We start from the raw sequence: 133,541 nt of genomic DNA on the forward strand, positions 1-133,541 counted from the left end.
CGGAGGGACGGTCTGTCCGTGCCATCTCCCCCGATGCGTGCCTCGAAGTCGCCCAGCCCTGGCCCAAGGGGGCCGTTAGCAGCAGCAGCAGCAGCAAACCCGGCTCCATGGCACTGCCCTCACAACGCCCACACCTGGCGACCTTATGTACGGTCCGGTGCCCTGCCCTGGGCCTTGCGCAACGTCGGGGCTCCTCCCGGCTTGGTTCAGCACGGTTCGACACAGCTTGTCTAACCACTATATAGCTCGACTCAGCACTGCTTGGCTTCACTTGGCACAGCTCTGCACGGCAGGGCTCGGCTCGGCTCGGCACGGCACGACGCTGTTTGGCAGGGCACAGCACAGCACGGCTCTGCACGGCACGGCTCTGGACGGCACGGCATGGCTCGGCTCGGCTGGGCACAGCACGGCACGGCTCGGCACGGCTCAGCTCCGCTCCTCGGCACGGCTCGGCTCGGCTCGGCTCCGTTCAGTGTCGGGCAGCGCCCAGCCGCTCTCAGCTCCGTGCTTCGGCGGAGCAACAGCCTCCCCTGCCGGCCAACGCGCACCGTTGGCGGCTCGGCGCGGCACGGCACGACCGGGACGGAGCACGGAGAGGAGGGGGCTGCGCGCACCGAGCAGGAGGTCCCCACGGCCGAGGGGACACGGCGATAGCTGTGCGTGCCCCATCCCTGGAGGTGCCCAAGGCCATGGAAGCTGCCCGGAGCAGTCTGATGTGGGGTGGGAGGTGGGACAGAGAGCCCACGGCACGGGGTGGGGGGCCTGGGGGAGCGCTGGGGTTCCTTGCAACCCAGCCATGCTGTGATGCTGTGACTCTATGAATCCCCACGCTGCCGTCGCGGCGCTGCTGTCTTCATGTCGGGGCGTCTCTCTGAGCGGCCCTGCGGGGATGGGACTGTTCTGGGGCCTTTTGTTTCTCTTGCTGAAGGTTCCCTTTGTTTCAGGTGCAGTCTCTCTAGCAACAAGCGCGTTTGGCTATTGGGAGCATGGATGACGCAAACAGGAATTTCCGAGCAGGGAAATAGGATCGGCGAGGAGTACAATCCCCCCTCTGAGACAGCAGTGATCCCTTCGGCCCGGCACGTTGACGCCCAATTGCAGGTGGGCTGAAAGGAGCCCCGCCAGGAGCAGTCCCTGCCCGCCTGGTGCTCAGCCATGGCCTCTCCCCGTTCCCTGCTCTGCTCCTCCTCACCGGCCCCAGCACCATGCAGCTCCCACCCTGCAGCCCCCTACCCCACACCTAGCCCTGCACCACATCTGTCACCCACCACCCACAGCTACAGACACTCCTTGGGGCATCTGGCTTCCACCACGTAGCTCTGCTGAGCCCAGTGCCCACGAGGCAGGCCCTGAAGCAAGAGGCAGCTGGAGCAGACGGGTCATGGCACCACATGCACAGCCCCGTGGGGACACAAAGGCATTGCTAAGTGTCTGGGTCACCTTGGCTGCGTCACCCACCTTGGGGCCACGTGGCACAGAGCGGCACATCGTGGCACCGCTCACCCTTCACTCCCTATGAGCTCCCCACCCCGTCTGGGGGTTGCAGCACCCGCAGGGATCGGGTGCAGTGGGGCATGGGGCAGGCAGGAGGCAGCCCCACACTGACCCTGCCGACGTGACGCACCCAGCCTGCCTGGCCCTGCAGAGGAATGGGTGCAAGGCGGGTGGGGGCACGGCACAGCGCCTTCCCACACTCTGCACCCCCTGAGGCCATGCTCACCCTTGGGGACCAGGGCTGTGACATGGGGACGGGGCAGGCAGGAGCCAACACCGAGGTGTGGGCACAGCACAGTGGGCAGACGTCCTCCTGCCTCCCACCCTTGCTCCCTGACCCACAGCTTGTCCCATCTCTCTCCAGGCCCAGATGTGGTGATGAGTCCCCATGGCTATGGAGAGTGGCTGTGGAGAGAAGATTGCCACCCCTTTGTTGACCACCCTGCTGTCCTCAAGCCAGGGAACTCCAGCCCCTTCCTTCGTGCTCCCTGGCCTGTCGCCCACGTTGCCACCACCCAGGCACAGTGCTCACGTCCCCACCCAGCCTGGCTGTTGGGAGTGGGAGAGGGCCATGGTAAATGATTTCTCAGTTAATGACATCACACAGGGCTGCTGCTGCCTCGGGCACAGCCTTGAAATGCAGCAGGAGTTTCAGCACCCAAAGGTTATGTGTGTGGTGGCCCCTCCCCAGCCTCATATGGATATAAACCCCCGCTGACCCACGCCAGCTGTCGGAATCCTCGGGAGCACCATGAAGGCCGCCGGTGTTCTGCTTGTGGTTATCCTTGCACTGTGCACACAGCTGCAGCCAGCTGCCACGGCCGCTGTAACCGTAGGTGAGTGCATGAGGTGGGCACAGGGTCACAGCAGCTCCCAGGGCTGGCATGGGCTGCTGTCCCTCCGGTGGGACACATTGCAACAGCACAGGGCCAGGCACAGCCTGACAGCTCCTCAGCCCTGAGCGGTGCCACTGAGATCCGTGCCATGCAGGTAGCATGGAGGCAAGAAGAGCTTGGGGACAGCAGCAGAGCACTTCCGCTTACATGGGGCATGCCTGGAGGGGTGGCACAGCCCCCAGAGCGGTCAGAATTCCCAGAACATCAGCCCATGAATGAGGCTGTCTGTCATGATTTGAGCTCAGAATGTGCCTGAGCCTGAAGGAAGGGGTGTCCCCTTTTCACCCTGTCTCCCAGTGTCCCTGCCTGCCGGGATGCACAGCCACACTGCCTGTTGGGCATTTGCTGTGCTCTTCATGGAGGGGCTGTGACCTCAGCTCCTTTCTTGCCACCTGTGGGTCAGTGGTGGTCACCGGGCGCAGTGCACTCACTGTTCCTCTGCTGGGGGAAGGGCGCCCATCAGTTTGGGCTCCTGGGCCAGGGTCCTGCCCGTGACATACCTTGGCACAGAGCTGGCTGCCGCGGCTCACAGAGCCATGGCTGTCCCTGTCCTCTGGTAGGGAAGCACCTGGCAGAGCCAGGGCAGGACAGTAGCATCCTGAATACTGTGTGTGGGCGACAGGAGCCAAAGCATATTCTGGGAAGCGATGATGAGTGCGTGGGCTGAGCCAGGCACAGCTGCAGGCCCTGCAGCCGGCAGGTTCTGTGCCTCCCCAGCTGCTCCTGCTGGCTGCAGGCAGATCCAGGCAGAACAGGAGCGGAGCAGTGTCCCACGGGGGTCACGGTGTCACCCCTGGGTAAAGCCCTTGCCCTGCTCTGCACTGCTCCCTCCATGAGTGCTGTCCTTGGAGGGCTTTCTGGGCTCAAACCCTCCGCAGTTTCCCTGCTGCTGGCTGCTGTGGTGCAGCTTGGCTGCGGGAATCCGCACGTCCACAGCCCCCCCGGCCCCATCCCACTCACACCAGTGCTCAGGAAATGCTGCACTCTACAGATTTTACAAGCCAAAGGGACTGATAAGGGCAATTAGAAGATCAGCCATCTGAGCAGAGTGATGAACCTCAAAGGCAAGTGCTGCTGGCAGCACCGGCGCAGGTGCAGCAGCACAGATCATGGCAGGACATGGAGCTGATCCCGGAGCTGTGGGGTGGGCAGCACTGCCTCACTGCCAGGTGCCAGCCCTGCTGCAGCGTTAGGTCAGGATGGATTTTGTCCCCATGCAGCACACAGTGGGGACACATTGTCACTCAGCCCAGCACCATGCACTCAGCCCAGCCTGATGCTCAGCCCAGCCCGCTGCTGGAGCAGCATGTCCTGGTGCAACAAGGCTGCCTTTATGCATTATTATGCATAAAATAAATTATGCATTTATTTGCCCTGGGGCCAGGAGCACCAGCGTGGAGCAGTTGCCCAGCACAGAGCACAGTTCCTGGCACACAGCAGGCACTGCAGGGTGTGGGGTGATCCCAATGCTATCCTGATGCTATCCCAATGCTATCTCAGTGCTATCCCGATGCTATCCCAATGCTATCCCGATGCTATCCCCGTTGCTGCCCCATTCCCACCGTGCTGCACAGCAATGAAATGCAGTGAGTGTCCCGCGGGTGCCAGCGCCGGGTCCTGTTACTGCATAAACACACGCGCTGGGGAGGGGACCGCGGCAAATGCAAACAGTTACTGATTTACTGTTGCTCCGTGCCTCACTGCGTTGTTGACTGTGGGCTTAAATTACCTGGAAATAGATGCTGGCCGAGCAGACAAACAGCTCGTGACCTCAGAGCGGGGACTGCCTGCCCTGAACCCATGCAGCCCCAAGCCCACACGGCTCCAGGATGCTGCAGCCCAAAGCTGTGAGGGCTGCGGGTGCAGTGATGGGGACTCAGCGATGAAGGAGGGCCCCATTTCCACCCTCACACTGCAGAGGAGAGGCTCAGCCTGGGCATGCATCCAGGATAGGGCTGGGGCCAGGGATGCTCTGGATTCTGCCCAGCAGAGAAGATCCAGCCCCAGCCCTGCGCTGGGCAGCACCATCACCGTGCAGAGCACTGGGTCCCACACAGTGATCAAATGCATTGAGCCAAACCCGGAGCAGTGAGTGAAGGGCTGAGGCCCCTCAGGTCCCTCAGCACGGTGCTGAGCCGCTCTGCTTCCGTCAGCAAACCCAAAGGAATGAAAACCACTGCTGGTAGCACCTGCAGATGAGCAAGAACTGGTGGAGCGGCAAACAGTGATGAGAGCCAGCAGCCACGTGGGGTGATTAGGATTGCTTGGTCTGCTCAAATACAGCCCGGCTTGGCGCTGCTCAGCACTGCCAGGCACCCAATGCGCAGGCTGCAGGACTGCCTGGTATCATGGAGCAGAGGGCACACAGCCAGAGCACACAGCAGCTCACTGCCTGCCTGCCACCAACCCGAGCACCACTGCATCCCCAGGCAGCTCACCAGGGCAGGGGCTGCGCTCACGTGCGCGATGGCTGCCAGCCCAGGGACTGGACGGATCCGAGCACAGTTGTCACGTGTGCCACATGAACTGCTGGCCCCAACCCTGAGCTGACCATTAGAGGGCCTGCCGTGGCTCTGTGCCCCACGGGCTGTGGGCTGGGGGCTCCCGGCATGCCGAGCATGGCGATGCAGCGCGCGGTGCTTGGCTGCTGTTCCTGCCGGGCAAGTTTTCTGTGTAGACGCCTGGGCTCCTCGAGGCTCCCACTTCCTGGTCAGCTGCCAGCAGCGAGCAGATACCTGATACTTGGGGATTGTGCAATGGCACGAAGGGGGAGCCTGGCCCAGCCAGTTCCTTATGAGCCACCCGGAAGGCAGTCCCCTCCCGCCCCACCTGGAGAGGAGCTTAAAGCCCAGCCGGGTGGCCCCGCACACGCACAGCTCCCCTGCACCATGCCCAAGGCCAGCAGCGCGCTCCTCCTCGCGGGGCTCCTGGTTCTCTGGGCAGAGCTGCTGCCAGCATCCGTCCTGAATGTCACGAGTGAGTATGAGCGCACGGCCCCGCGGCAGCAGCCGGCATCACTCCTGGCCTGGGGCCTGCTGGGGATGGGCTCCAGGCACACGTTCTGCAGCGTGGCTGCGCTCTGCAGCATCCCTGAGCCCACGCCGGGACTGGGAACAGCACCGCCTGCCTCCAGACAGCCCTCCCACCCACACCGTGTGCCTTTGCCTTTCAGTAAAAGCCGGCGTGTGCCCGGAGCCAGCAGCAGAAGAAGCGAACTGCACGATGGGGTGCCAGTCCGATGGCGACTGCGAGAGCACCCTCAAGTGCTGCCCGGCGGCCTGTGGCAAGGCCTGCCAGGAGCCCAACGGTAACGCTCCCAGGGTCGGTGCAAGTCTTGCTCCCATGAGCCAATGCCTCCGGGGCTCCCAGCGCTCGGTAGCGGTGTGGTCCTGGGCATCCTCTGTGTTCTGCCTGCAGCACAGTCATGGGGCTCTGCACGGAGCCCCACGGGATTGGGCTATGCTTCAATGGAGCAGTTGCCCACACAGCCTTGGGTGGTGCTGGCCACACTCACCTCTTCCTCCTGCCTGCAGCTCGGTTGGCTCTGAGCATCCCTGGTGCTGCTGAGATCGCTGCCAGGGGCAGAGAGCACACACCCACTGCACTTCACATTCTTTGGGACGTACCAGCTGCACAATGCATCAGCCCCAGTACTGTCCTGCATCCAGCAATGAGCTCAAGAAGGGTCTCCGAGCAGTGCCCTCACCAGCTCTGCACCAGGCATGGCCCCACAGCCGCTCTGCTGCAGGGTGCTCACCACACTCAGCTTCAGGAGCTGCAGCACAGCCCTGCACACCTTGCTGGGGACAGCGGGTCTCACGCCATGTCCTTCGCCTTGCAGAGAAACCTGGCACCTGCCCGTCCGTGAAGCCAGGGATCCCCATGCTGGGGCTCTGCATTAACCAGTGCAAGATGGACTCCAACTGCTCTGGGAGCCTGAAGTGCTGCAGGAATGGCTGCGGGAAGGTCTCCTGTGTGACTCCACTGTACTGAGGTCAGTCAGCACCCACCCAGCCCCGGGCTCCTGTCCCACTTGCCCCATCCTGCTCACAGCCCTCTGCTCCCTTTGCAGGTGCAGCCTCCTTCATCCCAGCTGTAGGGAAGCTGCTGCCCAATGTGACGCTGCATGGCCAGGCCCTGGTGCCCTCCTGCCCCGGCCTTGTCTGGGACCCCAGCATGGAGCCTTCAGCCTCAACTCCCATCCGAGGGCCCCGCTCGGGGTGTGCCACAGCCCCCTGCACTCTCGCCAATAAAGCAGCCACTCCCTGCCCTGTTTTTGGCCACGTCTCCATCCTGATGCGCTTCCAGCTGCACTCTGCAGTGCACTCAGTGTACCCAAATGGCTGCTGGAGCAGGCAGTGTCTAGAAGGGTCTACACCAGACAAATGCCCACCCCAAGCCAGCACCATTCCTGCAGTGCTGATCCCAGGCCCCATTTCCCCAAGGCTCCCCAGCCCATGCTCCTGCTCAGTGCTGTCCCACAGTCTCAGCTGCTCTGACATTTGCTCCTCAGCCAGTTAAGGGATGTGCTCCAACTGGGGCCTGATATGCAGTTGCAGCTGCGTCCATGGAGCTGAGTTCTGTGATGGCCTAGAGGGACAACAATGCTGCTGCTGCTGCGTGCAATGGCAGAGCATTTCTCCAAGCACCCCTGCACTACACACTCCCAGCTCACCAGCAGCACAGCGCCCATGGCAGCTGCTTGAGGGAGCCATGGGCAACGAAGCCTGCATGTCCCTGCCCCATCCCTGCCCACCCTGCTCGGACCCAGCCCTTGCTCTTGCTGCTCTTCCACTCTTCCCAGGAGCCCCACAGCTCCCAGAGGTAACGTGAGCTGAGGAACCCCAAGGGCCAGAGCAAACGGTCCCTTGGACCTCTGAAGCACTGCTGGGGGATTACATAGAGCACAGCTGAGCCAGCACACACAACCACCCTGCAAGCCTGCCCCATACAGCTTGGTGCCTGCAGCATGGATGTGTCCCCACTCACATCCCACCAAGGCTCTGCAGCATCGCTTCCACTCCATGCATGCTAGGAGGTGATGTTGATGATTCCCGGGCAGAATGGGGTGGGCCTTTGGGAAGCAGTGATGGGATGCACAGGCTCACCAGGCTCTCCCAGGTGCCCACATTGGGAGCGCAGGGAGCAGGGTTGGGGAGCACCTCCCACATCCCCTGGCCTGGCTGTTTGCGGGTCACTGGTGACCTGGAAAGGGAATGCTGCAGGGGATGCGCCAGCCACGGCTGAGAGCCCAGCACTGCTCTGGGAGTCTCCCTCGAAACAAATTGTTCATGCTCAGTGCTCCCACAGCCCTGGAAACACGCGCTGCCATGGGCTGGTGCCCCCAGCAGACTTAAATACCGACTGGCAGTCGCAGTGCCACAGCAGCCCCAACAGCACGATGCCCAGCACCTGTGCCCTCGCGCTGCTGCTCCTGGCCCTGCCTCTGCCGCCTGCCCCAGCCCAGCAGCACCGTGGGGATCGCGGCGATGGCCCCGCTGCCAGCCCCCACCACGCCGAGCACACAGGGGCCAGCGGCCACCAGCCGCCCTCCCTGCCCCCAGCAAAGCAGGCGTGTGCCCGGCAGTGGGGAGCAGCCCCACGCGCCCACCAGGAGGTACTGCTTGTCTGACCACAGCTGCCCCGGCGCTGAGAAGTGCTGCCTTCTCCGGGATGTGCGTGCCTGCATGCTCCCTACTGCAGGTACGGGGAGCTGTGGAGCTGCTGGTGCTGGACAGGGGATGGGTGCCGGGGGGTGAGCCGTGCTCCCCAGCACACAGCACTGCTTCCGTCACAGAGAGCCTGGGCAGCCCTGTGGGGGTGAGCTGTGGGACGAGCTGCTGCAATGAGACTGCGTGTGGCCATGGGGAGAGGTGCTGCGCCCGCTGCATGAGAGTTGAGCCAGGTAAGGTTGCCCGAGCCGGGGGGCTGTGCTTGTGCTGGGCTAGAGGTGCAGTAGGGCAGAGCACGGGTTGGCAATTTCGTCACTGTGACAGCAGTGCATCACTGCTGCAGGGGCAGGCTGGCTCTGAGCTGCACCCTGAGCCCCCTGTCCTCTCCAGCCAAATCTGGCCTTTGCCCCACGGAAGCGAGCCCGGCGTGATGCTGCCTGCCCCAACCTGTGCACCGATGACAGGGACTGCCCCGGGGACCAGAAGTGCTGTTTCTCTGGCTGCGGGCTGACCTGCACTACCCCGTACACAGGTACCTGCTGCCCCCATCCCCACTCCTCTCCGGGCGTGCATCCTCCATGGGTGTGCACACCCCATGCACACCTGTGCACTCCCCATGCATGCCACAGGCGCAGGATGGGGGCAGGATGGAGGCCAGAGTGGAGCTGGGGCAGGGGCACGCTGCAACCCTAAGCCATGCACAAGGCACAAGTTCCCAATGCAGCCAAGCTCCCATGGGCACAGTGGGGCTGTGATGCTCAGGGCTGTGATGCTCAGGGCTGTGATGCTCAGGGCTGTGATGCTCAGGGCTGCTCTCTTGCAGCGAAGTCCGGCGCGTGCCCCCGTGGTGCTGCGAGGCTCCCTGGGCCCCTGCCTGGATCGTGTGACAGCGATGCTGACTGTCCTGGGGCCAAAAAGTGCTGCACCACTGGCTGCGGCCACGTCTGCAAACTGCCCACCGAAGGTAAAAGCTTTGAGCCATGGGGCAGAGACCGTGCCACGTTCCCCATCCCCTCCCTGGCTGAGTATCCTCCCCACAGGGCCAGTGCCCTTTGCCCTGGAGCACTGTGCCCCTTCGGGGGCCGATGGGGCTTGGGGAGGTGGCAGCATCCAAGGCCAGGGGCTCACCACACCATTCCCTCTCTCTGCACGTGCACAGTGCGCCCGGGGCTCTGTCCTGCCACAACCACCAGGGCTGGTGAGTGCCTCATCCTATGCCTGGAGGACAAGGACTGTCCACCCAGCCAGAAGTGCTGCCTGCAGAACTGCGGTCGCACATGCGTTCCCCCACTGCAGGGTAAGATGAACCCCACACCCTGCCTGCAAGGGACGGCACAGGATGGAGCACTCGCCCTGCTCTGACCACCACATCCATCTCTTCCAGGCACAGCCTAGCCCTGGCTGTGGGGGTGGCTCTGGGAGTTGCTATTTTAGGGCCATTCCACCCCACTGCCATTGCAGCACCCACTGCCCCACTGCTCTCATCCCTCTGGCAGCATCTCTGGCTGGGGCGATAAGCAATGTTGACTTGGCTGAAGTCTCTGCCACCTCCACAGCTGTGCTGCAGACAAAGGCAACCCCCTGCACGAGCCAGCCTGTGCATGGCATGGACACCCCCAGTCTACCTGGAAACGTGGACCCAGAATAAACCAGCATGTGGCAGCTGGGCTGCAGTGAGTGCTTTCTGTTGCCTGCGGTGTGCTGGGGGTTTTCCATGGTGCAGGCACTGTGGGTGGACACGTGGCTGCAGGCAGCCCCGGGCAGGGAGAGGAGGCCCCGTTTCCATGCTGTGCCCCCCAGGCACCACCACCACACTGTCAGGGTCCTGGGAAACACTGCTGCTGTCCCAACAGGAGTGCCAGAAACCTGTTGACTCAGATTCCTTGCACCAAGAAAAGGTTTATTTGCATCTCAAAGTGTGAAACTCAGGTTGGAAGCACAGTCAGGGCAGATGAGCACACCCTGGGGACAGGGAGAGGAGCAGCGCCTTCGTGCTGGGAGCCATGCAGCTCCACTCCTTCCTATCCTGATTGAACCCGTTACTGTGCTCCATCCTGGGGGCTGTCCAGGCTCAGCTGTGCAGTACTGCAGGGATGGTGCCTGTGTGACCTTTGCTGCCCTGTCCCTGTCCCTGCCTCATTCCCCATGGGTCATCCTGACCCAAAAGCGCAGTGAGGTCGGAGATAAGCAGCCGCTGGCAGGGCGCCTGCGGTTCTGGGAACGATCCCTCCTCCTGTTCTCTGCCCGCTCCCCACCACTTGTGCTGCAGCACCCTGGCAGCTCCGCCGGAGACTTTAAACCCCAGTACTGCCTCAGCTGTGGGCACGCAGCATCCCCGCAGCACCATGTGCCTGGGACTTTGCCTCCTCCTGGGGCTGCTCCTCGGGACGGAGCAGAGCACTGCACTGGGGGAGGAAGATGGTGAGTACGGGCAGGGGGTCTGAGCCAGCTCTGTCCAGGAGCACCCTGTGTGCATCTCCTGCCCCGGGATCCCTCGGGTGCTGGCACTTCTGAGCTGGGACATTGCTATCCTCTGCTGCTCTCACCAGGGCCCAGCACCAGGATGCTGGGTAGGGCCAGGGGCTGCGCGGGGCTGTGCAGGGCAGCAGTTGGTGATGTGCACACAGTGCTGCTGTGGGGTCTCAGGGCTGACAGCTGCTCTCAGCCACTCCCTTGCAGCCCTGGATCAGTTTCCTCCTCAGACCATACCTCCCTTCCTCAGCCCTGCATGTAGCACCTGACTCATGCAGATCCATCCAGATGGGTGCTGCCCAGAGAAGTGCTGGATTCTCCTTCTCTGGAGATATCTAAGATATCCAAGACCTGTCTGGACAATCTATCAATGTGACCTCCTATAGGGAACTTGTTTTAACAGCGGGTTGGGCTCGATGACCTCTGGAGTTCCCTTCCAACCCTACAATTCTGTGATTCTGTGATCCTCTGGTCCAACCCCGTGACCCAATGGGTAGCACAGTGGGCACACACCTTCGAGTGCCCATCCCACCCTGCGTGGGACAAAGCTGCACCAGAGCTGCCCGGCTCTGCACTACTGCGCCCTCCGCAGCGATGGAACTTTCCTTTGTTTGAGTGGAACAGCTGCTGTTTGCAGTAAAACCTTCCCAGCAGTGTCTCTGTTTGCAACTCAAACAGCACAGCGCTGCCAAGAGCTCTGACGAGGGGTGTTTGCAGAAGGGGTGCTCCCATGGCATCCCTCGGCTCAGCACAGGAACAGCAGCCTCAGCTGTGGGCCAGGGGGGTTCCCAGCTGCAGGGAGAGCGCAGTGCCCCGAGCTCCCCACTCAGATGTTCCCACTCCCAGCCCACGCTGGCGTTTGCCCCCAACCCTCATCTCAGCCCCAGCGCATGCCGTGTCCCAACGCCTGTGATGACGACAGAGGGTGCCTGCAGGACCAGAAGTGCTGCTTCACTGCCTGCGGCTTCATCTGTGTGACACCGTTGGGGAATGGCAGCAGTGACCTCCCTCCTCCTGGAGAGATGGACTGGAGCCTCAGCCAGGCTGAGAACACGCACCAGGGTGATGCAAAGAGGATGAGCTTCATGCCAGGGGGCTGCACCGGGAGGGAGAGGCCGTAGGGCAGGGGTGCACGTAGCATTGGGGTGCACGTGGCAGGGAGGGGTTGCAGTGGGGCAGTGGGTTGCAGAGGCTGCAGCCATCCCCTCCACAGGCAGGGCGATGCTGGGTGCTGCCCTGACTCCACATCCCGCTACAGGAGAGCTGCAAAAACCAGGTCTGTGTCCCGGGACTTCACACGCTGCCTCCACCAGGAGCCCCCTCTCTGCACCAATGACTCAGCGTGTCCCGGTTGGCTCAAGTGCTGTTCTCATGAGTGCCGCCTCCGCTGCACACCCCCGGCAGAAGGTATGGCACCACTGCCCAGCCTCAGCACCACCACCAGCACCCCTTGTCCACCAGCCCCATCCCTGTCCTTGTCCTGTCCCCATTACCCAGAGCAGCTCCAGCACCACTTGTGCCCCCATCTCCCAAGGCTGGGATGGGGCAGGTGAGGGCATCTGGGATGGGGTGTGGGAGGTCCGAGACACAGCAGGGGGGAGCTGTGGGATGTGACCAGGAGGGCCACAAGGGCAGATTTACCGGTGCTGCCACTGGTGCCCTCGGGGCGCACCTCACCCCCAGCCATGCCACTCGGTGTTGCAGAGAAGCCCGGTGCCTGCCCCGCTGCGGCCCCAGAGGGGCTCTTTTACCCCTGCTCCTTTCGGTGTCAGGAGGACAAAGACTGCCTGGGCAGCCAGAAGTGCTGCCCGCTGGGCTGCGGCGCAGCCTGCGTGGAGCCGGCGCAGGGTAAGGCCTCCGTGTGCCACTGGAGCCACGTGCACGGGGACAGCCACGGCTCCGCGGGGCGCTCAGGGCTGTGCTGCAGACATCTGCCATCTCCCCGCCATGCCGGGACCCTGCGGCGGCCACGAGCTGAGCTTCTTCTACAATGTCACCTCCGGGCGCTGCGAGACGTTCCCCTACAGCGGCTGCGGGGCAACGCCAACCGCTTCGGGACGCGGGCAGCGTGCCGCCGGGCGTGCCTGAGCCACGGTGAGGGCACGAGCTCCGGGTGTCGGGGGCAATGCGATGTCCCCCGGTCTCCAGCGGTGCTCAGGGCTGCTTCTGATTGCTCTGCTCCACTAGAGAAACCCAAAACCGGGGAGTGTCCCGTGGTGCCGCCGGAGCTGGAGGGGCCGTGCCGGGAGGAGTGCGATGGTGACAGCGACTGCCCCAACGCGCTGAAGTGCTGCAACAGCAGCTGCGGCCTCCAGTGCCTGCCTGCAGCGCCAGCCCGTGAGACGGGGTGGGACGGGGTGGGACGTGGATTACAGGCGGGGCCACGGCCTGGGGACAAGGGGTGCCCACAGCACCCACCACAGGCAGAGAGGGGCTGGGTTGGGAGCAGCGCACACAGCAGCAGGGATGTGGTGGGGGACACTGAAGACACCCTGCAGTTGGTCCATCCCACTCTCACCTCCAACCCAGTGACCCCACCATCCAAGCTCTGCTCTGCAGTTCAGCTCTGCCAGCCCTGCCCCTGCCACCTGGAGCCACACCAACAGCAGAGCTGCCAGCCTGGGCGCAGCGAGTGCAGCTGGGAGCAAGGGGATGATGGATGGGGGATCACCTTGCAGGATAGGGGGCCCCAACATGAAGGGATGCAGTGATGGATCAGGCAATGCACCCTGCCCATGTGTGCTGGGCTGTGTCCCCATGGGGCTGCTGCACTGCAGTGGGACCCACTTCACCCCACACCGTGACCAGCAGGGAAGGATGGATTCTGCCCGGCCAGTGCTGGGCTGTTCCCCAGCTACGACTGCAGAGTGGTGCCGGCGTGACTCCGACTGCCCCGGTGAGGAGAAGTGTTGCCTGCGGGGCTGTGACTACGTGTGCCTGCGCCCGGCCCAAGGTTGGAGCCACTGAACAGCCCCCCCAGGGCATCTGTGGTGATGCCCAGCCATCCCCAGCTGCACATCTCCTGCCTTCCAGAGAAACCAGGATCTGCCCCCTGAGCGAGCAGGCAGCGGGATCCCAGTGCCAGGACCCCTGTGCAGGAGACGGGCAGTGCCCAGGAGATGAGAAGTGCTGCAGCAGTCGATGCGGCCACGTCTGCATGGCCCCAGAGCCAGGTGAGGGGGCAGGATGGGGCTGTGCCTGCAGTGCCTCACACAGCCGGGCTGTGCCAGCCTCTTGCAGCTTGTGGAAGGCACAGCCACAGCCGGGTGCACAGAGGGCACATAGGATGCTACCAGAGTGGCCCTAAGGTGCCAAGACTGCCATGCCTGCAGCTCAGTCCCTGCGGGCGAGCCTGTGGCCCTGCTACCCCTTCTCTCCCTTTTCTCAGACAAACCTGGGCAGTGCCCAAAGGTGAGGCCGCAGCTGACATCAGAGCCATGCACGGAGGAGGATGACTGCCTGCACGACCGGGACTGCCCCAGGCAGGAGAAGTGCTGCTTTTCTGGCTGCGCCATGCGCTGCTCCCGCCCAGCCAGAGGTGAGGGCAGGCAGTTGGGCCTCAGCTGCACCATGGGCAAGAAGCAGCAGTGGCAGCAGTGCTGGCGGTGTGGGGACCCCCCGCACTCAGCCGCAGCCCCTCCTCTCACAGAACACCCTGGCAGTGCCCCCGGGCAGAGCCTTGCTGGGACCCCCGGCGCCGACGCAGGAACCAGTGCCTAGATGACAGCGTGTGCAGGAGGGATGAGAAGTGCTGCAACACAGGATGCACTTGGGGCTGCGTGGCTGTACCCAGAGGTAGTGGGGAGCAGCTGGGCAGAGGGAAGCAGCCACCTTCTCTGGGGACAGATGGTGACCGCAGGTGGCTGTGCCTGCAGAGAGCAGCGGTGGTGCCTCCACACAGTGCGCAGAGGAGTGTGAGACTGATGCACAGTGCCCCCAGGGGACAGCGATGCACCCACATGGGCTGCAGCCATGTCTGCGTGGACATCCCTGGGGGTGAGCACTATCTGAGTGCCCGGAACCACAGGGTGCCCACGGGTGGGTGTCCCATAAATGGGTGCCCATGGATGAGTGCCCACAGGTGGAGTCCTGCAGCACATGCTCTGCCTTGCAGGGAGAGTGGGAGTGTGCCCCATCCCCAGGGATGCCGGGACGTGCTTGGACCTGTGCAGCTTGGATGAGGAGTGTCCCTGGGGCCAGAAGTGCTGCAGCAATGGCTGTGGCCATGTCTGCATGCCTGCCTCTCTCAAAGGTGAGCCCCTGAACTGGGATGTCAGCCAGCAGCAGGGACAGAGATGGGGTCTGCTGTTCTCTGAGCCCACAGCGGCACCGTGGCCGTCCTGCACCAATAGGGACCTCACAACAGAGCTCTGTGCTGGGGCTGCCAAGGCTGTGCCTGCTCTGGCCCTGTATCCACTCACCCCCTTGTCCACTGTGCCTTCCCCTCTTTCTACCCAAGTAACAAACATGCCCAGCCCCAGCTCAGCACCAGGTGAGTGTCCTCTCCTGCCACAGAGCACGATGTTGCCATTGTGCCACAGCACGGTGCCAGCCGGTGCCCAGAGCAGTGTGATGCTGACTCGCAGTGCCCACGAGGACAGAGATGCACCCGCACCAGCTGTGGCCATGTCTGCATGGACATGCCTAGAGGTGAGAACCATGGTCCAGCCCTGTCCCCTGATGGCAGGGTACTCCATGGTGGGTGCCCACAGATGGGTGCCCCACAGAGCGTTCTGCCTTGCAGGAAGGGAGGAGAGTGCCCCATCCCCAGGGGCAGCGGGACGTGCTTGGACCTGTGCAGCTCTGACAAGGAGTGTCCCCAGGGCCAGAAGTGCTGCAGCAATGGCTGTGGCCATGTCTGTACGCAGATACCTGGCGGTGAGGAGACTGAGGGATGGGACCAGATCCAGGGGACACAAGGGAACTTCAGGCCCTCAGGGGAGGCAGAGCCTTCTGGAAAGGGGCTCAGTCCATCTGGTCCAGGCTCAGCTCCTGGCACAGACACTGACCTTAGGGTGAGGGCACCCAAAGGGATGAGGAGCAGAAGGGATCTCTCACCAGACCTGGCCATGCTAAACCAGCAGCACTTGTCCACAACCTTGGCCACTGCTCCTCATCCCCATCAGTCAGACCTCCCTAAAAGCACATTTCCCTTCCAGGCGCTGCGTGATGTGAGAACAGCAGCTCTGTGGCAGGAAGGTGCCTTCCTTCATCTGGGGACACAGGACATTGACAGCCCCGAGCTGGACTGTCCCCTTCTCGCCACCAACGGCAATAAAGCGAGTGCAAGCCATCTCCAGCTGCCTCTGAGTCTCTGTGTTGCAGGGCCCAGCTCCCATATTGCCCAGGGAGGACACAGGTTGGGGTCCCCCTCACCAGCACCAAGCAGGGGGTCTGCACAGCACGCGTGGGGCTGCAGGTGTTCAGCAATGCAGGGTGAGCACAGCCCTGAGGCTGGGGGTAGCTCTGGGACCCCATCAAAGTGGGGATGTTTCGCCATCGCTTAGGACCTGGTCAGGTCACATCTGCAGCTTGAGGGCAGAACCAGGAATGGAAACCAATTTAGATGTAAGCAGGAGCTGTGCTGGGATGGCTGGATCCGAGACCTGGGGCAGGAAGGACAGGAGCCAGACCTGCTCAATGACCCGTCCTTGTATTGACAGCAGCACGGCTCCTGGCAGGGCTGGGCTCCTCCAGGCAGGGCACAGCACAGAGGGGCAGCCGGGTTGTTGCTGGCACCTCAGCCCTGTGCCATGCTTCCCAGGCAAGCCACGGCCCCAGCACGGCCACCATGACCACCACCACCACCCAGCCATGGGGACAGGGATATCTGCCCAGGCTGGGGTTGTGCACGGCGGGGAGGTGTTACTGGGCACCCGGAGCTGAGAGGTGTGGGGCTGGGAGCAGGGCTGCGGGGAGCGTCTCCCCACGGGGCAGGGGCCGGGGGGAGCCCCGCTGGCGTGGCTGGGAGCGCAGGTGGGAGCAGGCCTGGGAGCACTCCCGCTCGGTCTCAAAGTTGTTCCTGTTCCCACCGCAGCCGCCGTAAATGAACTCCTCGCACTGCTGGCTGGACGCGTTGTAGAAGAAGCGGATGAAGAGCGCCTTGCAGTTCCCGCAGACCGAGGGCAGGTAGCAGAAGTCTGGGCAGTCCCAAGGGCTGAAGTGAGCCGAGGACAAGGCTCAAGGGGAGAGCGCTCCGGGTCCCCGTGGCACCGAACCCCTCCCTGCCCGGAGCCAGGTCTGCATCCACCTCCCCAGGAAACCACATCCCTCACCCCTGGCGCAGGCAGAGCTCAGGGATGGCATCTGTGAGCCCCCTCCCACTGCTCCAAGCTCACCCCCCCCTTCACCGAGACCCCCACACACTGCTGGCCCTCACCGAGCACCGGTTGCTGGCACGTGTGGCCGCACTTGCCGGGGCAGCACTTGGTGGCACCAGGACAGTCGGAGTCGCCAGCACAGTGGGAGCAGGAGGCGTTCTTGTGGCACGAGCTGCAGTCCTGGTCCAGAGGGCTCTCCACCTCCGAGATGTGGTGACAATACCCGGGCTTTGCTGAGGGACACAGTGACCAGGGCTGAGCAGCCTCATAGGTCAGACCTCACAGCCCCCACCCCCACAGCCCCACGGCTGCTTGCACCAATTGGGCTCCCTGAGCATCCCCTCCTCAGGAAGTGCCCCCACACACTCACCTGTCCCCATCTGCTCCTCTCTTCCAGGCACGTGTGGGGCCGGGACTGACCGTGCAGAAATGGGGAGCAAGAGGAGGAGGAGGAGGAGGAGACAGGCTTGCTGCTCCATGGTGCCCACGGCTGCCGGCTCTGCGCCCCGGGTGTGGTGGGCTGGGATTTAAGGTGCGTCGGCAGGGCGGACGGTATGGGGCTGGCGCCGCAGCACTGCTAATTCCTGCCGTGCGGGTAACGAGCCGCACCCAGCGGGCCCGGCTTCCTCGGCGACATCTCGGCCACAGCCCTAAAGCCGGGGGGACTGGTAGGACGGGAAGGATGCCCTAGTGCAGCCCTCAGGGTGCCCAGCAGCACGGTGGGGATGGGGAGGGGAGGGGAGGGGAGGGGAGGGGAGGGGAGGGGAGGGGAGGGGAGGGGAGGGGAGGGGAGGGGAGGGGAGGGGAGGGGAGGGGAGGGGAGGGGAGGGGAGGGGAGGGGAGGGGAGGGGAGGGGAGGGGAGGGGAGGGGAGGGGAGGGGAGGGGATGGGGATGGGGATGGGGATGGGGATGGGATGGGATGGGATGGGATGGGATGGGGATGGGGATGGGGAGGGGATGGGGATGGGGATGGGGATGGGATGGGATGGGATGGGATGGGATGGGATGGGATGGGATGGGATGGGATGGGATGGGATGGGGATGGGGATGGGGAGGGGATGGGGATGGGGATGGGGATGGGATGGGATGGGATGGGATGGGATGGGATGGGATGGGATGGGATGGGATGGGAAGAGGAGTGGGAATGGGAATGGGAATGGGAATGGGGAAGGGGGTGGAAATTGGGATGGAATTGGGATGGGGACACTGCCCCCCACCTGCTTGCAGCTCCTTGCAACCCTGGCGCAGACACCAACAGGACAGACCTGGGGCAGTGCACACACCCCAGCACCCAGCAGCACCTGGTGCACGTGGGTGTGCGTGAGGTGAAACCAGCAGAGGCAGAGAGAAGCAGATTAAGTTCTTCCCATTCAGCAGGAATAATTGTCTTCCTAATTACTGTTGTAATTACTGTCCCATGGGGAAGTCAAGGAAGAGGAAAGCTCTGCGGGGAGAGGCAGGAAAGTTGGACCCAGGTGAGGTCCAGAGGGAGGTGCCACCTGCATGCCTCTGCCCCATTGCAGCTTTCCCCCAAATCTCAGAGGACTGAGACCCCCAGCAATGTCTGGGCACAGGATACCAGAGAAGTGGCACAGGCTGGGGATGGGATGGCCCCCACCTCCCCACCACTACAGCTCAGCCCACGCCTCTCCCACTATCCTGGGCTATCTGAGAAATCCCCCAGTTGCACAGGACCTTCCAGCCCAGCACCCAGCAGGAGGGCAGGGCCACAGAGCCAAAATCCACAGGGCTACAATTTTCTACCACTATCTCTCTGCAGTACCTCACCTACCCAGGCAGTCATTACAACCACCGACATCATATTCCAGAATGGCCCCCTCTGTCCAGTGGGCCGAATGGGGGACGATGGGGCTCACAGCACCGGGGGGCTCCGGGCAGGGAGAAGTTGGGAACCACACAGGGGAATGCCCAGAGCTGCAGAGCTGCACGGACAGCCCCATCCTGCCCTGCCCTGGGGACACTCGGCCTGACTCACAGCAGTGCTGGGCAGACCTCCACCTTAGCAGAAATAGCGATCGGGCCAGCTCAGAAAGCACCCAGGAATGTGGCACCTCCCAGGGCGGCAGGAACCGGGCCACAGGGCTGTGCCACCCTGGGCATGGCAGGGCAGAGCCAAGGGCAGAGTGGGTGCCGCAGTGCAGCAACGCCTGCTGGCCCCGCACTGAACCCATCAGCACCGACTCTCCCTGGGGAGGACACAAGTGGGGAGGGTCTGTCCCCATAGCCCACACTGGGCAGGGGCGAGGAGCGATGTCATTGCACCCAGCTGCTCCCCTTCCCACAGCAAACGTGCAGTTGTGCATGCAGGCAGCTCAGACAGCACACACACACACACGTGTGTGCACGGTTCATTGGGCACACAGCACATAAGCAGCTCGGGCTGTGCACATGCGTGTATGTGCTTACAGAGCGTGGCTTGCACGCTCACACACGTGCCCAGCTGGCATCGCACACGCACACACACACGTGCCAGCAGCCTGCCTGCACAGCCTGACACAGCAATCTTGCTGCCAGCACCTGGTGCTGCAGGGGAAGCCCCAGCACTGCCATGCCCACACTTTGTGTCCTGCATATGGTGGAGCAGCAGCTCCTGGGACAGCACGGCTGCAGTGCTGGGGGGCTTCAGTGGGAAGAGCCGGGACCTGAGCTGTCACTGCAGGGCTTGAGGCACAGTCAGAGCTGTGGCTGAGGATGGAGTAGGAGGTGAGAGGCAGCTCCAGCACAGTGTGACAGGCACTCAGGCCCCCATCCTGGCTTCCCACATCGTTTCCAATCCCCATCCTCAGCACTGGGACCCGCCGGCACCCCAGAGTGGGGGGCTGGTGGCCACCAGCTGAGCTCAGCCCCCAGCCACAGAGCCAGGCTCAGGTAAAACGAGGCTATGGACCATGTCCGGTCACAGGACGTCCCTCAGGAGCCAGCAATTGTTCCTGGTGGCAGAACAATGCCCTGAGAGCTGCCAGGGCACCACGGGCTGCTCCACACCGCCTGGCCCAGGAGCCTCCTCCACCTGCCCTGCAGTGCCCAGCCCCAAGTGGGGTCCCCAGCCCCCGCTGCCCACCTGGCCCCTTACTCATCCCTGGCATGTTGAGTGCTGCAGCACATCATGGCACAGCTCAGTTCTTGGGGTTGCTCAGAGCCCAAAGCAAAGCAGCCAGCCCCTATCCCCTACCTCTATGCTCCCTGCCTGCTGTGTCCAGCAGCACCAGTCCTGGATGTGAGAGTCACGCTTGGACGAAGCTGTGGCAGGGACACAGTCATTGGCACCAGCCTCTGTCCTGGGGAGGATTTAAAGCCCTGCCTGTACTCGACGTGGCCCCAACACTGCCATCCCTGCATCATGCGGGTGCTGTCGCTGCTGCTGCTGCTGGGGCTCTGCTGCCTCTGGGCCCGGCTGGTGGCTGCAGGTGAGTATGGCACGGGGCTACGGGGAGGGCCTGGGATGCTGTGTCCCCACAGCAGAGAACACCCTTGCACCATGACCAGCAAACTCGGGGATGGCCCAGTGTGCCAAAGGCTTAGGGTGCTCCTATCCCTCCCCAGGGTTCACCTAGCCTCTGTTTGGACCTGGACCAAGGACCCCACTTGTGCAGCCTCGTGTCAGATAGCCAGGCAGCCGGACATGGACTCATCCATCGACTGCAGAGCGAGCACCCATCACCCCCCACCCCAAATCCACCCCTCCACCCTCAGCTCAGAACTGGGCATGGGGGTCTCTGTGCTTCTTTCTTACTATTAAAGCCCATCTGCAATGAGCTCTGCTGATTCCTGCGGTGTCAGCCTCCTGGTGAACCCTGGTTGTACCCCCAGCCCCTGTGGGAGAAAAGTGCCATGGCAGCCAGCTGGTTCTGAGGCCAGCACACATGTCCTGCCCGGAGCCCTCACACCAGGCTGCTCACCCAGGCTGTGATGCGTCAGGGCCATCTCTGGGTTTATGGAAGAAGCTGGGAATGGTACATCCATTGCAAGCTCCCAGATGGCTTGGAGAGGCCAGGCACTGTGACAAGGGACAGCTTGTAGAGTTGAACAAGTGGCCCATTGTGGGATTTATTAGGAAATAGAAGGTCCTGCCCAAAACAGCGCTGGTGTTCAGGACTGGCCCTGGCAGAATGAGGTGAAGGGAGGTTGGGGGCAGCTCCGTGTGCCCCCCTGCCCTGGGCTGTCCTCACACCTTGTGCCCTGCACACACCCTGCAGTGCTGATCACCGAGCATCACTGTGGCAACTGCTGCCAGCATCGCTGCCATCTTCACCACTGTAATCTTCAGTCATCACTGTCACCGTATCCACCGTCATCTCCATAGTCATTCTCATCATTTCCACCATAGTCATCACTGCCATCGTTACCATCACCATTGTTGTCATCATCATAGCCCTCGTCATCATTGTAGCCATAGTAATAATCATGGTCATCGTCCTCATCATCCTCATCCCCTTTTTTCTCATCAACATCGTCATCACTGTCATCGTCATCATCGTCGCCATCACTGTCATCACCCTTCTCACCGTCTCCATGCTCGGATTTCGGTTTCTCTCCCGACTCAGGTTTCTCCCCACTCTCCTGCTTCCCCCCAGCCTCCGGTTTTCCCCCCACCTCTGGCTTCTCCCCCAGCACAGGTTTCTCTCCACCCTCTGGCTTTCCCCCAGTCCCTGGCTTTTTCCCACTCTCAGTTTTCCCTCCACTCTCCAATTTCCCCCCACCCCCACTCCCCGGTTTTGCCATTGCTCCTGGAGTTATCTTTGGCTTTTCCCCCGCCCCACCCTTCCCCTCACACCCTGGCTTCTTCCCCACGCTGGGTTTCTTTGTGATCTCTTGCTTTTCCCTCGCTGCAGGTGTGCTGCCCGCTGTTGGCTTCTCCCTGCTCCCTTCTCCACTCTCAGGCTCAGGTCTCACCGCCGGCCGCTCCTCATGCAGGTGCTGCTCTGCACTGCCCTGCTCTGCCCCCGGCTGCTGCTGCACAGATGGGCTCTGGGTGCCGTCCTGCTGCCAGCACCGGGTGTCTGCTGGCACCGCCACTGGCGGCTGGGTCACGGGGAGGATGGTTGCTGCTCCGTGCAGCCCTGGGCTACACCTTCCTGATGGAGGAAATGGAGAAAGATGAAACACCGACGGCAGCAAGTTCTTAGCAAAATGAAATGAAGATGCTGCGTATTATTTAACCAGGGCATAAATAAGGCGCTGAGCATAGTTGTGAAGCAAGGGCACACGGTTTTTTGTTAAGCAATAGCAAGAAAACACACAGAAATAGCACAGCACACTGCTGACATACATTGCCTGCCTCACAGCTCCTCTCTAAAATGGAATTGGACCAAAACGTTAGGAAGGAAGGCATCACAGCCACTGACAGCTGGCAAGCCGAAAGGCTTCAAGTCACTACTTATCCGAGACCTAAAGAAATTCAAGTTTCTAAAGGAGAGCACTTAGGAGATGATGAAGGTATTTCTGCAGACACATTTTCATTGCAGTGCAGCGGCCCCAGCGCCTCTTTGCAGAGCAGCAGCACGTCTGGCTGACACTGAGCAGTTACTGCCTGCTAGTCTGAGCTTAAACATCAAACAGCCCAACTTGTAGTGAGCTGCAAGTTGAGTGCTCTGGAAGAGGAGACGGGCAGAATTTTAAACACTGCTCTAAAATCAGCTTGCTGCTCGTACAGAAAGAAATGTGATTTCCATTTCTTTGAAAGTTGGCCATTTTTCTTGAGGGAAAAAGAAAAGTAAGGAGGAAAAATGATTCTTTCATGGGAATTTCCCCTCTTGCAAATGCACTCGCAGGTTGAAAGCCTCGGAGGGGTTGCTGGGAGCATGGCTGGAACGTGCATATAGTCCATGGCACAGGTCGGGGTGAAGGAAGTACCTCCCCAGCACTGCGGCTGCGTGCCGGTGCCAGTGCGGGCTCTGTCCTCAGCAGGGTTCAGCCTCCAGGCAAAGAACCCCCCTGGCACCAGCCCCATCTGAGCAGAGCCGGGCTGCATCCTCCAGCACTCCGGGTATAGGGAGCCCCGGTCCCAGCCAACAGCGCCAGAAAAGCAGCGTCAGAAGGAAGTAACAGAAAGCAAGAGAAGCGTCTGCAGCCGGTGGGCTCTGAACCGAACTTGCATGATATTTAGCGTTGTGTAGAACCCGAAGCTTAGGAGGTCTGAACACACAAAGTGCTCAGACACAAAGAGCAAAGCAGAGCCATCCGCACAGCGCGCCTCACCGACCTCGCAGCGCCGCCCTGGCCGTGGGGCCGTGCTCACCTGCAGCGGGCGCGGCGTGCAGCGGGGCGCCGAGGGCCAGCAGCCCGAGCAGGAGCCAACCGCCCGCCCTCATGCTGCCAGCACCCTGCCCGCCCGGCGCAGCGCCGGGATTTAAGGTTCTGCAGAGAGGCGGCCCCGGGCACCTCCCACGTCCTGCGTGCACCGTGGGACACCCGCAGCAGCGGGACAGGAGGAGACACCGGAACACCGGACTGCGGTCAGCCCTCCTCGAGGTTCCCTTTGCTCCGCTTCTCGGCCCATAAACTCTTAATGGGCGCTCGTGACGTCAAAGAGTTTCGTTCACGCCTGGGGGTACTTTCCCAGTTCCACGAGCTTGTGAAGGAGCTGCAGGGAGGGGATAACCCTCCCTCCATCGCCCTGGAGGAGCTCAGCTCCACCTGTGCTGGGTTGAATGTCAGTGTACTTTAAAACCAGCGGGAATAAATGTCTCCTGGCAGACAGAACGCGGAGTGCTACAGTGCTACGTGGAGGAGAGCTGCTCAAGGCAGGCACTGCAGCTCAGCTCCACGCTGCCAGCCCCTGTCCTGGGCTTGCACTGAGAGTGAACAAAGAATTCAGTGTGCCACCATGTTTGTGTCTCTTTGCTCTGCACAAAGAACATCTCTACCACTGCAAGTGCACACCACTCTGAAAACTCAGAAGGCAAAGCTCCTGCTCCAGAAAGCTCCATACAAATGGTGGCAAAGGCCACACATGGGCAGCACGGGGGCCATGTGCTCGGCAGTGGGAAGGTGCAGGGCCTGCATGCCACCAAACCTGCGTGGGAAGAAGGCTTACTGCAAGAAATGAGCTCGAAGTACAGGTTTCTTCCACTCCTCGTGGCTATGACTCAATTCTGAAGCTATTTCCCTGTGAACCACCCCTATCCACTGAAGTCCCTGTGCCCCACATCTCAGCACAGTGGTGTCACTGTGAGAGCTCCCCCAGGACCCACCTCACTATGGTTCCCTGCCACCCGTTGTGCTGTCTGGAGCCTTCCAAGCCCCAGCATGCAGAGCAGCTCTGCACGGTGTTGGGTGCTGCCTCTTATGGGTCTCTGCCCGGTGCAAGAGCAGACACCGGTACCCAGCGGTGCACTTGCTGCAGGTGGCACTGACGTTGTCCTCCAAACACCCCACAGGAGAGGTGTTGCTAGCACTGGTGATGATAACTGTGCAATTATCTCCATTAGTCTTTAACCGCAGATTGCTATCTACTTCCTTTCTACCTCAAAAATGACGAAGGCACGGGATGAATTCAGCTGGTACGCGTGGCAGTGATTCAGGGCACGACCCAAGGAGCAGCACAGCACAGCTCCCAGAGCCACTGGGAGCTCCCAGAGCCACCACCATGCAGTTCCAAGGGCACTGCCACACTGCTCTGCTGCAGCCCCAGGTTCCTTTGGAACAGAACTGTCACTGCGGCACATTTACACTTCTGTAGATCCAAATGTTGGTCACAATTGAGAGAATTAGGAAGTCAAATGTTTTACAAGCATGTTTGTGTACAGAAATAAGCATTTTGGTAAGGTGAATTTCACAGGCCCTGCTCTGCACAGATTTGAGTCCCCAGTTTGCACCTCCATACATGGCTGTTCTACTACAGTGCAGGAACAGTGAACAGGAAGCAACTCCGTGCCCCTGGCGCTGGAGCACAGCGATGGAGCAGCACACGGAGGCCGGTCTGGTCAAAGCCAGCAGCACCAGCTGTGCCCTAGGAGCTCAGCAGAGCAGTGTCACACTGCTGTTTGTGTGCTGCTGCTGAGAGCATCACTGGTTTGGGTTTTTGCAATGGAAGACTGTCACAGACACCCGATGCTTCCCATCCTTCCAAATTCCAGTTCGTTTAGTTTTATTTTATAACTGGCTTGAAAGCATCCAAGTACCAACACAACAGATTTCCCCACCAAAGAAACCTACAATTGTCATTCCAACAGAAAAACCTCCGCTGCTGTGCAGCGCTACCGGGGCCCAGCAAGGCGTGGGGAAGTCACCGTGCGTCCTCCACACTTCGAGTGGGAACACGGGGTGAGAAACCGGGCTTCGGTACTCAGCGCTGGGCCGCGGGGAGCACGGCGAGGAGGAGGCCGGCAGGAAGCGGCGGCGGGCAGGAAGCGGGCAGAATCGCCCCGCCGGACCCATCTGCCGGAAGCCGCCCCGGGCCGCAGCCCGCACCGGAAGCCGCTGCCACTTCCGGCGCGCGCCGCGGGTCGCGTTCCGATGACGTAATGAGCACGGCGCTTCCGGGAGCGGCGCCGCGGGCCGGGAGCGGGGCGCGATGGGCGCCGCCCGTGACGGGGAGCAGCAGTCCGGGCCGCCGGGCGAGGAGGGTCCGGGCGGCGGCGAGGAGCAGCCGGGCGGCACGGTGAGGCGGGCGGGAGGCGGCGGCGCGGGCGAGTGGGCGGGCGGCGGGCTCGGGGCTGACGGCTGTGTCCCGCAGAGCCCATGGAACATCATGATCAAGCATCGGCAGGTGCAGCGGCGCGGCCGGCGCTCCCAGATGACCACCAGGTACGGGCGGGCTGGGACCCCGGGAACGGGCTGCACGGGGGTGGAGTGGGGCCGGGCCTGCGGGGAGCGAAGTGGGGCTGCCGGGCCGGTGCCAGCACCTCGCCTGACTCCCCGTCTGCTCCCACAGCTTCACTGACCCGGTCGTGTCCATGGATCTGTTGCGAGCCGTGCTGCAACCCAGCATCAACGAGGAGATCCGGGGCGTCTTCAATAAGTACATGAAGGTGAGCTGTACAGGGCACAGCCACAGCGCCTCAGAGGACTGGGAGCCAGGGCCCGGCTCTGGACACCCTGCTCTGGGTGCAGCAGGGAGCTGGGCGTTGCACCCAGGCCAGAGCTCACCTGGCTGCTGACACCTTGCTGCTCCTTCCCCAGTTTTTCCAGAAGGCAGCACTCAATGTGCGTGACAACGTTGGGAGGAGGTGGACCCAGAGCAGCTCATCCAGGAGACATGTCGGAGCTGCTTGGAGCAGGTGGGCACAAGCACACGTGAAAGTGCTCTGAAACTATTTCTGGGACAAGGCTTGGGGGCAGATATACCCAAATCTTTAGAGTCTGTAGTGGCCAGCTGTCAACAAAGAGTTTGATCCTTAGATGTGGCTTATACATTTCATGTGGCCTGGGGCTTTCCTATCAGCACAGGTGCCTTTGCACACAGATCCTCTGTCACAGGGTGAAGCAGGGTTGCTGGCAGACCCCCTTTCCATCCAGAATCAGATAACCTTCCTTTTCTTCCTGCAGGCCAAGCTGCTGTTCTCTGATGGCAAAAAAGTTGTGTCCAGGTTGCCCATGAGCAGATGGGACCAAAGGTAAAAGTTGTTACTGTTCCCAGAAGATTAAACGATTTGTTATAGCTGGGAGGAATAGAATGACGGGGTTGGAATTAACCATTAACCGTGCAAGTGAGGAGATGGAGCTGGGAAATGTTAGTCTTGTGGGAAAAAGTAACCTACAGATCAGTGCAGACCACGGGCATAGCATCTGAGTGCTTCACACTGCCATGGGGTGGCTGCAGAGTTCCTCTGTGCCCTTGTGCTCTCTGCCTTGAGTCAGCAAATGAGAGCTGTGGGCTGTGTGCATGGGGTCCTGCCTGACTGGGATGGAGAAGGGCTCGTCTCCATCCTCCCACCATTCCTCTTCCAGCGTGCCCGACTGATAGATGAGGAATTGAATCGTCGAGGAAGCCCCCTTCCCAAAAAGGTAGGAGGGTTTTCCACATGGGAGATTTTATGCTTTTGGGAGACCTGTTTCTTGCTCCTGGTTATTACCACAGTATGAGCATGTGCAAGTGTGAATGACTTATGTGAAGGCTCAGAGTTGCTTGCTCTCATGCTGGTATTGTACTCCTGGTAAAAACAGCTGCTTCTGTAGGAGGGAACAGATAATTAAAAGGGTCCTCTCTAACTGCACTACTGAATGACTGAAGGATTTCTTCCATGCAGAGAAAGGGACGGCCTCCAGGACAGAGCCTGTCAAATGATCGTGGGGCCTCAGGCATGTCTGCGTGAGTATTGGCCTCAAGCTGCTTCCTGTGCTTCAGGGGGCAGCGGGAAGCAAAACTGGCTCAAGTAAGGGGCACCAAAACCTGTGGTCTCCTTCCCCCTGCACAAGAGAGGTGCAGGGAGAGATGTCAGAGGGCAAGAAAGTTTTGGCTGAGGTTGAGTCACAGGAGGTGAAAGCCTTCCAGGAAACAGCTTTAAACAGGGCCACAGGATGCACAGAACCGGGTGGATGATGCAGTGAGCTGTGTGTGACACAGATGGTAGCGGGGAACACAGCAGAGATGAGGGTCCAGAGCGAGGTGGAAAATGGGAGAGGGTGGATCTGGAAGGGTTCAAGCTCAGATTCTTGCCACTGGGAGGTTTCTGTCTGCATTGATCTTTCTAGGACCTATTCTTATTTCACTTTCCTTCCCTTCAGGTGGAAGCTCAAAGTCTCTGAGCCTGTGAGAAGGGATGGACCAAAGGTATTGGCTGGCTGCTGCTGCTGGGCTCACCCTCTCCTCCCTTCCCTTCCGCAGAGCCCTGCCTGCAGCGGCAGCACAGGACAGTCCTAAGTTGTGCCCTACCCTGCTGAGTCTTTACAGTGCCTGGAAGCCTTTGCTTGCTTCCTCCAGACACTGTAGCTCTGTGGTGTGGTACAGCTGTTAGGAGACATGGGGAGAGCCTTAGTAATAGCCAGGAGGATCCCACAAGTGTTTCCCACAAGGGGAACAGCTTAGACCAGCCCAAAGTGATGCAGTTTCCTTCCTCTGTGGCAATCCAGAGGTTTGTGGCTACCTCCCTCCTTCCCAAATCAGGGGGCAGTTCTTAAGGTTCCCCATCAGAGAGCTGAGGCTCATGGAGCATTGGCTGGCACCAGCTTCATTTCTAATGTTGCCCCTTTTCCAATTGCTCTGTAGTGGGATCCATCCCGACTGACTGAAACCACAACCTTTGTGCTGGGATCTCGAGCAAACAAGTAAGGAATGGCCCTGTTGATGGAGGGTGGTGTCTCCCAGGCAGGAGCCCGTAAGACTCCTCCCATCACTTCACTTCTCTGCCTCGAAAGCAGTAGGAAGGGCTGGGGTCTTGGGAGGAGAGGAGGTGCCCCGTTCTGCTGCAGGGCCCCTCTGCCCCCGTGTAACACCCCCTTGTGTTCTTTTTTCAGAGCTCTCGGGATGGGAGGAACAAGAGGGCGACTCTACATCAAGCATCCCCACCTCTTTAAGGTCAGATACCACAGCAGGATGCCTCCTCCTTTGGGGTTTGCTCAGAAGCAGTTTGTGATGGGAACTGGGAGCGCGTGCTTTGGCTCGCTTGGTTTTTCCTCCCCACACCCCATTTGTTGTCTTAGAACACGTACACACAACCTGGCCAGCACACTAAAACATAAGTTAATGGTAGCACAGCATCTCAGGTGCTGGTTTTGCCTAGAGTCAGGGTTTTGTTTGAGAGGAGAGCAGGCAGGGCTAAGCCCTCCCTCTGGGAGCCCCCAGCACCGCGCCGCGGGGGTGAGGTGCTGGCAGCAGAGCACTGGAATGGGCTGTGCCCCACAGGAGGGGGGTCCAGGTGGGAGGTCTGTGTCCTGTGTTCAGCCAGGTCCTTGCTGCTTTATTGCAGTACGCAGCCGACCCGCAGGATAAGCAATGGCTGGCAGAGCAGCAGCACATGAGGGCCACTGGGGGCAAGATGGTGAGTACGCCCGGGCTTGTGCCCGCTGCAGCCCAAGAACTGTGCGGAAACCCGCTCAGGTCGGACAGGGGCGGAGGAGCAGAGAGGCAGGCAGCACGCCACGGGCAGGGCCACGTGGCAGGACAGGCAGAGGCAGGGCTCGGGCACCTCGGCCAAGAGACGTTTGCTGCTCCCGGGGCTCGGGCAGGCGCAAGAGCCAGGAATGCAGGGATGGGGTGGTAGAGCTGCCTTGCGGGCACCGCAGACCCCAGCAGAAGCACAGCGCGTGTCTCGCCTTGCTGCAGGCCTACCTCCTGCTGGAAGAGGACATCCGCGACTTGGCGGCCACTGATGACTACAGGTGAGGCCCCGGGCCCTGCAAACAGTGGGGTCACTCGGATGGATATCCGGGCCGGGGACCCTGTGAGGCCTCGCTTGCCCCATGTGCCTGTGACCTGCATTCACCCCGCTCTCCCGCAGGGACTCGGTGGACCTGCGGCTGGAGGAGCTGAAGCCCTTCGTCCCACCTGCCTGGATGACGGAGAAGATGCAGAAGTACATGGAGACGCTTCGCAATGGGGGGGACCCACCGCCGCCCCCTGAGATCCCCCCCGAGACCCTTCCTGAGGGTCCTCCCGAAGGCCATCCCGAGCCCGCAGACCTGCCCCCGGCCCCGCAATAAAAGCCACTGCTTCGCACCCGTTTCCACGCCTGCTGGCGGGCGGGGGGGGGGAAGTTGGGGGGGGCTGTCCCTTTAAAGGCTCACTGCGACCGGGGGGGGGGGGGGTCGGGGATCTTTTGCGCATGCGCTGTCCCGCCTCTTCCGGGTCCACCCGCCGTTTCCGTAGCAGCCGCGTTCTTGGCTGTGTCCGATTGGCTGGCGGGAGCGGAAGTGCGCGCTGATTGGTGGAGGCGTCGCGAGTTTGAAACATTCAAACGGAGTGCGGGAGCGGGGGCGGAACGGAAGGCAGGGGAAGCGGGGCCGGGACCCGGGATCGAAGCTGAGCCGCACCGGGAGCGGGCCGAGCCGAGTCCAGCCTAGCAAGACACCGAGCGAGAGCACGAGGGAGCGGCCCGGAACCGCCATGGCCTCGCAGAACACCGACCCCGCCGCCGTGTCCAGCGCCGCCGCCCGCAAAGGGGCCGAGGCGGGAGCCACGGCCGCCCGCGGCTCCGTGGGGAAGAGGTGAGGCCGGGCCGAGGGCCGGAGGCGGTTGGGCTGCCCCGCCCGCGGTTGCCGGTGCGACCCGTAACGCGTTGTCCCCGCAGGCTGCAGCAGGAGCTGGTGGCGCTGATGGTGAGTGGGACAGGGGGCAGAGGGGCGGTGCGGGCCGGGCCGGCGCTGATGGCGCTGCCTCGCAGATGTCCGGCGACAAAGGCATCTCCGCCTTCCCCGAGTCCGATAACCTCTTCCGCTGGATCGGCACCATCGACGGCGCGGCGGGCACGGTGAGACCCCGCGCGGCACCGCACGACGCGCCCCCCCCCCCCTCTCCCTCCCGGTCCCCCACCCCGCTAACTGCCGCCCGCAGGCCTACGAGGAGCTGCGCTATAAACTGTCCTTGGAGTTCCCCAGCGGATATCCCTACACCGCACCCACGGTGCGCTTCCTCACACCCTGTTACCACCCCAACGTGGACGCTCAGGGCAACATCTGCCTCGACATCCTGAAGGAGAAGTGGTCGGCGCTGTATGACGTGCGCACCATCCTGCTGTCCATCCAGAGCTTGCTGGCAGGTGGGTGTGCTGGGCGTGGGGGCCGTGGACACCTCTGACCCATCCTGACCCTGCCCTTGTCCCCAGAGCCCAACATTGACAGCCCGTTGAACACGCATGCTGCAGAGCTGTGGAAGAACCAGGCTGGTGAGTGTCCTGAGGATCCTCCTCGAGCTGTGCAGTGGCACAGCCCTGGCTCCAACCTCAGCCTCCATCTCCTTTCCCTACAGCCTACAAGAAGTACCTGCGGGAGATGTACAGCAAGCAGGCTAAGAGCCAGGAGACCTGACCCCCCACCACACCACCCCCTTGCCCCTGTCTGCTGCGCCTTTCTGTATTATAGGCTGTTTTTAACTTAATTCTGGAGTGCGACCTACGGTTAATGTATAAATAAATACACATCTATAGGTTCTTCCATCTGCTTACATGCATTGCACAGATGGGTTACCTGCAATGCTGTGTTAGGGGGACTACAGGGTAGATGGAAGGGATGGAAGGACGCAAATACACATCAGGTAGTGTGGGGCTTTATTACTGCCCTGCAGGAGAAGCTCTCGGGGCACATGGGGTCCCATCCTCCTGAGCCAAGTCAGCCCTGCATTTCCCGCCTGCAGCTCACAGCACCCTGCAGCAAGACCCAGTGCTAGGCCCTGGCCTGCAGGACACGGGGGCTGTGCCCTCTCCTGGCCCCACCACATGCATGGATTCCACTGTCCATAGTGGGATGTTGGCCGTGCTCTCCATCTCCACCAGCATTGCCTTCACCTGCTCCATCTCCTCCTCCAGGCATGGGGGGGCTGGGGGCAGCTCAGGACTCCCACCTCGCCACCCCCCCAGCCCAGTGCGCAGTGGGGTCACACCACCCACCCCTGGGGAGAAGATGCTGCAGAGGTGGTGGGCGCAGCACAGGTCCTGCAGGAAAAGCTCCAGGGCAGAGAGGAAGAGCACCCACAGCCGCTCCAGCTCTCGCCGCTCCTGAGGGCCCGCTGCCTGCCGCAGCCACGCCAGCAGTGCGCTCTGCAGCCCTGCAGGATGGAGATGCTGAGTGTGCTGCGGCCCCTCTGCTCAGTCCCTGTTCTGCCCACTGCATGGACCCTTACCGACACTGAGCTCCCGCACCTCCGCGCTCCTCCTGTGCCGCTCCTCGCGCAGCTGGGGGCCATCAGCGCTGCTCCCCAATTGCAGCACCAGCTGTCGGTGCCCCGCCGCTGCCTTGCAGAGCGCAGTCTGGGTGGCCATGCACACCCGCCATGCCCTGCAGCCAGAAGCAGCCCCTCGCCCTGGTGCCATCCTGTGCCATAAGGACTCAGCTTCTCGCTGGTTCTGCAGGACGGGGATGGGTCCTGAGCCGGGGTCCTGCACAGTGCCTGTCCCGTTGCTCCCACAGGCACTGGTGTTCCCTGGACCTGTGAGCCCTGGCCCTGAGATGTTCTGCTCTTGGCGCCCCTGTGGCTGTGCTCCTCCCCAGTTGCAGAGGCTGCACGGAGAAGCAAGTCTCCAGGGAGAGCTGGCACAGACCAGGCTGGCTTTTCCAGCATTGCCTTAATGCATGCGCAGAGGGGTGGCTGCTGTCTTGGGGGGGGGAGCAGCAGCCCCCCTACTTTATTTGATAGGATACCCCATCCTTTCCATCAGAACCCTGCAGCAATGCTTGTCCCCCTTCTCCCCCCTTTTCCCCCCTTTCCCTTTCCAAAATCCAGTGTCGTCACACATCCTGCCAAGAGTGAGCAGAAGCAACTTCCCAGTGCTGCCTGCTGGGACCATGGGAGGACACGGCTGTGCTCCCTGCTGCTGCTGTCGTGGGAAGCGAGTGCTCTTGATGGAAACTCTGAGCTCAGCGCTGGCTGGCGCCCACCCAGCAGCCCATGGGAACCGCTGCTCACACGCTCGCAGGTCAGGCTGGTTGGTACAGGCTATGGCACGGCATTGCGCGCTCCCCCATGTCCCCCTGCATGGGGCACAGTGCCACAGCCCCCCCAGGCACTCCCATACTGGCAGCTCAGCCTTTCCCCTTTTAATGAGGCTCATCCATAAACCACATCTGTCAGAGTCAAGGAAAAGCTCAGCCGCCGGCCGAGGGGCACAAGCTGCTGCAGGGCTCCAGCGGGTGAGCAGCGAGGCCAGGTGCTGCAGCGGGGCCACTCCTGGGCAGAGGAGCAGGGCTGGCTGCCGCAGCCGGCCCAAGGAATGTCTGATCCCTTACTGCACGCCCTCCATCATCTTCAGGAACTCTGCAAGAAAGCGGCACCATCAGACCCAGCTGTGCCAGACACGCAGCCCAAAGGGGCTGAGCAAGCTGCAGGGTCAGGGCTGCCGCTCACCATCGAAGTCAATGCGGCCATCATTGTTCTTGTCTGAATCCTTCATGAGGTCTTCTATTTCCTCCTCGGTGACGTGCTCCCCGGTGGCCCTGAGAATCTCACCCAGCTCCTCGATGTCGATGAACCCATCGGCGTTCCTGTGGGAGAGTAGCAGCAGGATGCGGCCCTGCTCGCCACCAAGGACAGGTGCCAGCAGGCACTGCCCCCCTCACCTGTCGAAGATGCGGAAGCAGTTGGCCAGCTCCTCCTCAGACTTGCCCTTGGCATCCTCTTTCATCTGGCGCACCATCATCACCAGGAACTCCTCGAAGTCGATGGTGCCGCTGCCTGTGGGGAGGGAGCGCGATGCGGGTCAGGCTGTGCACTCAAGCCACCCACCGCCCCCATGGAAGCTGCTCACCGTCCTCGTCCACCTCCTCGATGATGGCATCCAGCTCTTCCTTGGTGGGGTTCTGGCCCAGCATCCTCATCACCGTGCCCAACTCCTTGGTGCTGATGTCCCCACCACCGTCCGCATCAAACATGTCGAAGGCAGCTTTGAACTCTGCAGGGAAGACTGGTCAGTGCTGGGACTCAGGCAATGGCGTGGGTCAGGATGGGGCCCCGCTGCTCTCCCTGCTCACCAGCGATCATCTCCTCGCTGAGGAAGGCACGGGCCTCCGCCTGCTGGTCCGTCTGTAAGGCACAGGGAGAAGGGGTCAGTTCCTGCCCCATGCACCCCTGCCCTGCCAGCACAGCCCCTGCCCAGGGTCAGCAGCATAAAGGTGTCTGCAGCAGTATCTGGCACAGTGCAAAGCCTCAGCCTCCCGGCACAGCCGCAAAGCCTTTGTCCAGCTCAGCTCTACAGCACGTGGCTGTTCCCTGAGTGAGCCAAGGCCTCAGACAGCCCTGCAGCTCAGCTGCCCCAAGCCCCATGCAGCCGCCCACCGGGGGTCCATGACGCAGGGGCCGCCATGCTGCCTTGGCATCCCAGGCACGCGACACTATTTTTGAACTCTCCTCAACTCCCCTTATAGGGAGCAGTGCTGAGCGGGCACCTGTTTGCCCCGGATCGAGTTTCTCCTGGAGGCGAGGGCTGTCTGGGGCCACAGAGGTGTCGCATGACCCAGCGCTTGGCTTTCAGCGCCTTCGCATAGCCCAGATCCAGCTCTGATCACCCCATGCACCAGTTACTTCCAGGCAGCCGTGCAATCCCTCCCTGAGGCATGTCTCATAGGGGTACGCGTCCCATAGGGGGCTATACGCCATGGGGAACATGTCCATGTCCCGCTGCCCCCACGTCCCTTCTGCCTTCTGCCACAGCCAGCCTGCAGGAATCGTCCCTCTGCCATCGCCCCATAGAGGTGCCTGGCAGCCCCACATCACGGTGCCCAACACCTCTGGCCCAGCCACGGTTCACCCCAGCACCACTGGAGCACTTACCATCGACGCCATCTCTGCTGCTCTCCTCCCGCAGGGAGTCACCACCTCCTGCACCAGCAGCCCCCAGACACTCCTTGGCTCCCCAATTTGTAGTGTCCTCGTGCCCCCAGCCGTTGGCCCCCAGCCCCAGCAGCCTATCAGCTCCCTGGTGGAAATCCGGCCCCGCTCATTGGCACCAGGCTCATTTTACCTAATTTAGCCAAAGCGTTATTGGCCAAGAGCAGGGGATTAAACGTGGGTCTGAAGTCGGGATAGAAATTCAAGCCCTGCAGGGAGGGACACGGCCTCTTGGCAGGAGTGCGGCCCCTTCATCTACACCTCCTTGCACCAGGACAGCTCAGCATGGAGAGGGTTAAAAATAGCCCTGAATAGCATCATCCCAACACCAGGACTGGGCTCCCCCCATGTCGGGCCAGCAGTACGGACAGAGCCGGACAGCAATGCCTGCACCACTGCTAACCCCACAGCACAGACTGGGGCAGGCGGGCAGCGCTGGGGCCGTGCCCCCTCCCTCACCCCTCAGTACCCGGCTGCTTTGGCTGTGCCCAAACCATCGGCCCCTCCTTTCACCCCTTATTTCTGCTCTGGAGGGGCTGAGGCAAAGCAGCAGCCCCCAGCCCCAGAGCAGCACTGGCTGTGAGCTGCAGGTGGATGAGGAGCAGGGTCCTACAGTGGGACCTGGCCTTGCAGTGACTTCCCACTTTGCTGGCAGCCGCCGCCTGGGCCTGGCAGGGCCAGAAGTGTCACGTCTGCTCCGTGACTCTGGGAGAGTGGGAATGATGCCCATGGCCTCCTCAAAAGCGCGGCACAGCTGTGTCTCTGCCAGGCCAATGGCCGTGGGACTGGCTGGCCAAGTGGCCCACGGCCCTTGTGCCCTGTGCGGCTCTTCAGAAGGGCTTTGGGGCTGCAGCAGGACTGTCGGTCTGCAGGATCCTGTGCTGGGGCAGCTCTGAGGCACCCCATGGATGGGGCAGCACAGCACAGCGAGGAGCAAGGACAGAGTGATGGCAGCAGATGGATCATTCCTCGATATTAATAGACATTCCCAAGAAAGCAGCAAGGACAGAGTGGGTATGGCACTAAATAAGGGCGGTGAGTGCCCGGCACCGGCCATGGCTGCAGCCCAGGAGCAGGAGCGTGTGGCGAGGCTGAGGAGGGCAGGGGTGATGGGTGAGGGTGCCGGGTATTGGGATGTCGTGGTGTTGGGATGTCGTGGTGTTGGGATGTCGTGGTGTTGGGATGTCGTGGTGTTGGGGCGCTGCGGTGTTGGGGTACCGAGGTGTCAGGGCGCCGTGGCAGCGCAGGGTGGTGGCAATCAGGGAGCTGTGCCCAGGAACAGGGCAGGGGCTGTGCGGGCAGCGAGAAAGCCGGACCGCGCCGTGCCGAGCCGCGCTACTCCGTGCCGGGACGTGACAGCCCCGCCGCGATCCGGGTTCCCAGCGGAGGCGGAGCCGCGCAGGGAGGATCCCGGGACGAGCAGCGGCGGAGCGGCCATCGCTCGGCACCGCCCGGCGCGGCGCGGCCCGGCACAGCGCGGTACGGTACGGTGCGTAACGCCCACCGCGGCAGCGGGGCTGCTCCTGGGGCAGCGGGGCTGAGGGTGCGCCCGGCTCGGGGGGGCCGGAGGGTCCCGGCCGGGAGCGGGGCCGTCCCGGTGCGGGGTCCCGCGCTGCCCCCCCTCCCGTGCCCGTCCCGTTGTCGGGGCGGCCGGGGCTGACCCGTCGCCGCAGCCGCACCGCGGGGATGGCCGCCCGCATCCTGCACCGCCTGCGGCACGCGTTGGGCGCGGAGGGCGCCCGGGAGGAGCGGACACACGACGGCGTTGAGGCCGAGGACTGCCCCGAGAGCTCGGAGCTGGAGGACGACACCGAAGGGCTGTCCACACGCCTCAGCGGCACCCTGAGCTTCAGCGGGCACGAGGAGGAGGAGGAGGAGGAGGAGGAGGGCGGCGGCGGCGGCGAGGAGCTGCAGGCGGGGGATGCCGCGCAGGACGGAGGCAGGTGCTGGGATGGGTGCCCTGGACTCCCGCCGCCCCGGCGCCCGCTGAGCCCTTCTCCCCGCACAGAGTGGGGCCCGGCGGCGCGGCCCGGCAGCCTGCTGACCCGGCAGCTGCAGGAGCTGTGGCGGCGGTCGCGGAGCAGCTTCGTACCGCAGCGGCTGCTCTTCGAGGTCACCAGCGCCAGCGTGGTCAGCGAGCGCTCCTCCAAGTACGTGGTGAGTGCGCCCGCGGGGCCGCAGCGGCGGGTGGGGGTCCGGGCGGGCAGGCGGGCGCTCACCTCTCTCTGTCTCTCCCCGTGCTGCTCTGATGGTGCTGCGGCTCAGATGAGCCTCAGGTAACTACGGCCCGCAGCTCCGCCGTGTGAATGCCGCCCTTGGGGCACGGCGTGCCCGTCCCTTCATCTCCTTTGCTGCTGTGCACTCGGTTCAGCCCCGGCCCCACGAGGGGCCGCATCCCCCAGCACAGCACCTCCCGACCCCCGTTCCCTGCCCGCAGCTCTACACCATCTACCTGATCCGCTCGGGGCACTTGGACAAGGCTCCCGCCGCCATCTCCCGTCGCTACTCGGACTTCGAGCGGCTGAACCGCCGCCTGCGCGGCCGCTTTGGCTGCGACATGGCGGGCATCGCCTTCCCCAGGAAGAGGCTGCGGCGCAACTTTACGGCCGAGACCATCGCCAAGCGGAGCCGAGCCTTCGAGCAGTTCCTGTCCCACCTGCACTCCATCGCCGAGATCCGCCGCTCCCCCGAGTTCCTTGAATTCTTCTTCCTGCAGGACCTGCGCGCCGCCCAGCGCCTCACCTGCACCGGCATGTACCGCGAGGCTCTGGCCACCTGGGCCAATGCCTACCGGCTGCAGGACCGCCTGGGGGTGTGCGGCTCTGGCCGCTTCCTCCTGACGCTGGCCGGGTTGGTCGTCTGCCACCAGGAGTTGGACCAGCTGGGTGAAGCCCACGGCTGCTGCGAACAGGCGCTGCAGCTGCTGGAGGCCCAGGACAGCCACCCACTGCTGGGGCCCTTCCTCCAGGCTCACGTCCACCTGGCCTGGAAAGTGGGCAAGGACAAGCGGCGGTCGGAAGCCCGGCTGCAGGGCCTGCAGGAGGCCGGCGTGCCCTTGCAGCAGCAGCCCAGCCTGAAGGAGTGTCTCATCAAGGAACCTCTGGAGTGAGGCTAGGGGCCGTGGGGTGCAGACAGTTTGCGCTCAGGGGCGGGAGAGGGAGCAGAGAGGGTTGGGATGGGGCACAGAGGCAGAGTTGTGATGGCACAGTCTGTACGTGGTGGCTGGGATCAGGGTTGGCCCCTCCAGGAGCTCTCTCTTGAAAATGCACTTTCTATATCAGTTTTTCCACCTGTGCTGGGTGCTTGCTGCTCACACTACCTGTCAGGAGCCACCTGCTCCTTGGGGTTCTCAAGACAGACAGGACTTTAGCTGAGACACACTGGCACTGCATTAAAGGGACAGAAAGGCTTCCAGCCAGGAATTTCCAATAACAGAAAATAAAAAGGACTTTAATAAAGCCGTGACAGGAGAAAGAACAGGGGTTCCTGCAGTATCTGTGTAGCTTCACTTCCCCCTGAGGCACCGCACAAAGACACCCACCAGCAGGAAGACCTTGCACTTCCCAAACCAGGAGGTGGGAACGGCCGTGTTCTTCCCTTTCTTTGTGGCTGCTGTGCTCTCCTCTCCAGCTCAGCTCCAAAGAGGAGACCAAGGTGCTAGCAGCAGCAGCAGCTTACCATAAGGGCACAAGGAGGTCAGCAGAAGTGAGAAGAGGAAGCCATGTGAGCGTTGCAGTAGCACTTTCTTCTCTGACCTGTGTGCTGCAGGGCACGGCCAGCCCCAAGTGTCCTGGTGCTGCCCTCTCCTCCCCTGCCACCAGAAGATCTGAGTTACACACAGTCACCCAAAGTTGAGGGGACAAAGTCCAGGATACAGAGCTCAGCTGCTCACGTGATAGCTTTATTTACTGTGGGTGAAGAGTGGCTCAGCATAGCGCGCCATTACGCTGCGCAGCTGGCAATCGACAGCAGTAACACTGCAGCCCGTGCAGAATCACCTCAGTGTTGAAGTGCTGGCACCAACACTTCCACCTGTGGGACTAAGCTGCTTCTCTTCTGCTGCTCCTTCTGCTGCTGCGCGGGGTCCTGCCTCTGCCACAGGTATTCTGGTGCAGGCTTCAACCCCAGCACAGGGAGCTTAGTCCAACTGCTGTATCTGGCTTCCTTGGCTAGAGTTTACTCTGGTTTGGGTTCTGCTCCACCCGGATGACTCCTTCCTGTGTGCAGGTGACAGCCAGGACCCCATCCCTGCGCCACAAGCGTCCGTGCACCAGCCCTCGGCACCCACCTGCAGAAAACGGCGTGAGACCGCAGCCCTGTGTGGGTTGCATCAGCCTTTGCCGTGTGGTGTCCGGGGAACCAGCCAAGACTCACCAGCCCAGGGGCTCTCGCACTCGTACAGCATCCAGTGGTCTGATCGGAAGGGCGCATGGAACCACATGGAGTGGTCGAGGGACACCATGAATTTGATTTTGTACTGACGATGAGGCAGTAGGGCCGTGCCCAGAAAGGCATAGTCAGAGATGTAGGCGGCCACACAGCAGTGCACCTTCATGTCAGTCTCTCCTGCAAAAAGCCAGTGTTCGCTCAGTGCCAGGTGACTGTGGGACACATCTGGACACGGTAGGCGATGTAAAGCTCCAACAGCTGTGCGTCCCCAAGGTCAGCTGTGAGCCCAGCAGCACTGCGGCACTACTTCAGACCTTCAGCCCTTGCTATGGCCCAGGCTGAAGGCTGCAGGACTGAATACAGCAAATGGGCATTGCCTCACACCCTGGCCCCCTGCCCTTACTTCGGTCCTGAAACCCCCAAATTTCCCCCAGCCTTAGGGCATAGGGACCACAAGTCTCCCAGCCCTCTGTCATGAGTGTGAGAGCTTGAGCCCCAGCCCTGGATTTGTGTGGCAGCCAAAGGTCCCTCCAGGCAGTACCCACCTATGTAGCCTCGGGCTCGCACCCAGAAGAACTGCTTTGCCTCCTGTGGCTCTGTGCAGAGTATATCTGGTGGGTTCACAGGTTTGATATCAATCGGCACATCTTCAGCTTGGATCCTGTTGAGATGCTTTCTGTATCTCTCTGCCAAGTTAGGATTCCTTGAGACCAATATGGAGAAGCAAAATCAATGCCCAGTACCCATGGAAGGCAGTGTCAGCCCAGGGCCACAGGGAAAAGCAGGAGGGCACAGCTGCTGCTGCCTGCCTCTACTTCCTTTGCAGGTGCATGTGGGGACTCCTTGGGTTATCACTGCAATCCTTTCCCATCTGCTTCTGTCCCTGTGCCTCCCTAAGCCCCAGCACAGAGCAGGGAGCCCCCAGGGTATGCCCTTTCCACTCCACTCACTGCAGGAACTTCTCAACGAGCTCCTCCTGTGTCAGCAGCTCCTCAGGGGGCGGCACGGTGGGCATGGTGAACTGGTGCTGCACAGGACTCTGCTGGGCCAGCTGGAAGGAGGCCTGGCAGATGAAGATAGGCTTCCCATGCTGAATGGCCTTCACAGAGCGGACGGAGAAGCTCTTTCCAGTACGGGTCCGCTCCACCTCGTACAACACCGGCACCTTGGGGTCCCCTGGGTGGATGGGAGCCTTTGGCCGCAGGACAGCCATGCACCACAGAGGGCCCCGATCCGCGCTGGCAGAAAGCCGGGGCCGGGCAGAGGAAGCACTGCTCCGCTGCGGCAGGCACGGAATGACGGCCCCGGTCCCGGCCCCCCCCCCCCCATCTCCCAGATCCGCCCACCCGGCCCCGGTATCCGTGTGCCGCCCGAGCCCCGCGGCGCGGTCCCACCTGCGCGCACGAAGTAGCAGTGCAGCGAGTGGGCCTGGAGGTCACGGCTGACGGCGCGGGCGGCTGCCACCAGGGCCTGGCCCACGATCTGCCCGCCGAAAAGGCGCCTCGTCACGGGCACCCAGTGGTGCTGACCCCTAACGGGAGAATGGCGGCTGCCGTCAGTGCGGCGGACAGCGCGGCGGGACGGGCGGGCGGAGCACCGCGCACCTGAAGAGGTCGACCTCGAGGCGCTCCAGGTTGAGCACGCTGGTGATCAGCACGCTCCGCAGGTCCCCGGCCGCTGCCAGCCGCTTCAGACCCGAGCCCGAGGCCGCAGCCCCGGCATCGCCCGGCTCCGCCATCTCCGCCGCGACCCGGAACCGGCACTGCCTGCAGCCACATCCGGCAGCCGCTCGGAGCAGCAGGAAGTCCCGCCCACACGGCTGGAGGCGGGAGCCACCAACTGATTGGGTTCTCGAGTCGTCAATCGCTGGACTGGCGGCAGAAAACGTTGCGCTGGTTGGTCGGCCTCCCGCCAGTTGGGAAAGAACGGCTGTGATTGGTCGAACGGCGGGCGGGGCGGTGCCCCATCGGGTTGATAAGGGCCGGCAGGCTGCCCGGCCCTCACATTTCGCCATGGAGCTCGGGGCGCGTTTCCGGACATACCGGGAGTTCAAGGAGTCCCTGTGCGCCTACCAGCAGGCCCACGGCTCCCACTATAGCCTGCGCAGCTGCACCTCGGTGCGCTTCCACAACCGGGAGCACGGCACGGCCGTTCGCGAGGATGTGATGTAAGGCGGCCGTCTCCCGGCGTCGTGTAGGCCTCGGCCCACCGGCAGCAGCACGTGCTGCTGAGCCTCTTCGCCCTCGCCCGTCCCCGGGCTGCGATCCCACGTGCACGTGGCAGGGCGGCCTGCCTGCAGGCCAGGTCACGGCGGCGGGGCGGTGCTGGTGCCGTCGCGGCCCTGCTGCTGTGAGGCTGAGCTGTGTTGCTGCCCTGACGCCCGCATGCACTCTCCGTGCTGTCCCCCGTGCAGCTCTCTGCACGGTCGTTGCTCAGCTCTGTTCTCTCTGCCCCTTGCGGTGAAACTTGCCTTTCTGGTATTTGAGATGATGCTGTTGTGGTGTTGCTAACTATCACTGTGGCCTTTTTCCACTGAAGTGGTATCTTAAGTGTTGGCATCCAATAATGTTCCCTGGCTGCTTTTAGCCCTTGTGTTGGAAAGGATTTATCTGGATTCCCTTTCATAGTGCTGAGTTCTGCAGGCCTTTGTTGTCTCTGCTGGGATCGGGCCCATGGATGTGCTCAGTCCTCCTTAGAACAGAACTTAATCCCATGTCTTAAAGCCTCTCTTGCCCTGCTCCTGTGGATACCGGGGTGTTTGGTGATGGTGGCTGTAACTCTTAGCTCCTTTGTTCCCACTGTTTGTGCTTATCCTGAGATTTCTGAGTAGACCAGCCTTGCACATCTGGTGGATGTATGTTTTTATGTTTGCTAATTGAATGTAGAGCTGACATGCTAGAGAAGTCAAAACTAAATGTTGAAAAACTAACAGCATCATTGCTCCCACCATTAACTTTTTCTCAACGTTTGCAGGTTCATGCAGGTGAAGTTTGGTTGTACCCGGACCCAAAAGTACAATAAGAAAAGGAAGAAGCAGCCCAATCTATGTCCAGCTTACTTCGTTTTGCAATATAATGAGGACATAGATCAACTGGTGATCAGTGAGCTATGTAGTGACCATGTACATGTGGACACAGAGTTTTTCCTGACCGGTGTTGGCATAACCAGAAGAGCCAACACCACACCAGATGGCGGCCCTGCAGTCAAGCTGTGCAGGCAGCAGGCAGAAGGGACCGAAAGCTCCAACGAGGTGGATGAGAATTTGCCTGAGGCTGAGCAAGTTGTGGATGGAGCATCCACCCTGTGCAGGGTTCCTGCACTCTCAGAGGCAGGGAAGGAAAATGATTCTCCCTCAGCAGCAGACAGAGTCACTGAAGTAGTGAAAAGCTGCCTGAATGCAGACAGCGGGGCACTGGCTTCACTTGATGTAGGCAGTGAGCAGGGGCTGGAGAGGCTCAACTTCCAGACCAGCAAGATGAAGAGCTTATTTACAAAGTTTCCTACCAGCCTTCTGTTGCACAGGGTACAGAGCCAGGGAGAACACGTTCTCTACGTGCTCTTAGTAGAGAGTAAAGAGCGAGTGGGGAAGATTGTGCACTGGTCAGTGCTGAAAGCTGACACAGGACAGAGCATCAGCAAAATGCTGGCTGTTTTCAAGGAGTTCAATCCTGAGTGGCGAAAGGTGAAGGTTGTTTTTGTGGACACGTCCTTCCCTCACAAAGCTGTCCTTCAGGAGCTCTTTCCTTTGGCTCAGGTGCTCCTTTCTGTCTACCACACTGTCCGACTGCTTGAGGAGAATGTGAATGCAGCAGAAATGCCACTTCCTGCCAAGCAAGAAATGAAGCTGGCCTTGAAGAATGCAGTATTTTCCACTTCGGCTGACAGTCTGGACACCCTGTCTCAGATGATGAAGAGTGTGGTTAATGCGGAGCTGTACGCCTACCTCCAGGCCAACTGGTTCTCCTGTGAGCTGCTGTGGTACATGCATACCAAGAAAGGTCTTCATTCGTGCAGTGCACACATTGACAGTCTGGATCTCGTCACACACCGGCTATCTGCTCTCTTTGGCCAGCACTCCTCCTTGGAGGCAAGCGTTCTCCATTTACTGGAGTGCGCAGAGTGTCTCGATTCCAAACCTCTGGAAAGCTCCAACTGGAGTCCCTTGTGCACCAAGGACTGTCAGAGAGGCTTCCAGGAGAAACCTGAAGCGCAGGTGCACGCCACCGCAGAACCAGATCCTCCTTTTGACTCACAGGTTCTCACTGAGCACCCCGAGCCTCCCAGGCAGACGGTGCCCAGCGTGGTGGTGGAGGGGCAGGCCTGCATGCTGGAGGAGCTGCGGGACTGCTCCACGGCGCAGGGCTACCAGCTGTGTGCCAACGAGTGGGAGGTGGTGCAGATGTCCACGCAGCTCATCAGCGCGGTGCCGGGCGGCGTGGAGGTGCGGCTGCTGGAAGACGCGCACCGGGTGAGCGACGACTGCCGCAGCTGCAGCTGCTACTTCCAGCACCGCTACCGTCTGCCCTGCCGCCACGTGCTGGCCGTGCTGCACGCCGAACGCAGGAGCGTGGAGAGCGGCATGGTGGGCCACCGCTGGCGGCGGAAATACGAGCAGCGCGCCGTGCCCGCGGAGCTGCCGGAGCACATGGATATCCCGGGGGAGGCGGAGGACCGGCGGGACCGGATCCAGGCGCTCAGCAAGGAGCTGGCCAACCTGCTGCTGCAGAGCGACGGGGCGCAACTGGAGGAGCGCAGCTCCGCGCTCAGGGCCATCGTGGACGCCTGGGCCGAGCAAGGTGGGGACAAGGAGCGCGGTGCGGAGGCGAGCCCGGACCTGGGGGTGAAGCAGGAGGCGGCGGGCGCGCCGTGAGCGGCCGCCGGGGCCGGGCGCGTTCCCGTGCGTCGGGCGCGCGGTGCCGCCTTCTCCGCGCGGGGGCGCTGTGGCGGTGCGTGCGTCGTGACGTCATCCGCGCGCCCGGCGCTGATTGGTCGCGTCGCGGGGCCGGGCGTGGCGCACATGGCGGTGCGGCCATGGCGGAGGACGCGGGGAGCGGCTGCCTGGTGTCCTACGAGCTGGACGCCGAGGGCCGCATGGCCTCCGTCAGCTTCCAGAGCGCCGAGATGGGCGCGCTGTTCGCTCGCTTCCCCCAGGCCCTGCTGGTGCACCGAGCCTGCGCCCCGAGCGGCCGGGCGCTGTACGTCTTCTTGGCGGACGGGCCGTGGCTGGCGGGGCGCGGGGCCGCGGGCAGGGTGGTGCACCTCGCAGTGCCCCGCGACGAGTCGGCACGCGGCTTGGCCCGCATGTGCGAGGCCTTCCGGGCGTTCAACCCCGCGTGGTGGCGCACCCGGGTGCTGCTGGTGGGCCCCGACCTCCCCGAGCCCGTGGCGCTGGGCCAAGCCTTCCCCGGGGCCGAGGTGCGCCTCTCAGCTTTCCATGTGTGCAAGCACCTGCAGGAGCAAATTCAGCGGCTGGGCCTGGAGCACCGGGCCGAGCAGCTGCTCCTCAGCACCCTGCACGGCACCATGTGCAGGGCCACGGAGAGCAAACGCAGGGAGATGCACCGCGTCCTGAGTGAGACGGTACCGCCAGACCTGCTGCCACGCTTCCACGCTCACTGGCTGCTCACCAATAAGATCTGGGCCACGCACGGGGAGAGAGGCTGCAAGAAGAGCTGTGACTATTTTATGGAGCTGGAGACCGTCACCCAGGGCATAAGCCAGGTTTTTAATGCTGAGCTCTTCCTGGAAACTTGCATTGCCTCGTTTGCAAAGTACTACCAGAAGTGTGTTTCTGAGACCCCTCCCAGTGATACTGTGTGCTCCACTGCCTGTCCTGATCACCGTGCAGCTTCCCAAACCTCACCCACCTCGAATTCCCCTCTGCAGCCCCTGGCACCATGTCAGGATCAGCCATCCCAGTGCTGTGTCCCGGACTCTCCCATGGCAACGGCAGCTCCTCAACTCCCAGTGGCCCTCCGCAGCCAGCCTGCACCTCCCCAGCCTCTCCTCCAGAGCGGGTCTGTGAGCACTTGCTCCTTGTACATTCCTTCATCTCCTGCAATTAAAGAGGAGGCTACAGAATATTCTGAGGGGGACAGCGATGAGGGGGTGAACCAAAAGGCTGAAGAACGTATCATGCGATCTTTGTCTGATATTTGCACAGAGTTTGCTGCCAGGCTGTGCCTGAGCGAGCTTGCAGTGGTTCAGAAGTCTGTACAGCTGATAGGCAGCAGCACAGATGCTGTCAACGTACAGATCCTTGAAGATGCTCACAAAGTGACTCAGGAAGGGCTGTGCCACTGCACATGCCACTTCAACCAGACGTTCCAGTTGCCCTGCCGGCACATCCAGGCTGTGCTGAACTTGGAGAGAAAGACCTTGCAGCCTGAGATGCTGGGGAGGCAGTGGCAGAAGGGACGTGACATCATCATCGAGAGCGCGCGAGGCAGTGCTGACCACCTCCTGGAGGACCTGGAGAGCCCTTGGGATGAGTCTCGGGACAAATTCGTGGCTGTGTCCTTGCTCACAGAAGAGGTCAGCCAGCTCCTCACCTGTTGTAGCACAGAGGAGTTTGAGCTCCGATGCAGCACGCTGCGAGCGCTGGCTGACAGCTGGATCGGGCCCTACATGCAGGTGAAACTCTAGTATGGGACAGTGAGCCAGGCGTGAGGCTGGCGCTGCTCGCAGCTCTGCCACATCCCTCCTGCTTTCATTGCTCCTTCATTCAGACTGCACCCCACGGGAGTTAGGGGCTGGCTGGGCCGCTTCGTGAGTGAGCATCCACTCCTGCATGGGGGAGCTGTGGAGCTGGTTTACAAATTCCCGACTGGACTGTGATGGGTAACAAGCTGCTGACCTAACAAGCAGGAAATGCATGGGGTGATCTGAGGGTGGCGTGGGGTAGGAAGTGATAGTTTAATAATGTGATAAAATTATTTGATCTTTGGCCAGCACCTTCAGGTCCTTCCAGCATCCAGCTGTGAGGGTATTGTGCAACAAAGCCAATAAATGCTCCTTTGTCACTTTGGAGCTGAGTGTGTTTCTGAGGCAATCCTTCCCTGCCAGAGGGCAGTGAGGCTGCTCACTTGGGCAGGGTTTTTAACATCTTTCCTTAGTTTTCAGGTCTAATTTCGTTGCCCGCTCATTAGGCGAGTGAGCCCGTGTGTTAAGGAGCAGCAGGACCTGAGGGTGGCGATCTCTGCTGCTGGCAGTGCTGCCTGTGTTGGGGCGTTTGTTTATCTGGTTGTGGCAGCTGCTCTTAATTATTCAGAAAATGGAACTGCCCTCCCTCATGCCTGCTGGGGGTCACGGCAGTACAAACAAGGCTTCTGCAAAGCACAGAGCAAATGCTTTGGGTGTGTGGGGTGGGGGAGGAAAAAACACTAAGAAGAACAAACACGCGATCACCCAAGCCTCTAGAAGCTGTCGTGCAGCTGGTGAGCTGCCAGCCCCCTCTCCAGCCCCTTGGCTGTGTGCTGGGGGATGTGCTGGGGACATCTGGTGAGGAGCAGAAAGCATCACAGACCTCTCTTGATCTCTGTAGTTCATTAGTGCTGTGTTTCCCACAGTTGGTGCTTCAGTAATGCTCAGATTTTAGAGTTGCCTGTTGCAGTAGAACTGCAGTGTGGTTGGGAATTTCCCCTCATTTGAAGGTTTCGTCATGCTGTACGATAATATCAAATCCCTCTGTCTAAATATAGTGTAGTGTTTCCTAAAACACCTTTCTGCAAGCTTAAAGCTGTATGTTCTGGCTGCTCCCAGAGCAGTCTCCCCAGGGAAACACAGCACAGGCACACAGTGATCCAAGGCTGGGAACCAGGGTCTGCACCAGACCTCCCCCAGCTTGCTGTGACTGCCTTCATGGCCACAGGCACGAGGAGCAGCCACTGCTGGAGCTGCTCCCTGCACGTGGAGTATGGACAGCAGTCCGACCCTTCCGCCTCTTCTCAGAGAGCACAGGAAATAAGTCATCCCTTTCTCAGTAAACATGTTTCCCAAGAGCGAAACTGCGTGGCTGGGACAGGGCCCAGCTGCAATTTACCTTCCACGTGAGCAGGGAGCCCTGCAGCCCTTTGTGAGGGCCCGTTGCTGGCAGCGCAGCTTCCCAGGCCGCCCTCTCACTGCTGCAGGCTGCTTCCAGCCAGAAAGGAGCCTGGGCTGGGACTGCTGGCCCTGCACTCGCCTCTGGCAGTGCTCTGAGCTTGCCGCAGCACTGAGAAGCAGTGCCCCAGCACATAGCATCCCATATCACAGGCCTCCATCCCGCAGTCTCGGGGCTGTTGTTCAGGAGGACCCGCAGGCAGTGCTCAGTGCCCCCGCTGTGGACCCAGGAAATTGTAGCTTTGTTCCTGGGTTCTGTGGACCGGCACCACGCAGAGAGCTCAGGCTGTGCCTTGAAGTGCTTTATTACTCACTCTCTTCTGTGAGTGGGCACGAGCCCAACCGTACAGCAATTTGAGTTGAAAGGACCCTTGAAGGCCATCTAGGCTGTGCAAACAACAGGGGCACCTAAAGCCACATTGGGTGCTCAGAGCTCCAACCGTACCCGTTCACACAAAGTCTCTGGCATGCTCTGGGGGCTGTCAGGCCATGCAGCACCTCAGTTCCTCACTCGTGTTGGCAGAAGTGCTTCAGCATGGGGGGCAGATCCAAGCCGTCGATGGCCAGGCGGTGCACAACGTGCTTCTGGATGACCAGCCGGCAGAGCGTCTGCAGGGAAGGGACTGCAAGAGAAACAGTCTTGCAAAAACAGAAGGAGCTGGGGTGGCTGGGAGAGCTGTGCTGGGAGAGCGGCGTGCAGGGCTCACTGCTGGCTCCTGGCTTTTGGGCAGCGTTTGGGGAATTTTATGCTGCGGGCAGCACTCGTCCTCCTGCAGGGCTCTGCTGGGGGAGAGCTTCACCCTGTGGAGTCCTCATGCTGTGCCCAGGCTGGAGCTCCTTTAACAGGCTGAGCGTGGTGGCCCCGCAGTCATGTGCCTACACAGTGTGTTACTGTGGTGTTTTGCATTTGTTTTCTCTCGGGGCTGCTACATGGTTCCTCCAGGGACCCACGTGCCCACACAGTGTTTGCCTTTCATCCTCATCCCCTCGGTGGCCTGTGTGCACACCACACTGCACCATCAGCCTCCCTCTGCTTGGAGGACTCACATGATGCTCCCGGGACGCGTCTTCCATCGGCCCCCTGACCCCTGTGACACAGGCTGTGGGCGGATTCCTCCTCTATGAGCTGTGGGAAGCCCCCAGCAGCGCAGGGCGGGGGGGCCGGCTGCGGTGTCACGCTGCAGAGCGGGGCCCTGGGTGGTGGCCCAGCTGCTCTGCTCTCACAGGGCCGCCAGCACGAGGCCTCGGGGCAGTGCCAGACAAAGCAGCGTTGTGCCCCGGCCTTGGGCTGCTCCTGGATGTCTGCAATGCTTATCATAGGCCGGGGTTCGCCGCCCTGAGCGTCCGGTGAGCAGCAATGTGGGCCCCCCTGCACAGCGTCTCGTCTCCTGCCCTTCAGCTGCAGGGTTTCGCTTGACCGCCCACAACCCAGGAAAAGCAGAACTAAACCAAAACTGATTTGTAAAGCCAAGGGAAACGCTGCAGAAAGAGCAGCTGCAGAAATCTGTGGGCAGCTGGCACCGGGTTGCTCACTGCCTCTGGTGCACTGCTGGCCTGGCCCTCACTTCGCATTGTGTCCTGCTGGGAGCCCTTGCTGCTCTCCCCCTCCCTCCCCTTTCTAGAGGAAGGCAGCCAGCACAGGGAATGCCAGACCTCAGCCTTGAGAGGCTGAACTCGGGGCTGAGGTTCCCTGTGCAGGAGTCGCTCTGCTGTGGGTCCTGGTATCTTGTTTGCTTTGTCTCTGGCCTTGTGCCTGCTATGCCAAGACCTCATTATCTCCCAGTTATGTAAAGCTCAGGTGGCACAGCAGCATGATGGTGACCCAGCCATCAGTACCCAGGCACTATTTCTTCTTCTGGTTCACATCCCTCATCATCCTGAGCACGTGCTCATTTTTCCAATACGCTTCTAATTAGCACCTATTAGCTGACTGCTCGCAGGAGCTCGTGGCTGTGCGGGGCTGCCAATCCCAGCCCCACCCTGCCTGGGGACACGGGGATGTTGCCCAACGGCTGCAGCACCACGGGGGTCTGCCCTGGATCTGCTGCTGCAGCCTTGGCTCCGGGTTGGGGCGAGGCTGGGGCACTGAGCAGCCAGCACAGGGCTGGAGGGGGACCTTGGGCTGCCGGAGCCAAACCACATCCCTGCCACGGCACGGCTTCTGAGAGGCACCGCTGCTAGTGGGGCCTCACTGCACTCTACGGGGACTCGGGATGCTCTGCCACACTCTCCACCCTGTATCTCTGTGCCCCACGTCCCATCCCACTCAAATGCTGCCCACTGGACCGCGGGGTCACCGCGCAGATACCCACAGCCGTATTCCACCTGGATCACACGGACGCTTTTGGTAGAGGCGAAGACGTCAACCACAGCGTAGAGCGGCCGCGCGGTGGGCAGGCTCCGGGCGCTCGGCCCCATGTCCTCCCCGTTGATGACGATGTGCATGTCGGCGGTGCCGTCGGGCCGCGGGGCGTACAGCACGCCGATGCGGCTGCGCAGGGCGGTGGGAGGCAGCACGTTGGTGCGGTACAGCTCATCCAGGAGATGGCTGTAGCGTCCGGGGCGGCTGCGCCCCACCAGTTTGTCGCGGGGGATCCTCACGCCCTCGATGCGCAGCTCGGGCTCCCAGAGCGGGGCCGGGGCCGGGGCCGGGGTCGGCTCCTCCTGCCCGTCGGCCGACACGCGGTTGTGACTGCGGGTGATGGCGAACACCCAGGTGTCTCCCAGGCCGACCAGGTCAGGCAGCGAATACTCGGGCACGGTGCCCAGGCTCTGCGGGTCGTGCGCCGTCAGCCCCACGCGCAGGTGCCCGCACCAACCCAGCTCCTTCTCCTCGATCTCCACCAGGAAGATCTGCCCGGGTGCCAGCGGCTCGTGGCTGAAGCACAGCGCGTTGGCGAAGCTCTCGACCCGCGTGGCCCGTGTGCGCGACGCGTCCAGGCGCACATTGGCGCCGTGCACGCGGTGGAAGCGGGTGGGAGGGTGGCCCGGAGCCGCCATGGCCTCGCCGCTATTTTTAACCGCGCGGCGCCGGGCAGCTGCTGGCAGGCGGTGGCTGGGGCCGGTCCTAACGCACGGGGCCCCGCGGGAGGGCGGCGGCGCGGGGTGTCCGGTGCTGCCCACGGGGCTGCGAGGGACGGGACCGTACAGGGACGGGGCCGTGCAGGGACGGGGTCCTGGGCTCCCCGCTCCTCGCCCTACGTCGGGGAACTCCGGGACCGTGCCCGCTCGTAGTGCCCCGCGGTGTCCGCGAGGCGCGGGGGCGTGCGGGGTTACTGGACAGCCCCGGGGCGGCGTGGGCCCACGCGCGGAATCCGCACCCGGGCGGTGCAGCCGCCGCGCCTGAGTGCGGTGCGTGGCGCGGCCGGCCGGTTCGTTCACACGTGCGCGCGCGGCGTGGAGGGAGGGGCGTGGCCAGCTGCCGCAAACGACGCGCCGATTGGCTAAGGCTGTCCCCGCTCCCTCCTCGAAGCCCCGCCCAACGGCACGTGACCGCTCGGAGGTCATATGGGCGCGGGTCATGTGCCGCGGGGCGCTGCGGGATCGGGGTGCGGGGTGAGCGGCGTGCGGCACCGGGCGTGGTAGAAGGGAGCGATCCCGCTGGGACTGTGCCGGCAGGGTCGGGACCGGCGAGGGGCGCCGCATCGGTGCGGGGCGGCGGAGCTCGGTGCGGTTCGTTGCGTGTGTCCGGGCCCTCGGCATCGCCGTTTCTGTGCCTTCCGCAGATGCTGCCGCTGCTGTGCGCGCTGCTGCTGGGGCTGGGGCCGGCCCACGCCGCGCCCGCGGGCCATGAGGTGACGTTCCTGCCCGGGCTGCCCAAGCAGCCGTCCTTCCGCCACTTCTCGGGGCACCTGTGCATCGGGCCGACGCAGCGCCTGCACTACTGGTATGTAGGGCCGGGCTGGGACGTGGTACTGGTGCGTGGGACCGGTGCTGGCTGGGCACTGGGTACTCACGTCGCACACCCCGCAGGTTCGTGGAGGCCCAGAACAACCCGCAGAGCAGCCCTCTGGTATTATGGCTGAACGGGGGCCCTGGCTGCAGTTCCATGGAAGGCTTCTTGAAAGAGCACGGCCCCTTCCTGGTCAGTGGTCACAGCTGCCTGGGGCCTGCAGGGCTCCATGATGCGGGTGGTGTCTTGGGCCCTGTGTTGTGCCACTTATCAGTCTCCACTCCCTCTTCAGGTGCAGCCCGATGGGGTCACACTGAAGTACAATGACTACGCCTGGAACAAGGTATGGGCCCTGCCGCAGGCAGGGAGCGGCTCCTGCCCCACCCAAGCTGTGGGGAACCATGGCTCTGAACTGCTCTGTGCTGCCCCCCCCCTCCAGCTCACTGCAGAGCAGGGATGAGGTTCTCATTGCAACACTGGGGTGGGCCACACACAAATAGTGCCACAGGTGAAGGCTGTTGGCCCTCTGTGCTGGGAGCTCCCTGGACTTCCATGCTCCCCTGCCCCTCTGCTGTCCTCACAGATTGCCAACATGCTCTACCTGGAGTCCCCTGCAGGCGTTGGCTTCTCATACTCCGAGGACAAGAAGTATGCTACCAACGACACCGAGGTGAGTGGGGAGGCTGTTGCAGGCCCAGCCCGGAGCTGCTGGCCCAGTGCCACCCCGCTGATGCCATCTGCTGTCCCTGCAGGTCGCACACAACAACTACCTGGCGCTGAAGGAGTTCCTGCGGCTCTTCCCTGAGTACTCCAAGAACGACCTCTTCCTCACAGGGGAGAGCTACGGCGGCATCTACATCCCCACTCTGGCAGAGTGGGTGATGCAGGACCCGAGCCTTAACCTCAAGGTGAGGGCATGGCCTTGCTGGGGCTCAGCACGCTGCGTGGGGCAGCCCCAGCCCCACAGCCTTTCATCTCCCTGGGTGCTGGCGGTGAACGTGTTCTGCTGCGTGAGACTGAGGAGTGCTCCCAGGCGCCCATGGCCTTTCCTCTTCCCCCTGTGAAGTAAACAGAGCCACATCTGCTTCCTGCCTGACGCCGATGCTCTGTGGCTGCCCTGTGAGGAGCTGCCACACCACACAGTTGTTTTCTTATTGCCCCGCAGGGAATCGCTGTGGGAAATGGCCTCTCCTCCTATGAGATCAACGACAACTCCTTGGTGTACTTCGCCTATTACCATGGCCTGCTGGGCACCCAGTGAGAGCGGGGAGCACTGCTGGGGGGAATGCTGCTGGTCCCTGTGGCACAGAGCAGGGTGGGCTCTGGTGGATCACTCCAACTCTTGGTTTCTGCCTGCAGGCTGTGGAAGGACTTGCAGGCCTTCTGCTGCTCTGAAGGGAAGTGCAACTTCCATGACAACTCCAACCTGAACTGCACGCTTAAGGTGAGGGAAGGCTGGAATCCCCGAGCCCTGCTCCAACTCCTGCGAGCAGCAGCACTGTGCTCGGTGTTGGGTGTGTGCTGTGGTCCTTCAAGCTGAGTCCTGAGCCCATCCTGCTTGTGGCTCATTGCAGATGGCAGAGATGATTGAGATTGTAGAGGAGTCTGGGCTCAATATCTACAATCTCTACGCCCCGTGTGCTGGCGGTGTTCCTGGAAGCATGAGGTGAGAGTGGCGACAGCAGCAGCGCTATCCCCAAGCACAAGCAGCATGCAGATCCCTACCAGCAGCAGGGGGCTGGCAGAGACACTGCTCCTGTGGCCACTTCTTCCTGGTGGTGGGCCCGGGGCCGTTATCCCAAGCCCTTGCTCCTCCAGAGCTCTCACCCTGTGGCCGTGCTTGGTCTGCCTGCAGGTATGAGGGTGACTATCTCGTCACACATGACCTGGGAAACTCCTTCATCCGGATGCCAATGAGGTTTTCCTGGCGCCAGGTGAGTGTGGGTCCCTGTCACAGTGTGCTGCCAGCACCCTCCACCTGCACAGTAGGGGATGGGGCAGCTCTCCCTGTGGGCAGTGCTGAGGTGCTGCTGCAGGGCTATCCCAACTCTCCCAGAACCTGCTCCGGATGCCTGTAGCCCGCAATAAGGTGCGGATGGACCCACCGTGCACCAACTCCACAGCACCGACCATGTATCTGAACTCCCCAGAAGTCAGGAAGGCTCTCCACATCTCCCCCGATGCCCCAGAGTGGCAGGTGTGCAGGTGAGCAAGACACAGGCGGGATTGAGTGTGTGGCACAAGCAGCTGCTGAACTCACTGCTGCTTCTTCTGCAGCTTCGAGGTGAACCGCAGCTACAAGCGCCTGTACACGCAGATGAATGACCAGTACCTCAAACTTCTTGGAGCCATGGTGTGTATGTGTGGGGGAGCACGCAGCCCATGGAAGCAGCCCTCCCACATAGGGCCGTGCCCTGTGCGGTGCTCATGCTCTTCCTGCTCTGCAGAAATACAGAATCCTGGTGTACAATGGGGATGTCGACATGGCCTGCAATTTCCTTGGGGATGAGTGGTTCGTGGACTCCCTGTGCCAGAAGGTAAATGGGCAGAGTGAGGGATCAGCCCAGGTACAGGGGGAAGCGGTGGGGTCTGTGGGGCTGGGCACCGAGGGTGCTGTCTCTATTCCCAGGTGCAGGTGGCTCGCCGACCTTGGCTCTACACTGAAGGAGGTGAGAACCAGATCGGGGGCTTCGTGAAAGAGTTCACCAACATTGCCTTCCTCACTGTTAAGGTAGGACTGAGGTGGTGCCTTGCAGTTGGTCCCACTGTGGTCACTCATGGCTGACACTGGAGCTGTGGGCCAGGCACTAGTGGAGCCACGGAGGGCACTGACTGCTGGCACCTGTTTCCTGCAGGGAGCCGGCCACATGGTGCCTACAGATCAGCCCCTCGCTGCCTTCACCATGTTCAGCCGTTTCATTAAGAATGAGCCGTACTAGGAGCTGGGGAGGCTGTGCCCAGGGCCTTGGGCTGCCTGCGTACAACAGTCACCTCCTGCACAGCTCATCACTGCCACTCAGCTGCACCAGGGCTCCCCTGTGTCATGAACAAAGTGAAGACTGCAGCCGGCAGGGATTCCCCGGGCCCCAAGGGCTATGCTTAGCCTGGAGGCGGGCTTTTTGCAGGGTGCAGGGAGAGGAGTCCTTGGGATGCCGTCCCTGCTGGGCACTGCAGCTGTCTCTTTGCTGTGGCTTCCTGTCTCACCTCCTCCCTGTTTCTGGAGGCAACTACTTCCCTCGTAGGCTGGGAGCAGTCCTCACCACTTCCCTCTGTCCTGCAGCCTCTGTACACATGTGGCCTGGGCAGGCTCTGAGCCAGCTGCTCTCTGGTAAGCACAGTTGATGTGGTGGCCGTGGGCTCTCTGCTCCCTTTGAAACCACTCCCAACCTGACCTCAGTGAAAGGCAATTTGCAGTGAAGACAATTTCACTGCCTAGGTCACACAGTGCTCTTGGGAACCCGCAATAAACTCTGAATAAGGTGGTCCTGCTCCTCATTAATGAACTCCTTGCACCTCTCTGCTATCCCCTGCTTTGCTTTCTTTTGCTGTCTCGAGTGGTTCCTAACAGAGGCTCCAGCAGCAGTGAGTGCTAATGCGCTGTGCACGGTGTCCTTGGGAGCCAGAGCTTGTGTTTCCCTTTCTGCGGAGGGTACTGGGGCTTCCTGAAAACAAACCATCCCAAAAGCAGGAGCTCTCCCCCAGAGCTGGCAGCTATGTGGTCTGGAGTGGGCTCATCCTCCAAGCAACAAAGCAGTGCAAGCTAGCATTCAGTGGTTTATTAGTGTACGAGAAGGGGTGCAACAGGGATTCCCAGAGCAGCTGTCTCCACCTTGCTGCTGCCCACCTGGGTGCAGATGCCCTGCAGGATGTGTGAGTGGTACTGGGGATGTTGCTTCCTACCTACAGCCTATGGGTCCAGCCCGGGATCTGACCTTTGTCCAGGGTGAAGGAGCAAGTAAGCAGAGCTACAGCTGGTGGGGGTCTGTGTTGGCTGCTGTGGGCTGCACTGTGGGCTCAGCAGGGACTGCAGGGGTGGAGTGGTACTTCTCGATCACTTCCCGCAGCCCCTTGGAGAAGTGGAGATCAGCTCCCACTGTGAGAAATCCCTGCAAAGGAAAGAAGTATTGGCACAGGACTAGCTGTGCCTACAGCTGCCAGGACACGGTGCCCGTGTCTGCTGGAGGGGCTGGAGTTGTCCTTGTCCTGCTCGCGCACCGCGTGATTGGTGACCACCTCCCTGGTGAAGTCCATGCCTTCTGGCAGAGGAATCTGCACGCCCTTCTTTGTCCTCTCTGCAGGGAGGAGGAGATGCAGTAAGCCCCATGACACTGCCTCAAGCCTTGCCACGCACAGGCAGTGGTGATGCTTACCGTTAATGATGGGCATGATTGTCAGCTGCAGCAGAGTTTTCAGCGGGGCCTGCAGTGAGAACAGCTGTGGGGAGGGGAGGCAGAATGAGTGCAGAGCTGCTGGGCAAGGTAGGGCCTGCTTGTGTTTCTCGAGGGTGGATGAAGGGAGATCCTGCACAGCCCTCCCAGAGCTGCTCCCTGCTGTGGCTGGGAGCTAGCCAGGACAGTTGGACCCTCCCGTACTCCAGGCTGGTACAGGGTCTGCTCACCGCCAGAGACTCCAGTGCTGACTGCTTGGAATAGATGCGAAACCTGCAGGGAGGGAAAGCAGCTGTGAGCTGGGGCAGAAGGGACTGTCCCTGGAGCCCTGGTGGGACCCCAGTGTGGGCCATACCGTCGCAGGTCCAGCTGCACGCGCAGTGCCTTCCCTTGCAGGTACACCTTGGCACTCAGCTTTGATTCCTACGGGGAGAGTGAGCTGCATGGAAACCCTGCTGCAGCCAGCATGGGCAGGCAGCGGGACAGCCTGGGTGCTGCTCCCATCTTTAGGATGTCGGTGACATCCCAGGTGGGGTGCAGTGCTCCTGCCCTGTGTACTTGGGCAGGCACAGGCAAGCTGGCTGCAGCAGCACCCACCATGGCCATGCTGGAAAGCTGGACAGCAGGGCGGTCTGCAGGTACCAGCGAGATGTTGAGGAAGGCAGAGACAGAGACGGAGGTCCCCGAGGGTTTGATCACACAGCGGGGGGGAGCTGACACCTGAAGCACCAGCCGCAAGGGAGCATCCACCACAGCAGGGTTCTGAGGAGAGGGCAGGGGAGCCAGTCTGGGCAGAACTGCTCCACCCCAGGGGGGGTCCTGTACCTCTCCTGCCCCAGTGGAGAGCTCCTCTCACCAGCATGAAGATGGTCCCAAAGAAGGTGGCTCTCAGCAGAACCTCCAGGTCCTTGGGTACCTGCAGGGAGGACAATCCTCAGGGGTAACAGAGCTGGCACTGCTGCCCCCTGCAGAGCTTCTGCCCATGCAGCACGTCCTGAAATTGTGTGGAGCCCACCCCACCTCCCCCAGGCGGCACCCCTTCTCCACGCAGGCCTGTGTGCAGTGTCAAACTGTGCTGCTCACCTTCTCCCCCTCAAGCTCTATGGCCAGCACACCCGCCTGGAAGTATGCGTGCATGGCTGAGTCAAAGAAGTACTCAGAGAAGGCAACGTAAACCATGCGCTCAGTCTCCTTGATCACCGGCTCCACCGCGTGGTTCTCCAGCTCCTGGTCCTCCCTCGCACGATAGAAGAACATGCCCTGGGCCGAGAATAGTGACTGTTTCTGCAGCTGCAGCACAGCTTGCTGTGCCCGTTGCATGAGTTGATGCAGAGCTGTGCCAACAGGACTGGGAGAGGCAGGGCAGAATCTGGTGCCACACCTTGAAGTCCAGGTCGAGGGTTTCTGGGGAGACAGCTGGATCACGGAGCAGGGAGTAGTCAATCCCAATGTGCTCATCCACGTAGTTCCTTACTGCCAAGGAAGAGGTGCTGTGAGAAGAAAGCCTACAGGGTGGCCCTCCTTTTCTCAGCTCTGCATAGGCTGCAGTGAGCAGGGTCTGGTCTTATCCGACTTACCTGGCACTGTGTCTAGCAAGGAGTTCAGCAGCACCAGGCTGGCATGCTCCAGGGATGGGCAGATCTGTGGGGAATCACTCAGCAGTGGGGCCAGAACTCCTGGTCTAGAGGAGGACCCAGGCTGCCTCCAGCATCCCTGAGTCAGGCCCTCCTGACTGCAGTCAGGAGAGCTCTGCCCATCTCTGCTCACAGCCCTACCTGCTGGCTGAGGAGGAAGCGCATCCCTGTGACAATGAAGGTGCTCAGGAACTCATAGACCTTCCTGCAGGACAGCACAGCTTTGCAGTAGCCTTCCAGCCCTGTCCCTCCACCTCCATTCCCACAAAAACACGAGGCATGGCCTGAGCTGATCTTGCCAGGCACAGGGGCATGGCTGCCACCATCGCATCAGGTGTACCTGAGTGTGCCAGAGAATCCTGCGTGCATTCTGGCAATGGAGGCATTGCAGGACATGTTGGAAATCTTGAGGCGTCCGACCTCATCCTTGGCCAGCTGCAGCACAGTATGGATGTGGACACCATCAGCAGAAGCATTGATGGATCCAATGTCGTAGCTGTAAACCAGGGGAACAGACAGGAGGACACAGATCCTATCAGCTCCAGGACTGGGCAGCATGGCACCTGTGACATTCCTGGGCCACGGCCCAGCTGTGGGACAGGCTGGTGGGCAAGGGAAAGTAACTCACAAGAACCAGTAGAGCAGCTGCCGCCTGAAGCGCAGGCTGATGGAAGCGTTGTTGATGTCGAAGGCGAGGTTCTGTTGCGGCTGGAAGTGCAGGTTGGAAAATGGCAGCTGCAGGTCCATCACCTTGACCCTGCCAGGGAGGGGACGGTAAGGCTGACCCAGGGGCTGCTGCTCGCAGGGAGCAGGCAGCACTCACTGGCTGATGTTGTAGTGGAACTGCCCCTCCTTCCCGTGCAGGTCTGACACTGTGATGTTCTCCAGCTCCTGCTCCACGAAGCGCAGACCCTCCTGCTTCACTGCAATGCAAAATGAGCCTGGGCTGCCCACAGCCAGGCTGTACCGCACTCTACCAACATAGCCCACCCTGCCGGTCCCACCGTGCAAGCTGGCTCCCCGCCCTGCCTGGGATCAGGGTCCTGGCCAGCCCCTTACCGAGGTCCAGCCCCTTGGAGGTAATCCGGATCTTGCAGCCGGGAGGGCTGTGCGAGGCTGCGGCCAGCCAGGGCAGCAGGAGCAGGAGGAGGAGGAGGCGACTGCCGGCAGCCATCTCGCACCTGGGGGCAGAGCGCAGGGTCAGCATGCTCCGGGCTAGCAGGGCGAATGGGGGAAGCCCAGCCACCCGGCAGGGTTGTGGCTAACTGCCCAACCTGCTCTCAGCACAGGAGCCTGGGCAGAGGCTGATGAGAGGACCATCCCGTGGCCCTGCTGTACTCCACACCCTGAAATCCCACAACGGTATTCTGGTTCCCATCACCTGAGAGGGCAAGCACCCCAGGGTGCTATGTGCAAGCCCCCAGCACAGACTCCGTGGGCTTGCAGGATCAGCCCCGCCCGGGGACAGCCACTGCCCTCGGTACCAGCAGCATCCCGCCCTTCCCCAGCACAGCCAGCTCCCCCGCTTGCAGGGTGAGGTGAGCCTCATGGGGAACCCCAGCACCACAAAGGGAAGGGATTTCTCTCCCATGGGCTTTCTAGCCCTGGGAGCAGCCCCAAATGCTCCCCAAGGATTAGCACTGCCTGTCTGTGTCCCATGCCCTGCAGCTGGGCTGGGACAGAGCCAGAGAGATTCCTCATCCAGCAGGAAAAGGCAGACTTGCCTTTGGGATGGCAGGGACAGCACAGGGCTTCCCCACCGTGTTTCTGCTCAGTTCTCTGCAAGGGAGAGGACAGAACCCCTTCTGCTCAGGATCCAGAGCCTCCATCCGTCCCGGAGGGCCACGCTCAGACTGGGGCAGCTCGCCTACACAATGCTGGCTAAGTTTGTATACTTACAGTACGACTTGTCTTCGGCTTCTCTGGTCTGGGGAAACTGAATCACGTGAAGGGAGGGAGAGAGAACACCAGCAGCTCCAGGAGTTTCTTCTGAGCTGGCTCAGGCTCCCCTGCGTTTATATATCCCACCAGCCGCCACCCCTTGTGAGCCCACAGCTGGGAGGAGACACAGCAAACAGGAGGATGAAGGGCTCGGGGACGCCAGCCGCGCAGCGCAGGGTGGCTTCATCATTTTGGGGAAGTGCCGACCCCCAGTCCTGCTGGTGCTAAACTCCCCACCGTGCTCTGCCAGCTCCAGCACTGCCCAGTGGGCTCTGTGCCACGGCTGCAGCTGAACACAAGTCCCTTGGGCCAGAGGTACAACGGGAACTGCTTTGTGCCCATCTATGAGGTGAGCATCAGACAGGGAAGCTGCTGTGGTTGCTGGAGCCACAGAGCCACTCTAACAGCCTGGCACGTATCAGGGTCTCCAGGGCCCACAGCCACCAGGGCTCATCCCCAGCCTGCTTCCAGCAGCTGAGCAGACACAGATGTGCTCAGTTCTGTGAGAGGCACTGCAGAAGTGAGCCAGCATGCCCACATTCCCTTTCTGATCCATAAGTGCCCATCGCGAAGAGGCCAGGAAGAGCGGCACCGCTCAGCCCAGGAGAGACAAAGCGCTGCCTATGCTTCACCGCAAGCCCCTCTGCATTCCAAAGGACAAGGCTTGGTGCTTTCCGTCCGTGGAACCAAATCCTGCTGAGCCCCTCCTTCCCCCTCCTCCAAGCGCCCGCAGAACGGAGTTGGTCTGAGCCAGCACTTTGTGGTCGGGGCGATTATCTGCACACACACAGCCGGGCTGTGGGGGCTCACGCTCTGGAAACAGAGAGACTTAGGAGACCGGGTGCTTACACAGCACTTATCCCTTCCAAACTGCTTCGCCAGCATTAACTATTACACTGACCCCAGTGCTCCGGGTGCAGAGGGCAGGCCTCCAGCGGGAGCGAGCGGGTCGGGCGGCCGCGGGCAGAAGGAAAGCCGGGCGAGCTCACGGCCGGGCAGGGGGAGGCAAAGGGCGGGGCGTCGGGGCCGCGGATGGGGAGAATCGCCCCGCGTCGGAAGGTGTCGCGCCGCGCTTTCCCGGCAGCCACGGCCACCAGGCGAGGCTGCGGCTCCGGGCTCCTGGCTGCGCGCCCGCGGCCCCGCCCGGCCCCGCCCAGCGCCGCGCCCCGCGGCCACACGCGGCGGAGCCGCACCGCTAAGTGCCGGACGGGCGGCGCTGCGGACGGAACGCGGTGGGCGACCGCGGCTCGCCGCCAGCGCTGCGGGCCCCGCCCCGCGCCGCGCCGCACTTCAAAGCCGCTCCGCCGGCGGCCTCGCCCCGCCTGATGGGAACCGCCCGCGGCGGGCGGACGTGGCCGCGAGGCCGGGCCCGGCCCTGCCCATAGCGGGGCGGTGCCGGCGCGCCACACTCAAGATGGCGCCGGGGCAGACGGCGGTGTCGCGGCGCGCGCATGCGCCGCTCCGTCTACAAAAGCGCGGGCCGCGCACCGCGCAAGCGCACCGCCAGCGCGCCCGGGCGCGGAGGGTGACGCGCGTGCGCGAGAGGGCGTCCCGGCGGCGGCGCCTGCGCAGTGCCTAGGGCGGGGCGGCCCGCGCCTGCGCGCTGCCGGCCCGCGGTCCCGGCGCAAGATGGCGGCGGCGGGGCGGGTGAGGCGGAGGTGGGGCGGCGGCGGGAAGCGCGACGGTGCGCGGTGCCCACAGCCCCCAGCCTCACGCCCAGGTAAGCGGCGCTCCCGCGCGGCCGGGGGTCTCCGCAACGGAGAGAGAGGCCGGCGGGCCTGCGGCGCGGCGGCAGGTCGGAGTGAGGCGGCGTAGGCCCGCGGCCGCCATCTTAGAACGCGCCAGCCGCAGCTCGGCGCGCTCCGCTCCGCTCGCGCCGCCCATCCCGCGCTGCCCTCCCCGCTAACGGCTCCTGTCTCCGCAGCGGCCCCCGCGGGCCCGGCGCGGGACGCCCCGCTATGAGGATGCGGCCCCGGCGCGCTAGCGGCGAGCACCGAGCGACGGCCCCGCGTCCCGCCCGGCAGCAGCGCGGCCCCGTAAGTACCGCCCGGCGCCGCCCCCAGCGGCCGCGCCCCGCACCGCTGCCGGCCGCCCGCGTAGTCGCCGCCGCTCCTCTCCGCGCTCGCTCGGTCTCGGCCCTCCGCGCCGGGAGCTCCGCCCGCAGCACCACACGCCGTCCGGCCGCGCTCCCCGCGCGCTGCGGGCGGCCCCTGGAGCTCCGTGCGCTGCGCGGCCCCGACCCGAGAGCGGCTGACACGGAAAGGCTGTGCCCTCCGCTTCGCCGCGGTTCGGGGCTGAGGGAAAACCCTGCCGTGTTCCCGGGGGCTGTCGCTGCTCTCCTTTGTCCGCGTTTGCCGTTGTCCCGTGCGAAATCCCGCCTTGACAGACGTTGGCTGTGCTGCGCTCCGTGTCCATTGCCGCCTGGCCGCGCTCTCTGTTCGTGCTGCTGCTCCTATAGGCTGTAAGCTCTCTGGGCAGGGACGGCGTTCTGTGTCTGCGAAGCACTGTATGCATCGTGTGGTGTATAAAGCAGTACCGTAACCGCTGTAAAACCTTTGCTCTGGGTCCCTTTCACTGTCGTCACAACACTAGGCGCATAAAGATGGAGTTCCTTCTGTCAGGCTAGTTTGTTTCTTTTCTTTTGGCGGAGTTAAAGGTTGCTGGGATTTGATACTCACCCAAACTGATAAAGTGATAGAGCTGCTTTGGACTTCCCCCATCCTAGTTTATCCATAAACTGGAGAGATAAAGAACAAGAAGCCCCATCTGACCACTGGTTAGAGCTGTCAGTGGTAAGAGGTGCTGGGAGCTGCTGCCCTTCTGACTCCTGGTGCCAGCTGTAATTATTGAAATCCATGTGTGGCTCTCCCTGGGAGGTCTGGTCCCATTCTTGTGTAACTGTTACTATATCATCTATGCAACGTGCATGACACACCAGCAAATGCAGGTAAACTTTCCCTTTTTAAGAAGAGGAGGCTGAACGTTTTTAGAAAGTTCCTGCCAGGAATTTGATGAGGTTCCTGATGTGCAGCCCATGGCCTCCGATCAGCTTTCTGGCAGAGAATGAGGTGCTGCTCAGGTGGCAGCTGCCTGAAGTGTGACTGCAGAGGTCACAGGAGGGCTGGAGTTCAGGAGGAAGTGTCAGTAAACAAATATTACACAACACTCAATGCTGGGGTGATTAAATGTACAGATTGCATTGGTGCAGTCTTTGTAGCAGGTGCTTTTGCCTGTGGGTATGGATGTTGTTATCTCTGTAGCTGTGAGCAGAGGTCATAACTCCAGGTTTCTGCAGTACCCTGCACCTTTCCATGCTTACCCTGGGGGAAGGATGGAAACATCTTCCCAGGAGTTGGCAGGAGCAGGTGTTCCTCAGTCCTGCCCTGCGTCACACCGATTCACTGTCAGTGCTGCAGACAGCCTGGCAAGAACCTACCTGCTCATTCTTGAACTCAGCTCTCGCCGTTCTTTTGAGAAGCCTGGTGATGTTTTCGTGGTCAGGATGGGGAGTTCAGATCAGTTAAAAACACACTTAGTGCAGGATGATGTGTACACAACAGCATGGTGTGCGTGCAGCTCTCACATTGCATAGGGCATCTCCCAAGGCCTGAATAGAGTTAAATAACGGAGATAGAAGTAATTATTTAAAATGCCTCGTTTCCCCCGGTTTGGTTGCAGCAATCTGTAGTAATTGGCTCAACAGTGCTATTTCAGAAACTTCCCTGGGGGAAGAAGAGTGAATGAGAGGCAAAAACCTGGCTGTTCTTCTGCAGCTGACAGTATTAAACGATGATTAAGAGGTGCATTTCATTTTGAACAGACTTTCTTTTGCATAACTGTTGTTATGTAAATGCAAAATTCTGAAGGCTTAAACAGCCTGACAGTCCTGACAGTCAGTCCATGTCTGGAGCATAATGAGGAAAATAATTCCATAGTTGTTCATTCCTAGCCTGTGGTCCTGTGAGCCACCAGAGCTGTTATTAGTGAAGCAGCAGGGCTATTTTGTGTAGCAGAAGTTCTTTAATAACTGCTTTTTGTTTAAATTGCATATGGTTATATGTGGGTAAATACTAATTTAAACTGGCACCAGGGATAGCAGATCAGATATGGCCAGTACTACTAGTGTGGTAGGAGATGGTGAATGTTCACAGTGAAGCATATTTTATTTTCTGTGCTCTCAGCACTGCTGTGTGGGATGAGACACTGCAGCCCTAGGAGAGGGAAGTAGCTGAAAAGTGAGTATTTTGAGTGCTGGCCATAAGAACTCCCTGATGTACTGTTCAGAGGTAGGTGCATCTGGGATAAGTGGTATTTTTCAGGACTTAGGTCTTATTTTGTATGTACTGGTTCAAGCCCGTTTTGCTGGCAGTTAACTTTTACTTTGAGTGGGCCAGGTGGCTCTGGGATCTTTCCTGCTGTGACGTGGATTTTTTGTCTGATTTTTCTAGTGTGGTTGCTGAGAAATGGCCAATGAGAATCACGGAAGCCCTGCGGAGGAGGCATCTCTAATGAGTCACTCACCTGGCACCTCCAACCAGAACCAGCCCAGCTCCCCCAAACCTATGCGACTGGTACAGGACCTCCCAGGTACTGATTCTGCTGCTGAGGAAGCCCAGCACAGGGTTCTGAAGGGCCTCAGTAGCCGGGAAGGGAAGCTGGAGCGGGGCTAATGAGAGAGTTCAGGAACGAGGCTTGTTGTGGTGTGCAGGGGTGGTAATGGGGACCTGAATGGTAGAGCTTTGCAGTACTGACCTTATCCTGGCTTTGTGCTCAGATGAGCTGGTGCAGGCTGGCTGGGAGAAGTGCTGGAGCAAGAGGGAGAATCGCCCATATTACTTCAATCGCTTCACCAACCAGTCCCTGTGGGAAATGCCTGTTCTGGGACAGCACGATGTCATTGTGAGTAAGCACGTGTGTCCAGGGGCTGTGCTCACACTGGGATATTCCTCTGGGATGTGGCATTGCCTGTGTGGGAGGGCCTTCTGTATCTGCAGAACTCCTCTCCCCATCCATTGCGTGGCTGGGATCTGGTGAAACACAATGCAGTGTTCCTCATTCGGGTGCACTGCTTAAACAAACTCGCCGTGGGGGAGCTGTGTTGCATTTTTCTCGTCTAAGTCTCAAACTAACAGACCAAATAAATGGTTCAGACACAAGTCTAAAAGCTAAGTTTTTAGCTTTCTGCAGGTGTGTTAGTGTCATTACTTTTGTCCGCTTGGGAGCTGGGGGTGGTGCAAAGGAAAATTAAAAGGACTTACTGCCTTTGGTACTCTGCAGTAGCAGCTGATGAACTAATGAGTACTGCTGTTTGGATGCTCTTAGTCAGACCCTCTGGGATTGAATGCAGCTCCTATGCCACTGGAAAGTGGAATGGTAGAGACCTCAGTGGAGAGCAAGCAAAGGAAGAGGAGATTCTCTGAGGAAGTTCCCCCAAGTGGCAACAGTGTGAAAAAGCCCAAGGTGAGTTGAGTGTTAAAATAGTCTTAAAGATGTTGTCAGAATTCAGACCTAGAGGGTCCAGAGCTTGGACCTTTTTTTTTTTACTGTGCAAGATCAGTTCTAACAGCTCAAGTTCTAACGGCTCACACCAAAAATACGAAGGTGGAAGCATGCTCACATCCTGCTGGTTTGCCACTTCTCTTACAGCCTTAGGTGGATCATGAGAGCTGAGAGAGAACAAATGATGACAGGAACGTGGTAGCTCACGTGTCCATATTAAGTGCAAACAAAACACGCTGTAGGGATTCAGTGGTTATCCTAAGTGAAGCTCTGGTACAGGGCTGTTAGGTATACTGTGATTCCTCCGTTCTGCCTTTCTCTGTGAGGGCAGTAATTCATCTTTTCCTCTCCCAGTCGGATATTCCGGGGACCCCAGCTGCTCAGCCAGTCCCCAGCTCTCCCAGTATTCCAGGATCCTCTGTTCTGAAGGCATGGTGTGTTTCACCTGAAGATAAGCAGCAGGCAGCTCTTCTACGACCAACTGAGTGAGTTGTATCCACTTATTTCTGTTCTCGGGGGGGGGGGGTAGGGTAGAGACAAGCTGGTCTTCCAAGTGTCTTTGAAGAATAACCTGGGGGATGTAGCAGGCTTGTCTGTCTTTGCAAGCAGTCTTCGATAGTTCAATTTTTTGGCTGGTAAAACAGCCCCAGGAAACGTCTTTAAAAGCAATATCCGATAATTAGCCAGTGATCCGATCGTCCTGACGACATTTCCTTCTGTCATAGAGTGTACTGGGACCTGGATATTCAGACAAATGCGGTGATTAAGCAGAGGGCACCATCTGAAGTGCTTTCTCCACACCCTGAAGTGGAGCTGCTTCGATCCCAGCTCATTCTCAAGTTGAGGCAACATTACCGTGAGCTCTGCCAGCAGCGAGAAGGCAAGTTGCTCTCCTGCTCCCCTTTTTGTGTTGTCACTCCTGCAGTGCTGCACTGTTGTTCCTTCTGGTTCTTGTCTCTCCTCGCTGTGCTTTCTTTATTTGGTAATTATATTCTCATTAAGCTGACCTGCAGTGTAATGATTCTTATCAGAGCTTCTGGACGTCTTTTTGTCATACAGTGTCACCCTTTTTTTTGTCCTTCTCCAGGGATTGACCCCCCAAGGGAGTCTTTTAACCGCTGGATGTTGGAGAGGAAGGTGGTGGATAAAGGGACAGATCCCCTTTTACCGAGTGACTGCGAGCCAGTTGTGTCTCCTTCCATGTTCAGAGAAATCATGAATGACATTCCCATCAGGTACTGTTGAAAAACAGGACAAATTTTGGAATTGTTTTTGGCTCGGGCTAGTCCAGTGATTTACCTGCTTTAGTTTTCTGCTTTTGTGTTTTACTTTTGCTGATGAAGTGGTGAGGTGCTGGTGGTGTAAAATTCTGGGAACTGGACCTGGCCTTCGTGGCAGCTGTGAAACTGATGCGTGTGAATTTATACTTACCTCAGGCTATCCAGAATTAAGTTCCGTGAAGAAGCCAAGAGGCTGCTCTTCAAGTATGCTGAGGCTGCAAAACGGCTCATTGAATCCAGGTAGGAGTTCCTCTTGCAGTGCTGCCAGTTTCAGAAATGAGAAGGAGTTCATGGCAACTTTTAAGAGGAGCTGTCGTGTCACTCTTCACTCAGTATTGGCCATCTTCTTACTGAGGAAAAGCAAAGTTAGGAACATGTGAGGGAAAAACAGTAGTTCTGGAGCTGTCTTTTGAGGGTAATGTCACAGTGAAATCAAACAGTGGCAAGCTGAATGCGTGCGGAGATGAGCAAGAATCTGAAATTCTGCATGTGGAATGCCTTTGTCATTTATCCCTCAGATAATAGAAGAGTGCTTGGATGCTCACTGCTATTAAACAAGAACAAACTTAAGATGATATTTTATTACACCACATGTATTTTTCCTGAAGAGCTCTGCCACAGGACAGAGAATTTAAGAAGGGAAAAAAACCTGAAGCTTGTTAACAGGGTAGTTGTCTCAGAGTTGCAAGTTCCTGGCAATGGCTGCGTTTGATAATGGGAGGCAAGATCAAAATGAGCCATTTTCCTCATCAGTCCTTCATCTGCTGTTCCTGTCACAGGAGAGGACAGCACAGTTAGGCTGTGTTTTGGTGAGAGCAGGGCAGAGTCGTGTCATGAAAATGTCTGGAAGCACTTTGCACAGGGCGCCTGCAGGGGAGAGGCAGCGAGGGCCTCGAGGCGTCAGCGCTGTTCCCTGCTAACAAGGCTGTTGTGGTGGTATGGAATATATTGCCCTGCAGCTGAGGGTTTAATCCCACTTGCCTGTTTTGTGCAGGAGTGCATCACCAGACAGCAGGAAGGTGGTGAAATGGAATGTGGAGGACACCTTCAGCTGGCTGCGACGGGACCATTCTGCTTCTAAGGAGGACTACATGGTCAGTTGTGCAGCTGGGTGCAGTGGGGCTGTGAAAGCACGGGTGTGCAGGGCCAGATAAAGATCCTTCCTCGAAAGGCTGTGATTGCATTTCCTCCACTTGGCGAAATGGAAGCAACAAAGGTTCAGAGACTCTGCACAGCTGTGGGGTCAGGAGGTGGGCTGTGTAAGGACTCTGGTTCTGTGATTCTGCAGGACCGCCTGGAGCACCTGCGCAAGCAGTGTGGGCCCCACGTGTCTGCTGCAGCAAAGGACTCTGTGGAAGGCATCTGCAGTAAGATCTACTACATATCCCTCGAATATGTCAAGCGGATCCGGGAGAAGCATCTTGCCATCCTCAAAGAAAACAATATATCTGGTACAGCAAACCTTTTCCTTCTTCCTTGGTCTCTGCTTCTTTCATCGCTGCCATTCTTTAGCCCTTTTCCCTTTGGGTCCTAGCTCTCCTCAGACATTTCTCCCTCCAGATTCCAATGTCTGCCTTTTGCTGCTTGTTTTTGCTGCCCGTGTTCGCACCCGGCGCTGCGTTCATGATTCCTTCTGGCCGATCTTTAATTTTAGCTCTCTTTTTTTTTCTGCCTAAGCTGAGGGTGAGGTTCTGTCCAAGATAGGTGGCAGAAAGGTTCCTTTGCCTCCTGCATTTAAGAGCCTGGGAGCATTAGCTGGTTTTCGAATAACTGTGGAGCAAACTGAAATAACAGTGACAGCAAGGAAATTGTTTTACTCACCCAGAGCATGCCTTATGGTGTTGGAATGGTTGCACGACGTCTACAGGTTGACTGCGTTACAGATGGAGAAGTACTGTGCTGTGGTTCCTCTCCGTGCTCTGTGGGTGATGGAATTTTGGGAATCAGTTCTGAACTTAGGTAGCTGCCTACGTGATCTGTGAAGGACCACCCCTGTGCTTTGGAGAGATTACTTTGCTCTTCAGCCTTACTCCTGCACGTTCCGAGGTGGAAGGAAGACCTATCCCAGATGTCCCTGGATTCTAATGGGCTGCCTTGCTCTTTATTCTCCATAGCTGAGGTAGAAGCTCCTGAAGTCCAGGACAGGCTCGTGTACTGTTACCCAGTGAGACTGGCCATCCCCTCCCCACCACTCCCCAGTGTGGAAATGCACATGGAAAACAATGTGGCATGTGTGCGGTACAAGGGGGAAATGGTGAAAGTGAGCCGCAACTACTTCAGCAAGCTGGTAAGAGCTGACTGCCACGCCTGCATGACTGCTGCTGCACAGTGCTCTTTCATGAGAGCTTTCATTTCTCCTTTTCCTCCAAGAAGGGACCGAGCAGTTGGACACAGCACTGCCCTGTGGAGGCTGTCTGCTGTTGCCCTAATAGTAGCACGGATGAGGACAGCTTCATTTTCCTTAGTCAGGGTCAGCCTTCTGCTGAGAGCAGTTAGGAGGTGTTGTGTGTCTGCTTTGGTACATGCTGTGCTGCAAGAATGGTTGTACTCCAACGAGGCAGCCCTTGCTGAGAGAGACTTGCTGATGTGTTACATTCATTCGTGCTAGTGGATAGCTTGCAGTTCATTCCCACAGTAAGAGCAGATGAGCTGAAAAGCCTTCATGCAGAACCCTGCCTGCTCCTTTTGTTCATCGGTGTTTCTTCTCATGTCACGATACGTTTTGTGTTCTGGCTGCCTTACCTTTGTTGATACTGTTTGTTTTTAATGGCTGGGCCTTCTCTTCCAGTGGCTTCTCTACCGGTACAGTTGCATTGATGACTCTGGCTTTGAAAAGTTCCTACCCAGGGTTTGGTGCCTTCTCCGACGATACCAGGTACTTGTTGTTGCTGTTGTTGTGCATCAAAAAACCTGGGGAACTGAACTCCTTGCTCTGGGAGGTCTGCAGCTCTCAGAGCCTGGTGCAAAATAGGGCTTAAACTGAGTCAGTGGTGGGGATAAATTGTAACAAAGAGCTTTCAGTAGTTATTGACGTTTTTGTGAGGCTTAACTGAAGGTTCCTGGGGAATGCATGTAAAAACTGACAGTTGGTTTGACAGGACCTGAGCTGAAGAAAGTATCTAAAGAGCATTCCTAGGTTCATTCAGGGGACCTATGAGAATTTGAGAGAGGACGAGGGGGCCCTGCATGCCTGGAGGAGTGAGTGTGTGGACATGTAGGCCTCGGTCCATATTCCCTGAAGGGAGCAGCAGCAATAGCAAGTGCAGGCACCACTCACCGGGGTTTGCTCTCCTCAGATGATGTTCGGTGTGGGTCTGTATGAAGGAACTGGCCTGCAGGGGGCACTTCCCGTGCACGTCTTTGAAGCCCTCCACAAGCTCTTTGGAGTGAGTTTTGAATGCTTTGCCTCGCCACTGAATTGCTATTTTAAACAGTACTGTTCGGCCTTCTTGGATACAGACGGGTATTTTGGATCCAGGGGGTGAGTCTTGTGTTCTGGTGCCCTTTGCTGTGTGTCTGTGTGGGTGCGTGCATGTGTGCAGAGCAGTGATTCAGGACAGGCTGACGCGTTGAGTAGTCAGTAGTTGAGCAGAAAGATGTGTGCTTCAGGCCCACTGAAAGCAGGGAGTGAGCACAGATCGGCGGTGAAACAACCAGCAGTGTGCCACTGGTCCAGCCAGAGCTGTCTGATGCAGTTTATAGGTCTGCCAGTGTTTGCCCTTGTTCTGAAGAAAGGAGGGAGTAGGCCCTCGGGCAGTCGGCTTGCATCAGCAGTCAGCCTTCAATGACCACAGATGGAATGTGTCCCAGTGGCTGCCTGTGCTGTGGAGGAGTGGCAGCTCTGTACTGCTGAGATTCAGTCCTTCTGAGCATGAGTGTCGTCTGCGAGGAAACGAATGTTTTTTAAGGTCCAGCAATCAGGTGTCTAGCCTCCCTGATAGTGATCTTTGTCTTTTTCCTGTAGCCCGTGCCTGGATTTCTTCCCTATAAGTGGGTCTTTTGAGGCAAATCCTCCGTTCTGTGAGGAGCTGATGGATGCCATGGTCTCTCACTTTGAGGTATGTTCACTCTGCTGTGTTGTTCTGAACGGAGCCGTGCAGTCATCTGCTCCCCACTGTGTGCTCACAACAAGGCTGTCATTCAAAAAGTAGAGGGCTGTCACTGCTGCTGTACTGCTCTGGAAGCAGAACTTTCCCTTTTCATAGAAGGCAGTAGGCCTGTCATTGCTCAGCCGAGACTAAGATTGGTTTTCTTTTTGGACTAGAAACTGCTGGAGAGTTCCAGTGAGCCCCTGTCCTTTATTGTCTTCATCCCTGAGTGGAGGGACCCTCCCACGCCCGCCCTGACCCGCATGGAGCAGAGCAAGTTCAAGAGGCACCAGCTCATCCTGTCAGCCTTCGATCACGAGTACCGCAGCGGGTCTCAGCATGTCTGCAAAAAGTAGGCCTTCCCTTGGGGTCCTTGCAGGGTGCCCTTCTGATGAGCTGCCTCTCGGGGAAGCTGTGTGACTGAGATATCTCAGTGGGAATCGATGGAAGGAAGGGAAGAGGAAAGATTGTGCAGTGCGTAATTGTCCTGGGTTTTTAAGAGGTGTAGAATCCACAGTGTTGTGGATTTTTGCATTCATTTAATGACTGCTGAGGTGTTTTGCTAATTAAAAGATTTGAGTGATGTGTTTCTTGGGTACAAGTCCAGTATGAGCTGTTTATGTCATGTAGTGCTGCGGTGATGCTCCGTGTCCCTCTGCCAGCTCTCATTTGGCAAGCCACAGCTGAGCATTTTCCTGGGCTGCCAAATGCCAGAGAGACTCAGCAATTCAGTACTGTTCAGAAGGAGGCAGAAGGAAGGCACTCTCCTCTTTTCCACGTGATAATGAGTGAAAAGGGGCAGAGAGGAATACTTGTCCTAAAACCTACAAGCGGGAAGAGGAGAGGCAGGTGGCAGGGAAGCGTAGTGGTGTGACTTACTGGCAGGCGGGCTGCCGGGAGATGCTGAGTGCCTGCTGTCTTTCCTTGCAGGGAGGAGATGTACTACAAAGCTGTGCACAACACCGCCGTCCTCTTCCTGCAGAACAGCGCAGGCTTTGCCAAGTGGGAGCCCACGCCAGAGCGGCTGCAGGAACTCGTGGCGGCCTACAAGCATTCGGGCCGCACCCTCAGCTCCTCGTCGTCCTCCTCCTCCTCGTCCACCTCCTCCACAGACAAGGAGCGAGAGCTGGGCCGGGAGCAAAGCAGCAGCCGGGAGACCAACGCTAACTGAGGCAGAGGTGAGAGGCAGCAGGGAGGTGCCGGCGGCCCCGAGGAGGCTCGCCGGGCAGGCGGAGAGACTGCTGGCTGCGCAGCACCGGCCCGGGGAACTCTTGCCCAGCAGCTCACGGCACCGCCTTCCCCTGCGAACCAGCAGCGCCAGGAGCGCCCGGCTGCCGCCAGGGAGAGGAGCTGGGCCACGGCCCGGCTGGAGGGCCAGCGACCCCCGTGCGGGCGGCAGGAGGAGCGGGCGGCCCGGTGGCTGCCCATACGTGGATGGAAGGGGCGGCCGGAGCTGGGACGCGCTCTGAGGGTGGAAGGACAGCGAGAGGGACGGCCGGCACCAGGCCCGGCGCCGCGGCTGCAAGGGGCCCAGCGGCGGCCGCAGCCCGGCGCGTGCAGGAGAAGCGCGGGCAGAGCCCGGGGTCCTGCGGCCGGACTGGCACCAGCAGCGCCGTGTCCATAGTGTAAATAGTTCTGTCTGTGTCCCTGAGCTCCCGGCAGGGCTGTGCCCGTCGCACCGCGTTCCCTTCCCACGTGTGTGAGTCCCGTGTCGGCCGACGCTGTGTTACCGTACCGGAGAGGAGCGGAGGAGAGCGATTCCTTTGGTGTGTAAAGACGTCTTTGCAGCTGTTTTGTAGTCATTGTGGTTTTTATGCAGAGCCTCTGGGTTGTATTTAACCTCCGTGGGTTTTGTTTTTTAAGGATTAATTTAACACCGCTAACCATTTTATTACTTTTATCAAGAAGAGCAAAGTCTATTTTTGATTTCTGTTTCCTAGTTCTTAGGAACATTAAAAACCAGCATTCAGCTCTGCCCCGTGTCAGTGCCTTTCCTCATCTGTTGGCCTGGGGCCTGCACTCGTCCCAAGCCTTCACCTCCGTCTCCCTCTGATAGAAGAAAAATGGTTCTGGTTCTTAGTTTGGCAGAGCCCATACTTTGAACCTACATGGCACAACGCTGGGAAGTTCTTGAGGAACTTGTAGTATTTTACCCAGAATGTGGAGTGATGTTTTGCCTGGAATATGGAGTGATAGAAGGTACGCTGTCAAGAAAAGGTACTGGTCATGAAAGCAGGGGTGGCTTTGCTGGAATAGCACTGAGATGCCTCGTAGCTGTGCCTACAAAAAGAGTGGTGGGTTTTGTGCAGTGTATAAAAAGCTGCAGGTCCTGGAGCAGGGACTAATGCTGTAGAAAAGAGGAGAGGCTGAAAGACCTGAGTAAGGCCAGCGTAAGGCATTCCATGGTGAGCTGAGGCAGGGAAGCGTTTGGGGGCAGCAGGATCAGGAAATGGCTGCAGGGTGTGTATGGTCTGTTAGGTACAAAGAGGATGAGGTTCTCCAGGGATGCTTCCCACTACGGTGAGGTAGTTGACCTTCAGTGACACTCAGGGGAGACCGGAGAACTCCAGCAGCGAAGGGAGCAGCTTACAAAGCACTTTTCCCCTTCTCCTTACACGGAAGCAGGGCAGGCTGTTCCTGAAACGCAGCTGACCGCCGGCACACGCCGATGCTCGAAAGCGTCATTACTGAAGGAGCAGGAGGGGGGGTCCTTTGTGTCTCTCCCTCAGGTGGTGGCCAATTACCTCATTAAGTATTTAATCGCCGTGTCACGACGGTCAAACGCGGGAGCTGCTCGCCCGTGCTGCAGCAGCCCGCGAGCTGCGGTGCCGCGCTCAGCCAAGAAGCCGAGCATCCGTCCACACCCCCCATCCCCTCCTCCCGCTCCGCGTTGCCAGGCCAACGGCGCGGCGGATGCCGGCGGTCCCTGCGGCTGTGCCGGCCCCGCAGCGCTTCCCTCGCCTCCCTATGGGACGGTCCCCCCTGTCCCCTCGGAGCACCCTCAGGTACGGGAGGGAGCGGGAGCCGGGGAGGGCCGTAGGGGCGCGGCGCCGCGCCATAGGAACGCGGGGAGCCGTGCGCGATGGGGGACCGAGGACCCCGGGCTCCACGCCGTGCGGTGCGGAGCAGCTCCCCGCCCTCGGGAAATCCCCCGCCCAGGCGCGGGGGCCGCAGAGCGGCTGAGCGGTGCGGGCGGCGGCGGGAACCGGGCTGAGCCGCGGCTGGGGAGGGGGCCGCCGCGGGGCTGAGCCGGGCTCCGGCCGCGGGCCGCAGCGCTGTGATCGGGGGCTTCCCGTCCCCAGGTCCCGTCCCCATGGCCCGCGAGGACGAGGCGCGGGGCGGCTGTCAGCTCGCCGACCAGGAGCCGGAGTGCCAGATCTGCTACAGCCGCTACGACGCCCGCGCCCGCCGACCCACGGTGCTCCTCTGCGGCCACCGCCTCTGCGCCCGATGCCTGCGCCGGATGGTGGCCCTGGGGGACGCGTCGCCCCGACGACTTCGCTGCCCCTTCTGCCGCCGGCAGAGCCCGGTGCCCGGCGAGGACGCGCGACGGCCGCGGGACGACGGCGAGGGGCCGGCGCCTCCGACGCGCCGTGAGCGGGACCCCCCCTCGCCCCCCGAGGTCCTGCTGTCCCCCAGCGTGCTGCAGCCCTCGCCCGGCCCGGACTGCCTGGTGCTCACCATCCTGGAGGTGCCGGCGGGCGCGGTGCCCACGGAGGCGCTGGGCGCTCTGGAGGTGGTCCGGCTGCAGAGCCGGCGGAAGAGCCGCGCCCGGAGGTGCCGAGCCGCCCCGCGCTGCGTGCTGGGCACGCTGTGCCTGCTGTACTGCAGCTCGCTGCCCCTCGGCATCTACCTGCTGCTCAGCCAGCACCACGGCCTGGGCCTCGCGCTCGTCAGCCTCCTGCCCGCCGCCCTGCTGCTCTGCGTCTCCTGCAGCCTCTGCCAGTGCCTGTGCCGGGAGCTCTGCGCCTTCCCCTCACCCTGACCCGCGCGGCCGAGCCCTGCGCCCGTGCTGGGGACACGTCGGAGCGCGTTGTCCTGGTGCTGAGCGCCAGCCGTGCGCGGCGCTGCCGTCCTCGACTCCTTGCAGCCTGCAAGCGTTCAGCCGGCTCTCAGCTCCTCCTGCTCTGCAGATGAGGGCGGCGCGATGCTCGGTGCTCACCTGGAAGGGCCCCAGCGGCGGCCGCAGCCCGGCAGCTGCAGGAGAAGCGCGGGCAGAGCCCGGGGTCCTGCGGCCGGACTGGCACCAGCAGCGCCGTGTCCATAGTGTAAATAGTTCTGTCTGTGTCCCTGAGCTCCCGGCAGGGCTGTGCCCGTCGCACCGCGTTCCCTTCCCACGTGTGTGAGTCCCGTGTCGGCCGACGCTGTGTTACCGTACCGGAGAGGAGCGGAGGAGAGCGATTCCTTTGGTGTGTAAAGACGTCTTTGCAGCTGTTTTGTAGTCATTGTGGTTTTTATTTTTTAAGGATTAATTTCACACCGCTAACCATTGTGTTACTTTTACCAAGAAGAGCAAAGTCTATTTTTGATTTCTGTTTCCTAGTTCTCAGGAGCATTAAAAAGCAGCATTCAGCTCTGCCCCGTACCCCTCACCTTCCACATCCTGTGGTCCCCTCTCCCTCCCCTGACCAGGACCTCCTGATGCCTTCTGTCACCCTCTCCCTCCCTTGTCCCTTCTGTGCACATTCCCATTCCCCCTGTCCCCATCCCTCTGTGTCCCTGTCCCCCTTTTTGCCCCCATCATACAGTGCTGCGTGCTCTCTGAACCACCTCAGCCCTGAGTGGTGGTGGCCCTGGGTTGTGGCAGATGAAGGGTGGGCACCAAAGCAGTTATTTCTGCTGTGGCTCTGGGGGCTTCATGGGGGGCGGGGGGTTGCTTAGGGTCTGGGCCCTACTCCTGCCCCGCTCCTGCCCCATTCCTGCCCCTATCCCCCCCGCTCTCTTCAGGGCCAGGTGCCACCATTGCTGCCAGACTCCAGATCTTGGGTTTGTGCAGCTGCTCACCCTTCCCAGGACCTGTTACCCCTATGGGGCTGCTCCTACTCCCAATCTGCTGAGGGCTGGGGCTGGGCTGTGACAGGGTCTCCTCGCTGTCCTCCATGCCGCGTGTCGCCCATCCTGCTCGGTTCTCCTTCTTGAGGCGCCGGCGCGCGTTGGCAAACCAGGTGGAGACCTGCGTCAGGCTCATGTGGCTGAGCACGGCCAGCATCACTTTCTCACCCTTGCTGGGGTAAGGATTGCGGGGGTGCCGGGCCAGCCAGGCTTTCAATGCTGCGCTGCTCTCCCGTGCTGCTCCTGCCTTCACCCGCCCTGGTTCAGCGGGCAAGGGCTGTTGGCAGCACGGCGGGCACAGCCCCGTGGGCACCACGCAGGGCGGAGGGACCTGCAGGCACACAGGGGTTGGGGTTGGGGGGGGCTGCAGCTCCCCGGGCTTGGAGGGGTTCCCAGGCCCCCGAGAGCCGTTGGGCATCGCTTACCATGGGCGTCAAGAGGCGGAGGGGTGGTGGCAGCAGGTGGTACCCGGGCAGCACGGGGCAGGCCAACAGGGTGGGCGGGGGGCCCTGTAGTGCTCCCCATGGTCCCCCGCAGCTCCTCAACTCCTGGCTGGGGTTCCCCTTACTCTGAGGCGTTGCCATGCTGCTGGAGTGCAGCTGGGAGATGCTCCGGGGCTTTATATCGGGGTGCGGTCCTTGGTGGCGGGCGGCTGATTGGTGTATTAGTGCCCTGGCAGTGTCCCTTAAAGCCACAGTGCTGATCTGGGATGGTGGTGCCCCCCTGATGGGCGCTGCCAGATGGGGAGCAGCCCTGCTGGGGAGGGAGCAGAACCACTGGGATGGGAGCAGCGGTGTGCCAGGACCCGCACCCCTGACCTGCACATGGAGTGGGGGCAATGGGGGGCTGAGTGCCACCCCGTGAGTGGTGATGGGATGTGGCACAAGAAGAATGCTGCACACAGGGATGTAGCACACAGAACCCTACTGCAGTGCTGGGCCCTGTCAGACCTATTCTCAACCCTGGAGCCCCCAGTGCAGTGTGGGGCAGTTCTCAGCCACCTGTGCTCTCTCCAAACCACCCGTGTTAGGAAGTAGTTGAGGCCACCCTGTCCTGGACGTGTCCAGGAGGCCACAGCTGGATCCTTGTCTGCAGAGAGGCCAAGGGGGAGGAGGAGCCCCGGGATCCTTTGTGCAGTGTAGAACCGAGGCCCAGAGGTGGGGGGCAGGCCGTAGTGTGGTCCCTGTGCCCCCCATCCATCTCCTGCTTGCACACCACCCGCCCAAAGCAGGATTATCCCCCAGGTTGTATCTGTCGTTAAATACCAACTAATAACGCTCTCAGGATATTAAATATGTAACAAACCCGCTTAGTGCTGGCCGGGGACGGGAAGGGGAAGGTCACCGGAGCTAATGAGCCCTGCAGCAGCCCTGGGCTCACCCACAGCATCCCTGGGCTCCCTGCAGGCAGTGGCAGCCTCCAGCTGAGGCGCCCACCTGGGCCCCGTGGCTCCACAGCCCCCACGAGCAGCAGCCCAACGTCCCACTCCCACCCACCCCATGCCATCCCCACCTCTATCTGCCCATACACCAGAAATCACGGTGCTGCCAGGACTCCTGCATGCCAGGTGGGGATGGTGGGGCAGCACAGCTGGGGAGAACAGGGCTGGATGGGAGCAGACAGCTGGGGCAGACGGGACCGACTTGCGGCCCCATAACCTTGTCCCCGCAGGACTCTGCAAGCCCCAATCAGTGCAGTGCTCCCGTGGAGCAGATCTGCTTTATTAGATAATGGGGCTGTAATCTAGGAAAGCGTCTGTTAACCCAGTGTGGCACAGCTGGACAGGGAGGGCCACCGCCATGTGTGCAGCCGAGGGACACAGCTGGAGCAGGAGCCCAGCACAGCCAGACGGGTGCAGAGCAGTGCAGAGCAGCCAGCAGATGCTGAGGCTGCCAGCCACCAATGGCCCTCATTCTGGCTGGGCAAGGGGCACGTGCAGGCAGACGGGCTGCCCAGGGATTGTGGAGCAGCAACACACCTCGAGCATTGCCCAGCACCCCTGCTAAGGTTCGAGCCCACCTGCTGTACTCATTCCCCCAGAGCTGTGCCAAGAGGCCAGCAGTACAGCCATCCCTGCCCTGGGATGCTTTTGATACCTGGGTGGTTGCAGGCCTTCTTCCCCTCTAGAGATAATCAGCTGAATGCAAAAGCACAGAACTAAAACTCCGAGATTAGCTGTTATAATCACATGTAAATACTTCCAGACAATCCGCTCAGGGAGGGGCAGCGTGTGTAGTTTGGGACAGAGTTACATGGGATTTAGGCTGTTTACCACTTGATTAATTTCATGCCTCCAGCCCCCCCTGCTCCCAGCTGCACAGAAGTCAAGGTGACCGCAGTGGAAGGAAGCCATAGCACAGAGCCCAGGTGCCGTGCAGCACCACGCATGCCGGACCCCAGCCTCCAGGCAGCACACACACACCCAGCTTTCAATCTTTTTTTTATTCGGAAGCATATTCAAAGCTTGAGAACGTCAGAATCGAACCCCTCCCGTAACAACTTACAAACCAGCTTTGCCACAGCATCCATCCCTCTTGCAAAGAAAAAATACAACTCCTTCCACCACCTGCACGGCCCCTTCCTCTGTCAGGTTCCTCCAGTCCAAAGCCCTGCTGCCCGCCCGCAGGCCGGAGGAGCCAAGGGAGGGAGGCTGCCCTCAGCCCGGCCCGTGTGCCCCACGGGTGCGGGGAGTGGGGGCTGAGGCTGAACGACCTCAGCATCTCACACTGCACCACGTGGCTGCGCTCGGCCCTACAGCTCCCCCGGGATCCCTGCACCCGAGCAGATGCCGAGTTTGGCCCGCACAGACATGATTCAGGGAAAAGGGATTTCAGACCATCATCAAGTGCAACAGGCAGAGATGAGCCACGTGAGTGCTGCCACTGCTCAGTGTCCCGGCACTTCTGCTGTGGTGCAGTCCCTGCTCAAGACAGCCTCCTGTGCCAGGCAGGATTTGAAGGACCCTTGCTGTGCACAGCAGAGTGGCAGCACACCCTTGCTGGCATGCACTCAGGCACGTCCCTCGTAGCCCCAAAGCAATAAGGCAACTGCTGGCTGTAGAGGCTCCCGCTGGCTGCCGCTGTCCTGCTCAGCACAGATGTCCCTGAGCATCAGCCAGGCCTGTCACCAGTGCTAATCTGCCAGCGTGATGACATCGTAGTGGATTCCCTGCTGCAACTGCTGGATCTGCTCAGCCGTTGCCTCCGTGGCAAACACGCTCTGTGCCTGAGCCATGGCAGCATCAGCCACTGCTGCAGAGAAGGGGCATCGGTGATGACGTGGGGCTCAGCAAAGATCTCCCCCCACAGGATTACAGGGACAGGGGTTGGCAGGGGGGCATCCAGCCCAGCCCTTCTGCTGAGGACTGCAGCAGGGCAGCCCTACCAGCTGCAGTGAGCGAGCAGCCTCTGCAGCAGAGCTGGACTGAGGCACCATAGCAGCAGCTGCTAAGGGGCATCAGCAGCTCCCACTCAAGACTGGCATCCTGCAAGCAGTAGGAAGACAGAACAGCCAGAGTGTGGCCCTGACATACCTGAGACTGCTGAGTGTGCAGCTGCTTCCAGCTGAGCCTGGGTGACAAGCTGCTGCTCAGGTGAGACAGGCATGTACTGGATCTACAGGGAGGAGAGAATAAGGAGAGTCCAAGACTGCACAGAGTTTCTCATGGTTGCTGCAGTGAGTCCCTGCCCCCTTACCTGTGGCTCCTGGAGAAACTGGCTACCTTGTTCATACTGAATGTGAGTGATCTGACCATCCTGAACCTGAAGACAAGAGCTGCAGTAAGGCTGTGTTAGGGCCAGCAGGCTTCCCTGCCTACCAGAGTTGTGACTCAAACAGAGCAAGCCACGGGGACGAGGAGGTGACCCCAGCACACAGCACCCGCACTGACCTCACCCACTGTACAAAAGGAACAGCCAGCCTGCAGCTTACCTGGATGTGATGTCCTTCTGGGACAACAACATACTCGTGGGGAAGCAAGTGCTGTACGCCATCCTGGGCAATGATGTACTGAACCTGCAAACACAGGGATTCAGACCCAAAGAACAGTTCACCCACTCCCTGCACTGCACGAAGGCTGCTCCTTGTCTGGCTTCTGTGCGCTTTGCCACCCCGCTTCTCCCCAGGTCTCCCTGCTGTCCCTGCTTCAGCTGCGTGCAATCTTCCAGTTCCGCGCATTCCTGGGAGTCGTGCAATGCGCCCTCACCTGGTTGTCAGATGTCACTAAGTGCTGCACTGTCTGCCCGTCGGCAGTCGTGATCTCCTGGATGTACGCTGCCTCCTCCTGTAAGCCAGCCAGAGCCGGGTGCTGTTTTAGAGTGGGCAGGTCTGACTGCGAGCCCCCCGGCAGCACAGAGCCAGCACAGACCGCGGGGAGCAGCCACACGGGGCAGCACGACGAGGCCAACCAGCGTGACTCACCTGGCTCGTGATGCTCTGCTCCTGAGCAACAATGATGTGCTCCTGTCCCAGTGCCTGCTGCAGCCGCTCAGGGGCCAGCACTGCCTGCCCGGACTGCAGGGCTGCTGGAAGGGGGAGAAAGCTGGTGGGGCGCTGCGGCCTGGACAGGCCCTCAGCTCTGCTCACCAAAGGTCAGAAGTTAAACCTAGCTCTCTCAACTTGAAGGAACTTAGAGATCAGCATGGGTAAAACCCAGACCTCTACGTCAGAAGGCGAACTCCACTTCCCATCCCAGCCACAAACTGTTTACAGCACAGCCGCTGTCCGAATGCACCCCATCTTATTAGGGTTCCCTGTTTGACACAGAACCACTGCAGCCAGTGCCTGGACTGCAGGACTGCTCCCAGCACCGAGCCCCTGCAGCTGGCAATGGCACCCTGACACCACCACGGTCTCTGCACCCGCCAGGTCCTGCTTCACTGGCAACCCTAACCTCCAGCAGAAAGTTCCCAGCCCAGACCATTTCCAGCCCTTGAAAAACTGCAAGGGAACTTCATCAGAGCAGGGAGGAATCTTACTCTGCAGGGTGGCCAGCGTGTCTTCATCACTGTTCAGTATGATGGTCTGCTGGGCAGCAGCTGCAGGTGCCTCTGGCTTCTTCCCCTTTGAGCTGTGCAAACGCTGCATGTGGAACTTGAGGTGTCCATTGCGGTTGAACCTACAGGAGGAACAAGAGTGAGGTGGAGCTGCACATGAGCTTCATGCATTTGCAGAGCTTACCTGCAGGTATCACAAACACACCACCCCAGGACATGGCCTGTCCCAGCTCCTAAAAGCCTTTCCATTGGCTCAAATACCAACTCCCCCCCCCATACAACTTCTTTGAAGACTAAGCTGGGTCTACCAGCAGCAGGAACTGTTCTCAGAAGAGCGCAGTCTAACAGATTGCTCCTGGAGTCAGGGCAGCCAGCTCCTTGCTAATATCCCATGTCCTCTCAAACCCGGAGCTACAGCGGAGCCCTAGAAGCAGCAACAGCCCATCAGAACTCACCTTTGCCCACAAATCTGGCAGGCAAAGGGCTTCTCATTGGTGTGTGTTAGCATGTGTCTGCGCAGGTCCTTCTTGTTCTTGGAGGCAAAGCTGCAGTGGGTGCATTTGTGTGGCCGAAGGCTGGCATGCTGGACCATGTGGCTCTGGGGGCAGAAGGACAAAGGTAGGGTCAGGAAGCCCCGTTTCCACAAATCATTTACTTCCAAGGCTGTTGTAGGGCACCTACCCGAACCTCCGGCCAGAGGGCTGCAGTGAACGGACAGTCAGGACACTTGAAGGTGCTGGGCCCAATGTGGGCTCTCTTGTGACTCTCCATTTCTGCTCTCCCTGTAAACATGGCTGTGCAAATCTTGCAGGAAAATTTTTTGGCTGTGGAAATCTTGCATGAGAGCTTCTTGGCTGTAGAAACCTTGCACGAGAGCTTCTTGGCTATGCCTTGGAGTGCAGGCCATTTGACCTTGGGGGATGTGACTTCTTGCCCTTCAGAGGTAGGGGACAAATTTGAATCCTTCTGGAGCTGCTGGGTAACACACTGCACCAGAGGCCACTTGACACCAGCTGGCTGTGCCTCCTGGCCCTCTGCTGGCAAAGGGAAGGCAGCATCTCCATTGAGGGGCTAAGAGAGAAACATCGGTCACACCTGCTCACCCTGCCGCCTGGAAAAGAGAGAAAGCCCAGCCTCCTCACCTCCATGTGTTGGAACTGATTCCCCGGGACGTTGGATGACATGATGTAGTGATTGTTGTGGTCCTTCAGAACCTCTGTCATCACAGCTTCGCTCACCACGACTGCATGCGAAGTCTCTGCAGAGCCCTCCTCCTCACTGCCGGCAGAAGCCGCGGTCAGAGCGGAGCCATCGCATCCCCCTCCCCACTCAAGGTCTCCTCTTTGAGGGCAGAGGTGCCTCTGACTCCCACTCCTCCCACAAAGCTGACCTGTACAGCGTGCCCGGAGCCTGAATCTCCTCACTGATGGGTGTAATGATGCTGTACTCCGTTGTCCCGCCAAAGGGAATCGTGATCTGCTGCAGCTCTGAGCCACCCAGGGCTGCCTCCTCGTAGGCCTCCTGCACCAACGTCTCCCCACGGTCTGCCATGTGCAGCGTTACCAACTTCTGCTGCTGCTCAGAGCCATCCAACTCCGCCCCTTCCTCCTGTGCCTGCGGTTCACAAGAGTCCTGCACCTCTCCTGAATCGTCTGGTTTCACTACTGCCACCTGGAGGGGAGTGCAAGAGGTCAGCGGGAGGAAGGCTCTGCAGATGCTCCCTCGAAAGGGAGCAAGCAGGGCCAGGCACTTCCAGAGGCCCCGGACGTCTCCTTGCAGCAGGCACAGCCACCCCCTGCTCACCTGTAGCGGGCCTGCAGCAAGCTCTCGCTGGGTACTCATGTTCAGCAAGAGATCCAGGGCGGTCTGCGTGGCCAGTTCTGCCGATCCATCCACACCTGGCAGGTCAGAAAAAGAGTGAAGCACAGAAAAGGGTTAAGCACAGCACTCAACCACCTCCTCGTCTCCTCCCCTTCCCCGGGAGCTCACCTTGTTCATAGATAATTGTGGCCCCCTCCAGAGAATCCTGCGAAAGGATGGGAGGCTCCGAGCCGGGCACTGCCTGCACCGCCTGGTAGGTGACAGCGCCGAGAGGGGCCTGCGAGACAGAGAGCTGCAGGGAGCCAGGGCTGAGGAGCAGGGAGCAGCCGGGGCGCGGGGGGCGGCACTCACTGGTGGGTTGGCCTCCGGCTCAGCCGATGCCTGCACTTGGCGGTGCTGCTGCTTCAGCTCCTCGATCTGCTGCAGGGTGAAGAAGGGGCGGCGGCGGCAGGGCGGCTCCTCGGGGTGCCTCTGTGCCCACTCCTCAAAGCAGTCGGCATGGCGGCAGTGCACGTGGAGGCGCAGGTTCTTCTTGTGCTTGGTGGTGAAGTGACAGAACTCGCAGGCAAAGGGCTTCCCTCCTGTGGGACACGGGGGGGTGGAAGTCAAGAGGGGTCCCCAGGGGACGGCGCCCTGGCAAAGCGGCGCTGAAGGGCAGCAGCAGCTTCTCTCACCCGTGTGCTTGACGGCCATGTGTGAGACCAGGAAGTCCTCCCGGAAGGTGGAATACTTGCAGAAGCTGCACTTGTAGGGCTTGTCGCTCATATGCGACAGCTGGTGGTTCAGCAGGACCTTTTTGTCCTCGCAGACGTAGTCACAGAACTCACATTTGAACCTGCCAGGACAATGCCATCTGTCACACAGACAGCGGGGACCTTCTGCCCCCCCTTCGAATGGGAGCCTGGACACTGGTTCTCCCAGCAGGCTGCGGCCAGGTTCCTACCTGCGGTTAGCAATGGCCTGGATGTGTGTCAGCAGGTGCATCTTGAACGTGTAACGCTTCTTAAAGGACTTCCCACACTGCAGCAGAAGCAAGCGAAGCAGCGTTTGTCTCCTGCACAGCCCCACTGCTGCCAGCTCTCCTCCAGGCCCCAGCCTCTCACCTTGTCACACATGTGCGGCTTCTCTGTGCTGTGTGTCTTCATGTGCTGAGTAAGCCTCTTCTGCATGGGGTAGATACGATTGCACACGGGGCATGGGAAGGAGTTCAGCTTTGGGGGCTGAAGGAAGAGCAGAAAGATGAGCTCATAGGGGCCGAGGGGAGGTCACCACTTTCCTTGCCTCTCTCCCCACCACAGGACCTGGGCTGCCTTTCCTCAGCTGATCCAGAAACACTGACTTCAACTAGTCACAAGGAATTTGTGGACAACACAGACATGCCTCTTCCCATATAACAGTGCTGAGAGACAAGCCATCAGGGAACTGGAACTCACCGGATCGGCCCTCTTTTTCCTGAAAAAGAGACAAAAAAAATCCCCTCGTCAGCCAAATCCCGAGTTTGAGCCCCCCAGAACATCACAACTATCCATTTTGGAAAGCACGAGAGTTCAGGCTGCACTTTCAGGGCAGGAGAAGCGATATTAATGATGTTCAGCCAGGCTGCAGGACAGTCTTCAGGAACTCACCCCACTTACCTGTCCCGACTGTGCACTGTGGAGTGTCGGATGACGTCCTTCTTGTACACACTGGTGTAATTGCACTCCTCGCACTTGTAGGGCTTGCTGCCTACGTGGTTGAACATGTGCTCCTGCAAGGAGTGGGAATGGGTGCCACGAGGCCTGGGGCTATCAGCCACCTCCGTGGGGGTGGGAACAGGACAGACGGTGCTCACCTTGAGGGAGGACCAGCGTCGGGAGCGGTAGCTGCACTGGAGACACTTGAAGAGCTGCGGGTCATTGGCCTCGTGCGAGTTGACGTGGAAACGCAGATCTTCGTGCGTGAGGAAACGCGAGCCGCAGATCCGACACAGGTACGGCCTCATCAAGGGCTTGGGGGACTTGTAGTAATACCTACATGCACACAGAGCCGGGACTCAGAGCTGTGGTGACAAACAGAGGCTGGACCGGCCCTGGGCACAGGCCAGAGGGCCCAGCACTGGCTCGGCACACACCCCTCACCTGCGCCCCATGTACTTGCGGTATTTTTTGCCCAGGAAGCGGCGGGAGGGCCGGCCTCGCCTCCTGGGGACGACATCTGCTTCCTCAGGGCCAGTGTTGGAGGAAGGGTCCTTATTCTCAGAGTCAGACTGGCTGATGCTGGGCTCCGCCAAGCTCTCGCCGGTCCCATTCTCCAGGCCAGAGGAACTGGCTGCTTCCGAATTCTGCAGCTCACAGCTGGGTGTGCTTTGGGACGTCACCAGGGGCTCCACCTCCTCTCCTACTTGACAGGACACAGCACATCATCGCACACGCTCCCCGTGAGCTCCCAGGAGCTTGCACAGCACGCTGTGCTGACCCACCTTCATGCATGTCCTGGGGCACGTCCCCCAGGCGAGGAAACTTGCGGGGCCTCCCTGGGCGTCTCCGTGGCCTCTCCTCGCTGGACGTGGGCACTGTGCGGTTGTTCTTGGGCTGTCGCCCACGGGGCTCATCCTCAGCTGGATTATAGTCACTGTCCTCTGAAGGCAAGCGGCCCAAAACATCAGACAGAGATGAGGGGAAAGCCTAAGCTATGCAGGACACAGTGAGAATGAGTCTTACCTTCAGGGTCATCGATAGCACCAGCATCCATAATATCATCATCTTCTTCTTCCTCTGCGACCTCTTCCTCTGCAGACTTTGGAGCAGAACCCCCCTTTCGTGGACGTCCTTTCTTAAAAGCCAAAGCTGAACCCGCTAACACAAAAATGCAGAACATCTCTTTACTTAACTGTACAACAGCACAAGTATTCACACTCAAACTCCTCCTCGTAACTCCCCAGAGACAACAACGATCCCATCTGCAGTAAGATATATTTTTCTCAGTGCTCAGCAGCGGCAGCACCACACACACCTGGCTGGAAATGTCGCTCTTTCATGTGGTTGATCAACGTTTTCTTGGAGACACTCTTGTACTGACACATCTTGCACTTGAACTGCTGCACCACCACCACTTCCATCATCTCCTCCAGGGTCTCCAAGTCCGGCTGGTCCAGCTCCTCCCCACCATCTGCCTCCCGAACCTGGCCTGGCTGTGCAGGCAGTTCCAGCACCTCTGACTGCTCTGAAGGGCCTGGCTGGTCAAGGCACGTGGAGGTCGGCCCATCAGCAATAGCTTCTACTGCCAAGCTATTGGCCAGAGCAGAAGTGGACATCTGGGACACAATGGGGGCACCTGAAACAACAATACTGGATCAGCCAAGGGGCAAATCTTCACCTGCACCCAGGCTGCACATAAACCTTGAGCACAGAGCTGAACTCGGCATGCACTCCTGCCCTGCGTCCTGGGAGTTTTCGCCCTGCAGCTCGTGCTTACACACAAACCATCCCCTACAGGTTTTATTTTTCACTACCAGAATGGGAACAGGCTCAAAGACAGAGAAAGCCACCACTGAAATGCCCTGGGTGCACCCTTACCATCATCGGGCCCTTGTAGAATGAGGTACTGAGTAGTCTCTGCTCCCCCATCTTCAGCACTGGTCACAGCTATGCAGCCTGGGGAGGGAAAGGAGAGGAAATCAGGGTACCCACCAGGGGCAGAGGCTGAAGCGGCGCTCCCAAGTTCCCAAGCGAGTAGGAAAGGGTGCAGGAGGTCTGGTTCAGCTTAGAGTCTGCATAGAGTAGCTGTGGCACTGTGGCCAAAGCGGCAGCAAGCCAGAAGCTGAGGTACTACCTAGCAAGCAGCTCAGAAAACCACCAGCTGCTAAAGCAAAGCGAGATGAGAAACCTTGCCAAACAAGGACGAGGTGTAAGCATACGCAGGCGCATATTTCCCCTTACCTCCCAAGTCTTTAGCAGCTCCCTTCCCCAGCCCCACCACTCAACCCACCCCACGCAGAGCCAGATCCACCGCCAGCAGCAGCAGCACGGCATGCACTCACTCTGGATGATGTCAGGCCCAATGGTGGACTCAATGATTTTGTCTATGGCAGAACCCAGGTCTGAGGAGGTGGATGCGGTGGAGTCTGACACAACCGTGGCTCCGTCGCTGATGACACTGGAGTGGACCAGGACCTGCGGGGACTCCGACACCATGATGGATTGGCTCACGGTGGAGACGCTGGAGACCAAAGTGGACTGCGCGATGGAGGATGAATCAGGCAGGTAAATCCGGGGAACCACATCTGTGCTGGAGCTGCTCTCAGACACCTCTTCCTAAGCAAAACCAGCAGAGGCAGAAGAGCTCCGTTCAGAAATGCCTGCCGGGCCGGGCACTCAGGGAACCGCCGCGCACCAACGCCACCGGCACGGCGCTTCGTTCTGCTACAGGGATGGGGTCGGGGCGGCTTCTTCGGCCTTCACTGAGCACCGCGACCCTCGGGGCCGCTCCGCAACCCCCCCTTCCGAACGGACCTCCACCGCCCGTACGGCGGCACCGGAGCGCCCGTACGGCCGCGGGCAGAGCCGGCCCCGCCGCCCGTTCCCGTACCAGGCACACAGCGCTGCGGTCGGAGCTCTGCCCCACTCCGGAGTCGTCCGCCCGAGACGGGAGCGCGGCGCCCGCGGCGGCGTCGCTGCTGTCGGCGGATACGGACACGGCCTCGGAGGTGCCCACGCCGCTCTCGGACGGTTCCTCCCGCGCCGCCTGCGGGGCCGCGTCGCTGCTGCTCGGCACCTCGCTCTCCTCCATGCCCGCCCCGCCTATGCCCGGCCTGCACGAGGATCGCGCCGTCAGCCCCGCGACCGCGGAACGCCTCGCCCCGCGCGCCCCCCGCCCCGCCGCGCCCCGCTCCCGCGGCCGCCGCCGCCGCCGCCATCTTTGCCGCGGGGTCCCCCCTCCCCGCGCCTCCTCCGCGCGCGCGCACAGCGCGGGGCGGCCGTGGGGCGCCGGGAGCGCGGCGGGGCCGGGACGCGGCGTGGGCCGGGCCGGGCCGTACCCGCACCGCCCCTCGCGGCGCCGCCCGCGATCTCTCACCCGTCCCGCCGCGCCTCCGCCGCGCCGCCCCCGAGCCCGGCACCGCGGCGGCCGCCATCCCCCCGCCCCGCGCCGCGACGCGCGGCGTTCCGCCCGCGGACCCGCGCCGGAACTACTTCCGACGCCCGACCCCGCCCCGCCGCCCGCTCACCGCCGCGGAGCCTCGCCCTTCGCTCCCGTCGCCGCCGCCGCCGCCGCCGCCGCCGCAGCCACGCCGCCTCTCGGCGCCTCGCGGCGCCGTTCGCGGCCCCCGGGCGGGAGTCCGGCGCCCCGGAGGGACTACTTTCTCCGCGGAGGGATCTCGGCGACGTGGTGTGTTTCACACGAGTGACGTCACGAAGCGGCGCCCGGGCCCTGAGCGTCGGCGTCGCGCCGGGTGGTGCTCGTCACGTGACGCGGGGCGGAAGTGGCAGCGCCGGGCCTCGGCCCCGCGCCGCTCCCCGCCCTCCCGCCGCTCCCAGGCCGCGCCGCCGCTCCCAGGCCGCGCCGCCCCGTGCGTCCCGCCGTTCCCGTGGCACTTCCGTGCTCGCACCGCCGCGGCTCTCCCTGCCCCCTGGGCTTTGGGCTGCTCCTCCACGGGCGGCTCGCGCCCCTTGTTTCCGAGCTCCGCAGATCCCAGCCGTGTCCCGGTGCTGGGGCTGCGCTGCCCGAAGGCTGCCCGCGCCGTGCCGTGCCGTGCCATCGCTCCGGCCATGCCTGTTCTGCCCGGCCCCTGCTCCAGCTGACATGCCGGCAGCTCTGGCAGAGCCGTGTTGTGCAGCTCCTCGCCCATAGCTGCTCTCTCATGTTGCAGCACTGTGCTCTGAACGTCTCTCTCCGGTGTTCTTTTCCGTGACCAAAGCGGCCTTCTGTTGTCAGTTGCTCCTCTGGGCTCTGTCCCCTGATCAGGGATGCGGTTGCTGAGCCATGGGGAGCAAAGTTCAGCCCCCTGTCGAGCCCCCAAAGCCACAGCCGGTAGCACCGTGTCTCCCTGCACACAGCCATGCCCGGCCCAGGTGTGAGCAGGGATCACATCCACTCTTGGCCTTGGCAGTTGATAGGAGGCGATGCTGTCTGCCAGCTGCAGGAGGACAGACGGTGCAGTGCCTCATCTGGCACAGTGTCTGCAAGGAGTCAGCCTGCCAGAATCCCAATGGCTGGGTTGGATGCACGGCACGCACCAGGTCATGTGCTGGGCCATCTGCGGTGCTCCCAGCCCCGGGCGATGGGCAGTGGGGTCTGTCCCATCCAGAGCTGTTACCCTCCGTGGGGCAGTTCAGGTCCCACGCCGTGCCCCTGCCCTGTGTGCTGTGTGCTGCAGAGGCAGTGACGGAGCTGCTGCTGTGCCATTGGCATGGTGCATCCGCTTGCATTCCAGCTCCTTTTCAAGCTAATTAAATACATCCTTGAAAGGTTTATGCCCTCATCTGTCTCTGTGCGACAACATCTCTGAAATCCATCCCTGGGCTGAGATAAGGGAGTGCTGTACCAATGCTGCTGCTGCAGCCGCACTGCCTGCTCCGGAGCCCTGGAGCCAAACTGCTGCGTGCGCGGTGCCGGGGTCACTGCCACGCCGGGAGCTGGCAGACAATGAAATGCTTATTCCATTTCCCTTTCAAGTAGCCCTGCTGCGTAGCTCTGCAGTTACTGCGAAGGAAGTGGCTGCCAGCCCGAGGAGTCAGGAGGATGTGGGGTGCTTTGGTGGTCGATGCCTCTCGCCGTGGTTCATCGTCCGACCCGGGACAGCAGCTCTTTGCATCTGCGGGATGCACACCGGGCTCTGTCCGAAGGGCTCGGGCTGCAGGAACCACGGTTGAGGAAGCGGGGCGGGTTGGGGTCGGACCAGCAGGGGTCTCTTTGCCTTCACGCAGCCACACTTTTGGACTAATGGGGGGGATCGCCCTGATGAGTGACAGCCCCGGGCAGAAAAGAAGCTTTGGGAATCCAAAAGCATGGGTGGCCTGCAGCACGTGCCCAAGTGCCAGGCTGGGGAGTGCTGGGTTAAAGGCTCTTTGGGAACTGGCTGGGACAACAGCACACACTTGTGCCTGCAGACAGAGCCATACAGCATCAGCAGGAGATGGTCTGACACCTCATGGGCTGTCGGTGTCCCAGCTCTGTGCTTCTCACCCTGGGCAGGCGTTAGAAGGAGCTCCACCAGCTGAGCTGGGGGCATGAAGCTGGGAGCGCCGTGCTGTGACCCAGGGCTGTGCTGTGCCCTGTCCCCAAGCAGCAGCTCGCTGGCTGTGTTGGCCTGTGGCTCTGCTGCACTACCACAATAGCTTCTCCGTGACCTAATCTTTTGGGTCAGCATCCCAGAATAGGTGGTGGCTTGTGCTGAGTGCCCAGGGCAGAGCCTTCCCAGCCGCCTGCAACCCGAGCCTCCACACAGCCACAGTCAGTGATTTTGTAGTCACTGCTGTTTGTTCCTCCTGTGTTCCTTTTTTCTTTCTAAAGAAAACATCGCTAGCAGTGTTTGTGTAGCTGTAGGGCATTAATCCACATCAACCAGCTTCGTATTTATATCCCACCTGGGGAGGGCGGTTGCATCAGCACATTTTGTAAAACGTTGAGCAAAACAGCCCTGGCTGCAGGAAATGGGTTTTTCTTCATACTGAATTGCTTCACCGCTCGGCTCTTTCCCAGCAGCAGCAGAACGCACCTGGGGCTGTCCAGGGGACAGCTGTGTGCTGGGGCACAGGCCACGCCAGCTCCTGAGCACCGCAGTGCTGCACACCTAGGCAAGCAGCAGCCTTGCTCTGCACTGACTCTGCTTCCCATGGCCAGTGGGGCTGTGGCTGAGTGAGCCTTGGTCCACAGCCTGGAGAAACCAACAAAAGCCCTGGGATGAGGCCGCCCAGTCCTCCGGGATTTACCCAGCGGGGCTGAGCCCTCTTGGTGCCCCGCACACATGTTGCCATGGTGCTGCCACTCAGCTTTGTCTGCATCAGTGCTGCAGCCGCCGCTCCGCAGGGTTTGGCACGTTGTCACCCTGGCTGGGGCGCAGTGGGGGCTGCAAAATGCAGGCAGCAGTGTGCTGTGCCCCTCTGCCCCTCCTCGTGCTGCTGCCGCCGGTTGTTTTCTTTCCCTTCTGGAGTGCTCCTGTGGCTTCCTTCCCAGAACCTGAGACCTCGGAGCCACGGTCCAAGGCCGCCGGATCCCACCCTCCCCTCTGCTGCTGATTCATCACTGCTGGTCAGTTAAAAAGGGGTAATCAGCAAATTACTGAAATATAAGTAAGATAAACAAGGTGGGCAGGAGGCGTGCGTGCTGCAAGGGCCCCAGCGGTGCCTCGCTGCCCCAACTCCACACTCAGCACTGTGTGGCCATGCAGGCTCTGAGGTCTCAAAGCAGCTCCCCAGCACAGGCCGGGCCTCTCGCTGCTCCGGGGGCCGCCTGCATTTGTCCATATGCCGACGCTGACAGCGGAGCCGGTCTGAGTTAATTTGGCAGCAGCCGTTTAGAACAGTTGTCAAATGTTTTGCTGAAACCCAAGCATGTTGCATCTACCACTTTTCCTTCTGTTTCTTGTAGTTTACAATTAAATACCACCAGTTCTACCCATATTTCACCTTCCATAAACCCCCGCTCCTTATTCCTGGAGCTGTTTCATTGCCATCAGCCAGCGGGTTTCTCATGCCGCATTGTTCCTTTAACTCACGGGACACAGCAGGCAGGTGCGTGTCATTGTCACCATTGCAGCTCTTCTCTTTTTAGAAAGCAGCTGCTGTGCCCATCAGTGCCAGGGAACAGAGCGCTGCCACCCACGCTGTGCTGATGGATGTCCAGCACGCAGAGCCCCGCAGTGGCACCCATGTCCCCAGGAGCTCCGAGCGGCGCTGTGCTGGGCTCAGCCCCCTTACTGCTCACATCTCCTCAGGGTCTTAGTGGAACAGTTTGGGGAATCCATCCTGTGCAACTGGGAGCGGGCTGGGTGCAGCCAGCAGTGACAGGCGGTGCTGGTTTCGGTGCTTCCAGGGGGGTGATGAGCTGCCAGCTGGTACGGGCTGTGTCATCCTGACAGTGCAGCACCTGCGGGCAGAGCTGAGAGCTAGCATGGCTTCTGCCCCTGCTCCTGCCCGGGGAACAGCAAAGAATGCACCAGAGGCCTGTGGTGCTGTGGGGAGATCTTGGGGGTGATAAGAGGGCAGGGGACGAGGAGCTATGTGGGGTCCTGGTTAGGGGCCACATAGCACCAAGCTAATGTGTGGGGTGACAGACATACCATAGGGGGAATAGTGCTGCCCCAGCACAGTCTGCAAAAGAGGGTCCTGGACCCAGCTGGAGGATGTGCTGCAGCCTACGCAGGGCTGGCGTCAGGCAGCAGATACGGGAATGTGTGCAGGAATGTTGTTTCTGTCTGGAGCTGCTGGATGAGGAGTAACGGGGCTTCCAACAGCTGACACAGAGCTGCTCCTATGCCCTCAGTCCCGCTCTGTGCCAAACACCCCGTGCCCGGCACACCACAGCCGCACCATAACCGTGGTGCTCCCACTTGCTGTGTCACCGGCACAAGGCGCTGACTCCCCCATTCTGCTTCCTCTTGCCTTCACGGTGCTCTGCTGTGCTGCTTCCCCAGTCTGTGCACGTCAGGAGGGTGTCTGGCACCAGCCTCGTGCGTGGCCTGGTCCTCTCTCTGCCACCCCCCCATCCCCATATCCAGCTCCTTGGGGTTCCCAGCGCACTGCAGTGCTCTCACAGCCGGGTGTCCTGTCTCCCACCCTGGTGCATCCCACAGCAAGGGCTGTGAGTGCATTGCCCTGGGTCCATGCCCCTGGGACAGAGTTGGGCAGGGTCTGGGCACTGCGCTGGGATCCCTGGCTCCATCCAGCACCTAGCTACAGACCTGCAGCCTGTGTGGAGCAGCTGTGTCCCACCAGCCTGTGCCCAATTTACAGCAGCCCTGTCCTGGACCCCAGGGCACCTTCCCATGGGGGAGTCTTTACGCAGCACCTGTCAGCAAGGGGTGTGCATCTGTGGGTAAGGACATGGGAACGGGCTGCAGCTGCCTCTTCCTTCCCCTTTTGATGGAAGTGGTGGTGACAGACAGCCTCGTGGCTCGGCGGCCAGCAGGAACAGGGGACGTCTGCTAGGGATTTTCCGTGCCGTTCATCCTGGCCAGGACTTTGGGTTTGGAGGGTGCTGCCAGCATTGCATGGGCTGTGACGTCTCCCAGCTGCTCCTGGGGTCATTTGGCGTCCCCACAGCCCTCTTTGCCCGGGCCGTGTTCTCTGTCACTCCCTCCTCACCCACTGGCAGTCCCAGCTCCAGCCCACCCCAGCATCCTTCTGCCCACACGGACTTTATGCTGCCTGTCTCAGCTCCCTGAGTTGCCCCACTTAGTCTGAGGCTGCCTGTGGAGTTCCCCCACCCCACCCTCAGGCTCCCGGTGCACCCAGACTCGGGGGTTTCCCTGTCCCTTCTCCTCACGGAGCCTCAGAGAGTCACCAGAAAATCCCTGTGAGGAAGCCGGGTTGTGGGGCTGTGAGTCAGCGGGAGAGGCCAGAGGGGGGGCCGGGGCTGCAGCCGCCTGTGCTGTGGGTACCTGGCTGGCAACATGAGGATGCTCAGGGCTGTCACCATGTGTGCCTGTGGGGCACCCTGGAGCCAGCTGGGTCAGGCTGCAGCCCTCAGCCCCTCCTGTTCCGTGCCCTGTGCCATGCCACGGCTCAGCCCTTGGAGGGGCTGCAGCGCCCAGGCGGTGCCGTGCAGGTGATGCTGTGGCTGTGCGCCTGGGCTGTGGCAGCTGTGGGAACTGGGGATGGGAATAACGTGGGAAAGGCCCAGGGATCTCCCGCGGTGCTGGAAGGCCTGGCCAGGACCCAGCCCCTCTGGGTACGCCTCATGGCAACATCCCTTGTGCTTCAGCTCTGCTTTGAGCCCTGCTGTGCCCAGTGCCAGGGAAGGGCTGCTGCGGGGGCACGGCGGGCTGCGCACGTGTGTCATGCCGGGCTCGAGGATGGGGCTGCCCTGTGTGGCAACTTCCTCGCCATGTCACCGGGTGTTGCTCTTGCAGGGCTGCGGATGTAGTGAGGCAACCTGGCGGTTTCTCAGTGCTGTTCTGCAGGAGGGGGACGTGGTTCTTCCCCCTGAGCCCAGAGCTCTGCCTGTGGGCTCCCACAGCCTGGGCACCACATTCTGATAACAGCAAGCACCACAGCCTGGTTGCACGGGGCTGGTTGTGAGCATGGGATGCCGGTGCTGGGTAGGAGGTGCTGGAGGCTGCATCCTTGTGTGGGTGATGCTCCCCGAGGCAGCTCTGCTCCCTCCATCCAGTCCTGCAGGTCTCCAGCACCTCAGGCCAGGCCCAGAGCAGTTTGTGCAGATCAGCTGAGCCTGGAGCAAGGCAGAGGGGAAGGCTGTGGGTGCTGAGGAGCAGGGAGCACAGGATGGGTCTGTCCTCCAGCTGCAGTCCCACAGGGCAGTCCAGGACAGTGAGGGAGGTGGCAGGAGCCCGTCTGTGCCCTGAGCAGCGTCACGGGGCTGTTCTGAGCCTCCCAGCTCCCCAGCTGACGCTGCGCCTTTCTCTCCTCTGTGCCATCTGTTTTCCTCTCCCTCCTGTCCCTGTTTGCTTTCCCCTTCCCCACTCCTATTCCCACAAGCGTCGGCAATTTGGAAGAAGCAGGAAAACACCATCCGGTGGCGAGGTTTGTGCTGCCTTGGGAGCCTGACTCAGCGGTGCCCTGCAGGCAGTGCCTGGGAGGATGGGGCAGGCCCGTGTCCCATGGGCACCACTGCAGTGTCCGTGTGCCGGGCAAGCATGTGCCCAACCTGCAAGACTCTGCTGGGCACCTGTGGGGCAAGGAACCACAGGGAGCTGCTGTGCCAGGAATGCTCAGCTCACTGGGGAGACACGATCGTGGTGTGAATGTGGGGGTGGAGGCTGCATCCTGCTGAAGGGCTGCAGTCTGGCCAAGTCTCAGCTCAGCCCATATATGCTTCACCTCATGGTGGGCATTGGGCTAGCAGGCAGGAGGCTGCAGGTGCCAGGGATCTGGGCAGGGCTCCTCTGCCAGCCCAGGTCCCCATGAGTCTGTCCCTGGCAGCATCTGCCCTTGGCCAGATGAGCTCAGCACTGTGGTGTGTGGTGATGCGACTGTGGGGCACCCCATACCCAACTACCTCCAGTCCTGGCATAATCCTGGTCCTGACCATGGACATGGGACACAGGGCACTGCCCATCACAGCTGCACCAAGCCATGCAAGCATGGCTGCCCCTCCACCATCCTTGTGCCATTCTCATATCCTGCATGACCACCGGAACCGGCGTGTTTAGTAAACAAGGTGATGAAACAGTTAAAGCAGACAACGGAGGAGCCTGAGTGTGCGTTTCGTCACCGTGGGAAGGGAGTGTGAGTCCTCAGGGCTGAGGGTCTGAGAGTGACTCACTGCCCTCCCCACAGCATAAATAGGAGCGGAGCAGCAGCACCGGGCACAGCTTCATCCTCCTCTGCTGCACCATGGGGCTGCTCCTGGCCCCGCTCGCCCTGGCACTGCTGGCTCTCTGCCGCGCCGCCCCGCTGCACAGCAAGCCTCAAGCGGTCATCACCTTCCCAGGGGAGCTGCTCAGCGCCCCATCAGACGTGGAGCTGGCGGAGGTGAGGGCAGTGTGGCCCCAGTGTGGCCCCTTTCCACTGCCCAGCCCGAGACATTGAGGGGCTGCAGGCTGGGCTGGGGGCCGCCGTCTGCCTGGAGGTGCAAGGGCTGGGACCGAGCGGGGATGCGGTGCGGGGAGCTGCTCCAGAGCCCCTCTTGCCTTGCTGAGCCCCTCCGGCTGCCTTTCCTCCCCAGAGCTATCTGCTGCGCTTCGGCTACATCCAGGAGGCAGAGGCAAAGAGGAGCAGCAAGCACGTGTCCCTGGCCAAAGCGCTGCGCAGGATGCAGAAGCAACTGGGGCTGGAGGAGACGGGGGAGCTGGATGCCAGCACCCTGGAGGCCATGCGAGCCCCCCGCTGTGGGGTGCCTGACGTGGGGGGTTTCCTCACCTTCGAGGGGGAGCTCAAATGGGACCATATGGACCTCACGTACCGGTGAGTCTCTGCCCTGGGAGATGGGAGCCATGTGCCCAGAGGGTGATGGACACCAGGGGATGGAGACAGGCAGGAGCGCTCTCGCCCCGTGCTGTCAGCCAGCTGGGATCAGCACAGCACAGCTGTCAGCAGCTGCTCTGCAGTGCCCAAGATTATACCCAAGCCAACCCCAGGGCCCTGGTCAGTGCCTGCCGGGTTGCATGGCGCTGCTGTCCCCTGTGGGGCTGGGACAGATCCCCACCATGTGGTCAGAGCCAGGTCACTCTTACCCCGCTGTCACAGTGCTGAGCTGCAGCCTTCACCTGCAGGGTGATGAACTACTCCCCCGACCTGGACCGTGCTGTGATAGATGATGCCTTCCAGCGGGCGTTCAAGGTGTGGAGTGATGTCACTCCCCTCACCTTCACCCAGATTTACAGCGGCGAGGCGGACATCATGATCATGTTCGGCAGCCAAGGTGATGTCCTGGGTCTGTGTGGGGGGTGGGAGCAGGCACAGCTTCCAGGAAGGGACTGGAAATATGCCCATCCCCCTGTGATGCTTGCAGGGTTCTCCCTAGACAGGGCTCTGCCTCCAGGCACCCACAGGTAAAGGCAGCACGCAGTGCCTGTGGTCCATGTACCTGAGGGGTGATGTGGCTCTGATGGCACCTGTCCCTGCAGAGCACGGTGATGGATACCCCTTTGATGGCAAGGACGGGCTCCTGGCCCACGCCTTTCCCCCGGGCAGCGGGATTCAGGGCGATGCCCACTTTGATGATGATGAGTTCTGGACTCTGGGAACTGGCTTAGGTAAGAGGAGGGCGCAGTGGGTTCATGGGGGCTCACGGCGCCTGTCTCGCCCTGTCCCACTGAGTACATCCTCTCCCTGCAGAGGTGAAGACCCGCTATGGGAATGCCAACGGGGCCAGCTGCCACTTCCCTTTCATCTTTGAGGGCCAGTCCTACTCCCGGTGCATCACAGAAGGCCGCACAGACGGGATGCTGTGGTGTGCCACCACCGCCAGCTACGATGCTGACAAGACTTACGGCTTCTGCCCCAGCGAGCGTGAGTAGCACCGGCTGGAGGCTGCACAGCCCCGTGGGACTGCGGCTGTTCTCACCCCTTCTCCCCCTGCAGTGCTCTACACCAATGGTGGCAACAGCGATGGGTCTCCCTGCGTCTTCCCCTTCATCTTTGATGGCACCTCCTATGACACCTGCACCACGGACGGGCGCTCTGACGGCTACCGCTGGTGTGCCACCACAGCCAACTTTGACCAGGACAAGAAATACGGCTTCTGCCCCAACCGAGGTGCGAGTGGGGTGGGTGGTGGAGTCCTGTGGGGTGTGGGGCTGGCGGGGTCCCAGCCGTGGCGCAGGGTGGGTGCAAAGGCATAGAGGCAACCCTACTGATGCTGTGCTGCAGACACGGCAGTCATCGGTGGCAACTCCCAGGGGGACCCGTGTGTCTTCCCCTTCACCTTCCTGGGGCAGTCCTACAGCACGTGCACCAGTCAGGGCCGGCAGGATGGGAAGCTCTGGTGTGCCACCACCAGCAACTACGACACCGACAAGAAGTGGGGCTTCTGCCCGGACAGAGGTACTGGCCTGTGTGCTGGGGGCCTTGCGTGGCTGCAGTCCCCAGCAGCGTGTCCGTCTGTCCAGGAACTGAGGATGCTGCTTCCTCCCAGGTTACAGCATCTTCCTGGTGGCTGCCCACGAGTTTGGGCACTCTCTGGGGCTGGACCACTCCAGTGTGCGTGAGGCATTGATGTACCCCATGTACAGCTACGTGCAGGACTTCCAGCTGCATGAGGATGATGTCCAGGGCATCCAGTACCTCTATGGTGAGTGGTCCCTCTGTAGCTGGCACACCGTGGGCATGGATCTTCGGTGCAGTGCCGTAGGGCACCCGGCTGGCAGTGCCCTGGGTGTGTTCCTGGGATGGGTCCTGCAAGGTCCTGCTCTCTGCACCCTCACGCTCCCTCCTGCCCACTCAGGTCGTGGCTCTGGCCCTCAGCCCACCCCCCCGGCACCTTTGCCCACTGAGGAGCCCCAACCTCTGCCCACCGAAGCTGGCAGTGCCTCCACCACAGAAGAGGAGGAGGAGGAGACGCCGGAGCCCACAGCTGAGCCCAGCCCTGTGGACCCCAGCCGGGATGCCTGCACAGAGAAGAACTTCGATGCCATCACTGAAATCAATGGAGAGCTGCACTTCTTCAAGGATGGGTGAGTAGAAGCTCCTGGCTCATCCACAGCAAGTGCCAGGGTGATGGGCAGCATTTCTCCAGGGTTGCCGGGGGGGCACAAGACTCTGCCTTGTTGAGGTTGTCAGGGCAGTGGTTTTTCCCTCCAGGAAATACTGGACCCACTCATCCTTCTGGAAATCAGGCACTCAGGGCGCCTTCTCTATTGCTGACTCCTGGCCCGGCCTCCCGGCTGTCATCGACGCTGCGTTCCAAGATGTGCTCACCAAGAGGGTTTTCTTCTTTGCAGGTGAGCCCTGCCCTGACCCCGTGTCTCAGCACCACATGTGGGGTGCTGCCTGGGGCATCCAGGGCCATCTGACACCTACGTGCTCCACACAGGGCGGCAGTTTTGGGTGTTCTCTGGCAAGAATGCAGTGGGCCCCCGTGGGATTGAGAAGTTGGGCATTGGGAAGGAGGCCGGGCGCATCACAGGGGCCCTGCAGCGGGGACGTGGCAAAGTGCTGCTCTTCAGTGGGGAGCACTACTGGAGGTGAGTGGCTCAGGCCAGCAGCCCCAGCCCTGCCGTGCAGCAGGTGGCTCAATGCAGCTCTGGGTGCTTCGCTTTCCCTGCAGGCTGGATGTGAAGGTCCAGACAGTGGATAAGGGCTACCCTCGTGCCACTGATGATGTCTTTACCGGTGTCCCCCTTGATGCACGTAACGTCTTCCTGTACCAAGGTGAGCAGGGACCCACATGGCGGTGCTGTCACCCCCGTGCTGCCCTCAGCCCCCCCCCAAGGCTAGTCTCCCCCATTCCTCGCCTGGGCAGCAGCTGCACCATTCACATTTTCCCACTGTCTCACCTCGCTGCCTCCTTCCCCCAGACAAGTACCACTTCTGCCGGGACAGCTTCTACTGGAGGATGACCCCACGTTACCAGGTGGACCGCGTGGGCTACATCGTATATGACCTCCTGCAGTGCCCCCAGCACTAGGAGCAGAGCAGCTGCTCTGTCACACTCCTGCCTGCTGCTCCAGCCGGTCCCCCTACAGCCCAGGAGTGCTGTGGGGCAGCCGTGGGTCAGCTGTGGGCTTGCCCCCCCCTGCCGTGCCAGGGCTTGTAGTCTCCCTACAGGGAGGATGGGGGCAAGTGCTCCTGGCTCCCACCAGGGGCTGCCCATCTGGGGAGTGCGACTCGCGCCAGTTCTGCTGCCCAGAGACGTTAGCCCGGTGCAAACTGCACACGGATTTGTAATGACTTTGTCTTCTCCTGAGCCAGTGACACTGGGTCGGCCTCGGCGGGCAGGAACTCGGAGCTCCGTGCCGCTCCCGCCTATCGCCGGCTCTGCCAGCCGCGACCTGCACCTTTGTAATAAAAACCGTCCTTTGGAAGCGGCCTCCGAGTGCTCAGTCAGCGCGGGGAACGGGCCTGGGGGGGTGCGGGGAGAAAGGGGGCTGCGAGCGGTGCTGCAGCCATACCCCAGAGGAAGATGTGCCTTCATCCCCACCCTCCCGTGCCCGGGTCCCGTCCCGTTCCCCGCGCCTCCAAGTGCAGCCCAGCCCCGCCCGCCCCTTCGAGCCCGGCGGCGCGGGGGCTGCCCGGGTCCGTGGCAGGGCGGGGCGGCCGCAGCATCAGGGCTATAATTAGAGGCCATGGTTCCGCAGAAGCGGCGGGCAAAAAAATCTGGTGGAGCGCGGCCCCCGTCCCGTCCCGTCCCGTCCCGTCGGCCGCCCGGCACCGAGGTCCGGTCCCAGCACCCCCGTGCGGCGGCAGCTGCGGGGCAGCGCGGGGTCGGGCGGGACGGGGCGGGGAGGGGAGGGGCGGCCCCCAGTCCGTCCCGTCGGGCCGCGCCGGGCAGCGTCTCGCCGAGCGGGGCGGCGCGGCGGGCGGTGCTGCGGGCACTAGGACCCCGGTCAGCGCCCGGCGGCGGCCGCGCACCCGCAAGCCGGAGCCCGGAGCCACTTGTGGCGGCGGGGCCATGAGCCGGCGCTTCACCGTCACCGCGCTGCCCCGCGAGGGCCCGGCGGCGGCTCGGGGCGCGTCCCGCGGGGAGGGGGAGAGCCGTCCGCACGGCCGCGATGGTAGAGGTGAGCGCGGCGGCGGCGGCTGCGGGGCACGGCCGGTGGGGAGGGTCGGCGGGGAGGGATCGCGGGGCAGGGCCGGCACAAAGGGGTGCGCGGGGCGGGGTCGTCGGGGCACCCCGATTCAGCGGCTCCGGGCTCGGGGTCCCCGGGAGGCTCAGAGTGGGACTGGAGGGCTGGGGGAGAGGGGTGCGGAGCACAGAGATCGGAACGTGGGCAAGGCCTCCCCCAGGGGTGCGCTTCGTGCCCATCTCCATCCAGGGGACAGTGGGACCATTGGGGATGACGCACCGGGCAGCATCGGGGCGTGCGGGTTGGAACGGGGGTGTGCGGCGGGGAGACGTAATGGGCGGGGGGACATGGGCTGCCTGCCCCTCACCCAGGGGAGGCTCGTGGCGATGGGGCGAGGGGATGCTGTGAGCCCCACAGTGCCGGGCCGTGGGGTGGGCGCTGGTGCTGCGGTCAACCGTCGCCTCGTGGTGCCCAGGGGACCCCACTGAGACTGCGCCGTCACCGCAGCTGTCACCGGAACCGTATCGATCCCAGAAACCCAACCGAGGGCAGCGCGGGGCTGTGACCTTGCGGCCTTGGCAAAGGGCGAATGTGGGTGGGGGCGGGCGGGCAGTGGGATGCCCAAGCCAGGCTGTGCCCTGCGCTGCGCTCCGGCCTCATCCCACAGCTGCTGGTCAAGGACCGCCATCTATCCCGCAGCTCCTGGGCGGACGGGCCCTGAGAAAGAACGCAGCAACGGGCGCTGAACTGGGAGCCGGTGGGCGGGTGGCTGAGGACCGGGTGCAGGGCGGGCAGAGGTGAGAGCGTGCAGGGATGTGGGGGAAGCGTGGGGCTGGGGACCCCCAGAGGCCTCCGCTGAGTCCCAGCAGGGCCGTGACCTTGTGCCCTCGCAGAGGACAGCGCAGCCCAGCGCCGCCAGCAACCGCCTGGGACCGGCCCTGCAGCCCCCAACCCGGGCAGGGCCAGGAATGCCGGGGCCTGCGGGGGCTGTGGGGGCTGCACCCGGCCGTGCTGCTTCTCCACACCAGGTTGGGGCGGTCTGAGCAGCCCCCCGGCACCGCCGGCCTTCCTGACAACTTGGAGCGGCATGGTGGGGCCTGGGAATCTCAGTATGAGTCTCATGTGGGGTCCCAGCCGGCTGCAAGAAATGCTGCGCGGGGCTACGGGAGCCCACGGGCTGGGGGCCGTTTGGGGAAGCTCCCTCTGCCCCCCGCTTTTGCCAGTGAGCCCCGACGGGAAGCGGGGCCGGGCGCGGTGCTCCACGTGGAGGAGTCGGCAGCGCGTGTGGGGCTGCGGGGCGTCAGCGGGGCCGTGCGTCGTCGAGTGGGGCTGCGCTCGGCGGTGGGGTCTCGGGGGGCCATGGGGTGCGGGAGGGGTCGCTCAGCGCAGCGCTCGCTCGCCGCCAGAGGCCGCTGCTGGCTCCGGAGAGGCGGGGAGGGGCCGCGATGGGAGGGGGGTGATGGACGTGACGCCGCCCCTCCCGGCCCCGCCCTGCGGCCGTTCCCGAAATAGCCCCGAGCGCGGTCGGGGGCCGGCTCCATCCCCGGGCCCGGTTGCCGTGGCAACCCCGGGATGCGGAGGGCCGGGGGCGATCCCGGGGTCCTGGAGCGGCCGCGGCCCACGGCGGGCCGCCCCCTGCAGCGCAGCGCGATGCGGTGCTTTGCGGGGTCCTGCAGCTGCCGGGGCCGTGGCGTTGAGCTGTTGCTATAGGGTCGGCCTCCCCAGGAGGGTGCAGTCCTGGGGGGGGGGGGGGGGGGGCTCCCTAGGGTCCTCCTCATCGTTGTGCTGGCTCTACGGTCGACCCCCCACCCTGCGGGCTATGGGGTGGCAGCGCGGGGCCAAGTGGGGGCAGGTGGCGGTGTGGGGGGCATCTGACTTGGGGAGTGAAGGGGCATCCCTGGGGTGAGCCCCCCGGTGTCCTCAGGCAGCCGGGCTCCACGGAAGTCGCTATGGCAACCAACTGGTTAAGGAGCCTCTCTCGTTGCCATGGAAACTGGACCCGATGTCATCTCTTTTCGCTGTTCCATGATGCTTTGGGGATGGTTGTAGCCATTCTCCCAACCCCGCTGTGGGCAGGGGTTGTGGGGTGGCTGTGCTGAGCTGGGGCACCCACAGCCCTTGTGACATCCTGACTGTGGGGACACCCAGCCACGGACCAGCCATCTGCAGACCTGGGGGGTGCTTGGGTGCAGCTAGGCAGGGACCCCCAGTCCCACAGAGCAGCCTACACAGTTTCCCATCTTCTCCCTCCTTGAAGCACCGGGTTTGGGGAAGACATTGCTATGTGTGAGGAGCAGTTCTGTGCGGAGCCCCTTCTCACTGCCCCAGCACAGAGCCGCAGGGAGAGCAAAGACACAGGGCCTGGGGTCTGGGGGAGGTGTTATTAAAACAGCCGAGGGGTTTTGCTATGTGTGGGGGGCTGCCTGGCCCGGGCATTGCCGGGGTTTGCCGTGGCTCCCATCTCCCCAGCACGCATCGAGGTTGTGGGGCTGAACTGTGCCCATGGGTTGGTGGGCCTGGCAGTCACCTGGCTGTCTCTTCCCACTCCCACCCAGTCACAGAGCTGGGGCTGTCAGTGGTGTGGGGTTGTGCCACGGGTCCTGGCTGTGACTGTTGTTGTGCTCTGACACCGGGGTCTCACACAGCTCAAGCTCGGTGCAGGGTGGCTGAGGGCACACGGGGGGTTTGTGAGGTGGCTGTGCCGTGCCAGCTTCAGGCTGCCCGCGGGGCTGTGCGGCCGTGCGGCAGCACATTCTTCCCCCTGTCGCTCCCCAGCAGCATGCTGTAAGTGGGACACTGATGCCACGCCTGGCCCAATGCCAGGCGCCTGCGTGCGCTCGGGTGCGGGGGCCACTTGTGGCTGATGGAAGGTCCTGTGCCTGCGGACAGCCACCTGCCGCCCTCCGTCCCCTCTTCCCTGCCCGTGCTTCGTGCTGCAGCCCCTGCTTCTGGGCGCCGACAGCTGCGCCAAGGCCACGGCTCAGTGGAGTGCAGCGTGCAGGGGGCCACGTGTCCCAGCCCCATACGCTGCCCACATCAGACCCCTCTGCCACAGCTCCCCAGGAGTGGGCTCCCAGCACGCTCCGTGTGCCCTGTGCCCTGCTCCATGCCAGAGGCACCCCGTGCACAAGAGGAGTGAGCGCGGTCGATGCTTCAGCCCCCGCATTGCTGGCAAATCCCAGCCCCTGAAATGGAGCCATAATCCAGGGATTAGGGGATTAGTGGTCTTTCACGTGCTCGCCCCCCCCCCCCCTCCCCCATCTGCTTTAGCTGGAAAATCCCTCTTGCGTCGAGCCCACGTTCTGCGGCCTCCTGCACAAAGCTGCCACCTCAGTGCTTGGCTCTTGCTGTGGTGGGATGGCCCTGCACACCCCCTGGCCACGCAAACATGCTGGAGCTCTGCCCGCTCCATCCCACTGGCCTTGAGCTGCTCCATCCCTGGGCTCAGGGCAGCCCTGCTCAGCTCCCACTTGGTGAATGAAGCACCACTGCTGTGGGTGCTGAGGCTGCGCCCTGCCCATGCTCTCCAGGGGTGCCCCCGTGCTGCGGGGCTCCCTGGGGCTTTGCAGTGCTGCGATGTGCCCCACTGTGCTGGGCACTGATGGCTGTGGCTATGCTGAGCCCCACCTCCCCGGGGTCCTGGCCCCACAGCGGGGCAGGGCTGGGGAAGGGCGGCGGAGCCAACCCCTGCAAGGTGAGGGCTGGGAGCATCCGCGCTGCAGAGCAGCTGGCTCCATACCAGGAGAAAGTAAACAATTAATTACAGCCGTCAAGAAGTAACTAACGCCAGCGGGCTGTCATGATCTCAACTCGCTCCTGAGGAGATGCCGGGAGCTGCAGCCAGCTCTGGTTCTAGGATCCTCCCTCACTGAGCAAGTGAGAAGAGAAGGGGCTGTGGGATGACCTCTGGGGTCAGCGCAGCATCCCTGTCAAAGCCCTGCCCAAACTGTGCCGAGAACCGTCGCCCACCCGGATCCCATGCTGGCCCTGGGTCAGCACAGCCACAGCCCTTCAGGGCAGCCCTCTGCTCCGTGTCCGCAGTGCTGCGTGCCCGAGGGAGGGAGCTCCATGTGGGGATGTTCCTGGAGGAGGGGGCACCCCTGGGGCCCTTGCAGTCTCATCAGGTGTGCTCACTCCCAGCCTGTGCCCCCGAGGGGCAGCTTTCCCCACTCTGCGTTGCTTGCTGCAGCTTTGGCCAGTGCTCGCCCCGCTCCTGGTGGCCCAGCTGTGCCCAGCTTGCCAGGGTCCACCCAGATGGTGGCACCGCTGCAGGCATAGCAGGACAGCTGCAGGCTGGTGGTGGTGTTGGGCTGGAAGTCACAACCCTGGGTTGGTGTTCTGGCTTTGGGGGGGGCTGCCTGAACTGAGTCCTTGCCGAGCCCCCCTCTTCCCACCGGTCTGGAGGCTGCTGTGGCCAGGGCTGCCCCGACCCCTCGCCGTGTCCCCTGGGCAGGTGTTGGTCCTGCTGGTGCGGGGCTCTGTCTCGCTCCTGGCAGGGGAGTGTCGGGTCCCCGGTCAGTGCCCGAGCTGCGGAAGGAACGCGGTGCTGCGCCAGTTGGGGGGGGGCACCTGCAGCCACTCGAGTGCCCTAATTCCTCCCCCAGCCCTGGCTGAGCGCGGGGAGGCGGCGGACGGCTCTGCTACAGCTCCTTCCCCCTCCCTCGCCTATGCCTGCCACCGCTCCCCTCCCCAAAAACCCGACAGGGGATAATGCCTCCTGAATACATGATGAAGTGAGTAGTCAGGCTGGGCTCCGCCGCTGCTGCTGGGAGTGAGTGAGCGTGTGAGTCTGTGCATTGAGGCATCTCTGCACTGCAGCCTCCTCCTACATCCAGCCAGAGAGGCCAGAGAAAGGCGCGGAGGGAAGGCGGCTTGTTGCAGTGCGAGGCACTGGCCCCTGGGAAGAAGCAAATCCCTGGCAGCCGCCCTAGGCGCGACCGGAGCAGCCCCGAGCGAGGCGGCGGGCAGCGGCCATGCTGAATAACCTGACGGACTGCGAGGACGGCGACGGGGGGGCGAGCCAAGGTAAGGGGCAGCCCGAGGGCGTCGGGGAGCGGGGGCCGGGGGCTGCGGGGCCGCAGCCGAGGGGACGCGGGCAGAGCCGGGAGCTGCGCGGGGCCGCAGAGGCTCGGGGAGGTGGGCTCCGGCCGCGACGGCGACTGCTGCTGGGCGGCCCACGCGACGCCGCGGTGCGGGTCCGGGCGCTGCCCGCGCCGGGCCCCGCGGGGCTGCGGCTGTGCGGGCGGTGCGGGCGGTCCCGCTCCCGCTGCCGGTGGCGGCTGCGGCTTCCCGCGGTGGCGCCCCCGCGCCGAGCCGCCCCCGCCGCCCGCCCGCCCGGCCCCGCGCCCGCAGCTGCCGCAGTCCCGGGAAGCGGCCGGGCCGGACCGGGCGCCCCGCGGAGTCTTCCCCCCCCCCCCCGGGGCCGGGGCTGCGCTCCGGTCTCGGTCCCTTCCCGGACGGCCCTCGGCGGCGCTGCCCCAACCCGCTCGGGCCGTGCCGCCGCAGAGACCTCTGCGACGGCCCAATCCCGGCTGCCGCCCCCGGCGTTCCCCACCCGCTGCCGCCCCGCACCCTCACCTGCCTCCCCCCGACCCTCCCCAGCCGCCCCCGGCCCTCCTCGCTTCCCGCACCCCCGGCTGCCGCTTTCGGTCCCGCTCCTCATTTTCACCCCCCGCCCCCCGCGCTCCCCGCAGCCCTGGCCCGGCGCTGCCGCTGTCCGCGGTGCTGAAGCCGTGCGCACTGCAGCCTCCGGGGCCGCCGCGGAGAGGGGGCCGGGGCTGCAGCCCCCGGGAGGCGCCAGGGCCCCCGGGCCGCGGCGTTCGCTGTCTAAGCGGAGCCCTGGCCGCCCGTGTTTCCCGATACCCGGCAGAGCCGAGCTGCACGGGTGCAGTCCCCGGCTTCCCGGCAGCAGGGCGAATGCAGCATCCTCCTTCACGGGTGTTGCTGGTAGGCACGGGAACGGGCCAGGAGAATGCGGGCGTGTGCGCGCGGGGCCCTGCAGTATCGCTCTGACCGCCCCCACTACCTCCGGGTCCTCTCAAGGGGTCTGTCGAAAGCCTTGGACAAGAGGGCCTCGAGGGGGGCAGCTGAGCTGACAGTTGCAGTGTGAGCTCCCGGCTGCCTGCAGCGGGGCTCCGGGCATTGCCACACACAACGCTTTTGGTATGTGCTCCACAGCCTGACCCTTGTTTATCTGCTTGTTTATCCACGGCTGCACTCAAGATCAGGGCTGGCAGGAGTTTTCGGGGTCACCTTGCCTAGCCAGGTGGAGCTGCGCTGCCCCATTGGCCAAACCCTTTCCTGCCTCTGACCCTTTGCCCTATGCAGCAGCAGGGGCTGTGTTGTTCATTGCGTCTCCATTGTAGCAATGCTGGGCTGCATGGAGGCAGGTGTGTCTGCCTTGCTGCTCACAGGGTGCATTTCTGGGGTCTGACTGTGAGGTTGGACGTGGTGCTGCTACAGATGGGCCACGCAAACTGTCCCTGGAGCTGAGCCAAGCTAGGTGGTTCTTGTGGGGCTGCGGATGCGGGGCTGGAGGAGGTGTGTGGCTCTGGGGGGCTGGAGAGCAGAGGAGGGTGCAGGGGAGAGGCACTGCAGGGCCCTCACCCCCCGCACCTGTAATAGGGATGGTGGGGGTGGAGGACTCTGGCGGTTGCTGCGGGGGCTGTGCTTCTCCTGCGCCTTGCCAGGGGCCCCGCAGCATTCCCTGCCCAGGTCTGTCTAGGGATGGTGATGTCCCATCTCAGGGTGGCAGAGCTGATGCTTGCCAGCAGGGACACCTCCGGTTCTTTTAGGTGCCGTGGTGACTGCTGAGACAAGCAGACAAGGTGCTGCAGAAGCCCTGGTCCTCCACTTTTGCCATTTGTGTCCCAAGGCCAGACAGCAGCCCCTCTGCAGGTGCCTGTTCTGGGCAGCCTGAGAGAGCACATTGGTGACAAGGGCTGGATGGCATCCAGCGCTGACAGCCCAGCGAGAGCAGGGCCAGGAGCAGCCCTGGGGAGGGGACAGGAGCAGGGCAGCAAGCAGGGCTGCAGCGTGACATAGGGCTGACTGTGTGCATCACTCTGCTTTGGGCATGGGGATGTCAGATGCAGCCCTGCTGCAGGTGCCTGTGCTCTGGGCTGGAGGCACCTGGATGTCTGAGGAGAGGAGAATCGGGATGGGGAGCTTGGCTATAGCATCGTTGTGTGGCCATTCCCATGGCAGGGCTCAGGCTATGGGAGAATCTGGGAAGCTGTTTAAATGCAGCCAGCCAAAACGCCTGTGCTGGAAATCCTGAGCCTGCAGGGCCGGCTGATCAAAGAGAGGATAATCCTGGGTTTGGAAGAGGATAGGTCTGAAGTAGCAGTTGGTCTAATTTGGGTCAGGCAGTGAAAGAATCCACCCCAAACGGCCGCTCGGCGCGCTGGCCGGCTGCAGGGGCAGTGTCACCAGGGCAGGGGGGGGGTGGGCACTGCATCCCTCCTGTGCTGCAGCGATCCTGGCACTGCGGGACCTTGCAGCACCCCAGGGCTGCGGGTCAGTGCCAGGACCAGTGCATGCATGGCCGAGTGCCCTGGATGGCCAGAGGGGGACAGAACAGAGCTGTGGCCGCCCCCGGGCAGGAGCTCCTGCGACATGGCAGCTGGGGCCATCAGCTGCAGGACACGTGCTTGCCCATGTGCTTGCCGGCCCACAGGGATGAACAGAAGTGCTGGCGTGACCTGGGGGCTGCTCCTTGCAGACAGCCCTGGGCAGAGTCCCAGGGAGCTGGAGCAGGCTGCTGCCAGCCAGTGCCAGCGAACTCTCTGGCAAAAGTCAAGGTGCCCTGTGCTCCTGGGGAGGAGCTCCAGCACAGCCCCATGGCCCGGGCAGCATGCGCAAAGCGGGCAGGCATCACCCCCTGCTCCTGGGGCTGGGGGCTGTGACAATGCAGGGCTGGAAGTGCCTCCTGCAGGCATAGGTCCCAGTGACACTGTCTGGCGCCAAAGCAGGGGTAGGGGAAGTGCAGTGCCAACCCTGCAGAGGGGCAGTGCAGGAGGAGAAGCCAGCTGGAGCTGGGCTGGGGGCACCATCCAGCTGGGCCCTGTGGTGCCGCTTACTGCAGTAGCACAAACCCAGGGGCAAGTGGTGGCATGGGGCTGGGACTGCCCCTTCGGCATCCCCCTCTTGCCTGCTGCTTCCACCTATCCAGGGGCTGCAGCCCCCACCCCAGGGCTGGATGTGCTGGCAGGGTGCCACAGGGGGACAGGCTGGCTGCAGCCCTGACAGCAGCTCTGCTAAATTAGCCCTCAAGGTTTGGCTGCCTGCCCCTCCTCGTCCCCCACGCCCCCCCGCTCCCACCCCTCGTTAGCTCTCAGTCCCTGCGCTGTGTAAAACGATTAGGGAGGATTTGGGATAAGGGACATGATGCTTCCCGACACAACTGAGGGCTGAATTAGAAGCCGCGAGAAGATCACATCATGGTGGGTGCCGCAGCCCTGCCTGGTGGTGCTGCCCCGTGGGATGGCTGCGGGCGTGCAGGGACGGTCCCACAGCTCCGGGTCCCCAGCAGAGCGTGGGCTGGGTGCTGGGATGTCCCCAACACGCAGGGCAGGCGGTAAGCCCTGCCGCGAGCAGCATTACGTGGTCGCCACGCCGGGGCCGTGGTTCCCTGCCAGCAACCCAGCCGCGAGCCCTTCCAGCCGCCGCAGCAAATTAAAAGGCCGATTCATGTTGAGTGATCCCTGGGGAGGGGGGCGGCTCGGCGCCGGGATCGAAGCCTGGCACGGCTCGGCTCTGCTCCGCTGCTGCGTGGCCCTGGGCAGTGCTGGGGTGATGGGGGCCGTGTCGGGCCCATGGGCTTCAGGGTCACCTGGCAGCCTGCAGTGTCCAGGAGGTGCCACGCTCCGTGCCTCAGGCAGGGTCGGGCTGCGGTGGTTGGTGCTGGGTACGGGGCGGCTCTGCCCAGGACGGGCTGCTGTGCCCCTGCCTGGCTCTGCACAGACCACAAATCCTCTGACAGCTGCATGGAAGAGGCTGCACCAGCCCCTCTGCGGCAAAATGGTCTCCGGCAGGAGCGGGGAGCATAGCTGTCACCTGGGACCCCGCAGCTGTGGCACTTAACTCCTTCCAGACTGCAGAGAAAGGGAGGGGGGCCTGGGCTGTGCCCTGGGGACACCAAAGATGAGCATCCCTGTGCTCCCCACTTCGCTTAGCCACTCTGGGCCTCTCACAGTGTTTGTAGTGCTGGTTGAGGGGCTCCTGGCATCCAGAATGCAGCCAGCGTGGGGCCCCCGTGATGCTGTGGGGGACAGCTGTGGACTGCCCACAATGGGGGCACTGGGCTGTGTGGGGCAGCAGGAGCTTGAACCCCAGAGCCTGGGCTCAGGGCTCTGCTCTGGTGCTGTCATTGCACTGGGATGGGGCTGAAGGGTGGGAGGGGCAACCAGCGAGGTCTTGGGGTGCAGAGATGGTGCTGGCAGGTCGGGGCAGCGGGGCAGTGCGGGTGCCCCGTGGTGCAGCTGTGCTCCACCACCACGAGCCGGGCAGTGTTGGCCCCATGGGGCTGTGGCGATGTGGGGTCACAGGGCCTGGCTGTGTGCCTGCAGGATGCTGGCGGGCTGGGGCGTGGTGCCGGGGTGCCGTGCGGTGCCGTGTGGTGCCATGCAGTGCCGTGCGGTGCCGTGGGGTCCGGCGCCTGTCCGGCTGTGCTGTTACATAAGAGCGGGAGCAGAGGCAGCCGTGGCTCGCTGTTACCATAGAAACCAGCGTGGTGATGTCGTCGACCGGGTACCAGGCGGTGAGGCGAGGCCCCGCGGCTCTGCTCACACTGTGGGGGTCCCGAGGGCCCTCTGGGCTGCCCACTCTCACCCTGGTGTCCCCGTGTGTCCCCTTGTGTCCCTCCGCATGTCCCCCATGTGTCCCCGTGCAGTGGGGCTGTGTGCACCCTGGAGAGGAGAGCATGGCAAACCCCAGCCCCCAACCACCACGGGTCCATTCTGAGGTTGGGGTCCCATGGCCGGCAGAGGTGTCCCTGTTTGCATTTTTTTATAGCATTTCCATGCTCCCCGGGGCCCAGGCTGTGGTTTGAGGTGGTGGGAGCCAGGAGGGTGTCTGCCTGTGCACAAGGCTCTTATGTAATGTTCACTTTGCACAATGCTTTTGGCAGAACTAGCTGGGCAGGAGCACTGCCCCGCACTGACAGCCCCATAGCAGTGCCTGGGCAGTGGGTGAGGGCTGCACTCTGCGGTGTGACACCAAGCAGACCGCATCTCCTTCCTTTCTGTTGGCTGTGGGGGGGGGGGCAGTGGGAGCATGTGGGTCAGCATCACTGTGGTGTTGGGGGTTTTGCCCCCCAGCCAGCCAGGAGGGGCTGCAGGTGGTGAATCATGGCCGCATGCAGGAGAACTTGCTCCGCCGAACCCAAAAACGAGTCAACTGTTGGGAGGCAGACAGCCTTCAAAGCAACGCTGTGCTCCCAGTATGCTGGGTCTGTCCCGGGCTGCTGCTGCCATGGGGGTGGCTGCATCACCCCGGCTCGTGGCAGCCCATGCACCACCCCACAGCTCCGGGCCTTCCTGGGCTCTGTGTTCAGTGCCAGCAGAGAGCACAACTCCTGTAGGCACAGAGCGGCTCTGGGATGCTCCGTGCACAGAGCTTGCCCGGCCCTGCTGCTGTCCTGCCCTGGTTCCTGTGCAGCATGGGTGCACCCACACCATGCGCTGCTCCGTTTGGTTCGTGGGCATTTCCTGGCCCCACACGCTGCCCACCCAGCCCGGCCTCTCCCTTCACTGTTCGGTGGCTCTGCCTCGGTGCTGAGAAATGCGCCACTCAAATGGCATCCATGCTAGCTGCCGCTTTATTTCCAGCCTGATTTATTTCTGCTGCTCTGCAGCTCTCTGCTGCTTTCTTTGCTATTAAGCTCGACTCTGGGCGTCTTCTGCGCGAGGTCATTATGCAGCACGGCAGCCCCATCCTGGTGGAGCAGCAGGCTCTGCAGGCTTTGGGTCGTGCTGTGGGACAGCTCTCAGCGCCGGCTTTTAACCCCCCTGGGGGCTGCATCGGGGATCTGATGAGGTGCTGTGGGATGCCGGGTTGCCTGGTTCCCCCTGGATCCACATCAGTCACTCTGCGTGGTGCTGGCACTGCGGATGCACTCTGGTGAGCCCAGATGGTCAGTGCTGTGCTGCTCTGAGAGGGGGGTGGCTCCTCTGGGGACTGTGAAGGGATGGGCGACACCAGTTCACCCCCCCATCCTATCCTGCAGGCGATGGCAATCCCAAGGAGAGCAGTCCCTTCATCAACAGCACAGACCTGGAGAAGGGAAAAGAGTACGATGGCAAGAACATGGCCCTCTTCGAGGTAGGGCATGCAGGCGGCTGGGCCAGGGCCGTATGGGAGCTGGGGAGGGGGCCGTTGGGACAGGGACACTGCAGAGCCCATGCAGGATCTCCCACTGCAGGGCCAGCAGTGGTCACGGGCCAGGAGCATGCAGCCTGCAGAATACAGCACAGCACAGCGGTTGTTCTGCTGTGAGCAGCGCAGTGCTGTGCTCCGGGTGCCGGGCAGGGCTCGTGTGGGACCTCAGCTCTCGGGTGCTGCTCTCTGCAGGAGGAGATGGACACCAGCCCGATGGTCTCATCACTGCTGAGCGGGTTGGCCAACTACACCAACCTGCCGCAGGGCAGCCGGGAGCATGAGGAAGCTGAGAACAATGATGGGGGCAAGAAGAAGCCAGTGCAGGTGAGGAGTTGCAGGGCAGTCACTGCTCCTTCCTCCCATCCCCTTCAGCCCAAGCTGTGCCCTGTCTCAGGGCACCAGGTCCCTGCAGGCACTGCTGCCCTGATGTCCCTCTCTGCTCCAGTCCCCATGAGGGCTGTACAGCACTGGGACCACTGTCCCCCTGCCCACTCTCACCCGACTGCAAAGTGTGCAGGGTGCTCATGGCCGAGCCGCCCCCTGTCCCTCTGGCCAGCAGCAGTGTGTACGAATGAGAGATGCACACTGAGCTCTGATGGCTCTTTGCTTCCTCCACAGGCTCCACGGATGGGCACCTTCATGGGCGTCTACCTGCCCTGCCTGCAGAACATCTTTGGGGTCATCCTGTTCCTGCGCCTCACCTGGGTGGTGGGGATCGCTGGCATCATGGAATCTTTCTGCATGGTCTTCCTTTGCTGCTCCTGTGTGAGTGTCTCCAACCCCCACCCCTCAGCCTCATCCTGGGGGCTCCTCCTGGGCCAGGACTGTCTGCCCCCCTGCATGCTGTGCTTTGTGCCCTCTGCCAACACTCACTGCTGCTCAGTGCAGCTCAGGTGCTCCTGCTCCACTTAGCAAGGAGAAACCACCCAGCTTCCCGGAGGAACTGGGAGTGGAGCAGTGTTCAAACTGTGACCCAGATTGCACCTGGGTGTGGGTGGGATGTGGTGTTGGTGCCCGCTGCCTGAGACCCCTGTGCCTGGGAGCTGGCTGCCCTGCTGGGTCATTGCCCTGCAGCATGGGTAGGAGGGATGTGGGTGGGCAGAGACCCCATTGCCCGTGTACCCTCTGAGCTGCTCAGCCCCCACAGACAGCATCGCAGTGTCCCAGCCCAGTGCCATGTCCCAGTCTTCCTGTCCCAACCCTGTGACAAGTCCTGGTGCTGCCCCATGGCCTCTGCTCTCCGGTCCCTTTCCTGTCCTATGCCTGAGCTGGGATGAGACTCTGCCCGATGCTGACACTGTGTTTCCTCCTGCAGACGATGCTGACAGCTATTTCCATGAGTGCAATTGCCACCAACGGCGTGGTGCCAGGTAGACCTGAAGCTGTGCCTGTGTGTACTTGGGGCGTGGGGAGCTGGCTCCTTGGGGGTGGGCTCCTGCCAGGTTTTGTGCCCCAAATGTGCTGTGCCAGACCCTGGGCTGCCCCGTGCCATGCAGGGGATGGCAGCTGTCACTGCCAGCCGTGTCCCGGCCCTCTGCCACCAGCCCTGAGAGGGTTCTCCAGGGGTGAGCACGGAGCTGGAGCCTCCACCCCGTCCCCAGAGCTGTGAGGTGCAGATGGCAGCGGGAGCCGTCAGACACAGCTCCTCCTGCCAGACTGGGGCGGCCGTGGAGGATCCGCTTCCCCGAACAGAGCCGGGCGAGGAGCAGGGGGAGGATGGGTGCCGGGGTGCGGGAGCCTGCTGCTGGGGGCTGAGCACTGCGGTGCCCGGGGCTGCCCCCTGAGCATCTGTTCAGCTCCACAGAGCAGGAGCAGTGCCTTCCCCGCCGCTCCCGGGGCTCAGCACAGTGCTGGCAACCCGGCGCAGGGTGTAATTAATGCTATTTATCATCCTGCCGCCGGCCGCGGGGCCATCGATCGCTGCCGCCTGTCTCTAAGGGCTCCTCTGGGAGGAAGGAGCAGGGCATGGCCCGTGTCCCTGGGGCTGCAATGCCTGTGTGGCTTCGCAGGGACAGGTGTCCCTGTGGCCGTCATGCCCAGCTGCCCGGCTCCTGGGAACAGCTCTGCCAGCTCAGCTGTGTGAGGATTGGGATGGCTGAGCTGCTGCTGGCTGAGCAGGGTGCTGGGGGTCCTGACCCCATTCGGGGCACTGGGAGGAGCAGGGGTGCCTACTGGGGGCTGTCTGGGACCAACCTTTGCTCTCTCCAACAGCGGGCGGCTCCTACTACATGATCTCACGCTCCCTGGGCCCTGAGTTTGGTGGGGCTGTGGGGCTCTGCTTCTACCTGGGCACCACCTTTGCCGGTGCCATGTACATCCTGGGCACCATCGAGATCCTGCTGGTGAGTGCTTTGCCCACGTGGTGCTGAGGGCTTGTGTCGTGGCCTGGCTGCTCTGCCCTCGCCTGCTGGGGGGGCACGGATGTGTGGCGGGGACCAGGAGCGCTGCCTTCAGGGAGCAGTGATTGCACATCTTTCCTCCAGGCCTACATCTTCCCCGCCATGGCCATCTTCAAGGCAGAGGATGCCAGCGGGGAGGCGGCTGCGATGCTCAACAACATGCGCGTCTATGGCACCTGCGTCCTGACCTGCATGGCTACCGTGGTGTTCGTGGGGGTCAAATACGTCAATAAGTTTGCCCTGGTCTTCCTGGGCTGCGTCATCCTCTCCATCCTCGCCATCTACGCCGGTGTCATCAAGTCGGCCTTCGACCCACCGAGCTTCCCGTGAGTACGGCATGCCATGGGATGGGGACTGGGCTGAGGATGTGCTGCTGATGTCTGTACCCCCCTGCCAGGATCTGCCTGCTGGGCAACAGGACCCTCTCACGGCACGGCTTTGACCTTTGCACCAAGGTAGTGGTGGAGGGCAACGAAACAGTGGGCTCCAAGCTCTGGGAGCTCTTCTGCACCTCCCGCTTCCTCAACGCCACCTGTGATGAGTATTTCACCATGAACAATGTGACTGAGATTGAGGGCATCCCTGGAGCTGCCAGCGGCCTCATCCAAGGTGGGTGTGTGACGGGGATGGAAGCATGAGCAGGGCCATGGCGGCTCTGCTGGGCTGGCAGAGGGTTGGTGTGCAGACAGCTGCATGGAGCAGAAAGCCGGTCGTGATATAGCACTGATGAGGAGCGTGGTGAGCCCTGCCTGGGGCTGCTCTGCCCTCGGGTGCACCAGGCGGCAGGAATGGCTGCACTGCGGGACTCGGTCGGTGCTGTGGCCATGTGAGCCACAGCTGGTGCAAGCCCGACAGCTCTGAGTGCTGCTCAAAGGCTGGGGAGGAATAAATCCTCCCTTTGTTTCCTCTCAGCCATTGGAAGGCAGGATATCGATCTGAGGTTTAGCGAGGAGTAATCGCCCCTTGGGGGTACTGTGCTGCTGCTACTGCTGGAGCACAGGCACTGGAGCAGGAGCTGCTCTGCAGCCAGGCTGGGAGGGCAGCCAGGGCACAGAGCACCTCGGCAGCATGGGGAGAAGCTGCTGCTGACCTGCTTTCTGGAGCTGCTGGTGCATTTCCCAGGTGCTCACATTCCTCAGCTGAGTGCTGGAGGTCGATGCTCTGTGCCACACTTGGGGTGTTGGTGCTCAGGGCTACAGCTCTTGGGGCTGCAGCTGCCAGGCCTAGGGACCAAGAGAACACAGAGGTTGTCCTGGATGCTTGGGGGCTGCTGGAGGCTTTCTGTGCTGCAGGGGCAGGGGCAGGCTGCAGCCCTGTCTCCAGCTCTGTCTGCGGGCAATGTGCCTTTCCCAGTAGGATGGGCTGCAGTGGCAGTGGGGGCTGCCAGCCCCAGCTGTCACCTGGGGATGTCTGGGGGACGTGGGCAAGGAGCACAGCATAGGGTGGCAGCCCCGGTGTGATGCTGTGGTGATGCTGCCTGCCCCTGCCCAACAGTGCTTGCTGCTTTCTGCTGCTCCAGTTTCTCGCTGCAATCTGTGACCAAGGCAGCACGCACAGGGACGTTAAGCCTGTTACATCAGCCCCATGCTTATAATCCCATCAAAAACATTATCAAGTTACTTTGACACGATCCACTTTCCTTAAACCTGTGTTGATCAGTATTAATTATATTACCCTCTTAATTATTTGCTCCGGGAATCCCACGTCAGCTGCTCCAGTATCTTACAGGGACAGTGCCAGCACTGGGACACACCTGCTCTGGTCGCCCACCCACCCCTGAGGCCTGCATGTTTCTGAGGTCCATCAGGGGCTGGGGCTGCTCACCCTCTGGATGCCAGCAGCGCTGTGGCTGCGTGGCACAGTGGGGATGGGATGATGCCAGGCACCTCTGTGGTGCAGGGCTCAAGGAGGTGGCTGTGGGTGCATGCTGTGCTCCGGACACGTCCTCACAGCAGCCGTGCCTCTTCACAGAGAACCTCTGGAGCTCCTACCTGACCAAGGGTGTGATCGTGGAGAAGAGGGGGCTGCCCTCTGTCAGCCCCCCGGACACCCCTGTGGACATGGACCAGCCTTACGTCTTCAGTGACATGACCTCCTACTTCACTCTGCTCGTGGGCATCTACTTCCCCTCTGTCACAGGTGGGTGCTGCCGCTCACACGTGCCGCTGTGCCTCTCCCACGGAGCCCACGTGCGCTGCCGCCGGCCCGGCGCTGTGCGGAGGTGGATCACAGCCCGTCCTCCCACACAGCTCCGGTGCCTCGCTGTGTGCTGACGTGCCGCGGCGCCGGTATTTATAGCTCCCCGGGGAGGAGGAGCCCTCCCCTGCCCCAGTCCCGCTGCGGAGCCCTGTGGGACCCCCGTGGGATGCGGGAGTTCAGCCGGAGCCCTGCAGGCTGGTCCCATCTCGGCACTCGCTGCTGGGTCCGGTGGTGCTGGATTTGGGGCTGATGGCCCTGCGGGTGCGCCCCTGTGCCCTCCATGTGCTGCCCCTTGTACCCTCCAGCCTGGCACTTGCTGACGGCGTGGTGTGATGGTGCATGGATTTGTGTCGTGTCAGTAATGTAGGCTGAGCCACAGGTAGCTGCGTCCCCGCTGCGGGACCTGCTGTGCACACAGCAGCTGAGCTCACGGGGATGCATGGCAGGGCTGTGCCTGATCCATGGCACCAGAGGATCAGAGCAGGAAGGTCAGAAAAGACCATGTCTTGTCCCAGCCATGACCAGACCCTGCAGCCACTGCCACCTTGCTAGAGTTCATTAAGGGCTGATTAAACAAGTCAGACAGTGGGTTTTGCACCTAATCCTACAGTAGCCTCAGCCTGCAGGTCAGGTGGGAAAGTGCTGATGGGACGTGAGGTGGGCGGGGGTCCCTGTGCCTGTCTGGGTCCTGGCACAGCCGAGCTTGATCAGTCCTACCAGCAGGGTTGTGGCTCTGCCACCACATTATGGCCCTCTGTCCCCAGGCATCATGGCTGGCTCCAATCGCTCTGGGGACCTGCGGGATGCACAGAAGTCCATCCCCACAGGCACCATCCTGGCCATTGCCACCACCTCTGCAGTCTGTATCCTTCAGGGCTCGGTCGGGTGATTGGGTGAGGATGGGCAGGTGGGCCGGCAGGGCAGGAAGAGGTCTGCTGGGGTCTGGTGGGACAGACGGGTTCCAGCGCTGGGCAGGGCGGTGTGGGGCTCTGCACCTTGCAGGCTGTCCTTGACCGCCCCACAGACATCAGCTCCGTCGTGCTCTTTGGGGCATGCATCGAGGGCGTTGTTCTGCGTGACAAGTGAGTGCCACTGGGCCGTGTGGGGCAGGTGTGGGGCAAGCTGGGCTGTGGGAAGGGCTGGGGACAGAGACAGCTGTGGGGAACGCAGCAGGATGCTGCAGCTGGAACCACTGGAGTAACATGGTGGTGTTCTGGGCCTGGTGGGGACGGCGTGCCCACAGGGAGGATGCCCGGCTGTGCACCAGGGCAGATGCAGAGCTCACAACAGGCTCTGGGGGCTCGTGGGTGCCCCTTCCCCCCACTGCTGGTCCCTGCGGCTCGGGCTGTGCGCAGCTCTTGTTTGTCAACAGGCAGCGCCGCGTATGTAGGGCAGCCCAGCTCGCTGCGTGGCAGTGACACTTCTGGGTCGCCAGCACCAACACAAACTGGATCCGAGCCACACGCGGCCTTCATTGGCCCACTCCTGTCAGAGGGGGTGGGAAGCCCCTGCCCCACGTCCCCCCGCTCCCCACGCCGTACAGGTTAGGGCCGGGCTGGCCGCGTGCTGCCCGTGGCCGTGGGTGATACCCGTGCCCTGCAGGTTTGGTGAAGCCGTCAATGGGAACCTGGTGGTGGGCACCCTGGCGTGGCCGTCCCCGTGGGTCATCGTTATCGGCTCCTTCTTCTCCACATGCGGGGCCGGGCTGCAGAGCCTCACCGGCGCCCCGCGCCTCCTGCAAGCCATCTCCAGGGACGGGATCGTGCCCTTCCTCAGGGTGAGCGGCCCCCAGCCCTCGCAGTGTCCCCGGCAGCCATGGGGCGGGCCGCCTGACCCCCACCCCATGGGACGGGCACCGGGGCTGCGGTGGGTTCGTCCGCGACCTGTCGGTGGGAGGAGAGTGTCGGGAAAGGTCAGGATCCCCCTCCCCCAGCTTCTGCCGCTTAATGTTTTATCTGCTCTCCGAAGACGCGTTCTCACAACTGCGTCTCTCCAAATCCGAACCGACAGCTCCCCCCGGGGAAGAGCAGGCTAATTTTAACCGCGCGCCTCCGCCCTGCCAGCCACATTCCGAGCGCTCGCACGAGGACCGCAGCCTGCGCCCTGCCATGCTCCCGGACGCGCGGCCCCCACCCCACGCCCGGACCCTGCCCCTGGGTACCCCTGGGAAACGGGGGTCTGTGTGCCAAAGCGGCCAGGCTGGGGGGCTCTGATGGCTGCTCCCCAGCACCGTGGCTGTGAATGCAGCAGCTGGGCTGTGTTTGCCCCCAACTCCAGGCACGGGGCCAATCGGCAGCGTGAAGCGCATGGAGCTGCTGCCGGGTCCTTAACGCCCCTCTCCTCCTCCACCCCAGGTCTTTGGCCATGGCAAAGCCAACGGGGAGCCTACCTGGGCTCTGCTGCTCACCGCCTGCATCTGCGAGATTGGGATCCTGATCGCATCCCTGGACGAGGTGGCTCCCATCCTGTCCATGTAGGCAGCACCTTTGGTGTGGCGGTGGCCGGGCGGGTGCCTCTGGGGGGGTTGGAGCCTCACATTGCTCCGCACGGGGCCGTGCCGTGTCACACTCACGGCGCCATGCTCAGCTGCTCCCCTCTGCAGGTTCTTCCTCATGTGCTACATGTTTGTCAACCTGGCCTGTGCCGTGCAGACGCTGCTGCGGACGCCCAACTGGCGGCCCCGATTCCGCTACTACCACTGGTGAGCAGTGGGTGGTGCAGGGCCTGGGGCTGCAGGGCTGCGGGGTGCTGATGTGGTGCCTTGCGCAGGACCCTCTCCTTCCTGGGTATGAGCCTGTGCCTGGCACTGATGTTCATCTGCTCCTGGTACTACGCGCTGGTCGCCATGCTGATCGCTGGCCTCATCTACAAGTACATCGAATACCGCGGGTAAGGGCCCGGCGGGGGCTGCAGGCCTGGGGGTCCCCACGTCCCCTTGGTGCTGTAGGTGCCGGGGGCCCACGGCCGCGCTCCGTCACCGGGGCTCCCAGCGGCCGGAGCCGTGGACATCCTGTGATGCTCTGCTGTGTGCCGCAGGGCGGAGAAGGAATGGGGTGATGGGATCCGGGGGCTGTCGCTGAGTGCCGCCCGCTACGCACTGCTGCGGCTGGAGGAGGGCCCCCCCCACACCAAGAACTGGAGGTGAGGCCGCGGGTTGGGGGGAGCGGGAGCCATGAGGGTGGCGGGTGCTGACTGCAGGACCTTCCTTTCAGGCCCCAGCTGCTGGTTCTGGTCCGTGTGGATCAGGAGCAGAACGTGGTGCACCCACAGCTCCTGTCCTTCACTTCACAGCTCAAAGCAGGCAAGGGCCTCACCATTGTGGCCTCTGTGCTGGAAGGGACCTTCCTGGACAACCACCCACAGGCGCAGAGAGCCGAGGAGGTGAGAGCTTCCCATGCCCTCCCAGCTGCTGTGCCCCAGGGTGCATCCAGCCCTGCTGCGGGGCTGCTGGGAGCGCACTGCACAGTGCGGGCAGTGGGACCTGCGGGACCCCCACTCCTCTCCCCAGAGCACCAGCGATGCCAGGTACCAGCAGGGCACGGGCCTGGCTCCTGGCTGGTGCTGCACAGCGCAGCACGGTGCCAGCAAGGGGCCTCAGTGCTGCCAGGCTGTGCAGCCCCTCTGCGGAGCACCCCACACTCCTCACAGCCCCCACAATGCAGGCAGGGGAAGGTGGAGCAGGAACCTTCCCAACTGGAGCGAGATTCCCCTCGCACCTCGCGCCAGCCAGGCGGCACGTTAATGAGATTAAGCCCTCAGAAGCAAACAGTTTCTCTCCCATGCAGACATGTTATAATTTCTCTGAGTAAATAACTCTAATTGCTGCTCTGCCGCCCGTCAGAGCCCTGGCACGGGGACTCCCTCTGCTCGGCACGGCACAGAGCCACGCGCCGGTGCTGCTCACAGCCGGGCCTCCCCCATCCCCATCCCACGCTGCCGTCCTGCTGCAGGGCTCTGCACCCCACGATCCACACCCCATAGGCTCTGCTCCCTGCACCCCACCCATCTGCTGGCTGCCCCGGCCCGTTGGGTGCTGTCTGCAGCAGGTGCTGTGCGGGGCCACGTCCCATGCACGGTCCCTGATGCCTTCTCTCCCGCTGCCAGTCCATCCGCCGCCTGATGGAAGCGGAGAAGGTGAAGGGCTTCTGCCAGGTGGTGATCTCCTCCAACCTGCGGGACGGCATGTCACACCTCATCCAGTCCAGTGGGCTGGGCGGGCTGCAGCACAACACGGTGCTGGTGGGCTGGCCCCGCAGCTGGCGCCAGAAGGAGGACCACCAGACCTGGAGGAACTTCATCGGTAGGGCTGCACGAGCCGGCCGGGTGCCACAGGGTGCTGACGTGAGCGGTGCTGGCTGATGCGGCCCTTTCCCTCCAGAGCTGGTACGGGAGACCACGGCTGGGCACCTGGCCTTGCTGGTGGCCAAGAACGTGGCCATGTTCCCAGGCAACCAGGAGCGCTTCTCGGAGGGCCACATCGATGTCTGGTGGATCGTGCACGACGGAGGGATGCTCATGCTGCTGCCCTTCCTCCTGCGGCACCACAAGGTACTGTGCCCCCAGGGCGGGCAGGGGCTGGGGCTGGGGCAGCCTTCACCACACGGTGCCCACAGCTCCCTCCTTTCCCCCCTCACAGGTCTGGCGCAAGTGCAAGATGCGTATCTTCACGGTGGCTCAGATGGATGACAACAGCATCCAGATGAAGAAGGACCTGACGACATTCCTGTACCACCTGCGCATCACGGCGGAGGTGGAGGTGGTGGAGATGGTGAGCACTGGGCTGGGGCCGTTCCCCGGAGTTCTGCATACAGGGGATCCAGACATGGAGGCACAGTGGGATGTGCGGGGCCAGGATGGGCTGTGCTGCAGGCTGGGCCCCGCAGCTCATCCCGCTCCTCTGTCCCACAGCAAGAGAGCGACATCTCAGCCTACACCTACGAGAAGACGCTGGTGATGGAGCAGCGCTCGCAGATCCTCAAGCAAATGCACCTCACCAAGAACGAGCGGGAGCGGGAGGTGAGGAACAGCCCCACAGCCGGCCTTGCTGCGTGCCCCCATGCTGCCCCGCTGTGTGCTGACCCCACCCCACACAGATCCAGAGCATCACGGATGAGTCCCGCGGCTCCATCCGGCGCAAGAACCCAGCCAACACGCGCCTGCGCCTGAACGTCCCCGAGGAGCAGGTGGGCGACGGCGAGGAGAAGCCCGAGGAAGAGGTGAGGTACCGCGTGTTGTGTCCTGCCGGGGACGGCAGGGATGGGGTCACCGGCTGCTACGGCCCCTGCCCACCACACCTCTGCTCTGCCACAGGTCCAGCTCATCCACGACAAAAACGCCACCACCTTCTCCAGCAGCTCCCAGTCCCCAGCTGAAGAGGCAGAGTCGGGCCCTGAGAAGGTGCATCTCACCTGGACCAAGGAGAAGTCCGTGGCCGAGAAGAACAAGAGCAAGAGCCCTGTCAGCCCCGAGGGCATCAAGGACTTCTTCAACATGAAGCCGTACGGCCCCACATGCTGCTGCTGTGTCACCGTGTCCCTCCTTGCTCTGAGCAGGGGCCTGCAGCCGGGTCCCTGCACACCCACCTGACAGCGGGGAGGGTGGGAGGTGGGGGGGTCCCTGTGCAGAGTGGCGGTTGGGTGCTGGGGCACACTGGGTGCACGCCTGGCACTCACCTCTTCTCTCTCTCTTTTTTGCCCACCCCGTTGTGATCCTGGCAGGGAGTGGGAGAACCTGTAAGTATATTGCTTTGGGAGCGGGGGGGGGTGGGAGGGTGGCACTCGTGGGCCCCATGTGCAAAGGCAGTTCCTTGCACCCATTGGTGGTTGCTTGTGGCATTGATGCCGGTGAGGTTTGCTGTGCCACAGCCCGGCTCCAGCCCTGCCCTTTGCTCCCTGTGGTCCCATGTGCATCCCTGTGCCCGGCCCCCACCCACGTGTGCTGTCTCCCCAGGAACCAGTCAAACGTGCGGAGGATGCACACGGCTGTGAAGCTTAACGAGGTGATTGTGAAGAAGTCCCAGAAGGCCAAGCTGGTCCTGCTCAACATGCCAGGGCCACCCCGCAACCGGAAAGGGGATGAAAACTGTATCCTTCCTAGTGCTCTGGGGGTGGGCTGAGAGTCCCTCCTCAGGGTCTGTGGGGCTGGGGGCTTCCTTGCAGGCATGGCAGGGCACTGCCCAGTGTTCAGCCTGGATACCCCCTGCAGCTCCTGCCCCACGGTCTGCCTGGCTGAGACTGATGGCGTTATGGTCGCTCCAGCCGTGGTGCGGGGCTGTGGCTTCTGCGGGCTCCCTGTTTCCACCCCTCGTTCCTCCTTGACGGCCGCACAGACATGGAGTTCCTGGAGGTGCTGACAGAGCGCCTGGACCGAGTGCTGCTGGTGCGTGGTGGGGGCCGGGAGGTCATCACCATCTACTCCTGAAACACGGCGTGAGAAAGGTTTGTCCGCACCCCGAGAGCCCCACCACCCCGCACCGAGCTCCTGGAGGGAGGAGAGAAGCCCGATGGCAGCCGGTGCACAGAACCTTCACCTGCCTTCAGCCGTGCCCCTGACCTCTCCATTCGAACTGCAGCACCAGATCTTCCGGGAGCATCCAGCACCTGAGCAGCTGTTCCTCATTGCAACGTCACAGCACTGCTGTCTTTGTTTATATATAAATATATACAGTGTTCTGCGGACTGAGCATCAGAGCCCAGCGCTGCCCCCGCAGCCCCCGGCCGGGCAGGAGCCCACTGCATCCCAATGGGCCCCAGGCCCCACTGCCGCCCCACAGAGCTTGGCTGGGCACCGCTGCCTGATGCTCGCACCGCACAGAGGTGCTGGGAGAAGAGAGAGGCCACCAGCATGCTTTCCTCGCCAGATGCTCCTCTCCCCACCTCCGTCAGCACCCGACGACCCTGGAAAGGACCGTGCTGGGCCCGGACAGACCCAACCGCCCATCTGGAGGCCGTGGGCCACGCTCACCGAGAAGCAGTTGTGATGGTTTGGAGGGGGTGTGGGTGGGGGGCAGCCGAGTGGGGCGGGATGCTGGAGAGCAGCGGTGCCACTGCAGCCCCGGCCGGGTTGGGTGGAGCTGTGTGTCCCCTTCCCGCTGGCCCCAACCCCCTCTGTCCAGGCATTGCTCTGTGCTCGTGCTGCAGCTGCTGCGTGGAGCTGTGGTGCCCGGAGCAGAGCAGAGGTCCCACCGGTGTGCAGTGTCAGCCTGAGCTGCCCCGGGGCTGTGGGACTGTGGATGCTGCTAACCCCAGGCACCGCCGGCTCTGGGCCTGGCACAGAAGCTCCACGGCCATGCTGGGAGCACTGGGGGCTGTGTGGACCCCACTTTGGCCGACCATCGGTCCCGGCAGCCCCATACTCTGCTGTGCACTGGGGCTTTTATCCCTGGCCCCAGGCACAGGTGCTGCCACGGGGTCCGGAACGCTCAGCTCTGGGTGGTTCTCAGTATATGCAATGTGTCCGATCGGCCCCGGCCCCACTGCAGCGCCTGTGCCAGGCCCTGTGGTGCGGGATGGCAGCGGGGACCCCTCTGTCCTATTTCTGGGCAGCACCCGGCCCCGTTCCGGTCCCCCCATCCCACCATGGCCCCAGAGCTGCCCCCCAAACAGCCCTGAGCCCGGCAGCAGTTGCAGGGCCGCCCCCCTCTCCCCAGCAGCAATTCTCATTCAGAGAAACTGAGGAGCTCTCAACAAATGTGAACGGTTCCAGGAACCGTGCAGGAAGCGGCGCCGAGGGCCCATGTACATAGTGTACATAATACAGTACGTGTATTTTTAAAGTGATCATATTTATGTTAATAGAACCAGATGAAGTCTATATATAGAGATCTATATCTATACTGAGAGATGCAGGGCTCTGCTAGCACCGGGCTGTGGGGACGGAGGTGTGATGGCCGCCCCTGCACAGGGTCCAGGGAAGGGCCAGGTCAGGGGCTCGTGCTCTTCTCAATTCAGCTTCTTAAAAGTTTTCAGGGAAAAGAAATTACTGGACTTTTCTGAACTCGTTTCACAGCAGATTTGAGCTTCCACTCCAAGTGCAGCCCGCTAAGAGTTGCCCTCTCCCGGCAGTGCTGTGGCTGCTCTGTGCCCCGTGCACAGTGCTGCTCCCCTGCCCTCGCACAGAACAGCTCCTTGCCCTCTTCCTCTGCAGAGCTCCTCTACTCCTCCAGTTCCAGGCCAAAGCTATATGAGGCTGCTTAGATAGCGAACAAGTGGTTTGTGGGCTTTTTTTGGCTTTTCTTGGCTTGCTTTCTTTTTGTTGGTTCTTTTTTTTTTGGCTTTAAGACTCCTTGGACACACTCCCGGACCAAACCCAACCCCCAGCTGCACCTCTGTGCCTGTCAGTACCCTGCTCCTACATCTGCACCACTCCCAAAGTGCCTCCATCTCTCCAGCAGCAGCCCCGGCCGCAGGCAGCACTCAGCCATGGCAGCTCAGCAATCTGCACAGGTGCATCGGGGCTGTCACAGACCGCTGCGATGAATGGATAGATGACAGATAGCAGCTTGAGCCAGAAGAGCAGCCCCATGTGCCCAGCGTTAGGGGATGGGGAGGCCGGGTTTAGCTTAGGGTTCAGCTCTGCCCCTACACACCGCCACACACAGCTTCTGTGCTGTTTGCAGCCTCCCAGGATGATGTGAAGCACTTGGGCAAGGAAGGGCTGTGCACACCCACCTGCCCGCTCATCTCACTGCACCATGCTTGCTCGGCCTGCAATGCTTCCAGCTGCTCCCTGCCTCTGCGCAAGGTGCTTCGCTCCATGCAGTCTCCCTCTGCCCTCAGCCCAGCTTTGCCCTGCAGCCTCAGCCCGCTCCTACATGGAGCAGAGAGCCTGACCTCAGCAGCAGCACCAGGGCATGGCAGATGCCTTCCTCGGGCAGCAGGGATAGATCTCTGCAGCAAAGGCATGAAGCCAGGCCAGGGCACGCTGCTCTGTGGGCAGGTCAGCTCCATCGCTTCCCAGCAGCACCAACCAGCACCGCATTCACAGCCCCAACTCCTTCAGGGAGCAGAAAGGCAAAAAAGCATCCCTCCATCCTCGCCCTGCAGCAGGAGCAGGGCACAGCTGCAGGCACAGCCGCCTCCGTACCCCTGCCAGGCAGCACCCGGCTGCAGCAGGACAGGCGCTGGCTTCCCAGCGAGATCGCGCTCACCTTCGGTCTGGAGAGGGCCAGTTGTAGCAGACAGCACTGCATGTTAGTTTACAAACCCAGCCCTGCACGTTTGGCCTCTGTGAGTGTTGAGTTTCCCCAAGGAGCATCCTTCCGCTGTTCGCTGTGGTGAAGGCAGCGTCCTCCTGCAGCAGGAACGCGAGCTCCCAGCTGCCCCACGTGCAGCAGCTTCAGCTCTTGGGGTCCCACATCCCCAACCTGCTGCCAGGGCCGGGGGGGCGCAGCGAGGCGAGGAGGGGTCAGGCCCCTGCCAGGGCTGCAGGATGGGAAAGGCACAAGGAGCAGCAGGTCTGAAAGTTGCTGGTTACACCACTTTCCGTGCTACATGTGCAATATATTTGTTATGAATGTTATCACCGGGTCATTCATCCGATAATCTTTTAATCACCGTAGCTAGATGTTCTGCGTCCATCCAAGTGACTTTTATTCAAGTGCAATACTTCAATAGACATGTAGTGACCGAGTATGCTTTGTTTTAGAAATATCTGTGTGCAGAGCAATGCAATTCAGTTTAAAACCTTGTAAATAAAACAGGTTGCAAACAAACAAACAAACAAAAAATCAAACAAAAAGAAAAAAAAAAAAGAATACTAGGTTTGCATTTAATTTCTGTGACCGTTTCAGTATTATTGTGCATTAGGCCGCCTCAGTACAGACCCTGTGTTCTCCGTGCAGATATTAATGGAGGAGAGGCTCCTCAGCTGTTGAATGCTCCCTGTTAATGCTTTACTGCTTTACCTGTATTCATTTTTCTAGACTCCTGTCTGCACAAAATGCAATAAATGATTTTATTACACCCTTCACTACTTGCCTGGGAAGCTCTCATTAGCTCGCAGGGCGTCACCGTGCCCTCGGCCTCCCGGTTCACTAACGCAGCTCTCGCTGCTGCCTGCCGACCCAGCGCTGCCCCACGCGGGCGCAGCACAGCGCAGCACAGAGCAGCACAGCACAGCGCAGCACAGCACAGCGCAGCACGGCGCTCCTGCTGCTGCCCACCCGGCTGGCGGCGTTCACCCGGCAGATCTCGCTGCAAGAACCCTCCACCCTTGAGGTCAACAGCAGCTCCTCCCGATCAGCGATTCAGCATCACTTCGCATGCACGGTGCCGGTGCATCCATGAAGATGCTGGAGCGCTGGCCGTAACACAGAGCTCAGTGGCGCCCCAGCAAGGGCTGCCAGCCTGACGTGACCCTGAGAGCTCAACGTGGCAGCAGACTGCTCACCCTTGTGATGTCCTGCATAAAAGCAGACGAGTGCTTTTCATCCAAAGCAGTATCAACAGCTCTGCTAAAATATACCTATCACCTACAGGGATTTTGTCCCAACTGAAGCTCGTTGAAACTTGTGAGCATGCCAACAAACTGTTCTGAGTTCTGAGCCCACTGAATGACAGTAAGCACCTGAGGAGTACTTTAAAACCAAAACACGATGAACTGACACAGACCAAAATGCTCTCCCAGAAGGGCACAGTATGGTTTGCATCCAGCACTGGGCAATGTCTGAAGCACTTACCTGGAAGAGAGCAGCAGCAAACGCAGCAGAATAAGCAAAGCAGTGGAATAACACATTCCAGCAGTACTCAAACCGTCAAGCATAAAAAATGCAACAAAAATGTTTTTCCTGCCTTTTTATTAAAAAGTAACGTCCTTTCGTTAACAGCACAGAGAGAAAAATGCTACAACACAAACCACCTCGGACAAGAAAATCCTCTGCTCCAAGAACATTGCTCTCCCAGCATCTTTTGGTTCTGCAGGAAGCCTACAGACTCCAAGAAGGCTGTGCAAAGAAGGACCGCATGGTTAGAGAAGTTTTGTTTTCTGGTATCAAAGTATGTTACTGGTTAAAAACACGGTGAAGTATCACTGCCTGATCCACTCAACTGCCCGCTGCAGCTACCAAAGTGTTGAAAGAACATATAAAATTATAGTATTGCATGTTGGCACTGCCTCCCCCCCCGAGATAGACAAAACACCAACCGAGATGAAGTGTCAGAGAGCAGACATCGACCACCTGGGAACTGGCTGCATTCAGGTCCAGCAGCACATCAGCGTGGCTGTGGCTGAGCTGCTGGGCAACGTAACCAGCTGCCCCAAAGCAAGATTAGAAGGAAATTTATACATAGAATTTAATAGACTGATCTTAAAATTGATTACTTGGGTGCAGGATTGATTTTGTTTTGTTTTGTTTTATCAGTAGACCATTTAAAGTCTCTGCCTCGGCTGGAAGATCTCCCCATTTCAGATCCCCCATTGCAGTCAGAACAAAACTGTCAGCTCCCATACGCCAGGCAAGGTGAGGTGCTTCTGCCAGCCTCGCTGTGCCATGACAGGACAGCCCAGCTGCAGGACTGCACAGCACCGCCTGGCTTATAGAACAGCAGGCAGCCACTCGCCACGTGAGGTCAGCTGCCAGAGCTACCTCTGCATTTCCTCTTAGATGGCACTGAAAGAAAAAGAAATAAAAGAGAAAAGCAAAGAAACAGTGACCATTCCAAAAACCTGCAACCCCATGAAGGCCCAGGCAGGTATTGCTCTTCTCAGTCTCGTGTCATTTTCCCAAAAATGGGCCCAAATCTATACTGAGACCGGAAAGCACCACAGTGTGAAGGTGCACCCATTCACAGGAGTGAGGAAAATGCAGGGCTGCCATTGCAGCAACTCCTGGGCTTGGACAGAACAAGTGAATACCCAAAGTGGCTCTCTGCAGATCCTGCCACTGAGAAAACAGAAGAGACTTCTCCAAACACTGCTATCCAGACCAAGGTGAGGAAGGGCAGCACTATAACACTCAGCAGCAATGCCACTGGGAGTACACTCTCAACCAAGTGGAGAGGACATGCATATCCAGGGGCATTTGTCCCACGTCAGGGACAGGAGACTCTTTAAACAGCTAGAAATATGGAATGACAAAGGGTAGGGAAAAGGGTCTGACAGCTCAGCTTTAATAGTGTCGCTGGTAGGAACCCATGGGTTGCTGGGTGGAGGACCCCGCTCGCCCCTGGGCCACTGTTTGACTGACTAGGTGGGAGAGTGCAGGACCGCTCTGGATCAGGGTGTCCAAGGCTTTCTGTACACTAGGGTTGTCAAAGTTGATACCAGACGATACTGGCCTTTGGGCAGGAACGGCGCCAGGCGCAGGGAGACGATTCTGGTGCTGACCGTAAAGCGACTGAGCTGGTGGAGGAGCTCCAGGTCTTGGACCTGCATTTCTGGAAGGGCCTTGGAGAGAAGGAAGCTGAGTGTTTGGAGTTTGCAACCTCTGCTGGGCCGGGTTTAAATTTCCAGCACTCATCTGTGCCGATCGGGCCTGATTGCTGGTCATGTTAGTGAAGTTCTGGCTGGGAGTGCCACCCGACGTGCCCACAGTGGGTGCAGAACTGCTGTTTGCCACAGCTGCTGCTGCCGCCCCACTGTTGAAGAGACTGAGGATTTTTGCCTGGAGCTCCTGCTGAGGATTAGCAGAGGATGCTGGAACAGAAGGAGCAGAAACCAGAGGCTGTGAACCCTGATGAGTCTGAGAGCTTGGAAGGCTGGACTGACTGCCCAGAGACGGTGCTGAAGGTGCTCCCAGAGATGGTCTCGACATGGGTGCTGGGGAAGAAAAGGAAGGGAGTTAAAGCTCTGCAGAGGTCCTTGAAGAGACACCTAAAGGAAACTGGTGAGATAGCTAAGGACACAGACCTCAGGAAATAGCCACCCTCTAATCAGAAATGCTGCACAGCTCTGGGGAACCCAAACCACTCGACAGAACTGTTGCCCTTTGTGGAGCTGCCAAGCCAGTTAGGGAGCATTGTGGTTTCCCTGAGAGAATCCCATGTAAAGCTTCTGTCACGTGAAGACCAGAATAGTCTCAGGACTCCTGGACATACATCCATCTCCATAAAAAAGGCACTCTGTAAGGATGTCACAACACTAGGACTCCTCTACAACCCCAGTTTTGACATTCTGTCCCACAGAACCATACGACTGCTAGTGCCGTTCAGGGCTGAGATACTCACCCTGCAGAGAATCAGTGCTCCCCCTCAGTAACCTTTCCTTCCGGTCCCTCAAGTAATTAATTACTTTATCAGTCTCCTCAGCAGTTAGATACCGATTGTCTGCCAGAAGGTTCAATAGAGTCTGAATGCCCGGAGGGTGGGGGTGGCCCCCCCTGGCCCCCTCCTCCATGGGGGGCGGGCGCTCTCTCTCCTGCAGAACGGCCTCATCTGCCATCTTGGCAGCCTGCCGGGCGATCTCCTCACGCTCCTTCTCCCGTGACTCTGTTTTGTAGCGCTCGTAATTCCTGGCCACCAGCACCATGGCATCAGCCTGGGGCATGTTACGGTGTTCTGCACGAGGGAAAGAAACACTGTGAGCAAACCAAAGCGGCGTTAGCTGGAGGCGCCTCGCCTCACTCACACCAGCACGTCTCGTTCAGCAGGCAGCACCTCCAGGGATTGTAAGCACAGACGTGGGAAGCTCCCTTGGCACACGGCAAGAGTTCCATTTCCTAAGCCAACAGGAGTCTCACAGCTATCACCCAGCAAGGCCAACCCTTCCTTTCTCAGCCGAGAGCTCCTAGAAGGTTTCATACCAGCCTAGAAGGGCCGCCCGTGCCTCTCATTCAAATAAAAAGAGAAACAGCTCCCTCTACCTTCCACACAAATTCTCTGTGCTCTGAGAAGAGAGAGTTCCAGCTGTTCAACCTGATGAGCCCATGGACAGGCTCCAGAATTGCACTCTCAAGGCACATCTCATCTCTGGTTCCCAGAGCAGCACAGTCACGGGGATATGCTAAAGATCAAGTGAAGAATATTTAATGCCTAGAAAAGATCTGTGCACGAATCAGTTGCCAGAGTTCTGACCAGATCTGACACACTGCTTGCTGCAGTGAAGGAGAAACCTTGGCAGGGGAACAGATGTCGAACTAAAGCAGTTAAGAACTAAACCAAAAGGCAGTAGAAAGCCCACTGAAAGTGTGCTTGAGCTGCATGCCTACTGGAATTGAGGGAAACACCCCACCACAGCCGCATCAGGTGCTAAAAGAAACCAGCTTCTTCAGTCAATAAGCACACAAAAAGCAATGAGCATGCATTCAGGTACCACAGACAAACCTGACAAAGCATTACTTGAGAATACAATAAGAGAGAAGTAACTTTTGAAAGCCTAGCTGCAGCCAAAAATCTACCTCAGTGAACAATGCATAAACAGGCCTATGATCACAGCCATAAGACTGGCTTGCCTGCACAACCCTCTGACAGGATTCTCTCCTGGTAGAAATTAAACAGTCCTTCTGACAATCAGGTATTGCAGAATTTTGCAAATCATGAGGTTCACATTTATGACACGCCATTAACTCGTACATTAGACCTGTAAGTCACAGCACAGAAGAACAACTACTGGAGAAAACCTATTCTAGAGCAGTGCTTCATGCTGTTTGGTGCGACTGCAAACCTATGCAATCCGCTAAGCCCTCAGTACCTTGTGGGGTGCCAAACATGATGTTAACAGTGCAAGAACGGTGAACTTGATGCTGCTGAGTGATGACAATAGCAAAAGGAGATCCTCCTCTGCTCACATCGTCCAGGGCTTGAGTCAGTGACATCTCTGTGTTGAGGAAGATCAGGTCCACCACCATGCCCAGATCCCGCACCTTCCGCCCCACCGACTCCGCGTACTCCCTGCCACAAAGCAAAGCCAGCAGTTTCACAAGTCAGAAATGTACAGAAACAAACCCTTCACATTCGTGTGCTGCATCTCAGGTTTGTTTTTCCCTACCTCACTGATCCTCGCTACTTCTCAATAATTCCATTTGTAGATGAACAGACCAGTGCCATCACCACAGCACTCCCTGCACTGTGCCAGGTGCAGCAGTAACCCCTTGCTCCCAACACTCTGCTTGCTCTCCAAACCACAGAACACACCAGCATTTTTGACACAAGCCTATTTGACTCCTAAAATTGCTTTCAGCCCTTTTGCTTCCAGCAAAAGCAAGCATATGTTTCTACTGGCACTGCATTTTTATTCCTATATTAACAGTTTCACGTTTAATGCAATAAGAAGGTTTGAGCGTTCAGACTGCTGCATGAGATTTTCCTTGTTAATTACATACATGCTTTTGATATTGTTCACGACTACTGCCAGCAGTGATTTTATGTCTTGCACATTGTATTAACAGTACTGAGCAGTATCTGACAGCAATCTAGATCAGATAACCACTGACTGAACGGAGCTGAAGCAGTCAAATTTTAGCTCCTTTCAATCTGATGGGAGCTCTGAAATGGACAACCCTGTGACTCCACATCGACATCTCTGTGCTATCTGCTGATTGCACACGTTAACAAGTTCTGTTATTCATGGGCTGAATGATACGAGTACAGGCTGCTATAGCTTGATATGACAGCAGGGTTATACAAAGAGAATGTAAAGTTTTGGGAGAAGACATGCTGTAAGCTGACAAGAAGGCAATGTAAGTAAAGTGCAAGATATAACAATATTTCTCCTCCTCTTCAACCACTCAGCATTCCTAGAACAGCAACAGAGGCTGTGGTTTTCTGAAGGCTCTAAAGCCACTCTTCTCAAGGAAAACCGTATGAAAAACAGCTTCAAGGCATGACTAAGCTTAATTCCATCTACCACCACTCGACAACAAATGCAGTCATAACTACTTTCTTACTTTGTCTGCTTATTCACCACTATCACAGAACAATCAACGGGTCTCTCAGCATCAAAGCGCCTCTTGATTTCCTCGTAGTACTGACGGTACAGCTCCTCTCGGCGGCGCTCCTCACGCTTCAGACGGTCTGAAACCAAGCCACAGAAAGACAGAACAAACAAGGCTCTTTGGATCTGCTCGGAGCAGCGCGGTGCACACAGCTGTGCTCAGTCCCCAAGCCACCTAGTGGCACAGAAGGCAGTGCTGTGGACACGTCCATCCTTAGCACTGCAGGTATCTACATCCTCCCAGAGGAGAACGCGGTTCTGCCTACCAAGCCACCAGTCTCCAAGGCACTGACCTTCTGAATTCACTGGCGCTCTGTCAAAATGCTCTTTGTAGCGGTCGTAGTAGGAGTCGTCCTTCCGCCGATAGTAGTCATCCACGCGCAGGTAGCGCTCGTAAGGCTCGTCTCGTCTGCAACATGGACACAAGCAGCACTGGTTCCCATGCTCCAATGTGCCGCACGCAAACCTTCCTCAAATTTCATTACCGAGGCAGCCAGCTGCTCCCCTCGACCAGAGCAATTTTCCTACGTTAAAGGACTAGCGCCACCCAAACCGATGTAACCACAAGGCAAGAATGCTACGAAAACACGTGGGCATTACCTGTACAAAGGGTCCCGAGGGTCTCTCATATCCCGCGGATCCCTCACGTCCCGCGGGTCCCTCATGTCTCTCGGATTCCTCACGTCCCGTGGGTCCCTGTATCGATCGTACAGCGGCTCCCGTGGGTCACGAAAATCTCTGACGTCGCGAGGGTCCCGCAAGTCCCTTGGATCTCTGATATCCCGGGGGTCTCGAAGGTCTCGCAGGTCGCGGGGGTCTCTGTGGTCTCTGGCATCGCGAATGTCTCTGGCTCGAATATCTCGAGTGTCTCTGGAATCTCGCCCGTTTCTACCATCCCTGCCATCTCTGGGGTCTCTCCGTGGGCTCCCCCGCAGAGGGGAGCGATCGCGTCTGTTATCGCGGCCATCCCCATAGGCATAGGGCTCTCTGAGGAAACACCAGGGCAACTGTTAGACTGCTGCCCACACAGCTTACCCCGCGTCTCTTACCTGAGATACCAAAGCGAACCTTCTCTCGGCAACCGAATCCTCCCTCTGATCCCATAACAAGAATTGCCCCAAAACACAGTTCTCAAAGCAAACACATTCGGAGAAGATCTTAATTACAACATTTATCTCAGTTAAACGACTCTGAGAAAGCTCCCTACTGGAGCATCACTAAAACTGTAGAACACCTGTGGAAGGAGTGAACAGGCACTTCAGAAACCACCATTTCAAGGCCTCCGGCCTCCACCGTCAGCTATGGATCATCTATCAAACGTGCACTTGCAAATTCCTTGAGAAAGTGTAAGGTGCTGCATCCTGCGACCCAGAAATATGGGACAGCTAGGAGCATTCAAGGATCCGTTAAATTCACAAGTCACTGACAGCAGAACCCTGAAATAATTTGTTACTGGCACATGATTCAAAAAGAGCTGGCTGGGAGCAGCGACACACAGGCTCTGTGCTGTGCTTGGCTCTGAGCTGTGAGCAGAAACAACGAGCTAACGACGTGTCCCCACAGGGAACGGCAGATCCTGGAGAAAGTCAGTCTTATGATGCCCCCTGTTAAAAGGGTACCAAACCCAGCCAACACACCATCATCATCGAGAGCAGGATTCTCTGTCACATCTGAATGATCCATCTCATTCAGACTCTGTACCACGCCGTCTTCAGAGGAGAGGGCGATGTTCCAGGCTTCATCTTTCCCATAGCAGTAGGTTTTTCTCCAGGCCATAATTTGTTTTCCAAAGAAAACACAGCTTTTAGTCTAAACCAAACCTAATCAAATCTTGCAGAGAAACTACTGAGCTTCACATGCTTGGAATGGTCTTTCCGCATGATACTGGCAACCACAGGGAAAGGAAAAAAAAAGCTTTTTCAAGTCTGTTTCGTAAATAGAAAGTCTTCTATCAGACTCATCTAGATTATGAAAGATGAGCAGAATATAAATCCACTTCCACTACACTGCATTGACTGTGTAGTCAGTTGGAGAAGACAGCAGGAGCAACAAGTCAGATGCACTCACATTTCAGTATGAGGCAGAGCAGACAGTAATGAGAAGGACGTGCAGAGCCAAGTGCAGACTTTGGTAGCTTATACACCCAGCTGTTTGGAGAGATACACAGCATTGTCGACATTCTGAATTTCATATACAGAACAAATACTGGGACATACTACTGTGATGCCGCCGAAAGCACATCAAGCCTTTTCCCCTTATAGAAACATCGTGCTCAGAAAAAAGCAAGTGCATTCTCCTTCACTCTCTTGGGCACACAAATCCACTTTTTGTTTGAGATCTGTACAAAACCACAGCCCAGAGGAGATGTATGTTGTCTTCCCCTACCCCCTCCTCCCCCATCCTGCAATGAGCGACAGCAGAAGCTCAGGGAAAACTTGGGCTTTGCTCTGATGGACACTGAGTACCTGACCTTTCTGTAGTTGTAAGACTACGTAGCAAAACAGCCAGATGCAGTGTAATTGTTTTGCAATATGACATTTATTCCATCTGGGGTGGGGGTGACCGGAAGAGGCCACGTTATCTGCAGAGACGAAGCTCCAGAGCAAACAGTGCACAACTGCAGCTTAACTACAGACGTGGCAGCGGGCTGGGTCCCTCTGCTTACTGACCTGCTGCCAGCAGAGGCATGCAGGCACAGCAGCCTCCTGCCTCCACCACCACAGCCCACCTCCTGCAGTGCCCACACCACTGCCCAGGCCTGCAGCAGGGCTCAGAAACCCACGGCCCACGGCTGCTGTTCACGCACCTGCAGTGCGGTGCAGAGTCCGGTCTCTGCTGCCTTGCTCGTGACTCAGTGCCTGCATCCTTATCATGGTCTGTGCCTCTGCTGCTGCTTGGAACCAAGCGCCAGCAGTACGGGAGGGCCAGGGCATCCACAGCACCAGCCAAGTCCTGTGCCTGTGGCAGTGCCCCTATGCCTTTAGCAGCCACGGTGGTGGTCCAG

General features: G+C 60.9%; 17 protein-coding genes across 18 annotated transcripts in view; 11 read left to right on the forward strand and 6 right to left on the reverse strand.

Annotated features, from left to right (window-relative positions):
• Positions 1-5,278: 5,278 nt before the first annotated feature.
• On the forward strand, positions 5,279-6,383 carry WFDC3 (WAP four-disulfide core domain 3; the record flags this gene model as incomplete). The annotated part of the gene is made up of 3 exons (XM_079543259.1): positions 5,279-5,366; positions 5,563-5,697; positions 6,232-6,383. The coding sequence occupies 3 exons, from the start codon at positions 5,279-5,281 to the stop codon at positions 6,381-6,383; spliced, it is 375 nt and encodes a 124-aa protein (XP_079399385.1).
• A 19,008-nt stretch (positions 6,384-25,391) lies between these two features.
• Positions 25,392-29,459, forward strand: DNTTIP1 (deoxynucleotidyltransferase terminal interacting protein 1; the record flags this gene model as incomplete). Its single annotated transcript, XM_079543189.1, is given in 15 exon segments — positions 25,392-25,478; positions 25,554-25,624; positions 25,752-25,848; positions 26,000-26,039; positions 26,042-26,097; positions 26,366-26,408; positions 26,411-26,433; positions 26,768-26,824; positions 27,067-27,128; positions 27,545-27,590; positions 28,026-28,084; positions 28,274-28,334; positions 28,726-28,797; positions 29,082-29,137; positions 29,257-29,459. Coding segments are annotated over 15 exon segments (1,032 nt in total). The 3' UTR covers position 29,459.
• A 402-nt stretch (positions 29,460-29,861) lies between these two features.
• On the forward strand, positions 29,862-30,781 carry UBE2C (ubiquitin conjugating enzyme E2 C; the record flags this gene model as incomplete). The annotated part of the gene is made up of 6 exons (XM_079543498.1): positions 29,862-29,962; positions 30,046-30,073; positions 30,139-30,225; positions 30,309-30,513; positions 30,580-30,639; positions 30,723-30,781. 6 exons carry the CDS (start codon positions 29,862-29,864, stop codon positions 30,779-30,781), a joined length of 540 nt encoding a protein of 179 aa, XP_079399624.1.
• Positions 30,782-32,491: 1,710 nt separating this feature from the next.
• TNNC2 (troponin C2, fast skeletal type) lies at positions 32,492-33,482 on the reverse strand. The gene is made up of 5 exons (XM_079543370.1): positions 33,437-33,482; positions 33,214-33,357; positions 33,026-33,140; positions 32,814-32,950; positions 32,492-32,723 (listed from the first exon to the last, which is right to left on the reverse strand). Exons 1-5 carry the CDS (start codon positions 33,444-33,446, stop codon positions 32,692-32,694), a joined length of 438 nt encoding a protein of 145 aa, XP_079399496.1. The 5' UTR covers positions 33,447-33,482; the 3' UTR covers positions 32,492-32,691.
• Positions 33,483-35,978: 2,496 nt separating this feature from the next.
• On the forward strand, positions 35,979-37,401 carry SNX21 (sorting nexin family member 21; the record flags this gene model as incomplete). The annotated part of the gene is made up of 2 exons (XM_079543196.1): positions 35,979-36,449; positions 36,730-37,401. 2 exons carry the CDS (start codon positions 35,979-35,981, stop codon positions 37,399-37,401), a joined length of 1,143 nt encoding a protein of 380 aa, XP_079399322.1.
• An 815-nt stretch (positions 37,402-38,216) lies between these two features.
• Positions 38,217-40,695, reverse strand: ACOT8 (acyl-CoA thioesterase 8; the record flags this gene model as incomplete). Its single annotated transcript, XM_079543260.1, has 6 exons — positions 38,217-38,580; positions 38,667-38,858; positions 39,227-39,384; positions 39,632-39,857; positions 40,076-40,212; positions 40,286-40,695. The coding sequence occupies 6 exons, from the start codon at positions 40,693-40,695 to the stop codon at positions 38,462-38,464; spliced, it is 1,242 nt and encodes a 413-aa protein (XP_079399386.1). The 3' UTR covers positions 38,217-38,461.
• On the forward strand, positions 40,694-43,551 carry ZSWIM3 (zinc finger SWIM-type containing 3; the record flags this gene model as incomplete). The annotated part of the gene is made up of 2 exons (XM_079543501.1): positions 40,694-40,848; positions 41,655-43,551. 2 exons carry the CDS (start codon positions 40,694-40,696, stop codon positions 43,549-43,551), a joined length of 2,052 nt encoding a protein of 683 aa, XP_079399627.1.
• A 161-nt stretch (positions 43,552-43,712) lies between these two features.
• ZSWIM1 (zinc finger SWIM-type containing 1) lies at positions 43,713-45,326 on the forward strand (the record flags this gene model as incomplete). Its single annotated transcript, XM_079543578.1, has 1 exon — positions 43,713-45,326. The coding sequence occupies one exon, from the start codon at positions 43,713-43,715 to the stop codon at positions 45,324-45,326; it is 1,614 nt and encodes a 537-aa protein (XP_079399704.1).
• A 1,962-nt stretch (positions 45,327-47,288) lies between these two features.
• Positions 47,289-49,781, reverse strand: NEURL2 (neuralized E3 ubiquitin protein ligase 2; the record flags this gene model as incomplete). Its single annotated transcript, XM_079543351.1, has 2 exons — positions 47,289-47,404; positions 49,094-49,781. 2 exons carry the CDS (start codon positions 49,779-49,781, stop codon positions 47,289-47,291), a joined length of 804 nt encoding a protein of 267 aa, XP_079399477.1.
• Positions 49,782-50,506: 725 nt separating this feature from the next.
• Positions 50,507-53,612, forward strand: CTSA (cathepsin A; the record flags this gene model as incomplete). Its single annotated transcript, XM_079543560.1, has 14 exons — positions 50,507-50,667; positions 50,754-50,865; positions 50,966-51,016; positions 51,257-51,343; positions 51,426-51,581; positions 51,839-51,930; positions 52,033-52,117; positions 52,248-52,339; positions 52,529-52,607; positions 52,730-52,878; positions 52,951-53,026; positions 53,121-53,210; positions 53,303-53,404; positions 53,529-53,612. The coding sequence occupies 14 exons, from the start codon at positions 50,507-50,509 to the stop codon at positions 53,610-53,612; spliced, it is 1,416 nt and encodes a 471-aa protein (XP_079399686.1).
• Positions 53,613-54,638: 1,026 nt separating this feature from the next.
• PLTP (phospholipid transfer protein) lies at positions 54,639-57,869 on the reverse strand (the record flags this gene model as incomplete). The annotated part of the gene is made up of 15 exons (XM_079543187.1): positions 54,639-54,779; positions 54,889-54,965; positions 55,044-55,107; positions 55,292-55,334; positions 55,417-55,484; positions 55,659-55,823; positions 55,918-55,977; positions 56,145-56,321; positions 56,443-56,534; positions 56,639-56,702; positions 56,837-56,900; positions 57,036-57,191; positions 57,324-57,452; positions 57,519-57,618; positions 57,755-57,869. The coding sequence occupies 15 exons, from the start codon at positions 57,867-57,869 to the stop codon at positions 54,639-54,641; spliced, it is 1,515 nt and encodes a 504-aa protein (XP_079399313.1).
• Positions 57,870-63,099: 5,230 nt separating this feature from the next.
• PCIF1 (phosphorylated CTD interacting factor 1) lies at positions 63,100-70,674 on the forward strand (the record flags this gene model as incomplete). The annotated part of the gene is made up of 15 exons (XM_079543564.1): positions 63,100-63,223; positions 63,411-63,535; positions 63,959-64,096; positions 64,490-64,620; positions 64,861-65,015; positions 65,223-65,370; positions 65,572-65,655; positions 66,410-66,509; positions 66,704-66,866; positions 67,530-67,702; positions 68,204-68,290; positions 68,712-68,896; positions 69,380-69,473; positions 69,680-69,855; positions 70,434-70,674. The coding sequence occupies 15 exons, from the start codon at positions 63,100-63,102 to the stop codon at positions 70,672-70,674; spliced, it is 2,124 nt and encodes a 707-aa protein (XP_079399690.1).
• A 2,142-nt stretch (positions 70,675-72,816) lies between these two features.
• LOC306952536 (E3 ubiquitin-protein ligase RNF182-like) lies at positions 72,817-73,488 on the forward strand (the record flags this gene model as incomplete). The annotated part of the gene is made up of 1 exon (XM_079543252.1): positions 72,817-73,488. The coding sequence occupies one exon, from the start codon at positions 72,817-72,819 to the stop codon at positions 73,486-73,488; it is 672 nt and encodes a 223-aa protein (XP_079399378.1).
• A 4,199-nt stretch (positions 73,489-77,687) lies between these two features.
• ZNF335 (zinc finger protein 335) lies at positions 77,688-86,137 on the reverse strand (the record flags this gene model as incomplete). The annotated part of the gene is made up of 27 exons (XM_079543438.1): positions 77,688-77,806; positions 78,088-78,169; positions 78,251-78,316; positions 78,486-78,569; positions 78,760-78,837; positions 78,975-79,078; positions 79,532-79,671; positions 80,005-80,147; positions 80,231-80,620; positions 80,692-80,827; positions 80,940-81,220; positions 81,353-81,447; positions 81,539-81,647; positions 81,722-81,951; positions 82,045-82,205; positions 82,314-82,390; positions 82,474-82,590; positions 82,804-82,822; positions 83,005-83,117; positions 83,202-83,379; positions 83,488-83,746; positions 83,829-83,987; positions 84,070-84,204; positions 84,362-84,682; positions 84,925-85,002; positions 85,389-85,662; positions 85,937-86,137. The coding sequence occupies 27 exons, from the start codon at positions 86,135-86,137 to the stop codon at positions 77,688-77,690; spliced, it is 4,149 nt and encodes a 1,382-aa protein (XP_079399564.1).
• Positions 86,138-93,861: 7,724 nt separating this feature from the next.
• Positions 93,862-97,594, forward strand: MMP9 (matrix metallopeptidase 9; the record flags this gene model as incomplete). Its single annotated transcript, XM_079543488.1, has 13 exons — positions 93,862-93,999; positions 94,193-94,431; positions 94,740-94,888; positions 95,094-95,222; positions 95,305-95,478; positions 95,551-95,724; positions 95,839-96,012; positions 96,104-96,259; positions 96,413-96,641; positions 96,769-96,908; positions 97,001-97,151; positions 97,235-97,338; positions 97,485-97,594. 13 exons carry the CDS (start codon positions 93,862-93,864, stop codon positions 97,592-97,594), a joined length of 2,067 nt encoding a protein of 688 aa, XP_079399614.1.
• A 984-nt stretch (positions 97,595-98,578) lies between these two features.
• On the forward strand, positions 98,579-121,090 carry SLC12A5 (solute carrier family 12 member 5; the record flags this gene model as incomplete). Of its 2 annotated transcripts, none has more annotated exons than XM_079543451.1 (26): positions 98,579-98,687; positions 109,921-110,015; positions 110,265-110,396; positions 110,691-110,837; positions 111,388-111,442; positions 112,284-112,414; positions 112,556-112,797; positions 112,869-113,080; positions 114,443-114,610; positions 115,435-115,533; positions 115,695-115,752; positions 116,273-116,447; positions 117,025-117,143; positions 117,273-117,371; positions 117,440-117,559; positions 117,707-117,811; positions 117,883-118,051; positions 118,775-118,970; positions 119,049-119,218; positions 119,307-119,438; positions 119,579-119,686; positions 119,764-119,886; positions 119,981-120,168; positions 120,388-120,402; positions 120,620-120,753; positions 120,999-121,090. In XM_079543451.1, the coding sequence occupies 26 exons, from the start codon at positions 98,579-98,581 to the stop codon at positions 121,088-121,090; spliced, it is 3,393 nt and encodes a 1,130-aa protein (XP_079399577.1). The 2 variants fall into 2 exon arrangements, with proteins under 2 accessions (XP_079399577.1, XP_079399578.1); XM_079543452.1 differs by lacking the exon at positions 98,579-98,687 and adding an exon at positions 103,667-103,718.
• A 5,686-nt stretch (positions 121,091-126,776) lies between these two features.
• NCOA5 (nuclear receptor coactivator 5) overlaps positions 126,777-133,541 on the reverse strand; it is a gene marked incomplete at its 3' end in the record, with an annotated part of 12,781 nt that continues 6,016 nt past the window's right edge. Inside the window, exons 4-9 of the mRNA XM_079543462.1 lie at positions 131,138-131,524; positions 130,831-130,946; positions 130,491-130,617; positions 129,296-129,495; positions 127,834-128,163; positions 126,777-127,426 (exon numbers count right to left, since the gene is read on the reverse strand). Coding sequence (XP_079399588.1) covers positions 126,777-127,426; positions 127,834-128,163; positions 129,296-129,495; positions 130,491-130,617; positions 130,831-130,946; positions 131,138-131,524 — 1,810 coding nt within the window. The remainder of the gene's footprint in view (positions 127,427-127,833; positions 128,164-129,295; positions 129,496-130,490; positions 130,618-130,830; positions 130,947-131,137; positions 131,525-133,541) is intronic.

This window comes from Tetrao urogallus (genome assembly GCF_951394365.1).
Source record: "Tetrao urogallus genome assembly, chromosome: 16".
Lineage (NCBI taxonomy): Eukaryota > Metazoa > Chordata > Aves > Galliformes > Phasianidae > Tetrao > Tetrao urogallus.

What these genes read in the sequence shown, in the direction of transcription:
- TNNC2 (XM_079543370.1), bottom strand. An exon ending in CGAGGAGGTGGACGAGGACG is followed by an intron (nt 33,141 to 33,213) that starts GTGAGCAGCTTC and finishes CCCTCCCCACAG; the next exon opens with GCAGCGGCACCATCGACTTC. An exon ending in TGCTTCCGCATCTTCGACAG is followed by an intron (nt 32,951 to 33,025) that starts GTGAGGGGGGCA and finishes ACTCTCCCACAG; the next exon opens with GAACGCCGATGGGTTCATCG.